This window comes from Candoia aspera, chromosome 6 (assembly GCF_035149785.1).
Source record: "Candoia aspera isolate rCanAsp1 chromosome 6, rCanAsp1.hap2, whole genome shotgun sequence".
Classification (NCBI taxonomy): Eukaryota; Metazoa; Chordata; class Lepidosauria; order Squamata; family Boidae; genus Candoia; species Candoia aspera.
Window position 1 is genome coordinate 22,718,769 of NC_086158.1, and position 144,179 is coordinate 22,862,947.

Here is a 144,179-nt window from a genome sequence, read left to right on the forward strand (position 1 = left end):
TATACCTTCTTCCACCACATCCATATGCACTTCATAAATTGCCTCTTGTTCTTTAAATTTCTCTCTCTTTTTGAGGAACTCATCAACTCCATCCAACCACAACTTTCTTGGTCTTCCCCTTCCTCTGTCCTATTCACTCTTCCTTTGTATCTTTGTTTTGCAAGTCAATCCACATTAATTCTCTCAGTAGGACCAAATCATTTCAGGATAGTTTCCTCTACTGGTCACTCACTTTTCTGTTCTTTCAGCTCCATTTATGCTTGACTCACTCTATTCTTGTTTTACCAGATACACTTCTCAAGAAACCCATTCCCACTATATTCAACTTACTTTTATATTTCTCCTGACTGCTCTACTATCATTTCCATATAACAAACTTGGCAGAAGCACTGTCTTACACACAGCCATTTCACCTCTTTCGGTTAACAGCCATTCCTAGATCACATACTGCCCACTTTCTCCATACCAAGTCAGAGAATTCATGTTGGGGTTTTCTGAATGACAAGTGTTTTTAGTCCTTTCACAATCAGAATAAAGAAATACAACAGTGTTAATTTTAATTCAAAGCAATTCTTTGGTTTCAGGATAGTTCATAAGTTTGGAATTGTTATGCATGTGACAGTTTAGCTGCACTGAATATGTTTATGGCTTTGATCCTATTATATTAATTTATTTAGGATAGGCTTTTGCAAAGCTGACAGTCTAGGTGTTTTAAGATCCAGAAAGGTCATCTCTACCAAGTGGGTACAATGTTCATATTGTTCATATTGTGTTTGTTAGTACAGAAAGGAGGCAATCTTCAACAAAGGCAGCTAGATAGTCTAGCTTTGAATAAGACTTGTCTTTTCAAGAACCTAATTACTGGTACCAGAAAGAGGTTTTAGGCTATTGTCATCTGTTAAAATGTCCACCAGTTGTAGATGACAAAACTTTTGTAAATCTTTTTATAAGCTGCCAAAGGACATGCTGGCTAGGAATTATGTGATCTCAGTATAGCTGTTAGGCATTAGGTTGGAGACCAGTCTAGAAAATCAAACTTTTTATGCCTTATAAGTATTTGATACTTCTTGAACAAGAAGTGAGGGCTTTGTGCAACTTTTTTCCTCTATCCTACTCACACATCTTTTACTATTATGCAGCAGGGAGTCTTCTAGTGCTCTGTTTTATGGAAGGATGGGCATTTTTATTGCAGGTTAAATTATTACACCATAAAACTGTAATAGGGTGATATCATCCTAATCCACATGGAACTATCAGAAAGTTATGAGCATTGAGAGCCAAGTGACCTCAAGAATACCCTGCTTTGATACCTGATGAGTATGTACATTTGAAGTATCCAAAAAGAAGGGAAAGTTAGAAACAGCTGCTGAATTGGAATACAACTGAAAATTATATTGTGGCCAAAACTGAAATTGTATTGTACTTTTATTGAATTGCAAATAAAAATAGGCTTACATTTCTTCCCTTTTTCTAGCTAAAACTGTCAGAAAATCTTATGTCGATCATGAAAATTATTGAAAATGTTATTTCCATTTATGGTTATATGAATGGCCAATTCAAGATACTAGTTTTATCTATCTATCTATCTGTCTGTCTGTCTATCTATCTATCATCTATCAAATTTGTCACTGCCCATCTCCTCCCACCAGAGGGACTCTGGGCAGTTTACAGCAAAACAACCTTTACCTTTATATAAAAATACAGTATCTAAAAATATAATTACACAATAGTGTAAGAGCTGGGCAGAGAGCAAAAATTAATTGCACCTATCGGTTATTCCTGGATGCCATGGTGACCACATACCCCCTAGTTTATGATGACAAAGGCCTAATACCATGTGTTCAGCATTAGTGTGAAGAAGGCTCACACATAGGCACAACTGACACCAATGCTAAATTAACACCCCCTGGAAACATGGCCAACAGGCATGTCATTTGAAAACATGAGTAAGGGATCTTCCTCTTCCTCACATATTTATTGAAATTTGTGTGAGCGAATTCTGCGAAGTGGATGTGCATTCCAATGCCAGGCTTCTGGAACTAGCAGTCCCAACAACTCTGGAAAGAACAATGCTAAATTAACAGTAATTAACAGACTAGGACTCTTCCTAAACACTGAAACAGCCTAGACTACAAACAGATATTAGCAGACTTGGCAAATCTTGATCCTGAATTACATGGCTCCATGGCTTCTTCAGTTGCAGTGGTGCAACTGAAGAAACTGCACCACCAAAATACAGAGAAAATGCTTCTGCATTAAATTGCATGTCAGAGAGTGAGAGGGGGCAGCTTCAGTGATTTCCTATGAGACAACTGTCTCAAGGACTTCCAGTCCCAGACTTTCTTGTACATAGGCAGGAAGGAGGAACAGCTGATAGGAAGGCCAACAAATCATAATAATTAGGAACACTGTACCCCAGGGATGCTGACAGCCAGGCCTACAAAACTATATGTATGTGAATTCACATACACATCCACTATATTAGGATGTCTGGCTAGAAATAGAAGTAATAAACTTGCATATACGGGCTGCGAAATGTAGAATCTGAAAAGGAGAACCACCATATTGCAAATTTACATTAAGCCTAAAATGATGCTTGGACCCTGGACAGTTTATTAAATAAAGTATCTTTAAATAGTTTACCACATTTGAATATTTTAGTTAGTCTCTTTACCATCTGAAGGATTTCCTAATAACAGGAGCATTTATAACAGAGCTAGTTACTCAGAAAGTTAGGAGACAGCATTTGATAACTGATACATTGAGAATCTAACTATCAACATTAGATAGACAGACAGACAGACAGACAGACTGAACTGGAGAACTGTCATGCAGTAATGTACAGATTTTTATTTCACTTTATTCAGCAAGAAATAAATCATTTGTTCAATATTTAACAACTATAATGCAAATAGTATTTAATAAATGCAGACATGAATTGACATTGATTTAACTCATTCAATTAGCCAATCAAGTAACACTCTTGTTAAAAGTTTTCATAAACACAACTAACTGTTCTGAGTGTGGGAAGCTTCTTATTTAAGAAAGTGTTATTTTTTTTTCCACACAGTGTTTCTGTCCTCTTTGAATTGTCCTTATTGGTATTTCATCCTAATATGGTAAGGAGTGTGATGTCTGAGCTCCCCACATCCTTGTTGTTAGATTTCCAGGAGACCCACTAATATAAATATCTCCTAATACAAACAACTTCTTGTATTCTACTCTGTGGAAGCCAGTGCTCCAGGGTGAACCTGGGGTGAATCATCCTTTTGAGGTTATTTGGCTAGACCAATTCACTTTCCTTCCTGCTCATAGGCAGCTGCCTGCCTTGTCAAGACAGCCCTCCCTAGTTACTGTTGGCTCATCCCAGCTTGAAGGGGAAAAACCGCAGGAGAAGGAATCAGGTTTCTTTCTTCTATTTAGAAAAAGAGTTGAGGTGAGAATAAACTTTGTCTGGCTCTTGGTCTGAGAGAGGCTCCCCAATTTTTAACAGCACTTTAGGGGGAAATAGTTTTCTCAAAGAGGCTGCTAGTGGCAAACATGACAGAAGAAATGGTAAGCATGAGCCATTTATCTAAGCTATTTTATGCATGTTGTTTATTTACTATAGTATTCAGCCATAACCCTCAAGAAAAACAACATTCAGGAAACTGGCACCACAGTACACTTTCTGGGCTTGTTTGAGGCAGACATTCCAGCTAAGTTTTTGTGCTATTCCGAAGTTCAGACTGAAGAAATATACAAATACTGAAGAGAGGCTGGATGGATCTCCAAAATCTCAGATGTGCCCATTTGCTTAAAAATAGGATTATTTTCTAAAAGAGTGATTTAGCAATTCCAGTGCTTCTCACAGAATGAACCAATTTTCAGCAGTTGTCACCACATTCACTTATTTGTTTATTAGACATACATACTGTCCTAACTACCAGGAAACACACTGAGACAATGACTTGGTCTCTAATATTTATTACTAGTACTTAACAAGAATCCTAACAAACTGAGGAAGCGTGGGAAAAACGCAGCCATATAAACCCCAAAGGTTAAGGCGGTCCCGATCTGTGTCTCTTTGAATGGCTGAACAGTTCCTCAGTGCTACGCATGCGCTTGACAGTCTGGGTGGGAGCCCCCTGCTCGCCATCCTTACTCATGACACATACATACATATATACATACATACTGTATATCCTTCCTTTTATTCAGGAGCTCAAGGTGGCAAACATAGGTCTTTCCCTCTCATTTTTTCTCACAACAACAACCCAGTGAGGCTAAGAGAAAATGAGTGGCCCAACATCACACAGGGAGCTTTCATGGTGAAGGGTAGAGTAGATTACTGGTTCTCCCCACTCCTATGCAATTTTTTAATCCCTATGCCAAGCTGGCTTAGCATAAAGATTTGAAAACAAGATCGGAAATGAAGAAATATGATAAATAAATAAACAAACAAACAAACAGATATGCAGATGGATGAGATATATGCAACGTATGCTCTATCCATGCAATTGGAGAATTTTTAAATAGGTAGTCTCATGGGTGAGACTGATTTTTCCAGCCATTATGTCAATTAGGGAACTGGGGAGGCCACATTGATATAGGGGCATGATGACTGAACCTCCAAGCAGGTGCACTCATGCTCCCCCTTCATGAAACTTTCAGACAAATATCTGAACAGTGCACTACTTAAAACTAAAAAAAACCCGTATGCAGTTGCTAATTGAGATGACAGATTTATTTTTTTAAGCATTGTTTCCTTCCTTCAGTTTCAATGGCACTTATGGACATCTAAATCAGTGTTCCCTAACCTCCACAACTTTAAGCTGTGTGGACTTTAACTCCCAGAATTCCTCCAGCCAGCCTGCTGGCTGGAGGAATTCTGGGGGTTGGAGTCCACACAGCAAAAAGTTGCAGAGATTGAGAAACACTGATCTAAATACATGATTAGGCTGAATGAATAGTTTAGGCTGCGCTTCCCCAATCCAGACTCCTCCAGTTATACTAGACTTATTCTGGGAGGTCTAGTTCTGATATATTTGGGGAGCATGAGGTTGGGGAAGACTGAGTGAAGCCTTCCATAGATTCCTTTCAAGAAATGGTTGTTGGCAACTATGCTAAGGCAAGATACAATGGATTACATTTTACGTTTATTTTTGATAGGTTTGAATTGTTTTTCAAAATATTTTTCCCTTTTGCTGCCCTGGATGGTTCAGAGCCTGCCAATACCCAAGCCCCATCATACTTGCATAATTCAGAAGGAAAAAGGAAGGCTAGAGTAGAAAAAAAAACAATACTTGACATTTCTCTCACTCTGGTCCTCCCTCCTGCATTGATTTATTATTTCCCAGCAATAGTAAGGCACAAATATTCTACTTTCACAATGCATGCACTCAGCAGATTCCCTGCCCTCCATGACTTAGCTTTATTAAAGAATATTTCAACTAAAAACAATCATTGTGAAGGCAGAGCAGAGGGCCAGTGTTCAGTGTCATTACTCCCATACACTTAGAGCAGTGTTTCTCAACCTTGGCCATTTGAAGATGTGTAGACTTCAACTCCCAGAACTCCCCAGCCAGCATTGGGGATTCTGGGAGTTGAAGTCCACACATCTTCAAGTGGCCAAGGTTGAGAAACACTGGTGTAGAGGCTCATGTAGGCATTATGAGAAATAAAAATGGTAGGTTGCTCTAGCCCACTGCTGTGTTCAGGGAGATGCCCATCTGCTCAGGAAAAAAAGACAAAACATACACTGGCTGGGAGCTTCCAGCAGGTGTAGATGGGGTAGGTAAGGGGAATCTTGTCAGAAAGCTGTGTCTAGAAAACGGTTGTCCCCACCATAGCAGCCATTTTGGGAATGGGCAAACCTTCCTGCTCAGCATCCATGTTGTGAGCGAATTCACAAAACTCTTTCAAAATCTCAGATGTGCCCATTTGTTTAAAAATAGGATTATTTTCTAAAAGAGTGATTTAGCAATTCCAGTGCTTCTCACAGAATGAACCAATTTTCTGCCCTGATTAACATGCTGAAGGTCATGTAATGGACACTCGTCCCCCCAATTAGTCCACTAAAAGAAAGTTTTACTGTATGTATGTATTTATTTATTTATGCATTTATTTATGCATTTAGATCTCACATTTTCTCTTGGAAGTTTAAGTGCCCCTTATGGGAAGGCAGTCTCCTCTCATTTTCTCTTTACAACCACAATGTTGATTGTGAACTACAAGATTGAACTACAAGATTGAACTACAAAAGACTAATTGACCCAAAATCACCACATGGCTTCGAACCTGGGTCTCCCCACTCAACACATCCATGCACACATATTGTTATACCTTTGAAATGGATAGACACATTCACGTTCCTCATTTTGTCCCCCTCAACTCCATCCTCTTCAAGGCCTGTCCCCTGTAGCAACCAGAGCCAGAGTGACGACAGCAGTCACTGGACGAGGGCAGGATTCTAGGTGAGAAACTGGAGTGCTGAATGGGAAAAACCTCAGCTAAACAGGAGTGGCAAAACTCTTTTCTGTGGAGAGTTAGTATTGGTATGTAAAGAACGAATCTGGTTTCTGTATTTTTTTTTTCCAGAGTGAGTGATGCAATATACCTAAGGCATTATCTGTTAACTTTAAGCTTTTGTTTTCCCCGCAAAAGATGCTTTGGATAAAACATTGCTGCTGCACAAACCACAGGGAAGTGCATGTAAGCATGACTTACCAGAAAGGAAAGAAAATAGCAGCGTAGCAGAGACAGCAGTAGACAATCAGGTATTATATTCTTCCAAAAACTGCTCCCAGAATTCCTGCTTGGATAATGGAATTCCTGCTCTTTTTAATGACCAATACCTTGCCAGTTTACTGTTACTAATGTTATGGCTCTGGTGTTCTTTAAAAAGTGATTGCTTGTTAAATGGCAGGAATACTTATGAAACCAACTACATTTCACCCCACGTGTGAAATGCCACAAGGGAATCCCTGTTGTTTAAAATATATTTTTTTAAAGCAAGACTTTGATACTGAATTGTATTAACTATTAGCCCTGATGCTCTGAACCACCTTTCAAACTGTTTTTAGTCTCTGATTGTTACAAAAATTTCCATAAGCAATCTCTTACTCTGTATTAAACCAAAACTACATTATTTCTGTAAGTCACTTTAACACATAATAAAAATCACTAAGTACAGTTACTCCTCCCTCTTATATAAAAAAAAATCATATAGACCTCCTAAACAACTTCCCCCCAAAAAGATAACACATATTTAATTATTCCCTTCCTACTACTATTCTATACATTTCTGCCTACTGTAATAAAAATCAAAATTGAAAAGCACATAAACTGTCTGCCATTATACTTAATAATTAACATCAGTCAAACCCTTAAAGCAAACCAGATAAACATTCGTTAATCCTTATCCCACGTAAAAATAAACCAGAGCATTTAACATATCCCCACAATGTGCACAGAACTTTTCTCTTTTTTGAGGGGAGCCCAATTCCAGCTTCTTCTCAAAAAACCTCCCATACATAATGACCCCTTCTTTTTCATGGCATTCCACCAGGAAGTCCATTTCACTTATTGCTTGCAGACCGCTCTCTCTCCCTTAAATTTCTCCAACTCCACTATCCAATCTTCATCCAGCATCTCAATAGAAATCCCAATCTCATTCTTAGAAGAAACATTTCTATCACTGTTGAATTCCTCAGTTTCATCTACTACATCCCCAACCAGATGACACATTTTAGACCTTATATTTTCCATGATGTTCTGAATGTCTCATATAAAAGCTTGACAGGAGTCAGAAAAGATCTGTTTAAAATCTTGGTGGAAGTCAGAAAAAATCTGTTCAAAATCTTCCATGTCTCATGCTATAGATTATGGCACCCCCTAGGAGCTTAATTAGCGAAAGTCAAAGATATGGAAAAGTTCAGAAATGTATTTACACAAGTGAAAGTGAGATAAGCAGACAGTTCCCAAGGGAAAGTAGAAACAGAAAGCTGAAGGTTCAAATCAGCTGATTCAACATGTAGGTAAACGCTACTATCTTCGAACTTAATACAAAAATAATAACAGGAAGACAATTGTTACTCTCAATTCTCCTTTATTTGGAAGGAAAACAAAGTCCAAAACTTAAAAAAGAATTTTTTAAAAGTAATCCCCAAAATAACAATAAGCACCAAGAGAGCCAGCTCCTCCTCGCTGTAGAAAGCCTCTCTTAGGGTACACATACTTTAAAAAATAAATAAATTGGTGATTTAGAAATGGGGTGGCTGGTCTTAGTGTCCCTTTAAGGCTACAGCACGGCTTGGAAAATGATGCTGGCCCCGCCTCCCAGCTAAAAGTTCTTACCAATTGAATGTGAAACACTGTTTGCAATCTTCTGGCTACAAGCAGCTGTCCGGAGGACAAATGGGATGATTCCAGGTGTTCTCCTTTATCTGGAGAATGTTTCTGGGCTTCAGGAAAACCCACCTGTGCCCAAAACAAGTTGCTGCATTGTCAACTCCATCCACTTAGCCCACGGGCACAGCTGTTCAGTCCACCATTCCCCACCAGAAGCCAGAAGGGAGTACTTGTTGATTTTGCCTTGCTAACCAATATTTAGGATTTAAAATCCCTGCATGTTTCTATTTTATCCCACTGGTATAAATATGTGTATACTGTATATACGTTCTAAAATGGGGTTAGCATGTTTTTAAAATCAAACAGAGATTGCAGAGAACAAAATTCTGATCCTAACTATTATGATATTTGACTGTTTCCAAAATGTTAAGTGGAACCTTTGGCTTCTAAAAGATTGCCTGCTCTTAGCACAGGGCAAGAATAGAGAATATATGATCTTCCACATGTTGCTGACCCACTCCTAGGATCCCTCACCATTGGCCATAAGGCTAAAATATCTAGAACTGGTAACAACTTGTGAAGGGCCATAAGCTTAACAACCCTGGCACAAAAGACTACAATAAGAGGACTGGCAAAAAAAAACGGCATCTAGTTTATATAAATAGAAGTACTGTCTCTGTTACAGTTTCTTGACAGCATGCAGGTGAAGAATATCTCAGCAGCAAGCTGTGCTCCCAGTTGGCCTGTGTTCATTAGCACATCTAAGAACATATATGGGTAGGGGTTGTCTTTGGAGTTTCTGCTGAACCCATACAGATAAGAAGATGAGGATTGTCCCATCAAAGTTCTTGCTATCTGGAGACTGAATGGTCTAAAAGAACAACTGCTAATTATCACTGCTGCATGCTGTTCCTAAACTGACCATAACAGTTTGCTTTTTGCAAACTTTGAACGCTTAACCTCACAAGGGATCTCTCTGTACTTATTACAAAATAGATAACACTCTCTTCACAGCCTGGATGGTCATAGAAGAAAATGTGTTTAGACAGCCCAGAAAGAGAGCTCACTTAGATTTGTGGGTCTTTTTATGACTCAGTTCTCCATTTCACATATTCTTGGTCGAGCATCTAGTTTGGGTTTCTGAGGGGCATTCCAAATGAAAAGCAAGATGTTCCCCTAGACAGGTACTGTGTTCAGTTCTGAAGAGTTTAGCCCTAGGACCATAAAAAATAAGAAATATGGCAGAAGTGCTGTTCTTGCTGTTCTGAATTGCTGCAAATGCTGTCAAATGTATTTGCAGGCTGTTACTCCATAAGGAGCAAGCCTTTGCAAGATGTAGCTTTGAAAGAGATGGCTAGGTTCTAATAGTCTCTTCAATGATGTATTCTGCAGAAGATCCTGTATTATCTGAAATGATACAGGGAACAAATATGTTAATATTGATATATCAGCAATCAGTGACTTAACAAATTCACATACATACTATATATTCAGAATCATTTGCATCACGGAATAATTGATATAAATGCTAAAATACTCACATGCTGAGTGTCAGCGTTAAGAATTTCTGGCTTGTCATTCTTACAGTGAGCTCAGGGTGGCAACCATGAATTATTCTCAGGCCTCAAAGCAGTACTCTGAGGTAATCAAGAAAGCTCTAGGGATTCCCTCCAAATGTCATGGATTTGAACAGTTCACAATCTGCATTCCATCCTTGAAAGTTCATGTAAAGAAAAAGTACGGTTTTATAAAATGTATAGGTTGAACATATTAGAGCAGAAATTCTATAAAACATAAAACCTGTTAAGAAAGCTTCTTAACAAGTTTACGTTCTTGATTAAATGAAATCTTCATTTTTGACAGTTGGACTAACAATGAAAGAAGTGTTTCAAGAAAGCAATATGTGGTTTAATATGTGGTTTAATATTCCCACCCCCTCCCCAAAAAAGCATAGCAGATCATTTTCTAGGTACAGCCATTTGATACTACTTCAGTCCTAATGGTTTAAAAGAGAGGAAGTGAGGATTTATAAGGACGATTGAGGCTTGCTTTGTGGCAACAGCAAATGAGAAGTTCTATCAGTTAAGAGTTAATTGCTTAATGTGAAATGTCATTAATAACGAGTTTCAACTGAAACTGCACCAAAGTTACACACTTCCTTAATATTAGTGGTTAGTTTAAAATATTTCCGTGAACAGCCGAATACTGCTGACAATCTGTGCTCTCGTAAATTGAAAATGATTGGTCTGAAAATAATAAACACTCATCCTCTGTTTATAATTGTATATTATTCAACTGAGGAAAGCAGAAACTATAATATGGAAAAAATGAACCAGATGAATGTCTAGTTAGCAATTCTCTGAGCAATAATTCAGCCACATAGTTTGGCAAATATTTATGAATAATGAATTTATCCATGGAAATCTGGGTCAGAGTACAACAAACCACATACCACGAGGAGAGTGTGGTTCACAAAAACTGACTTGTAACGAACAGCTGTTTCAAATCAGCCCATAGAAAGCTTGCAAAATTCAGCAAAATTTTAACCTGCCCTTTTTCTGTGTTTGTTTGTTTTTTTGTGTGCAGTACAAAAAAGCTGCAATGAAATTGGCTGCTCTGGGCCAAGTAATACATGCTGATCTTTTGGTATGCTGAAGTGTTTTTCTAGATTTACGGCAGAGAATTAGGAAGCCATTCATATGAAGAAGTTATCCATCTAACAGTACTCCAGATCCTGCCCTCTATATCAGTCAGCCCCCAGCATTAAACCCTGGCCCTATTCCTCCCACCTGTTTGAGTTGGCCATGCTAATTTCTTGGTTGCAAAGGTTTTGCTGCATTCTCCTTGTTCACACAATGGCTTTCCCTGGAATGAGATCCAGAAATTCCTGCCTTATCATCTTCAGACCTTGCAAACTGCTCTATAAAAATGTTTCCTTGCTTATTTATTTATTGGTTGAGCCAAGCCTTGCTTCACCAGTTGACTTTTAGCAGCGATGAAAGCAGAAGAAATATTATCTTCTCTGACTAATAATGACTCTTCAAGCACTTAACTGAGGACTAAATACAGAACTCTAGTTCTAAACTGCAGGAATGCATTCATCCCCTCTTCCTAATTCAAGAGTTGTCCACCTGTTAAATGATTTGATTTGTATACCAAGCTTTTCTCTTTCTTCAGATTTGCAATAATGCTGCACATCAAAGTTCAGAAAGGCATATGTAAAACCACATTTAGTAAAACACACAAGGTAAACTAATAAAGAAGCCGCAGGCCAGAGCAAAATGTCCCCATTGTGTTAGAACCACTTTGCATACAGACAAACAAAATCTAGGCAGCTTCGGCCTTATTTCCATCTTCTCAGCAACGTGATGAATTCATCTTCTTCCAACAGCAGCTTAGACATTTCCACTTTTCCTGGAGCATCTCCTTGATCCTGATCTCCCCTTTGTTCAGAGTGAGGAGTTCAGTCACCAGCAGTGAAGCTAGCTTTTAAAACACAAGCCTTTTAGGGATATTAAAAAATGAATCTTGACTTGTGCCTGAAAGCTAAGAGGAAGCAAATGGAAACTCCAGGGCGGATCAGGACTGCCAGGTAGCCGGACTGCATCTGAGATCTGTCTACAGCTAGACTCTTCTATTCCATTCTCCAGAGAGGAGGGATAGCTATTTTTAGGAACATGTGTGGAAACTAATGTCAACAGCCACAAAGATTAAACTGGCAATGGGCTGAATGTGAAAGCTGCAAAACTGTTCACCATACCTAGGCAATTGGTCCTATTTAGCTGACCTTTACCGTTTTTCTGGAAATTATTTGCTACTTAATGGAGTGTCCACATACATGCATTCTTGAAAGTGTGTCTTCATATGTTCAGATCAGGTAATTTGAACAACAAGAATTGCTACTAACAAAATGCTTGATCCATTTCAGTATACGGGGAACAACTGACTGCTCCATAATTACAGATTGTCTAGAATATATTCGTTACAGTATTCTTTTGTTGTTGTTGTTGTTGTTTTTATCTATTCTATATGTTAAGATATTAGATGCTGGATTTGTAGCTTTGTTTTGTTAATTTAGTCCAGTCTTTCTCATCTTTGTGCCTTCTAGAAGTGTTGGGGCAACAGGCTTCAGAATTCTCCAGATAAATTTAGGAAAGCTGGTTTAAACTATATTGTCATTAGCTTTTGCGTTCCACTGAAGTTTATATTGGTATTTCTGATTTTATTTTGCAATTAGGCCAAAACATTAGCAGTATGTAAGTCTATACGGAGTGATAGATTATTTATTTATTTTTATTTATTTTCTATCCCGCCTTTATTATTTTTATAAATAACTCAAGGCGGTGAACATTCCTAATACTCCTTCCTCCTCCTATTTTCCCCACAACCACCACCCTGTGAGGTGAGTTGTGCTGAGAAAGAGTGACTGGCCAAGGTCACCCAGCTGGCTTTCATGCCTTAGGCAGGACTAGAACTCTCAGTCTCCCGGTTTCTAGCCCGTTGCCTTAACCACTAGACCAAACTGGCTGTAACCTAACTAATTAACTAATTAACCTAACTAATTAACCTAACTGCTTGAAATTATATAATACCCTAAACCATAAACTGGTCACACTGACTGTGTTAGTACAACACATTTAGTCACAAACTGCCCAATCACATTTTCAGCTAATATGTTATACAAACCAAGCACAGTGATGCTCCCAATTCAAAATGCATCTAAGATTTGTCCACATACTAAGGATAATCATTTTTTGCTACTCTTATTTTAAAAAATGTTTACTCAGAAGCTCTACTCCAGCTATTAAAAATCACTAAGAAATTACCAGATCTTCTGTCTGTCTGTCTGTCTGTCTGTCTGTCTATCTGTCTGTCTCTTTTGGTAGGAACATAGGAACAGGCTGAGACTGTAAGGAAATTTGCACCAGTACAAGTCAAGGACAAGCACAGTGCTGATCTGTCCTACTTGTGGCCTTGAAAGAAGGAAGATAAATAGTATGAAAATAATATGTAAAGGTAAGGAAATACAATCCACCCAGATTAACCGTTGCACAATTAAAGCTCTTTAACTCAATGATAAATGAGTCTCTATAAATATAATAATTTTTAACATGAATGTTGCTTTTCAGTACTGTATGCTTTTTTCCAGCTGATCGTGGATTCCTCTAAGCTTCCCCTGAGTCCAATAACCATGGTTAAATCTGGTGAAAATCTATATTTGATATATCAGTGACAAAGTTGTTGGACTGGCTAAACTTACACCAGTTTAGGAACTCTGTTCCCAGTGAGCACACCAACCACAGAGCAGATAACTCTTACAAATAACTCACAGCAGCGAACATACCTAATACTCCTTCTTCCTCCTATTTTCCCAACAACAACCCTGTGAGATGAGTTGGGCTGAGAGACTGACTGGCCCAAGGTCACCCAGCCGGCTTTCATGGAAGAGTAGTCCTTATGGTAATCTACCAAGCAGAATCCATAGAGAAAGGTTAAAATCAGCAAGAGAATGAATGGCGTGTTACTATGCAAGTCCCACCCCTTTTTAACATGCATGCATGCAACATCAACAGACACAAATTAGATGGGGCTTGCATTGATTGACACTCCTTGTGTTGTCACTTAATTTACTCCTAGGTATAGGTGTAAGAACAGCTGTTGGCTAGTCATACCCCTCACCTATTGAAATGAAACCAGTGGGATGATGTTAGGAGCTAGGTATATTATTGGAGATAAAGTTGAATGAGGAGATGGATGAAGATGAGAATTAACTAACTCTTCTTCCTCTCTCTTCTTATACTATTCAGCAGAACAATTGCTGGACCCCGACAAGCAGTTTTTAATTAATCTGAATCTGGGTACTATTACAATGTTACTCCATGTTTAGAAGGCAGACAACAATATTCCATAATATTCTGTGGGAGAGCATATATTTATGAATGGTCTGTCTCAGTGTGAAGCACACTTATCAGAAATGAGTATTAAGCTCTTACTCAGTTCAGACTTGTTTGCTAAGCATGATTAAAACTAAAAAGGATTCTAAAGAGCATTTGACAAATTGATTGCTTGGCTAGTTTATGATTCAAGATATTGAATGAACCCAGAAAATGGGTTGATCCAGCAACCAAGTTAAGTATGTCATGCAAATTCAGCATATCATTATGTATTGGTTCAGTGTGTTACCCCTCCATCAGTTTAGAAATATGGAAGAAGATGCAGGAAGAGAGAAAATGAATTTAAAAGGGGAAAAAAAAAACAGCAGCCTTATTTTAAGTGGACCCCATTTATAGTTTAGAAGTATTTCCCAAATTTGTACAAAAATTGAAGGCCAACTTAATCATTTTTGTTTTGCCTGAATTCTTTGGAAGTTGGGTCTCACATTGTATTTTGAACTGTGACAGATATTAGCATGAGGGATGTGATATTCCACAAACATTTATAACACGGAAGTGTAGAATTTGCAATGTGTGCCCTGTAAAAAAGTGAATAATAACTGTAATCTGCTATCTGTAATCTGCTGTCCAGTATGTAGAGGCTGGTGGTCCTAGCTGCAGTGCTTATACAATTCAGTTACAGATATGTACAGATATTTCCATTTTTATTGCAGTACATGGATTTTTTTCACATCAGAATTTTGAATTGGGTATTAAAGTCATTCCCTAATTATACATTACTATTAGATAAGAGACATGCAGGATTTATGGAATGGAAACTTTCAAAAATTTATCCACCCAACTGAAGACTTTTTAGCTGGCTCACCATAGGTCAGTAATGATATATATCATGAGAAGCTAATGCACTTGTTACTAATTATTTTTTTCCTGACTATTTAACCATACAGAGTGGGAGGGAGACACAGAAAAATCAGAACGTGATAGGAAAATGTTCTCCCAACTTGTTCCCTTCATTTTCAGCAAACCAGATGTTAAGACTGGGAGATAAACAGAAGCAAATAAGTACAGTGCTTATTTTAGAAACTGAGAAATGAGGGGAAAGTATTCTAGAATATTTAATTCCCTGGCCTGCCAACGTACAAAGGTTTACTAGATAATATTTTCCATGGATTTATTTTTCTACCCAGTTTTAAACTGGGAGTGTTTCCAACATACCCTTTTGAATATAGCAGTGAAGAAAAGTAGATCTAAACTTTCCTTTGCAAATGGCTATTTCTAGTCTTGAATCAATTAACTTTTCTTTTTATCTGTCCTATGCATTTTCTTATGCAACTCCGAATGGTTTCTTCATCTTTTATGTACATATTACTAAAAAAAAAATCAAATATCTTATTGCTTGACAACATCAGTTGCTATAAGGAACAGTTTAAAAATAAGCAATTTCCCCATTAAAAACAATGCAACCAAGAAAGAATTGGGCTTCCACCTCCATACATTTTCATGGGCAAAGTAGCAATCTATCAATTCATGTATAAAGTTTATATTCTGACCCTTCTTTGGTCGTGGGCTAGGCATTACATTATAGACCTCCTCATACTTCAAGGTTTAGCTTGATTCCTTGGTTTGACTTGGCTATATTCCCTTCAACCCAGCTTGGCTAGATGAGAATATTTACCTCAGACAAGAATCAGAGGCATCCACAGAGTCCAGTGGTTTCAGCAGAGTGATGAAATGAGCTTCAAGCCCCACCTCTTATGTAAATCCATGCAACATCACAACACCTGTGCAAAAAGGATGGAACTTTGCTTTGCTCTCTCTACTTCCGAATGCTTGTCCTGGTGAAAAGAATTCATTGTCACAGGAGCTGTATAATCACTGTGCACATATAACTTTAAAAAATTATTTGAACCTTGATTCAACACAGCACTTCTTGGCTACTAATGAAAGCAGGCATGTCCTTCTTCAGACTTCTGCTCAAGCCTGAAAAAGATGTCACTGCTTTTACTAGGCTGACTCGTTAAAGCAATTAACTTATACAGTATGCTTTGAAGTCCTCTAAATCTAATAGAGGGAAATAGTTCCTTTACCTTAACTGAGTGATCCATACAAGGACTGATATATACTAGCTGTGAAGAATAATAGGAGCCAAGCTCAGTTCCACCTAATTCAGTCCAGGCTGTCTATGAATTTATACGTGATGAGCTTTGGTGAACCATCATAAAGTAAGTTTGTAGGAAAACAATTTTATAAAATGCTTTGAACAGTCAGGGAAATTACTATAACAAGACTAATTATACTAATTATTTTGAGTTCAATATAGCCACAGCAGAAAGCCATTTCTACAGGAAAAGGTGGTATAGCCACCAAATATGTTATGTTTGCATTATTACCTTTCTTATAACTCACATTGCAAATTTCACACCTAAATGCGGTAAATGTACATATACATCCTTGTTCTCAGGATATTTCCCAGATGCTCATTATTTCCCCTTTTGCTTCAACTTAGTCTGCCATCTGCCATAGGAAGGCAATTTTGTGGTCTATATAAAGCAAAGAGCTCTATCAGTATTAGCAGCCTGTTTCTTGCTGACCCACAAAACAATGGTTTTTCCGGATGGCTTCAAGAACTTCTCAAAAATCAGGAGGAAGCTGATGACTTATGCCTGCAGTAGCTGCAATTTATGGCTTTCTTGTTCTCCTAATCCAAGATCTCATCATGAATGAGAGGGCAACCCCAGTATGCATTACTGAGACCTGAATGGGTATGTCAGGTGTGTGTGTGTGTGAGTGTCTCAGAAATATGCCCACCTGGGTTCCAAGTGTGGCAGTGCAGAGGTGAGATGGGTTGATGGCTATTGTTAGCTGGGTGTCTGTCAGTCCTCCCAGATAAACTAGACAGGAAACATGGCCAGATGAGCTAATTCTACTTTATTGTAAGGCTACATTAACAAAATCTTGCAAGTCTGAAAGTACAGATCTCCCACCACCTCTTTTTACAGCCTAATCAATTAGGGCGGATCCTTCCTAAGTTTGTTTCTCTGACCGTTAAGCAGCTGCAGGCTCCTCCCTCTGTTATCTGATCATTCCCTAGGCAGCATCTCTTCTTCTCATCCCTCAAGGTTATTGCCACATACCATTACAGTGTCTCTTGTGGCTTTCAGAGACACCATTCTGCAGATATCAGTATGTGAGATCCTGCTTGTGAAGCTGAGCTCTAGGGAACAAATGGTAATGCTGCTACTGTACCTCCCTGCTGCATAGTAATTTTCCTGCTTCAGCTGCTCAGTGTTGTGGCTGGGTTGATAGTGGAGTTTATTTATTTTATTTATTTATCAAATTTTTATCACTGCCCATCTTCCCTACACGGGGGACCCTGGGCGGTTCACAATAAAAACAATGAAAATTTCAATAAAATCATAAATACAACCATTAATCAGTCAGCATAAAATGCAATGAAATCCAAGCCATGGTGGATCTAATTCAGACCATAAGGGCATAAAACTGGTCCCTGCAGAACTAGGGAATCAACCAGCCCCAAGAATGGCTCTTCCCCTCCCTATTCCAGGCAAGGCGACAAAACCAGGTCTTCAGCTGTTTTCTGAAGTCCAGGAGGGAGGGGGCTATCCTCACTTCTGGGGGAAGGATGTTCCAAAGGGCAGGAGCTGTTGCAGAGAAGGCCCGCCTCCTGGACCCCACCAGTTAGAATTCTCTTACAGATGGGGTCCACAACATGCCCTTTCTGCACGATCAGGTGGGACGGGCTGATGTAATGTTCCCTAGATTTATGGAACTAGAAGACTGGAAGACCATACATAATAACCCCTTCTTTTCCATGGCGTTCTACCAGAAGATCAATTTCACTTGTGGCTTGCAACTCACTCTCTCCCTTAAATTTCTCAAACTCAACTATCCGATCTTCATCCAGCATTTCAACAGAAATCCCAATCTTACTCTTAGTAGAGATATTTGTGTCAGAGTTAAATTCCTCAGTTTCATCCATGACATCCCCAACCAGATGACACATTTTAGACCTCACATTTTCCACAATGTCCTGAATGTCTTGCATAAAAACTTGGTAGGAATCAGAAAGAATCTGTTTAAAATCTTGGTGGAAATCAGAGAAAATCTGTTTAAAATCCTCCATGTCTCACGCAGTAGATTATGGCACCCTTTAGGAGCTTAACCAGCAAAGGTTAAAGATATGAAAGAATTCCAGAATGTGTTTACACAAGCGAAAGTGAGATAAACAGACAGTTCCCCAGGGAAAGTAGAAGCAAAAAACTGAAGGTCCAAAAGAGCTGATTCAACATGTAGGAAAATACTAATATCTTCAAATGTAGTACAAAAATAATAACAGGGAGACACTTATTTACTCCCAATCCTCCTTAATATTTGGAGGGAAAACAAAGTCCAAAACTTAAAAAGATTTCTTTTAATTAATCCCAAAAATAATGATAAGCACCAAAAAAGTCTGCTTCTCCTTCTGGTAGAAAGCCTCTCTTAGGTACGCATACTTTAAAAAATATAAATTGGGTGATTTAGAAATGGGGTGGCCTGCCTTAGCGTCCTTTAAGGCTACAGTGCAGCTTGGAAAATGGTGATGTTCCAGTCTCCTGGCTAGCTCTTACCAGTCAAACTGCAAGCATCTGGCTGCAACCATCTGTCCAGAAGACAAATGATTCCAGGGGTGATTCCAGCTGTCTTCCTTTTTCCAGAAAAACACTTCTGGGCCTGAGGCTGAAAAAACTGCCACATTGTCAGTTCTGCCCACTGAGCCCATGGGCACAGGTGTTCAGTCCGCCATGTCCCCACCAGAAGTCTTTGTGGGGCTACCCTTGAAAAGCATTGTTTGCAACTGATGCAAAATGGGGTAGCTTGATTGGTAATTAGTGCACTGGCTGCTGACTGTCTACCAGGCACATTTTAAGTATTGGTTTAAAGTCCTCAACAGTTTAGGGCTTATCTGAGCAACTGTTTTATCTGCTAGAAAGCTGTACAGACACTTAGAACCACAAGAAAGGACTTTTCAGAGACGCCTTTGTTGCTAGAGTCCATATGTTTTAGACATGCCTGAATGATAGAAAATAGAATCTTTCATATTTTCGCAGCCTAGATGTAATATACTTAACTGGTAAGACCTGAAGGATCAGGCTGGGAACAGATCATAATGGAGAAAATCTATGCGTAAGACTCAATTCAGGCTTGATGGCACATAACCTCTGTGATGACTTCAACACTCTCTTACCATAAAATCCAATTCATACGTAAATACAGTAGAAATCTTTTTTATGGAAGAAGCATACAGAATGGCAAAAAAGTTATGAATGAATATTCCTGCACTTTGTCTAACTTAAACAGCCCAATGAGTACAAGATTCCCCTCCCTCACTCTAGTATGCAGCCCCCCTTTCCCTCAGTTCGTGCCAGTCTCTTGCAGGTGTCTGCAATGGCTCAGCCAGTTGACCCTGGAAATGAGAGATAGTCCAAACACAATGTCTTCTCACTCCTGACTGTTCCCTCCTCCCCTCTACTGACTGGCAAGGTCTGACATGTGTTGACTTCATTCATGCATGCGAGTCCAAATCAGATGTTCTGGGAACATTTGATCAGGGAGCATGACAATCTCTCTTTCTCTCTCATCTATCTATCCTCTCTAACTTTATCCTCTCTACCTCTACCTCTACCTCCACCTCCACCTCCACCTCTATCTCATCTATGACAAAGGAGATGGCTTTTTCTATGGGGATGCCAGGGTAGGTAATACTCTTCTTGGGAAGGGCAGAGTTTGGTGTCATACTCTCCCAGAAAAGTGGCACAGCATACCTTTGTCACCATCTTCTGCTACACAAATACTTTTGTTCATTTGTGCCTTCAAGTCAGTGTTGCCTCCTGGTGACTTCTTGGATTAGTCCCTGCAGTTTTCTTGGCAAGGTTTTTTTGAAAGTGGTTTGCCATTGCCTCCTTCCTAGGGCTGAGAGAGAATGACTGGCCCAAGGTCACCCAGTTGCCTTTGTGCCTAAAGGAGGACTAGAATCACGGTCTCCTGGTTTCCAGCCTGGCTCCTTAACCACTACACCACACTGGCTCTCCGAAACACAAATACATTGGGTCTTTATATTTTTGTTACCTAGGACTGCTGTTGCTGTTGTTTACTCAATTTTACAGTTACAAATTCTGTTTTCATGAAGGCAAAAGTATTTTTATATTGTTTGATTCCTTCCTTCCTTCCTTCCTTCCTTCCTTCCTTCCTTCCTTCCTTCCTTCCTTCCTTCCTTCCAACCATAAAAAGACTTCAATTAATGTGATTAAAATTATTCAGAAGGATATAGTATTTCAGCTTTCAACAGTTATTTAGTGAACATTGTTTACGAGTAGGCCCAAGACTTCTTAGGGGTTGTCTTTTAAAACTTCTGTCCCCCACCCAGAAGCTTGAAACTTGGAGGACAAAGAAGTCCCTTTTAGTGCCTCCCAGAAAGATCCCCAGCCAGGGAAGGTCAAGCGTGCTATTAGGAAAGGCACTCAGGCATCCATCCAGCTGTTTGGAAAAGAAGCTCAAAGGCAAAACCACTGGCAGTGACATCTGCAAACAATCCTATTACCTGTGGCCTCTCCTTGCTTTTTTATACTGACAGCAAACTACTCTAATCTTAGACTAGAGGACCTGGTCTTGTTAGAATCAGATATGCAAGTAGGAATTGGGTGGGAGGTTGCCTTATGCGCCCTTCTTATGAATTCACCCCCATGCACCCTATGGTCATGAAGAAAGCTGTTCTCTTTCCGAAACTGCACATGAAGGCTAAGACCTTTGAGATTTCTTTTGTATGACAAAACGGTATAATTAAGTTAGAAAAATCACGCTTTTCTTTGTGACCAAAAATAGCAGTAAAAAAACTGGCACTGATGCTAGATATAAAGGCCAGCAAAAACTATTCTTCTTGACCTGCCTTCTTTGATAATGACCATATTTATTTATTTATTTATTTTTCAAATTTTATCACCACCCATCTCCCCCGAAAAGAGGGACCCTTAGAAGCCCTAGTCCTTTTTACAAAGCAGTTAAATTCTTGCAGACTTGAGCCTGCTTGACCTACTTAATGTTTACTAAAGGATTCATCCTGCTTGCTCAGATACACTCTGTAACTCTAGCTTGCAGTGATACTTAAGAGTACTTTTTGTAAGTAATGTAAAAATACACAGGAACTCAGTTGATTATATCCAATGGGATTTTTTTTTTTTCATTCTGCTTTATTTTTCCTTCAACTTCCCTTTTTCTCTCTCATTGCTTTGTTCTTCGTTTCATGTAAGAGCACCTTGCCTGTCTTTGTCAGTGAACTGTCCTGGTTATTCACTAGGGTTTCTCAACCTTGGCAACTTTAAGATGGATGGACTTCAACTCCCAGAATTCTGAATGCACACACTACAGTTAAGTAATTGAAATTCAGTAACATGAAGCAATATTTGGAATGGACATAAAAGAGTGCCTGAAAAGCCCAGTACTTGAGGATCTCCTTTTACTTGTTTCTTCTCTCCCAACATCCTTCTATTATGGAAAAGAATATTGACTATTGACAGTGCCACCAATCCCGGGCTGCAAAGATTCAAATAACTACTAGATGGCAACAGTGCATTAGAGGGTTAGGTAGCTCTTTGCCACCATCTAGTGTTCTTCAAGAATATTGCAGCCACCATATGGTAGCCCTAATGTTCATGTTCAGATGCAAATCCTGCTCAGTTACTTTTGACAGAGGATAATGGGGAAATGGATGAACAAGCATAATTGTAGCATTTAACAGGGTAACAGCCTTTCACCTTAAAAACATTAATCTTGAATCATTTTCTGAAATTACAATTTCTACATTTCTAGAACTATATCATAACTTGATGTCATAACTGAACATGTCCTTAATATGATGCCAACTGTTGTTGATGAGGGATACCTTTCTGAAATAATGTTTAAACTTTGCCAGGAATTGAGAGTGTGCAAAATAATAATAATAATAGATTATATGCCATCAAGTCAGTGTTGACTCTTAGCAATCACATAAATAGATTTCTCCAGGAAACTAATTATTATTATTATTATTATTATAACAACAACAATATCAACATAAACAATTATGTGCACTTTTAATTGCCATGGTCAAACATTATATTAATAATATAAGGGGGTGGACTTTATCTAACATAAAGAAATAGATCTATTTTTTAAATGGTAGACTTATTTTTTTATTTCCAGATATCCTATTTTTCACAAGTAAATTTCAGTACAGGAAAACAAGGTATTTTTCAGGCATAGATGTTGGGCTTGTAAGTCAAACCAACAATAATGGCTCCAATTGTTCCTGGGGTTTACTACTGTGTTTTGACTCTTGCTGGTTATTCTTTCTTCTTGCCTTTCCAAAAGGAATTCTGGGTTAGTTATTTTTCTCAAACTACATTTTCTGTTTTAACTGCATAAATATATTACTGCTAATTTAGTGAAGGACATTGGCCAGAACTCAGTGTTCAAAGTGTTGTCTATTCTGCTTTCTGAAGAATCTCACAAGTAGGATGTCCTATTCAGACTATGAGACAGCCAGGCAGAGCTACTAATAATATTCTTTATTGAACAAACTATTTACAATCATAAAAGTTCTTGCAATAGATTAGAATATGTAGTTCAATTCAAGTCCAACCAGGTGGCAGAGGACACGAAGGCAACACTGCAGGGTCAGGCTGTGGCAAGGCAGCGAGACAGAACTTGGCCACTTCTCTGATGGAAGCTACAAGGCTGGAAGGAGCTAGAGCACGTGGCAAGGGCGAGGCTGGATACTCAGGTTGGTATCCTGGCACGCAGGCTGGATCAGGTGGGCACATGGAGGCTAGATGATGCTTGGCTGAAGTATCTAGGCAGAACTTGGTACTGGAAGCAAGACTGGACTGGACTGGACTGGACTGGACTGGAGCATTCAGGCTAGGCTGCGAACTGGAGGCAAGGCTGGACTGGACTGGAGCATTCAGGCAAGGCTGCGAACTGGAGGCAAGGCTGGACAAGACTGGAGTGAGGTGACAAGGCTTGGAGCTGGATGCAAGGCTATGATTAGCAGGGACAGCAGAGAGAGGCTCTACTGGAACAACCCGTGCAGACAGAGGTTCCACGAAGGCAGAAGGCTCTGGCACTGGTTCCACACTGGCTACAGACAAGGCTTCGCTGGTAAGGATTCTCCCACAGGTGCTGTGAGCAATAAGGAGTGGTTGTCTCCGGCAGCTTCCTCTTGGCACGCCTGCCTTTTTATTCGCTCCTTTTCATGCCATTTTCCTTTACTGGCCAATCGCACTTCTTTTTCTTTCACACGCTTCTCTGGTCTCCTCTCTCGAGCACTGATTGGAGGCTTCATATCCCCCTCCGGTTTGTCCAATCCTCTCCTGCGATTTCTCCCACTCTGCTGAAAATAGTTTGTTCAACTTCCTGGATTAGATTCCTCAAGTCCTTGCTGATAGGTTTCATTTTCCCTTTCTGACTCCGAATAAGTTCTGTTTTCGGAGTCAGAACAGGCTCAAACCTCACTTGGGATGGGGTCCAGATGAAGAGAAATAAACTTCCATTTAGTTTCATTTTTCCATTAATAATAGAGTTGCAATTTAGGAATCTCTACCAGATCTCCAAGTCTTGGTCAATTTATCCTTCTCCGCCCATAGGTAGACTTTTGTGTCAGAGCTACAAGTCAACATTTTAGAGCACTGAAGGACAACACGAGCCATCCTTTTAGAACACTAGTGGGCCTTTTAGCTCTTGGGGTTATGCCTTGGACATAATAAAACAAAGATTGAAAACAAGTTTATGAAGTGGACTACTTCTGGTCTTGGTCTTTGTTAACATGAGTAAATCTCTAGGAAACAGCCAGGGCCAGTCTTTAATTCCAAAAATGTTACACCATGAAAAGATTCCAAGACACTGAAGTAGAAATGGACAGGTCTAAAGTCAACCATTGGCTATAATAATTGGGAGCAGTAGAAATTATAATCCAGTATATTTAAAGGACATGAGGTTATAAAAGGCTTTTTCATTGTAATACATTGCTATCCTGCACCCTTTCTGAACCCAGTGTCCCCCAGATAAGCCATAAAATATAGAGCATTATATTTATTTCTTATTCATTACAAGTGCTTTTATGATGCTTAAATCATTTGATTCTAAGTGGCTAATACATATCAGGTATCAGTGAAAACAAGTAGCTTAAAGGGTCAAGCAAGGAAAATATCAGGCACTGTAATCTGATGAGAGAGCAGTAATTCCAAAAGGAACAGAAAATACATAGCAAGAGCTCAGAAGGTTAATGGAATTGGGAGAGAGAAGCAGTAATGTCAGCGTGGGGAAACAGGCCCTGCAGATATTGCTAAACTATCATTCTAAGCAGTCCCAGCCGACGTGGCCAGTGGTTAGGGATTGTGAGAACTCTGTTAGGGAACATCTGGAAAGCAGCATGTTCCATACCACTTCCCGTTTGCAAGTGTTATCCCAGGAGCTCAAGCCCTTGGGTCAATTGCAGATTCTTCAGGGCTGCAGGGGTTCTCAAAATGTGAAGGAAAGCAATTGTTTAGCAATGAGCTGAGCCACTCAGATCGCCACAGCATGTGGCAATTGGGAAACAGGGGTGGATTCACTATTAGGGGAACAAGTGCAAAGTGGTTTTCAGTCCTGGTAGAGGGGGTTTTGGTGGGGGAGGAAGGTGGGGAGGAAGGCTTAAGGCTCTACTCACCTTATGGGAACAAATACTCTCCCACAGCCCCTGAATGACAGGACCCAGGGGCAAGTAATAAGTTTATGCTGACCCCTTTTTTCCTCGCTGGATGGCTGGGCCACAAGTATGCAGTCAGTAGGGAAGTTGGCCATGCATGGAATTAGAATCTGGATTCTATGATGCACTAAAGCTCATATGAACTCTAACCAGTAAAGCTGTGGGCAATATTTTCCCACTTCCTAAAGCAAGCTGCCTTTTTGTAGCATCCCACTTTTGCGCACACCCCTTCTCTCTGCATGCCACATTCAGTACTGGTGGGCAACAAGTCTTCCTAATGTGTAGCACCAGGGAATATGCTGAGGATTTCCCAGGGTCAGGCCATGATCATACTTTATAAAGCAGCAAAGATGATTCTTTCCTTGCTGTTTCTTCTTTTCTCTTGAAAAGGATTTGGAGATTTTGGACAAAAGCTGAGCATCTGCGCAAGAGAGAGATTGATTTTTACCATAACAGATCCAAATAATTCCCTGACCCATCTGCAGGACACCAGTTGTTGTCCTCAAATGGCGGCAGGTGCCAAACCAAGGCCTCCCAAATGGGACAGGTGGGAACCTCTTTAGAATCAGTCCTTTTATTTCACATTGACTTTCCTATCCAATCCTCTGTTTGAAAATTTGCCCCAGCCCAGCAAAGAAAACTCAGAAAATGATATGAGTGCTGAAGATCTTTTTCAGCATTGCAGCTGGCCTTTTCATTTTGAATGGGTTCAATGTAATCAAATGCCTATTTACACTAAATTGTTCTTCAACTTTTGCTGCAATTGAGACATTCACATCTTTGAAATGTCTCCAGCTGTAAACATGGATCCTGCCCCATACCTTGGTGCCTGGAATCAATATGTGTTTACTGCATCTGCAAGAACTAAACAAGACATTTTTGACAAGCAATACCTTGAAAGAGCCAGACCGTTATGTTTTCTTCTTTGGACTACAGCCAGTGCAGACCTCCAAAGTCTGCGTGCTTGACATGTTTATGCATCCATGGTATCACCTTGGTTTTATACACATTCTCAGCAATTCAAGTAACACATTTTTTTTTTAATTAATTGACTTACAAATGACCTCCTGTATAATTTTTAAAACATCAGACTGAAGGCATACTAGAGAACCTAGCAGACTGACAGCTGTAGCATGACTTTAAAAGACAATAATCCCTTTGTTATTTTCTATCAGATGCTGTAATTTGAATTAGAACCACAAAGACCTGATTTTAAGAATGATTGCGGTATACATAGATGGATGCCACATTTATTTTACTCATAGCATTCCTGGGCTGTGTAATGATGGTTTTCTTTGGGCATCTTATAACAGTAATCTGTTAAAATTCAGTAACAATCAACAATACTCAAAAGAATTAAAAACATCACAATTTTTTCAGTAGCACCAAATAAGATAAAAAAAGAACCCTTAGCAATTTTTTCAAGAGAGAGAATTGCAAAAACTACCAAGTCACCACTCATCCCTTATCTCAAATACACCTGGAGAAGGAGCTCCAGACATGAACATGGCTGCTTGACAAGTTTTCCATTGCAGTGGTCTGGAAATGTAAACATCTGGAAACTTCATATTTTCAAAGTAAGTGGGAAACCTGCATTGGTTGTAAAAGAATGATTTAAGGTCATGTCAGCTTTTCCCATTCTAGATGTCCTTCAAGATGTGGTCTTCAATTCTCACAATTCCCCAGCTGGCATGGCCATTTATGAGAACGATGAGCATCAAGCCCACATATTTGAAAGTGACCCTAACTGGAGATAGCATCTCTGAACTGGTTTATAATTCAAGAGAGTTACCACAGCTATTTTGTCTTTTCTAAAAAGTAACTATATCTGGGCTGCAAAAATCCAGTTAAGCACTATATGGCAGCAAAGTTATACAGAAATTCTGCACACTTTGCTGCCATCTAGTGGTTCTTCAAATCTTTGCAGGCAGAATTGTCACAGGGAAAAGTTTAAAAACATGTGTTTGTTTCTATACTGTTCTCCCTCCCAGTGTAAATGCAGAGCAATTCAAAAGAAAACATTTTTAAAGGCTTATATAAAACCATCATTTTAAAAAAATAAACAGCTTAAAAACATACAAAAGTTAAAATAAAGTTCATTTTTAAAAACTGAAAAGTAAAATAACAGGAAATACTGTATTAAAGGCAGTTTGCTCCTGGAAAAGTAAATATTCCATAAATAACTGGTTAAACAGGCATGTCTTCCTTTTTTTTTTTTTATGGAAGAAGACAGTTTAGGGGGCCAACCAAACAATTCTCAGAAGAGTGTTCCATAACTGGAGTGCTGATTCTGAAAAGGTTCTCCTGGACAGTAAACTGAACGCATTGGTGGGACCACAAGCTGGGGGTTTTTACATATTCACTTTGCTGAGCAAGAAGTTGTGCAGAGCAGTCACACATGTGACCATGAGAAGCTAGGCAGTGCAGCACAGTTTCTGCTAAATCAAAAAAGATAATGCAGAAGCTTTCAACATGATCTTATGATGCAACATTCTAAATGCAGAAAACTCTGCCTGAAGTTAACAGCACTGTTAATATATCTTGAACCAGTTTGTGGTAAGAAAGATTTACAGTTGAAGCAGATGGAATATAAGATTTCAAACAGAAGAAGCTACACAAAAAATACCCAAAGGTTGATATTTAATTGTTTAGATAGCAGATGACAGCTTGATGACGACTTTATCTTGGTCATGCTAAATATGGATCACTCCACAAACTCCTAGGCAGAGGAGAATCCATAATTATCAAAGGAAATGCTAAAGTCTTAAAAGAAATGCCACCTCTTCAAAACTAACCGAATGTTTAAACCAGTGCTTAAAGAGGAAAACCATTAAGAATAACCAAACCCTTCAATCTTCTTAATCCTCTTCAAGATTTCGCAGCTAACCCTTGTCCGCATTTTTATTTGTGAAACAATTTGCTTTAATAATGCAGTACGCTGTGATCTTCCAGCTGATACAGTCCAGAACTAGGTGTCTTTGGATAGGTTGTGCTGTATTACTAACCCTTAGGAGTCAAGAGTTGAGAAAACCCAGTGAAAAAAAAAGCAATCTGTGCTCTCCTAGGTACATCTGGTTCAGTAGTAACACTAGGTTTTCATTCTGAGACTAGTGCCACAGTCATTTTTCATTAAGAAATTTAAGATCCCTGTGAAATATTTTTAACCTCACAACTATTGTACCCTGTTAAATTAACCAAATTAATGTTTAATGGCAACTTTACTAAATCTTTGCAAAATAACATTGCGTAATATTGGGCTTTCATTTATCTCTCTCTGCATTTTGTTCTGTTTGAATAATCAGGCAATTTTGTTTCCGTTGTATATTCCAGCATCAAGAACTCTGTGTAACTCTTTGATAACAGAATTTTTGCTGGCTTGTGGGTACAAAGAGAGCCTCTTGCTATTCATTGGGAATGCAGGGTCATTACATCCTGGCACTGTATTAAAGTCACAACAAATGCAAGGCTCTGGATGGAAAGCTCTTAATGACGGGAATGTTTGTCATCTTATGCTTAGTGGGCAGAAGTTCTCCTGAGAGCCAAGAGCAATGAAAAAGCTCTGTGCCTTGTCAGGAGGGTTTTATTTGTTTTAATAATCCAGGAGGAGTTTGTAACACAATGTCCAGCATACAGATTAACACTGCACAAAATCTCCAGCACACAGATATTTCTCACAAAATGCCTATAGCAAAGAGTTTTCAACAACATGACTCTTGAGAAGATGATGAAGGTCATAGTTTGTGTTGCCCTTCCAAGATGGGGGAAGAAAGCAAAAGTGGGCATGAATACATACCCACGAAAATTGGCTTTCAGGATCTGCACAAAGTCTGAATTTGATGCAGGTAAATATTTCTTCTGAAAACATTGTAGCAAAACCTCAAAGCCTGTTTTGAAAAAAATGGAAACAACTTGGTGTGACAGGTTTATCTATGGCTTGTGGAATAATAAAAAGTTTTGCTTGCACAATATTGGTAGGATTAGTCTTTTTTTTTTCCAATTTAATCCTTTGTACTCATAAGATATGGTTTATAAAATGAAATGTAAAACAATAGAAATCTTTTTAAAAGAACAACTATTTAATTATTAATCCAGCCTTAAAGGATTGGTTGAAGAGGAGTTCTCAACTCTCTGGCTAGAGGGGGAAGGCTGTGGGCCTAGAAGCTAAGAGCAGCTCTCAGCAGAAGAGAGTGCATCGCTTAGGAATGGTTTAGGAGGTCATTGGTTTCGTCCCTACAAGTGGACCTCTCAGTGCAAGGGTGTCTTCAGAAGGGCCACTCCTGCCCATGCAAGGTTGTATCAAGATATAATGTGTTGTTGTTGCTGTTATTGTTAAGATTAAATTGTGCTGAGGCTCAACTGACAATGCAGATGAAGCATGTTCTAGTTAGCAGCCTAGTTGCCACATTTTGCACCAATTGAAGCTTCCCAAAATTGCTGAAGGCTAGCTTGAGTGTGATTCCTTAATATGCTCATCAGAAAGTTTAAAAGGGAAGTTAGAGTCACTGTTCTGTCCTTTCTCCCCATTAATCAGCAATAACCAGGCTAGTCAGAAAGTCTGTCTGATTTGCATTTATGGCTGTCCAGCCTGGATATGAGTTATCCCACCCCCCACCCCCAGCTTTTGCTATCAAACCAACTGGCTTATGAGTGCTCCTGAGTTTGAAACAGTGCTCCTGTTTCAAGTATGAAACTCAAAAGCAACGGATAAGTCAACAGTCTTCCAAATTTTTCACTGAGTGGTTTAAAAGGCCCTGGTTGGTTGGTTGGCTGGCTATTTATTTAGATACAGTATATACCCTGACTTTTCTCCAAGCGGAGTGTACATATCACCCTCTCCTCCAATTTTTCTTTCAGGAAAACGTAACAAAGTAATTCACCTGAAGTGTTTGCACTCACTCTTGCTAGCTTTCCCTTTGTATAGGGAGCAATAATAGCATTCTTCCAATCATCAGGCACAGTTGCAGCCTTCGCACACGTTAAATAAGCCAGCCAGCCACTCCTTACACCAACCATTCAACATTTCTGTAATTATACCATCTACAACTGCAGCCTAATCATTTTTCATTCTCACATTTTTTGAGATTTCCTTTTAATCATTTTTATAATAGCTGCCAAAACACAGAGAGAAGTTCACTGGGATCTAGCTTGATCAGTTATGTGAGTTAGAAAGAGCCAGCAGGTTCTATGCTGAAGATTTAAAATTTGAAGAATGAAGTAGCACATCTTCATCACTTCAGACCAGTGTTTCTCAACCTTGGCAACTTTACGATGTGTGGATTTCAACTCCCAGAATTTCCCAGCCAGCTTTGCCACATCTCAAAGTTGCCAAGGTTGAGAAACACTCAGACAATTTATGACTTGATCTTGATACTGAATTGCCATCAATATTTTAGGTGAGCTAGCTTCCATATAGCCTGCTTATCAAATCTGTAGCTTTCTTTGCCTTGTAAGCATTTTTTCTTTTTTTTTAAGAAAAAAACGAATGCTCTTTTTCTTCATGCTGCATTATTTGGCAATTTATATATAGCCTGGATCTTTACCTAAAATGAAAAAAAAAGTAGCACTTCATGAATTCTACATATTTGAAGTTAGCAGTTAACAAAACAATCCTAAGTATCAACCTTGCTGTAGGGGGTGTGGGTGTTATACAATAAACAACCGATTAGCCCAAAGTAATGTCTGTGGATAGCTCCTTTCTTTTTGGGCAGTTCTGTTGCCCTTCATTACACTAGACTGGTATAGTTGGTGAACCTGATCCAGGAAACCTTGAGGTTCCACCCCACTCCTGATGCAAATATGCAGTGATCCATCTAGGCCCTCTTCTCTCTACAAATACTGTGGCTGAAGGTGATGCCTGGGGAAGATATATTCCCACAAGCTACATAGGAGTATCATAGGGCTCTGGGGCAAGCATCCCATCCTACTTGAGAGATATTTTTGCACTTGATTTGCCAGAGCTGGTTTCTCTCTGCAAGCCTCAATACAGGCAAGGATTTTAGAATAAAACTGGAGATTGTGCAAACAAGTCAGCAAGCTTTTTATTAACATGTTAACAATAGCGACAAATGAATTAAAACACTGTGGCAAAATGGAATGTGTGCATGTTGAGGTGGGTCTGTGTCCAAGTGTCCAATGTGTCCATTGAGGTGGGTCTGTGTCCATGGGGTGGGAAAAGGAAGGAAGGAAATCACTTAATTTGTTGTACTCCATATACACATGATGCATATAAGGCTTAGTTTCCATAGAGGTGGGTCTGTGCCTGAATAGTACCAGTTCCCATTACAGGTAGAAGCTCACATAATCATAATCACAAGAAAATACCTAGCCTAGTCTTGATGGCATCCTATTTTTAAATGACATATTACAAAGGCTAGGATGTTTCTCTATGACATTTATTTTGCTGCATTTAGTGAATGTCTTATAAGAAGGAAGACATGTGAGCCTGATCTTGCAGCCTGGAGTGGTAAGCTAGAAGCCACTAAACTGAAGTCACCACCTTTTACTGATTGAAATGAGGAATCATGATTGTATGATAAAACACAAACTTTTTGGTAAGCAAAGCATGGCCTTATAGTGTAATAGCATGCTATTGGTATACAAATATTCATTCCTAAAAGCCCGCTTATTCCAGAAAAGTATTCTCTTGCAACATTAGCTTCCAAAGACTCACTTTAAGAAACTTAGATAATATGCCAAAGCTCTTGATCCTGGATGGCAATTCTTTTCTCATCATAGCTGACTCATTTGTCTTTTTATAACTGCTGTGATCCTTCTCCTGGATTCATCTAGAGAAGACGTTCTCCTTCGAGGTGACTGCAATGTAGGTAGAGCAGGCAAGCTAACATCGAAGCTGTTTTTGTTCCTACCACTGACTACTGTTTTAGTGGTCCTTGAAATCTCAGATAATGCTTTTGCGGCATTTGGGCACCTTTGCTTGCTGATCAAAGTGGAGGAGGAAGTTGGACTACCCTGACTGAGGGAACACTGTGACAAGGGGAACTTTCCACCAAGATTCTTTAGTTCCATGACTTGTTCTTTAGCTTGAGCCAAAGCTTCGGTAAGCTCATAGCGTTCCTCACACTCCCTGCGCACTGTGTCCTGGAGAAGAGCATTCTATGAGAAGAAAGAAAGTCATACTTCATAAAATATTATTGAGATGACAACAAAAGAGATATAAATATTGGGTGCTTTCTTAGCATCTCCAAACACAGTGTACTCAGAACAGTGTATGCAGGCAACACATTGTGCACTGAAATGCTTGTAGCCATACCACAGATAACCAGCATATCCATGTGACTATTATTATTATTAGCTACTGTGTTCTTTCATCTTGGGTGTGATAAGTGGTGTTCTTTCATCTTGGATCTAAAGTGGTGCTGTATCCTAAATATACTAAAGCAGCTTTAAAACTTTTGTTCTTTTAATATCATGGCCTTATGCCATATCACAAAGCAATTTGCTATTTGGCAATGCTCATCCACTCAGTTCTTTAGATATGAAGATATATTGCTCTATCCACAATTACAATGACACAAGAATGAAAGATCTACATCACGCTGAAGCACATGTGAATATTGCCTCTATGTTTACAGAGAGAAAAGTTGGATGAACCAGCCATTAAAATGAGCTTCAGTTGAACACACCATTTAAACTGGTGGCAATGTTACACACCTTTGGCAATCTTCTTTAAATGAACAATGTGCAGCATGAAGTAATAATTCTCTTTACCTTGAACCTATAAAGTTTAATTGGATGACCTAATTTGGTCTCTTTTTCTATCTTCTCTGTACCAATCTCTTCTAAGACTGCTTCACTGTTTTTAATTTTATAAACATACCTACAATTTGTCTCTCAAATTTCCTGTTTTATTTTCAACAGTTTTCCTCAATGAAGTTTCTCAAAGATAGCTTTTCTAATCTGATGCTTGCCAGATTGTTGGACTTCCATTCCCACAATTCCATGTCATTATGGAGATTACTGCAGTGGAAGTCTAATGTATGTAGAAGGCACCAGTTTGGGAAATGGGATTAAGTGAGTAAAAGAGTAAATATTAGAGGAAAATATTCTTAATTTCATTAATAAATAGTACTCTACTTTCCTTGACTAACAGTGTACAACTCAACAGAAAAAAAAATAGTCTGCTTTATCTCACTAAAATTACACCCTGCCTTTCTATGAATTACATTGGTCTTGATGATTAGCTGACAATGAAAGGGCTTGGGAGGTTGAGCTCATTTAGGAATGGTTGCACTTTCTTCCCAGGAAAATCACAGTGCCCAGAAATGTCTTTAGCACTGTGGCTTCCTTCAAGCCCTTAGAATGGAAAATTAGAAAAATAAATCAATGCATCTTCATTGTAGCAGGACTTCAGGGCAGAAGCCTAGTCCCAGGTTGAATATACTGTACCTCCTAAAACTATTAAATCTGTGGGAGAAATATTAATCACTTTAATACAAAGACTAAATTTAACTAAGCAAACCACTGGTGAAGAATTTAAGGATTTAAATGGTTTTTGCATTTTAGAAGAATTAAAAAAAAAAACTAACCAAGGACAATTGTGAAGACTCAGAAATAATGCGAACCTGATCTGAGTAATGCTTAATCTAAAAGAAACCTTATTAAGTAAAACGTGACATCACTTCTCTTTTTTAAATCAAACTAAAGGAAGTCATACCCAATATAAAGACTACAATAATGAATGTATCATTGACAACTAAAAACTGAACTACACCCAGTGACAGAAAACAAAACACAGTCAACATTCCAATTGTTTCTATTCATCTATACCAGAGTTTCTCAACCTTATCAACTTTAAGATGTGTGGACTTCAACTCCCAGAATTCCCCAGCCAGCAAGGGGAATATGCGCACAGCTTACTGTCAAGAAGATATAATAGGGCATGATTTCAGTGACAAATGCACCTATTTAAGATGCAATCCAATGATTTAGGAATAACATTTCAGAGGCAGATAACTAATTAGATTTTTCTTTCCCCACCCCTGAATCAGGGGAATATATCATGACAAATATATAATTAGATTTGCTTTCCCTCTTTCCTTCCGCCCAAATGTCAAAAAATGCCTGAGGGCCTAGCCAGGGTTGGATAGCTGCATATCTTAATGTACCAAAAATTTGACCAAATTTCCAATTATCTAAGCATATTCTCTTCTACTGAAAGGAATAGGGCATAACAATTAAACAAACAAACAAACAAACAAAGCCAAGGGCGCCTTCTCATTCTGTCCTGCAAGTTTTCAGCCAGCCATGCTCTAGAAGTGTCATATGGTTCTGAGGTTGGAGTATTGCTGTTGAAGAACAGGACTGTTCTGCCCACTGCAAATTTTTCAGTGAAGAAAACTACCAGGAATCTTTTGAGTGGGCAGAATAAAAATATTGCAAACAAGCAAATGAACAAATACATGCATTAATTTTTAATAATTTTAATTACTCAAAATGAAAAAGCTCCTTGGATCTCTTTTCCCTAGAAAATAGGTTTCACTTCCTCTTTTCCATCTTTAAAAGAGTTACATTTTTACAAATTTTTCTTGATTTTTTTTTCTTAAGATCTCTTTTGACTTGATTTCTCAAATGACTTTTGGCTAATGGTACTTCAATTGCATGCTCATTGCAGACTAATTATGGGACAATTCCTGTACGTTGCTTTGGAAATTTTAAATACTTTAAAAATCATCCTAAATTAACATGAAGACAAAGGTATTTTTCATTGCACTATTTGCACTGGGAATGGATTCCACCTACTGTACTGAAAAATAATAGATCTTTTATCATATTACATAAAACAACTTGACAGGAGCAGCACTGTGTGCACTCTGGCTACTTCTAACCTTACATGTCAAATCAACTGCCTGCATGTATGAAGTACTGCATGTGGCCCAGAGGATTCTTCTTCCCAGCAGAATTTCCATTTATGGGGAAAAAAATGAGGAGAAAATCCTACACATATATATTTATAGGCAATAGGTTCTATGCAGATAAATTAATGTGTTCATCATGATTCTCTGTTCCATGCGTTGATGAGAACAGCTTATTTTAGGCTTAATAATCTTAGATCTAGAATATGGTTTATTTAGCAGGAACCAAACCATAGTTTGATACCCTTGTCTGAAGTGGGAAAGATGGAACAAGAGAAATGGTATTTGGACTTATGTTTTCATTCTTTGTCCAAAGATCCACCATTTGTTAGATTAGGATTTCTGTATCTCAAACAAACCAAAATATAAAAATGTGATATCTTATAATGAACCAGGTCTGACCTTTGGTTGAGTTCATACCTCCTCTTGAACTTGATTCATTTTCTGAATCAATTGTTTTTGTTCCTCAGTTAGTTTTGCCAATTCATAGGTCTTCTTTTTTATTTCTTCTCTCATGTCTTCTGTCACTGAATTATGAATGCTCTGTTCTTCCTTCAGCTGGAACTCAAGCTCAGTCATTTGTTTTTTGAGGCTCTGCCATTCGTTTTCCCTTTCTCGGTTATTCTCATTAAGCTTACTCTCAGCTTCAGAGAGCTTCTTTTCAAGTGTGTCCATTTCAACCTTCAGTTTATTAGTAGCATTACGTATCAGTTGAGGTATCTGAAAAACAAATTTGACATTCAATTCTTGTCAAAGCATGTTGGCAAATATACTTTGGTTAAACAGATTTGAATAGGTTTAAGGGATTTTGGAAGAAAGATAAGGAAACATCACACTATACTATGTAAGACTATCAACAGCTTGTACTTACATGAAATGAATATTAAAAAGTACTCTACAGTAGTGGAATTCTGAGTTAGAGGACACAAGATTAAGAAGTGATTAAAACTGTTAAACATGGAATACATAAATGAAATAAATATTATTGTGAATCTTTGTTTTCTACAGGTACAGTAGATTAAAGTCTTCTTAAACACACAACACACAACATGAGAAGGACTTGCTTTTCAAACAATTATTTTAGAGAAGAACTATTACAGGGCTAAAGCAAAACCTGACCCATATTTAAAAATATGGAATAAGTATGACTGTTACTTCTCTTTGATGGGGATCTTAGTCCTATAAAAGATCTCTGAAGGACTCAAGAAATACCAGCAAGGGAAACTCCTTGTAATGTCACAATTTTGTAGAAAGGGTAAGTACTCAGAAATTAGAACAGTTGAATTCTGATTGTATAAACAAGTGCATTTTGAACAGTTGTGAGTAAAACACCATGAGATCATTTGCTCATTTCAACAAGAATGGCTAATTCTGTAGATTGCTTATTAATGTCGATACTAAATAATCAACATCTAAAAAGAAATGGGGCAACTCTTTGACTGAGCAGGCCATTCTGTCATATGATTTAAAGAATGAAATTAAGCGCTTCTCATAGCTATGCATTAACAAACTGCTTATTTTCAGTTGCTTAAACCTTTGTATGTAGCAGCTCATCCTGATCTTTTTGATATTTTGCAATTAATTCCTGATGCTTTTCTTTCTCAATATCTAGTTCTATTCTGGCTTCTTCTTTGAGTCTAAGAATCTCTTCTTTGTGACTGATGTGCTCTTTCACTCTATCAGTTTCAACCTAGAAAGCAAACATTTGGGAATCAGTAAGAATCTGTTCAATTTACATACACACAATGTTCAACAAACATACGCACAATGTTACTTGTGGAAAAAATGGGACTTAAGTTGGTCAAGACATGCAGCCTGATCCTTATATGCACAATTTTAACAAAAGCATACAAATTATACAAAAATATACAGTATTTCATGCTAATTACATTAAAATACAAACCATAAAATAGTACTGAATACATACACCTACCTATAAAGTTTCATAAAAGGTTTAGAAAAAGAGGGTTACCATCAGAAGTGTTTCATTCTATGAAGATTGCGATGATTTTCAATAGCTTCTAGTCATGAAGGCCATATAGCTATTAAATAACATATAGTACTTCTTAAGATAAGTTAATTGCTGATGGGCAATTGCTCTTAGGTCTTTTTCCTATAAGCATTCAGAACCATGTTAACAAAATGCTGCTTTAGGTAACACAATCCATCATGGATCTTCTGTTCTTTTGTAGATCCAGTCAAATCACATTCAATAGTGCTGGTCATCTCTTCAGGTTGAGGGCAGAGGGATCAGCCTCAGTGACTAGATCAGACTTTATAACTTGGGGAAATTGGCATCCACTTATTGGCATATTTCTTTCTGCTGCATCAGAGTAATGATTTTTTTGACCCTGGCATCATTTAAGTACCTTAATAATCAATCATGACATGTGGCAAAAGTGTTTATTAGGCTTTGAGTACATAGATCATAAAGGGTCCTAAAGTACTCTCAAAACACCATCAGCAGTACTGACACAAGTGGAAGCTGATCTCAGGATGAAAATATTTCCCATTTAACTAACACCTGAAATCAACATAATTAATAACTATAATAATGAGCATTCTGAAAAATATTTCTCAATTATCTTGTCTAAGTTCCCTAGCAACAATTTCTCTCTCTCCCTCCCTCCCTCTCTTTTTTTTTTTGCAGAATATGTTTATAATCCAGGGCATTAAATGCCTAAACTCCACTTTAAACAACTTAGTTTTGAAAGAGATTTTTTCCCCCTCCCATTTAGGGTACACGTTATTTGATTTTTTTTCCTCTTTTTGAAAAAAGAACATTTTATTCCTATGTAATGGCACAATGACCCAAGAAAAAGACAGCAACATCTCTTTGGTCTGAGGAGAGCACTTTTGGAACACTTGACATTCAGCACATTTTAATAGTTGTCAGCAAATATGTAACTGCTGTCTCTTACTGCTATTAGTTGGTTACCTATGTTGAATGCCAAGCAGCACAACAGATACCAACTGTGCAAACTGACCAATTCATGATGAAATTATATCCTGTAAGAAATTATGCTGAAAGATTGGGACATCTGAGAACCAAGTGTTCACAGCCTGAGGTTTAGTGATCAAGCAGAAGTACTGTAGAAATAGATTTTTAAAGATGCTAAACCAGGGCGAGGAAGCAACAGGTAGGCAAGTGCAGCAGGTGCAGCTGGGCATTTGACCACCACTGCACTGCCCACCTGCCTGCCTCTTCAGTGCCATTCCTCCTCCCGCTCCCCCTCTCAGTTTCCTGGGCCTTGCAATTGAGGGAGGCATAAGGGATGAGGCCAGTTGGGAGTAAGTGGGCAAGGCAGGTGGACAGTAATTTGGTAGAAAACTTTCTAGTGCAGATTGCCTTAGCCTGCTTAATCCTTCCCAGCCCATCTTCTCAATGTAGGCAGGCTTCTAAGTCTAAATATGCTGAAGGAACACACAACAAGGTGGCAGCGTTATGCTGCTGAGCAACACCACAGCTAAATAGTTTAACTGAGAAACAGTGATGTGCAGAGGTTATGGCACTGGACTAGGACTGGGAAGATGCAGGTTCAAGTTCATTCTCACCCACTGAAACTCATTGGCTGATTGAGCCACTCATTCTTTCTCAGCCTAATGCACCTCACAGGATTGTTGCTGCAGGGATAAAAAGAAGGAAGATCCCCACATACTGTAAAGCATCTTGAGTTCTGAGAAAAGTGAGAAATATTTAACAAATTAATCTATCTATTAGATTAAATATATGAAAACTATGGAATGCTGATATTGTTACATTATAAAACTGATAAAAATGTAAAGTACTTTATATTGTTTTATATAAATGATTGCTTTATATAAACTCTGCTTTTTCATTAAATGTTTCTTGTTTCAGAATTTTTAAAAATTTAAATGCTTTTAAACATGTAAATATCCAGGGGATTCTGTAAAATAAAAGGAAGAAAGAAGGAAGAAGGAAGGAAGCTCTTTTACAGTATGTAGTAATCTTAGCTTTGAGCAAAGAATACTAAAGTACAATAGAACAGAAGCTGTTTGGAAACGAGTGCTGGATGCATTTGCTTGACAACTGACCAAAGTTACAGAAAACAAGTAAGCTCGGTGATGACTAGAATATCCAGTATTACCTTTTCTTGCCAGTTCTTTTCATTCAGCACTTTCTGCCTTAATGTTTCCTGCAGCTGCTCTGTTATCTTCTGATGGGAAACCAGGACTGACTCCCTAATAATGACAAAAAATCATGAATAAGATGCATTCTAGCCAAAGAGGTTACAAAAACAGTTCTAGATGGGATTTCTTTTTCAACTTCTGCTTTTTTAAAATTTACTTTGTTTTTGCTGCTGCTGAGTCAATGATTCCATAAGACATCCCATATATTACACAGATATTAAAAATATTAATATAGTTGATACTGATTCTCTTGTTTAGATTCTCTTCCAAACAGATTGATGTAAAATATTTACATTTCTGAAGGAGTGAAAAGAGAAGCTGTTCCTAGGGTTCTGTGCAAAACTTAACCATTGTCATCTTTTGTTTTTTAATTAGGCCCTTTAAACAATTTATACCATTTTTCTCTGCAGGTATAGGAAACTTTCATTCTAACTATTGGCACACTTCTAGTAGTGTATAGTGTAAAAGTAAGTATCACCCACACACTCATGTGTGATGAATTAATGCAAATTCTCTGCCATGTGCAAGACCTCATCAAAACTGGAGTTGACCATGCTAACCAGGAAGGATAAGTTGTATGAGGGTTGGAATGGCTGGTTTAGGGGCCAAGAGGGGGAAAATAAGTCTCTGGGTTAACTCTCTTCTCTACCATGAATATGCAAGGTAGAATAATTTGAGACTGTACATTTTTCTTGTCATGTGACTTGGAAAGATTTTCCTTTACTTAAAGAAAACTGTCAGATATTGAGAACAGTTAGTCTAATTAAGTCAAAAATTTATTACAGGTGTTGGGCAGGTAGAAATATCAGCACAAAGGTAGCAAATAAGAATAAAATTTAAAATATAAGAACAGTATATAAAAAGAAAGCTTCAAATAAAAAACCAAATTGAAATAAAATGTATACTGTACATATCAACCACTATACAATAAGGAAGAACATAATCTAATGGCACATTGCCGATCTTATTAGTCTAAATACAATATCATGACTTGAAATGATATCCCCAAACATGTTTCTCTGCACAAGAAAGGATGTTAATCTTTCAACATGGAATACCACACACACATGTGCACACAAAAATAAAGCCATTCTTGTACATATGGAACTTCATATGGAAGCACTGCAGCCCCAGTTATAGCTGCCCAAATGAGGTATTTGGGCTGAGATCTTGGTTACAATCTACTCCTATCTACTCTCTTAAAATGTGTCTTATCGGACACAGAGCTCCTAATGTGCAAACAAAGTAACTTCATGGGAGTAACCAGACCTAAGAGTGTTCTTTAATTTATTAAAAAAAATTCCCTTGGTATGTGTCTTCCTCGGGTCCTCTACCAGAAGCCTGGGAGTTTGAGGGTTCTGTGCAGTATCTTAGCTGTTCTTAGCACTGCACTCTTCTAGACAGTGGTCTGATGTTGTTCCTGGGATCTGTTGGAGCTACTCTCCCAGCTTAGGAGTCACAGCCCTGAGTGCTCCTACCACTACTGGGACCACTTTGGCCTCCACTTTCACATCCTCTCTAGTTCCTCTTCCAGGCCCTTTTACTTCTCCAGCTTCTCATACTCCTTCTTCCTGATGTAGCACTTGGCACTGCTACATCTATCACCACTGCTGTCTTCTGGTCCTTGTCTACTACCACAATGTCTGGTTCATTGGCCAGCCTGCCTGTCCATCTGTATCTGGAAGTCCCACAGGATTTTAGCCCTGTTATTCTCCACAACCATCTGGACTTGGGCGGGTCTGATCGTACATATCAACTCCTGCCCAATCTCCAATTAGCAGATGTTGTAATTCTATTTGGGAACACTTATAGAAGAGGAGAATTATTGTATCCCATCTATTGAAAAATGGCAATAAATATAAACCTTAAGAATATTTATGTTCTTGGATTAAAGGATCTTGGAGACCAAGGCAAACCTTAATAATGCCTATTAAAATTGTGGATAGTAATGTACTGAAACACAAACATACATTACATTTATTAGAACTGGCATGTTACATAACGTAACTGAATTAACCACAACCCCTATGGGCCAATTCCAATGTGAAGAATTAATTATCCTTCAAATAAAATGTAAGGAAAAATATCTACACAGATCTCCTTGGGCATTCTTCCAATTGACAGTTATCTGAGATAAAGAGCTATCCCCAGCCTACTGCCTTCAACCTCATTATGGCTGTGCTGGCTGGGGAATGATAGGATTTGTAATCCAACTCATCCAAAAGCACTTTGCTGGGAAAGGCTGGAATACTAAAGTGGAATATTAAAACTTTCCAGGTATATAACACTGTAGCCCAAATTCAGGAAAAAAAATGAATTTTTACTTCAGAGTTCCTCGGAATAACTGTAAATGAAAGTAGAATATACAAATGAATAATTATCCATTCCTAGGCAGTTTCTGCATGTGATGCTCCCATTTGCCTAAAGACACTCCATTCTCTCAGGAACACATACACATGCATGTGTCCAGTATGAGTATGCATGTGCCATAATGCTACATGATGTCTTCACAGCAAACAGCTTAAGAAACAAGCTATAATTCTGTTACCGAAACATGTTTAATTACTATTATTGGGTTGGATTCATGTCTGATATTTGTTTACAAGCCTATTTGATGATACCACTTACCAGAAAAAAGCAGCAAAGGCCTCCCATAGGATAGCATATTTAGAAAAATACACAGAAGTTATTATTAGCATAAATAAATTTACTATTTTTCCCAAAAAGATGGATAGGTGTGCATTACCTTCAGAGGCATAATATAACTGAGAATTCATATAATGTGATGGTTGTATATACTATGAAATAAGAAGTACCAGTCTGAATCTCACATTAGCCTGAATTCTTATGAAATTCCATCAACTCCATTCAACAGTATGGGAATCCAGAATGATTAATAAGGTGGGATGAGGTAAGTAAATGGTCACTGCTGCTAAACAGCAAGTGAAATTGTGGGAAAGCCAGTTTTACTTCTTCAGTTCCTGGGGTCATCTGCCTGGAACAATGTGAGCCCTCCCTCCTGATCACTGCTAAGTAACAGGCAGTGGCAGCATCTACTGTACAATCCTATGTCCACATCATCAAGCTACTTGAGTGGAAGTTGAAATGACAATGAAGGTAACATGTTGTATATGAAGGGCTTTGGACATTTTAATTACCATAATGTCCATAACAAAGTCTAGGTGTTTGTGTTATAATTGCCAATCCAGAGAAAATTAATCATTCAATCATCCCAATAAAAATAAATGAGATTTTAAAAAATTGTTGTTAACCTCTTCTATTGACCTGAATGGTACTGAAGCATTACTAATCTGGATTAGGGCTACTGTTTCTTATAATACTTGGATGGTTATGGCGTATGGATAGAGTATTACCAGGGAAAGGGATGGAGGACATGCTGGTGATGCCAGGGTATCACTAGGTAGGTACCAAACACTGGTTCCACAGCAAACACATGCCTGCAGCTACCTTTCCCGTCTTAACTTCCTCACGTTCCTTCCCCCTTTTAGAAGGTCAAAGTTCCGCTCCCCAAAGGATATGCATTGCAGACCTGTTGAATTCAATAGGATCTCTCATGAGTAAGCACACTTGTGATTGTACAAAGTATTTTTATTTAAAATGACTTTATTTTACTGTACAGTAAGAGCCTATGCTCTGTAATTATTTATTTTGAGTGTGGAGTATTGCATATAGTAAACATGTAGAAAGGAAACCTAGGAAAAACCTCTGCACCGGTAGCCCTGTGTATGACAAGTCATTTCTAATTACCTTTCTTGCTTAAACATGGCTACTTCTTCCTCTCGCTGCTTCAGAAGATTGTTAATTGTTTCCAGTTCACTTTCCAAAATCTTGGTTCGTTTTTTAAGGTTATCTTCTTTCTTTTCTTTCTCAACTGTTTCTTCCTGTAAATGCTGACACATTTGTTGGCAGGCAAGTAAAGATTGTTCTTTTTCTGTCATTGTATGAGTAAACCTAAATGTAAAAAAAGAGTAATAACTGAAACACTGAGACACACATACACATGCTCTCTCTCCCTCTCTCATTTTACATGACCCTTAACAGTAAATGGAGCTGAAGTTTATGGGAACAACTTCTCTGCATTAAATAAGAATACAAATGAAATACAGGACATGTAACAAAATGAGACCTAGAAATATATGTTTATAAAAATACAAATACATGTAATTATAAGGAACTTTTTAAAGTTTAATAAATTTACAAAGATTAATGGGAAGATAGATCTTTCTATAACAGACTTAATAAACTTAATAGATCTTAATAAAATGAAAATTAAATAAAGGAAGTATAGCATAAACAGGTTAGGAAATAAAGACATTACTAGTTTAAGAAAATTAGACAAATCTTCTATGTTCAGCACTTCTGAATGTGCAAAAGCAGAGTAAAAGTGTAATAAATAAATAAAATCATACAACAGAAAATTATTATGAAAAATTCTAGGAAAATGATCACAATTATTATTTAAGTGGAAGGAGTTATAACCACCTGCATCTCATATATTTGTAACCAATTATAACTCATACCGAGATTTAGCTATTCCAATTTCAGATGACAACTTTTGAAATTCCCTTTGATGATCTTCACATTCTTTTGATTTCTTTCTAGAATACAAAACTTTGAATTATTAATTCTACTTCTTTAAAAAAATAGATTAGTAAGACAGTGGGCTAACTTTTTAATGCTTGTTCTATCCTATAGCAAAACAACACAAATCTAAATATTGTTTTAATATGCACTTTTATTTATAAGACATCATGGCATGAGAAAACTCAGCATGTGTGCAAACAAGTGGGATTTCTATGTATCACTAATATCACTAGGTAGCTCTCAAGACAAAATTCTACTATGCAAATAACTTAGTTTATATATTAACATCCAAATAGCATCAAGACAGAAATCCCAACTGACTTTTTTCTGTCTTGTGTTTGAACTGTGCAGATGTATTGTAAAAGCTAAAATAGGGATAAGTATTAAACTAGAAAAGCCAGAAGGATATAGCCATTTTTTTTTTTGCAAATGAACTCTCTAAATAAATACCTTTCCCTTTTACTGGAGGAAAAAACACAACACGTAAAACAAAAACCTCAGCTGATTTTTTGGAACACTTCAAGCAAGAAAGTTAACATATGTAATACCCTGTAATAGGTTATTCATCCTACAATAAAACAGTACCAAGACTACAGATAAAGAAGAAGGTACCAGCATAATCAGAAGGAATTCTGAGATTAGACAGTTTTTGTTTTTTTAGAAAACAGGAATAGAGAAAGCCCTGTTGGCTGTTTGTCTTATCTATAGGTCCCTGTCTCTTTTTTCCCATAGAAGAAGGGGAAAAAAAAAAACAGCTCTGCAGGGCAACTTTAACTGAGAAATAGCCCATGAGGGGCAGATGACAGAATTAAAGAAATGCTTCTTCCTTACTACTTTCAGCCAACACTAGTTGCTTCCCACCACCCACCCAAAAAGAAACACTGGGGAAAGTTTAGCATGTCTCAAGACTTTTTGCTCTTTTATATGATTTTATGTAGCAAACTTTTTAACCTTCCTTTCTCTTGTAAAAGTATGTATATAAGAGAGCCAGTGTAATGATTGCCCTAGCCCAAATACTCAGACTCACAAGAGGCTGCTATATGAAATCTGATTTATTAAGGAACTAAAGGCAAATACAGAGAAAGCTGAGAATGAGCAAAAGCGCGCCAAATACAAACTTAAACCCTTGGTGCAAACGTATCCCGCCTCCCTCGTAACAGCCCCGCCCGGCACAGGTGCTAGCAATCGTCAGAGTTGCTAGCCTGGGAAAGTAACCTTGAGCGCAGTAGATAATGCAAATACATTCCAGAGCAAAGCCAAAAGATAAGTACTCCCATCCTCCCGAGAAAGATGAAACACGCATCCTGCTAATGACATGCGAAACGTTACGATGTATCAAAGACATTGAAACGGCGAACATGACAGCCAGTGTGGTCTAGTGGTTAAGGCAACAGGCTAGAAACCAGGATCCTGTGAGTTCTAGTTCTGCCTTAGCCATGAAAACCAGCTGGGTGACCTTGGGCCAGTCACGCTTTCTCAGCCCAACTCACCTCACAGGGTTGTTGTAGTGGGGAAAATAGGAGGAGGAAGGAGTATTAGGTATGTTCCCCGCCTTGAGTTATTTATAAAAATAATTAAGGTGGGATAATTAATAAATAAAATAAAATAAAATAAAATAAAATAAAATAAAATAAAATTAAATAAAATAAAATAAAATTAAATAAAATAAAATAAAATAAAATAAAATAAAATAAAATAAAATAAAATTAAATTAAATTAAATTAAATTAAATTAAATTAAATTAAATAAGCAAGCATATGGCCAATTATTACATCTTTTGCTGATCTGACTTCTATACTGACAAAATTCAAAAGCTTTTATTCCATTTCTTCTAAAGAAGAATTTAAGTGTAGAATTTGCCAAATGTCCAATTATTTATCTATTTAAGCAGATAAATCATAAGTTTGTTTTTCTGTTTACTATCAAAGAACATGTAAGTAAACATATTTATTTAAAAAATGGAAGAACATCTTTGAAGTCTAAGGAATTCATTCTGAAATTTGCTGAGACTGATTTCTAGAACTGGTTAGCAGTAATGAGTAAGTACTGGTATTCACTTCAAAAGAAAGTTATATAGCAATTATATTTGATACAAAAATGAAGCCTTAATTATACTTTAGTGCTGGCAGTATAGATTCCTTTGAAATGTATAGATATTTTTGATGTGATATATATATTCCAGATTAGAACTATGCATTCACAAAATAAAACATATATCACCTTATTCTAAGCACCAGAACAGAAATTAGTAAGTTTGTGTTGGATTTTAAAATCAGATGAAGCATTTTTGTTATTCAGAACAGAGATGGGCACTGTAAACTTTGTACAACTATGAACAGACTTAGGTGAATAGTTTTAGAAGATATATTTCAGGAACTTTCTTGGTGCTAGCCCTCTGCAAGATAACAAACACTCTTTCTAGGAGCCACTTTGCTCCATACATCACTGAGAGTATTTCCCTCACAGAAATATGAAAGTATAGGCCATAAGTTAGAAAAGAGCATCTCTAATGTGTATGTGAGAGAAAAAGAAGAGTGCAGCTTTCATCTAGGGACAGACTACTGGCATGAAAACAACAAAGCAAATGGAGGAGTGCAAAATAGGTATGAGCATACTCTACTCAATAATCTACTCAATTTGAAGTATGACCATACTCTACTCAATAATCTACTCAATTTGAAGTGTTTAGAGTTACAGTATGTAACTCTCAGCACTTCAAATTGAGTAGATTAATGAAGATTTCCTTATTATTCAATCACCTTGCAGGAGAATAAAACCATCTATAATAGATGTATCAAGTAGAAGAAGATGCAAAGCATGTTAAGCATGAGCGGTTTAAAACAGAAATACTGTAAGTCTACTGTGAAAGTTTCCAGAGGCCTATCCCCATTGACAGTCTCACTGATGGCACTATACTCTTTTCTTTCCTGGCCATGTTTATTTCCAGCCTCATTGCTAGGAACATGGCCTCCAATATCTTAATATCAATTGTTTGGTAAATGGCCTTTTATGGAATATAATACGACAGGGAGCAGGGAGCAGGGATGCGCGCACACACACGCGCGCACACACACACTGCTACTGAGGAAGCCAGACAAAGCTGACCCAACATCAGGCAAGTTTAAGACTACAACTGCACTCTTTCAACTGATAACTGAGTTGCACATCCCCCTATCACCAGCCTCAGACAAATCGCTCACTCCAATCCATTCCCCCTTTCTTTTGGCATAGAAAGAATATCAGTTAGGAAAAGCTACATTTATTGTGTACTACTGAAGAAACAGTGGTGAGCAGAGGATAAAACTTGGCTCCTGGTCTCCACCTGAACACAATCTTGGGAGCCATAAACAACTGCAACAGACTATGTAAGATTTATATTGTAATCTGACATCACTGATTCCTATTAGGAGGAAAAAAGGTGGAAGAACAACTCTGGAAATTAAAGTAGAAGAAACAGAGTCATGCTAGAATAATGTCAATGTATTATTCATTGGTAAAACTTTGGAATATCTAGGATTTTAAATTAAGCACATAGGTGAAATCCAATGTAGTTTCCATCAGCAGAACTGGCTGAGGCAATTCCCCCTTATCCTGCAGACTCCCACATACCTTCAAGATCCTGTATTCTCCACAGCAGCCTGAGGACACATGGGGGTTGCAGAGGGAGGGCAATTGCTCCCATTCTGGTTCTACTGCTGACTTCACTGAATTAATTTTCTGTCACTGAAAGGACAGCAGTGTAGTTTTGTTTTTACTATTTTTACAGATGAAATAAAGTAAAGCCTAAGGTGGGAAAATAACCTCAATGTCTTTTAGAATTTCCAGAAGTTGGCAATCCAAATGATGCTAGAACTCTAAACTCAAAAGTTTCTCATCACTAGAGTGTTACTTGATCGATTAATAGGATACAGTACCTTACTAGACTAAATCAGATCCAGACTATAATAATACCTAATAATTAAATTTGGAAACCTATTTACTGTAGGTTTATTCACTTTTTTCACTGACCTTAATATTTTTAATTTTAGCAACAATGTATTTGCCACATTTGATTTTAAACTGTGAATCAAGGAATTGAAAGGCACTAAGAAAACTGTGGTCTTATGCTATTTATGCACTACTTTTGGGCATAAAAACACAAGTATAAATGCCCTCTTTACTTGTTATGGTTTTCTTTCATACCTGTTATAGTTCAAAGTTCACCATTTATGATGCAGATAGAATAGTAGTCTTATTAACTATAAAAGTTACAGATAGTACATGAGGTTTCATGAATAAAAAAAACTAGCTCAGATTCAATTCCTGACATCTCCAGGCAGAAGAGGAATGTCCCCTATCTGAAATCATGGAGAACTGTTGCCAGTTGGACCAATGTTCTGATTCAGTAGGAATTAGTTTACTATTCTCCAGTGACCCAGAGAAGCCAGTGCTTATATATATGTAATTTAACAGTAGTTGCAAACAGCATTCTAGCCCAGGTGGACCAGTTGGTCTTATCTATATAATAATTTTTATGAAAGATCCAAAGGATATTCTACAGGTAGTCCTATCATCCAGTGACCACTCATTCAGCAACCATTCAAAGTTATGATAGCTCTGAATGAGGGGACTTACAACCTTTCCTTGTAATTGTGGCTGTCGCAGCATCCCCATGGTCACGTGATTGCGATTCAGGCGCTTGGCAACCAGCTTGCAATTACAACCATTGCAGCATCCCATGGTCATGTGATCACCATTTGCAATCTTCACTGTTGGCTCCCAAGAAGCAAAGTCAATGGGGAAGCCAGCAGGAGGTTGCAAATGGCGATGATGTGACCATGGGATGCTGTGAGCATGTGGGGATTTGCCTAACAATGGCTATTGGAACTGCCACAACTGCCATCATAAGTCAGCATGGTCACGTGACATTGTGCTTTATGACCGCATTGCTTAGCGACAGAGTTGCCAGCCCCAATTACCATTGTTAAGTGAGAACTACCTGTACTTGTAAAGGCTTCCTTTAAACTAATTTGATCATGAGTACCAGAATTTTCACAATCTTCTACATAACCTCTTCCCACTTGTATATCTTTGCTACTAAAAACTTTGAACTAGTTAATCACACTGTCACAATGCTTTCTCCACTAATGCATTGCAGCAATCTCATCTTTGTTGCTTATCTGAAAACTATGGGCACTGTAGGGAAGCAATGATAAACAGGACTTAAGCCTTTAAGCCCTGTGGATGGAATGTCTGGAAGTATCCAGTTGGCCACTAAAGGTAACAGGCTGGATCTTGGTTTGATTTGTTGTGTGTGTGTGTACGTATACATATACATATACATATGATATTCTTCAAACATAATAAAATACTCAAAATATAATAAATCCTAAGATACACACTGATTTTTCAATTATTGTATCATTCACTTAAATAAGTAATTACAGGCTGTCAAGCAGAAAGAATGGTATCAGATATGAATAAAATGAAGTGTCTTACATGACTAATTCTTTAAAATGTATAATTTCAGCAGCGGCTTTCTGGAACTTGAGTTCAGTTGTCTGTATTTGATCTGTTAAATCTGTAACAACAAATTATTATTTATCATCTTTGTTAGTTCAACTGTGCCTTCTGCCCAAAGGGCTCACGTTAGTTAAAATATATTAAAACATGTAATATTTTATCATGTGAATTATTTATAAAAAATAGTTTCTGTATTTGTGTTAGATGTTTTTGTGAAAACTGAAGCAACATAAATGTGTTGTGATTGTATAATATAATTGGCTATTTTGCTTCTCTCTAAAAGAAAAACCTTAAACACTTCCTAAATTTCCTGTAGGAGATGTAAGCAGATATTCACCCATATGGCATGACTTTTATTTTTCTTCTCCATGTCTTCCCAAAATAATGCTCCAGATGGCCTCCCAATCCTCCTGAACAGATTTTGAGAACATTCTGGATTACTACTGTCAAGATTTTTTAAAAAAATCTGGAATAGTTTATCCTAATTTATGGAACAGGTATGTTCCAGACCAAAATTTAACATAGTTGTAATTTTCTAGTATTTCTGGGGCATTAGAAGTATATTTGATACTATTAAGTTAAAAAAATCAACTTAATGGTATCAAAAAGAAAATGAGTTACATAACTTTGTAAGCTAATGATCACCAATAGTGGTTTTACAAATCGTTTTACAGAAACTTTTGACAACTACAGTGGGCCTGTGCAGGCAAATATTTACTGTAAGTGATACAGAAAACAAATCCAGAAAATAAATTATTAGCACATGTGGCTACACAGTAGCCTTGCTTCCAGCTCCCTGCTGTGCATATAATGAAGCCCCCAGACTGCACATCTCCAAAGCCGTTCCCCTCTGTGAAATCCTTCCAAACTTTTGTTGTGACTCACAAGTGGCAGCCCCTAGTTGTCCTTGGTGGATCTCAGAAAGGCTAAGCATCCTCAGACCTAATAAGCTGGCTGGGGAATTCTGGAAGTTGAAGTCCACACATCTTAAAACGGCCAAGGTTGAGAAACATTGTAATAAGCATTCGACTGGAAGACCACTAGGAAATCCTCAGGCTGTAAACCAGATGTAGAAGTTAAAAAGAAGAAGTATGGATGGCAAATTACTTCTGCAATGATGCCAAAAAACCTACATGGATATGTCCATGTAATCACCAAGAACTGAGCTTAACTGAAGGAAATCTTTATTTAACTGACTGTTGCAAGGGGGAATAAAAAAAAACACAAAACCATCCAAAATGCCAAGATAGAGTCCTGGGAAATTCACAGAAAGAGGGAAAACACTTGAGAGCTGAACAGTCCAGAAAAGCAGCTCTGTCAGCAACCATTTATACAGGCTTAAATATTTCGTTCTTGAGTGGAAAATATTTTGCTCTTGAGTGGACTTTAACATATAGAACAGTAAGAATATATTATAACAGCAGAGCAATAGCAATAGCAAGAGAAAAAACTGTGCAGAAAATGACAACCAAAATAACTGGGAAGGGTAAAGCATATCCTCCCCATATGACTAGAAACTTGTCATAATCACTTGTACTTAATACAGGGAGATTCAGAACTAATAAAAGAAGTATTTATTTACAGAAATTATAGTTAAACTATGGAATTCACTGCTACCAGATTTGGTAATGATGATCAATTGACAACACCTTAGAAAAGCACCAGACAAACTGAGTGGCCTATCAATAGACTAGAGTACTGATTACTGCATTAACTTGAATCAGAGGTGGCACAACTTAAATGCCAACTCAGGGAATGTGGGCCCAGTGTCTTCTATTGGTTTAGCGTTCTAACTCCCTGATCAAAACCTCTGTGCCCAGTCAGATGACCTTCAGATGGCTCTGGCTTTCAGCTGCTGCTACTAAATGCCAGGTCAGTCTGTAATAAGGCCTCCCTCATCTGTGATATCAGATGAGAGGACCAACCTGGGATGTATTTCTGAGACCTGGCTAGGTCAGGAAGGGGAGGTTGCCCTTTTGGAAATATGCCCAGCTGGATTTCGGCTGTGGCATTAGCTGAGATTCCAGGGCAGGGGTGGAAGTGCGGCAATTGTCACCTGGGAGTCTCTTAAGGCTTTCAGGGGCACTGCTCCACAGGTTGCCAGATGTGAGACCCTGTTCATTAAGTTGGGCTCTAAGGATCAGTTGGGGTTGTTGCTGATATACCAGCTTCCCTGCTGCGTAACAACCTCCCTGCCTGAGCCACTGGACTCCATTGCTGGGCTGGCAGTGGAGTTCCCCAGACTTATGGTTCTGGGGGACTTCTGTCTGCCTTCTCTGGGGTTGGGGTCAGAGGCAGCTCAGGAGTTCATGACTACCATGACAGCCATGGCTTATCTCAGGTGATCCAGAGCCTGACACAGGACAGTGGTCACACACTTAATCTGGTTTTCCTGTCCAAGCAATGTCAATATGATCTGGAATTGGGGAGACTCCTTGTGTCCCCCTTGTCATGGTCAGATCATGCACTGATTACCATCACCCGAACACAGGTGAGAGCCGCAATTAAGCCTACCTTGTGGCGGTAAGGGCAGTGAAGTGACAATACTTCTCTGCCCTTACTTCATCTGCAGATAGCCATCCTGCAACTCTGCTTTGTGTGACCCATGCCCTCTTGGGTAGAGGGGGCTCAGAGACTCCCTTGCAGGGTTGTGTGGAAGAATTTGCTCAGCATCTGTTAGATAAAATTGCTCGAATCCATTCGCAGTTGGATGCCAGCCTTGTTGCAGGTCCTGAGGAAATGCCTGGGGTGGAGTCTTGCCCTGTTATCTGGGAACAGTTTGAACCTGTTGGGCCTGAGGAAGAAGACAGGGTCCTCATGACTGTGACCTTGGCCACCTACTCTTCAGATCCATGCCCCTCCTGGCTAATTAAAGCTGCCTGCAGGGTGTCATGTGAGTGGGTTCTAGCAGAGGTGAATTCTTCCTCATCTGTCACCATGGGCTGATGATACCCAATTATACATCTCTGCCCCAGGCAAATTAAGCAATGCTGTTGATGTCTTATCCTGGTGCCTCGAGGCACTGAAGGTCTGGATGGGGAGCAACAGACTTCAACTGAACCCTGGCAAGACTGAGTGGCTCTGGGTTTTTGGGCCTGCCAATTCTGGGGCTATGCCATCTTTGGTAATGGGGTTGCACTGCCCCAAACAGACCCGGTGCGCAACTGGGGGTCCTCCTGGACTTGTGACTCCTGCTTGAAGAGTCATATCTAGGAGGGCCTTTGCACAGCTTTGTGTGCCAGTTGCACCTGTTCCGAGATTGGGAGGCTCTGCTTATGGTCACTCGTGCTCTGGTCAACTCCCAGATGGACTACTGTAATGCAATCTACATGGGGCTGCCCTTGAAGAATATCTGGAAGCTTCAACTGGTGCAGAATGCAGCAGCACAGGCAGTTATGTGTGCTCCTAGAATGGCACATGTTACACCTCTGCTCCGCGAGCTGCACTGGTTGCCAGTTTGCTTCTGGGCCCAATTCAAGGTGCTGGTTTTGACCTTTAAAGCTGTTCATGGCATGGGGCCAGGTTATTTGAGGGACTGCCTCTTCCCGATTATATCTGCCTGTCCCATCAGATCCAGCAGAAGAGATATGTTGCGGGTCCCATCTGTGAAGGGGTTATATCTGTCGGGACCCAGGAGACGAGCCTTTTCTGCCATGGTACCTGCACTGTGGAACATCATCCCCCATGAGGTGAGATTGGCCCCATCTCTCCCAACCTTCCAGAAATCCCTTAAAACTTGGTTGTGTCAACAGGCCTGCAGATCGCAAGGGAATGGTAACTTGATTAGATGGCTCCATAGTTTATGGAGTTCCTCCTTGTGGGCGGCTCAGAGTCCCTCCTTGTGGGGGGAGATGGGTGGTGTTAAAAAATTGATTGATAAAAATAAATAAATAAATAAATAAATAATCTGATGTTCTCACCTTTTCTAATATTAATTCTTTGTACTTTTGAATGTTTTAAAAATTGTTTTTATGGTTGTTTTGTACACTACCCAGAGTCACATTGTGTGAAATAGGCGTCCATATAAATATGATTGCTAAATAAATAAATAAATAAATAAATAACTGTTGAGAAGCAACAGTGGAAGAATGTTATCATTCTTCTATTCATGGCTATGTCATGAATCAGTTCTCAGATGATAAATCAGATAAATCAACTGCAGATAAGTAGGTTGCTCTAGAAATATTGCTGCCAAGAGCCAAAAGCAATTATAAAAAACTTCCAGCTGTCACCAAATTGAGGGTAAGGCTTTTGAAACCAAAATACAGTGGTGTATTTTCAAGCCAATCTGATTTAGAACTGAAAGAAATTGGCTGTTCTTCAATAGTGGAGACTGGAAAATCAACCTTCACTATTACTTGCCTATTAGTGATATATCACTAAGCAATTTTGCTTCGGGGAAGATAAACTGGAAATTCCCCAAATCTGCCTGACTGGCCACTGAGTAATCCAGAACACTGGGCTAGATGGGCTGATATCTGCCCCAGCAGAGATATTCTAACGTTATATTCTTACAGTTTGACTGGAATCTAAACAAAAATGCTTCTCTAGGCAGAGCTTACTGTTGTAATTCTAAGCCAATTATTCTCTAAGGCACCACCTCACTTTTGTGGATACCCATAAACTGCAACTATCTCATGTGGCTTCCAGACTAACAAAGGAATTCAATTCCAATGAGCAACTATGAAATCCTTTTTTACAGAATAGGGAAATTTGAATGCAACAAGAGGGTAAAGGGTTAAAACTCTCTTATTCCAATACTCTTTGCTCTATTCCCCTCGTATTATTATTATTATTATTATTATTATTTCTTCCCCTTCTCCCCCCCCTCCTCCTCCGCATTTAGTCTCTAAGCTATGTATTTGCCTTCTTCAAGTCAAGGATGACTCCTGGTACTTCATGCACATATCCCTGTATATTCTGGGCAATGGTACAGAAATGGTTTTTGCTGATACTTTCTTCCAGGATGTTTTTTCACTTCTTGATCTAGTCCACAGCCCTGGTATTCTCTAGTAGGTTCCCATCCAAAAATTAATGAGGTTGGCCTATTTAAGCTCCTGAGTCCAGACTGGGCCTGCCAGGTCCTAGCACCTGCTGAATTTTATTTATTTGTTTGTTTCAAAAGTTTATGAAGTGGCCTATATTATATAAAACAATCCTAGGTGGCTAACAAACATACAATAATAAAAACAGAAGATTAAAACTCTAACATGCCAGCAGCGCGATAACAATACCTTCTTAAAAAACAAAAAATGCTAGGCTTGCCTCCCATCCTGACCCAGTACCTGAGGGAAGAACCAAATCTTATGTCTTCAGTTACTTTTTTCATATGTTAAAATTGTTTTTATTTCTATTCAGAGTATTTAATTACATGTATATCCCTCCTAGCATTCTTTATGTTGTTATTCAGTTATACATACCTGAAAGATCTGACAAAGATAAAAAGCACAACTTAAGATTACGTCAAAAATGTACTGTCAACGTCTATAACATAGCTGGTCACAGTGACCCTTCTGTTACAGGCACGGGAGAGATATTACAGATTCCACACAATCACATAAATGGAGAAATAATTTTAAAGGAACCCTTTTACATTAAAAAGACGACCTTCTCAGTAAACCACATTTATGGAGAAATTACATTCAACGTCAAAGAGCAGTTATATAAAAAGTTTTCCATACTCATTTAAATAATGGTTTCAATATGACATAATAGATAATCCAAGTGAAAGAATTAATGTGTCATCAGATATTTGTCAAACATAAGAAAATTAAAGTGCTTTAAGTTGTGCATTAAAAATACATTGATAAAATTCTTAAATAAAATTGCACAATAATAGAATTTATTATCTAAATTACCTAAAGCCTGTATTATTGCAGATCCCACAAGTGACCCTAACTTTATTTATAATGACAGTTTCCACAAATTCCAACTTAGCCCATTGTATTGGAACTCCAATGCCCATAATTCCCAGTGTCTACAGCAGTCTCAACACATCTAAAGAGAGACAGGTTGAGGAAGGCTACAATTATGCATCTGTGTAACACATGAATGCTACTCTCTTGACAGCTTTGATTAGAGAAAAGACATTGAGTAATTTTAATGCTACCTGGAAACCCCTTTTGGATTTTTTGTGTGAAACAGAAAAAATGAAATCATGTTATTTGGATTTGATGATTAGAAATAATAATGGCCAATAGAAATAATGAAAATTATGTTGTAAGCTTAGAGTAAAAGTTTAATGTAAATGTATACTTATATCTGTTGCAAAGGAAGTCAGGAGTCATTCTATATTTTCTTTTTTTCTTTTCTGTTTCCTTTTCTGTACTTTTGACTTTACTCTCTATTCTGTTTTTCTATCTTTACTTTCTATCTTAACTATCTTAGCTTTTATTTTGAAAATTTAATAAAGTTTGTTAAAAATAGCTACTCTCTTAATCTCCATCCATTATTAGAGATGTGCCAGATAAATGGGAGAAAACAGATATCCCTATCATTAAATTAGGAAAAGGAGGGTCCAGGAAACTACAGATCAATTAGTCAACAGGTATACCTAAAGTACGTAATGAAACAATCTGCAAATACTTTGAAAACAATGAGTACTAGAAGTCAGCATGTCAAGAGCATGCCTTATCAGACTAAACTTATTCTTTTTATATAAGGTAGTTTCTTACTACGTTATGGGAATGTTGTGGGCATAATATGTTTTGCTTTCAACAAAATGAGTGAAATATCAAGTAGGATACCAAAATGATAGATCTTGGGCTTATTCCTTCCAGCATTTTTATAAGCTACTTGGATGAAAAGGTAGAGGGATGCTTCTCAAATGTTTAAATAATATAATATGGGTGAGACAGTTAAAACTTTAGAAGATGGTAACAAATTTCAACATGTTTTTGATAGCCTAGAAAATAATAAAACAGGATAAGATTTAATAGAGATAAATTCAAAATTTTTAACTCAAAAGACAATGAATCAAATATGGCTGGTCATAGTGTCTTTCTATTTACTGAAAATAGGAGAGCATTAAGCTCTTTCTGGGGGAAAACAGGAATTCATTTTACTAATTTTCTGGTCATACTGACCTCTAAGAAGGGAAAGACAGATTAGGAAAGAAAAACAAGTATTTTAAGCTTGAAAATTTTAAATTATTTCAGTGGGAACAAGTAGTACATCTTTATAATGAAATGGTCTGTTACAGTACTTAGTACAATGATAATGTTTAATTAAATGTAATTGGTACTAGAATCTGTCTAAATAATTACATCATAGCTTTCATTCATTAAAATACAACAGTTCAATTTTGGGGTTTACTTCCTAGTTAATTGCTAAAAACTTTTTCAAAGATCAGTGGGATATTATAAGAAAAAAAAATGTGACAACATTCCTCAACTTGGTTGAGTCCCAAACTTTTGGACTACATGTCCCATAATCTCATTAGGAATTAATGAGAGCTGAACACATCTGGAAATGAACAGATTATGGAAGACTTCCGTATGGTGCAACACTAAGGTAGGTCGGAGTGGGGAAACAGGATAACTTGTTCATCTCGTTCTGTTTCTTTCATGCTAGATGGAATACTACACATCTTTATGTGTGGTGGATTCCAGAGCTGACCCTTGTTCCCAGCGGGGAGGAGGCACATTCCAGGCAGATAAGAGATTTCATAGTCCCGAGTCTATTTGTGGGAAATCTAAGAGGTTCAAGGTAACTCCACCCTAGAGCCATCGCTGATTATTTACACTTAGGTTAGAGCACTTTCAGTCTGGCAAGATTCTGTCTGTATGGAGCAATAAAGAACTAGAGCTGAAGTTATCAGCTCAGCCTGGATCCTTGCCTGTTTCCCCTGACATCATGGGACCATTCATCCCTTATCAAAGCTGGAGAAGAAAATCCATCATTTTGGAGTGAAAAGAAGTCACAGCACTTTGAGATGAGGTACATTTAATTTATCACAAAATGGCTTAGGAAAAAAATAATAAGTTATCATTCAAGTAGTAGTCTAACTTTGCTCAGTAACCCAGCTTCCATCTGCTCACAATGTCCAAATGAACAATGTTGTGTGATTACACAGCTTTCTACCTAGGACAATTTTTGCAAAAAACAGTAATTCAAGAACATGGATCTGAATCCAGTGGCACTCATTTTCTATCACGAAGTACTGTCTCAAGAGCACTTATGCCAGATTTGCAAAGAAGTGGCAGCTTAAGCTAAGCAGCAGGAAGATAAAGATTCTCTTGAATCAAGCTCAAGTTCTCACATGGACACTTGTGGTTGCTAAGACATTTACAGAAGTGCCTTTCTCCAATTGTTTCTAAGACATGAAGGAGTTGGCATGCTCCAGACCCTGTCAATAAAACAATGTCATCTCAGGAGACCCCAGAGGTGGGCCTTCTCTGTGCCTCCCCTTATGATCAGGATCCCCCTCCTCCCAAGGTCTGTATGGCCCTGACCCTACTGTCCATTAACCAATCTATGAATCTGCTATTTAGATGTAATTGATTGAGTTTGTTTTTCCCTGGCATGCTTGTTCTTCACTTATTTTTTATTAACTATTTTTAATCCTCTTTAAGCCACCAGAGTGGCAATCTTTCCCAAGGCCCTGGCTAATTTTTCAAGGGACCTACAGCATCCAGGCTTTACAGCAGGGAGGTCTGCATCTCATGCTCATTCCTTTGCATTTAACTGCTTCTTGTATTCCAATCTGCAACTGTAGATTCCCTCAATTATCAGGTAATTATGGGGGAGGGGGAACCTTATTTTCCTGTTGGATAAATACATTAAGAATCAGGGAGTCCTGGTTTGAATCTCCATTCTGCCAAAACATTGCTAGATAGTTTTAAGCAAGCCTAGGCATCTTTCCAATATGGGAAATATTGGATAATTTTTATAGAGTGTTTACAAGGATTACAACTAGCTGTATGGAAAACTCTGTGGTCCAGAAACTAACATTCCAGTATTTCATTGAACACTGTTTTTCTCCTGATCTGACTGTTCCTGGGGCAGTTTGTCATCTTGGAAAATGATTCCTTTAACACAGGAAATGGTCCATGGTCTTCCAGACTGGCTGTACTGTACTCTGGGGAACAATGGAATGTTTCATTCCTGAACCACAGACTTTTGAACATTGCAATTATACATGAAGTGCTCTGGATACTGGAAAATAAATAGTAAACTACTGTTATTACATATTATGATCCTAAAGAAAAAAAGGGAAGAGGGCAGCAATAACGAATTGGTTAGTCCAGAAAAAAAATGTGCACTATGTTCTGCTGATATTCTACACCTGTATGCTCTTTTGAGTGTTTTTCTGGAGACACTCTTAGAAACTTCTCAGTGACAGGCAAGAGGTGTTAATTGAAATTTGCAAATCAAGAGAGATGTTTAGATGCAAGAATAAATAATGGGCAAAACACAATTTAAGTACACTTTTTTTTCACCCACTACTTACTCCTTGAAAATTACATCAGCTGAGATCCCCAAATATGCAAAACACATATTGTTTGCATATCTCCTAAAAGAGGCTACAAATCTTTTTATAATCCCTTTCAAGGTCCTACATCCCTTTTAGGGAAATAAGATGAAGTGGGTGAGTACATAAATATCATTTTGCAAATCCAACACTTATTAAGGAAAAATATGCCCATAAACCTTCAAAGAAAAGAAACATATATGTGCACAAAACATGTGGAGATTAGTAAAAGACAAATACAGTATGAACAAATGTGAAGTGAAATGTAATGGTTTAGATGCATTCAGAAGTAATGAAAGAAAATGATTTCCCACTACATGCAGGAACTGTTGTTTGGCCATTTCTTTCCTCCTCTTACATAGCTGTGAGAAGAGAAGCATTCCAGAGTTTCTGCTCTGGAAATTGCACTCTGATGACCACAGTTGCCAGTTATATCCTAAGTCAGGAACTGTGGTTTTAAAATAAGGCAGAATCTGAAAATAGAATTCAACCATGGATTGTTCAAAGAAGAAGAAACCACAGTTCTTCATATTGAGATATAACTGGGAACTATGAGTACTTAAAAAGTGAAAGTAACTGCTTTTGTTACATCCATGAAAAAATATATTGGTGAAGGAGATTGCATGAATCAGTGGTTCATGTAGCTTTATGCACATAATAGGAAATTACAGTTCCCCATTACTGCCTTTATACATAGTCTATAAAGTGTTCCTCAACCTTGGCAACTTTAAGATGTATGGACTTCAGCTCCCAGAATTCCTCAGCCAGCATGGTTGAGAAACACTGGTCTACTGCAATAATACATGTATTTAAAACATGCTGTTAGTCACTTTTTAAAAAATTAACATCATCCTCTTACCTTGTGTTTCCTTCTGTAATTCATTACATCTATTTTGTAATTCATTCTCCCGTAAAAGAGAAGCCTGAAGTTGCTTAGCTTCCAGTGCAGCTGCATCAGACTTCAGTCTTAGGTGCTGCACCTCTTCCCAAAGGGTAAGATTTTCCCTCTGACATTCACCTAAACTTTGGTTCAAGCTGGATACTTCTGAAATGTGATAAAGGCCAACATAAAAATATAGATGTATCCACCCTACAACTATTATAGCATTTATTTACTGATTACATTATCCCAAAAAATATTTGTTGCTATACTATTCTTTAAGAAAGGAGAATAGGTATCTGTAGTTATTAAGATACTAGCATTTAAATATCATTTCAATTTGTCATCTATTTATTGATACAAACAAAACATATGGATTTAATCCACTTCATTATTCAAATCTTCTCTAATTCAGCACTATGAAGTTAAAAGCTAAACATTACAAGCAGTAAATTCTTGATAAAAGTCCCATAAAGACTTGCCAATTTCATTAACTCACCCTGCAGCTTCATTCCTCTGTAATGGCCAACTACACCCCCTAATAGCATTCACTGTATGCTAAAGTGTATGTTAATGTCTTGATAAAAATTATGCAAGTTAACATTTACTGATACATATCAATTTTTTTTGAGAAATACATGAAAAGTAAAATTAACTTTCTCTCAAGTCAAATTTGACTCTTGTTGAGTAAATTGCATATCTACATGCTGTTTTCTTGACAATAATATGGAAATGGTTTGTCACTGCCTTCTTTTCAGATTGTTTGTTTTCAGTATTTGGTGATCATATTTTTTATTAATAGTTTTTTTAAGGTTATATAAATTATATATTTGAGAGCCAGTTTGGTGTAGCAGTTTAGGTACCAGACTAGAAACCAGGAGACTGAGAATTCTAATCCCACCTTAGGCACAAAGCCAGCTGGGTGACCTTGGGCCAGACACTCTCTCTAAGCCCAAGGAATAGGCAATGGCAAGCCGCTTCTGAAATCTTGCCAAGAAAACTGCAGGGACTTGTCCAGGCAGTCCCCAGGAAGCCAGTGTAGCTCACAAAACAGCAGTTTAACAGGGAGCCCTACCCTGTTAGCCTTTCAGAAGAATATGAAGACCTGGCTCTTCCACCAGGGTTTGAGTCAGGGGGTTGGTAGTTGGTGGGAAGTGTATGATGCGTTTTATGCTGTTGTTTTTACTGGTTGCTCTGAGCCACCTAGGATCACTATGTGAGATAGACAGCCATATAAGTTATTTAAATAAAATAAATTCCCACATGTGCTGCTTTTTGTTCAGTATTCATGTTACTTTTTGTTTTTATTTATATTAATTGTGACAAGGGTAGTTAATAATTTGTCTGAACTTTGTGCTTAAATAGCAAAATATAATTTCAAAACAGTCCTGTATGCAGAGGCACACTGTTTTTGATTCCTTAATGCTCAATTTCTGCATACATGGCTCAACATTCACAACAATCTGCTTTAAAACAGAAATGTTGAAAAAAGTAAGGAGAAAACAGACATAAATTTATAGCATATTAGCCTAAAATGCTACTCAGTCTTTCTTTACTAGGTTCTCAAAAATGCAGAGACAGTATTATTAATCAAGCCATGCACATTTAATAAGGGAGCTGCTCTCAATATTTACACAACCTTCTGCAGCAACTGACCAAATTAGTATTACATTCAAACACAAAAAAATGTATTATTGCTTCACATGTTTGCAATATATTTTTAAATAGACTTTCCTGTATTACATCGGATCTTGTCATATTTTTGACACAGCTCCAATGTCAGAACAATCCAAATGCATTCCTATACTTGTCTATTATCTACTATTCTGTGTCCCCTCCTGATGTTGCACTGAATTTAATACTTGCCCAGGATCTTGCAACCCCCTCAGGTGAATTATAGAAACAAAGCAGGCAGCACATCTTGCCAAGATGTCCTTTGGCCCATTAGAAAAGACAATCAAATTCCTTCAATGAAAACATCAACCTACATAATTTGGAAATACAAGATTCCATGACCCTTCCTCTCACTGACTTTAGGGGAAGGCTGACAATAGTGTTTCTGTGATGCAGAAAATACTCTATGTTGGGTATTGTTCAAGTCATCTCATATCGCAATGCACAGAAAGGAATCAGTGGACACACATTCAATGACTTTTGGTAAGTAGCACCATGCAGTTGACTCCTGGACTTGGATTCTGGAAACCTGGGTCATAATCAGTCCTTAGCTATGAAGCTCAGGGAGCGACATTCTCTTTGAGGCCTCTCTTCACTGAGATGCTAAACCATTCTCTGGATGCTCTGACTTCAATGCGTAAGGGGCATTCTAAGTTCAGCCTTATCAAAGCAAAACATTCCATTCATATGGGAAAATCAATATCCAGGGGTGTGTGTTAGGCTCAACTTCTACTTTTGTGTGAATAATTTTGTAAACATTATTTTAATACAGATATTGATTTACAGAAATATTCTATACTAGTTTCTCATTTTTCAGAACTCAAGTTTTATCCCTGTTCTACATCATCTGCATTTTAAAAAAACCCACACAAAAATTATTTTGCACATTATTTTGCAGATTAATCCTAAAAACATTTTTCCTAATATATACTTTTTCCATTAATTTCCTCCAAGCTTATCCATTTTTGTGTGATATTTCATTATTATTTATGTTTTCAGGGACATTTTCTGCAAGAAACATTTTTCTGTGCATTTTTCATTGAAGAACTGTAACACAAAATTCAGAAAAATGAAACTGTGTTCTGGTTCACATACTGATTCAAGTAAACTGTATTAAAATGTGAATTGAAAATATTTTTCTAATCCCTACACTGTACAGTAGCATAACTAGGATATATTTTTACTGCCTCAGAGAGAACTAGGTATCAGCTCAATGTATCATTGCCTTGACAACAAAATACACATGGACTGCAAAGCCAGTCTGAAAACAACATGGTAGGAAAAGTTTTGCTTTGATAATCTACCTGCCGGTCCTATTATATTAATGGTTTTTAGTTGTAAAAATATATCTCCTTTTAGTGAAATCCATTCTTTGAGAAAACCAAATATTTCTTCTTTAAAATTGTTCAGCAATCCCCTGATATAGGGAAGAAGATTAAAGGCTTTCTTTAGGATAAATTTATGTTGTTCCAATGTTTTCCTGCCAAAAAAAAGAAAAAAAATAGTTACGATTTTAAAAGCAAAATAATATTTAGAAAATAGCTCTTTTAAAGATTATTTAAATCAATTTTAATATATGAAAAATAATTTTCTAACATACGCAAATACACAAGTTCAGATAAATGTGGAAGTAGCAAAGGAAATTCCTGATGTTAGAGTTTTCAATGAAGACTTGCTGATATTACAGTAGACTCTCAGTTAACCAGAACCCATGAGGATTGGTAGATGCCAGATAAATGTGCTTTCTGGTTGCTTGAGAGTTACTATGAAATTTTATTTAAAGTATTATTTATTTGATTTTTTTGCCGGTTGCTTGAGAGTGAGTTCCTGTTAACTTAGAGTCTACTGTATTATTTATTCAATTTTTTTTGCCAGTTGCTTGAGAATGCTGGTTGTTTGAGTTCCAGTTAACTGAGAGTCTACTGCATCTCCTTTTCAATCCCAGCACAAGTTGGCATTAAAGAGAAGAAAACACAATGAGCTATTGAGATTCAGTACAGGAAGTTCCTAGAGAGTATACATATGCTATGAACCATTGGAACTATTGGTAAACCAGGATCTTGTCAGCACATTCTTGTAACATCTGATCATTAGTTTAGTCAATAAACCTGAATTTATAAACTATTTTTACACATTATTTCCTTGTTTTTACTACAGTACTTTACAGTTGTAATTGAAATTATTCAACCACCATTGCAAATCAGGTTGTCAAAATGTACAGAATTTCAGCTGTTTGCGATTAACAAATCAAACAAAAGCAATTGAAATAGCTCAACACAACGAATGCTTCAAGTGGTGTCCCCAAAGTCAACTGAAAATGCAACTGATAATGGCTTCTCCAGTCTCAAAATTATTCAACCCCTTCATGGCAAACATCTTCAGTACTTAGTAAAGCACCCTTTCACTGTTATGACCTGCTGCAAACGAGATGCATAGCCAGACGCCAGCTTCTGGCAGCATTCCTGAGGAATCTTAGCCCATTCCTCATGAGCAATGGCCTCCAGTTCAGTCATATTCTTGGGTTTGCGTGCTGCAACCGCCTTCTTCAAATCCCACCAGAGATTTTCTATGGGGTTCAAGTCAGGTGAGCATGATGGCCACTATAGAATCTTCCAGGACTTCTTCTGCATCCAAGCCTTAGTGGAATTTGAGGTATACTTGGGATCATTGTCCTGTTGGAAGGTCCAATGACGCCCAAGCTTCAGCTTCCTTACAGACAGCATGGTTTTCTCCTAGGATTTCCTGATACTTCAATGTATCCATCTCGCCATCCACACGCTGCAGGTTTCCAGTGCCAGACAATGCAAAGCAGCACCAGAGCACCACCAAGCCACCACCATGCTTAACTGTAGGCAGAGTGTTCTTTTCAACATATGCTTCATTCTTCTTTCTCCAGGCATACCTCTCATCCATTGGGCTGAAAAGTTCCAGTTTTGTTTCATCGCTCCACAGAACAGAATCCCAAAACTTCTGTGGCTTATTTACATGATTTTGAGCATATTGGAGCTGACTTTTCTTGTGCTTTTGGGTCAGTAGCGGTGTACGTCTTGGAGTTCTGGCATGGGAACCTTCTGTGTTTAGTACGCGCCTTACTGTGCTCACTGAAACCTCAGTGCCTGTTGCCACCAAGTCTTGCTGCAGGTCTTTTGCAGTCACTCGAGGGTTTCTCTCCACCTGACTTCTCAGAAATCTGGTTTCAACCACTGACAGATTCCTTTTTCTGCCCTGTCCAGGTAGTGTAACCACTGTTCCTTTAACTTTGAACTTGCAAACTATGCTTCCAACATTGTCTCTAGGAACATTCAGTGCCTTCGCTATCTTTTTGTATCCTGTTCCTTGTTTGTGAAGGGTGATGATCTCTTACCTTTTTGAACCATTCTTTTGACTTAGCCATACTGTATTTCTAACATGCAGTCAAACGTGACACTCAACAAACCCCTAGCCAGTTCAGGTATTTCATGTGTTCCAGCTCAAGCGCAGCTGGTGCAACTAATGAAGCCCTTGATTAGTTGCATCAGGTATGCTTGAGACAACACCTGTTTTGCATACTGTATGTGTGCTGTTGTGACAGATTCTATTCAGGGGGTTGAATAATTTTGAGACTGGAGAAGTCATTATAAGTTGTATTTTCAGTTGACTTTGGGGACACCACTTGAAGCATTCGTTGTGTTGAGCTATTTCAATTGATTTTGTTTGATTTGTTCATTGCAAACAGCTGAAAGTCTGTACATTTTGACAATCAACCTGATTTGCAATTGAGGTTGAATAATTTCGATTACAACTGTACATTTTTTTAAATACAGCTTTATAAACCACCAAGAAAACAGATTTTTCAGGCAAATGACAGATAGATAGATAGATAGATAGATAGATAGATAGATAGATAGATAGATAGATAGATAGATAAAAATTTTTACCAGAAAATAAGTTCCCCTACAAACCATCTCATGTGAGAATTCTTACCGGAACAATTGTGACTGTCTCCATATAACTTCCTTGTCTTTGTGGAAGCTTCTCAACTGTTTGTTTAGATTCTCTACTGCAGTTCCCTTATTTTCAAGCTCTGTAACTAATTCTTTTATTCTGAAAGAAATGAAATATATAGTATTACCCTTTACCTAAAAAAAATAATTAGACTATGAATTCCTGCCCTGGATCCCATCATATCCTTCTGTTCAAGGAAAGCCTTTTTTGCTCATAGTTAGGAGGAGGCTTTCCATCTTAACAGAGGATCAGAGAATTTCTTCATTTTGCTAAATGAAGAAAAAGAAGGGGTTTCATTTTGAGCATCTATCTGCACAGAATCATTAATATTCTTATAAATTAAATCTCTCACACATATGCAAAGCATGTTATAATAACTGGAGCATAACTAGTTTCTTATTGCAGAGTAAATCAAAATGACAGGGTGCAAGCAGTTTTGCACTGCAGAGCACGACCAACTGGCTGGAGTCCTAACTGTAGGCACTCCAGGCATTAGAGTTTGCTATATAATATGGGTGTATAATTATTGATCCATTTCCAATTTCTGACAGAGGTACAAGTAATTCACTATATGAACAGTGGTAATAAATGAATACAGTATGTTCCATGGATATGTATTTGATTCCAACATTACATTTAAGATTTTTTTGCCCAAGATTTCACAATTTCTTAGTACATGCTTTACAGATCTTTTAAAATATCACCAATTTAATTAGAAGAAATATCACCAATTTAATGAGAAGAATCAGATTCACTTAACATATTTTAACCAACTATCAGCATCTTTAAATAATCTAATAATCTAATAACATTTTATTGCTTCAGAGAAGCATATGAGTATAGAAAATAAGAGCCTGGACAGCTTTTAATCCAAAATAAATTTTTTAACAACAGTATGTTATTCTTTAGTACATTTTTCCCATGATAGCTTCTTTGTACTGCTATCTTTTTTCAGCTAAAATAAGGGAGAATGGGTTTTTATACATTTTTAATGTAGATGTTAAGAACTTTAGCTAATTAATCATCAGGTATCTGAGTAACTAATCAACTAAGTTTGAAATAAATTTACATATAATCCATACCAAAAATGGCTTTTAGGCTGCAAACAACTTACAACTAAACAAGGCATACTGTTAACATCCTGGGAAAAAATGGTGTAAAAGGGCCCTTCACTCTCAGACATAATTAACACTGGCCCTAATTGAAGCAGACAGCCTCCTATCAATATGGATTCAAGAAGAATACATGTCCTCAAAGTTCAGAGTGAACGTAATAACAAACCACAAATATAGTGGGATAAACATTCTATCCAACTATATTTGGGTACAATAAATTTTTGATAGTTATCCACTCTAGCATTATTCATATTCTTATGATTTCCAAACACCATCTTTCTACTCACTATTTCTCCTGTATATTCATTTTTATATTATTGAGAATTACTGATCTGACCATAGCCAAATTCATACTAGTTCTAGCCCATTAGAATATGGGGAAATTAAAATGTATATTTACTTTAAATTTTATATTAAACTAGGGATAACAAAAATAACTACCACACAAGCAAATACAGTAAGCATTTAAGCTGGAACATTAGATGTTCTGTGACAGCACAAAGCTCAACAAACTATAACTTTACAATCAGCATTAAATGCAGATATGTCAATACAAATATTCTTAAATATTTCACAAAAGTTGGCTGTTTATGTGTTTTGTATTTTTTTTCTGGCAGTGTCAACAAGGCTTTAACAGCTGGTCACTCAGGCATGGAAAGACAAATGTCTTAGAAGGTTGCAAAATTTTATCAATAGCTATAGCTGTTAGAATCCATCTGGTTCCTCCCTTATGTAATTAATTGTTAGTTGCTAATTGTTTTAGGATTTTGTTGCAATTTTAAAATTTCTTTTTATAGTTACTATATTGCATGCTAGTCTTTTATTGTCTTGGACCATAATAAATTTTGATTGATTGATTGATTGACAAGCCATCCAAAATTGTAAATATGAAATTATTCTGTTTGTTGTCAAAAGAGAAACCCAAGTTAAAAGTTTTACAATTGTCCTGTTATAAGCCAAGCCAAAGAACTTCCATAGTTTTATGTTTTAAATAGTAAACCCATGTGCACATATATCAGAGTTCACTGATCCATACTTCTTACTAAGCCTGTGGCTGTTTTGGTAAGAAATAGTAAACAAATAGCCACAGAATGAGACTGCATGTCAGATAACACAGCTCAAATTACATGCAAATTGCATGACCCAGCAACTGCCAACTAGCAATGTATGAATTGCAAACTGTTCTAAAGAGGATATGCATGACAATTTAGCTAAAGGAAAGACTAATGATCTCCCTCCTCACCAGCTACTTCCTCATCTGACCCCACACATTGATGCAGCAGAGAGCCTAAAGAAAGCTATGGACATTATTTCTCTGTTTAAACAAAGCTGAAAGTGATTGTGGAAATGGTTCCTGGCACACATTTTCAGGCATTCATATTCTGACCTATTATGCACCAGAGTGGTCAATGGAATGTAAATGGAGAATTGAAATTACTATCTCATCACTAGATTAATTAACTATCCCTCATTCTGAAGGCCTGAAAAAAGAATACAGCATGAAGTCACATTATTTTCAGCTGCAATAAACAACTTCTAAGAGTTCTAATTTCTTTTAAAAATCTGAAAAACCAGTTTGACCAAAGGAAACTGTGACAAAAGAAAAAATGTGAAGCGAGATAACCTGGCTAGGCTTGGTACATGTTTTGTATGCAAGTCTGAGATTTGATCCCTAGCATCTCCACTTAAAAAGTTGAAATAGCAGGTGATTAGAAAAGACTCCATATATCCTCCTGTGGAAAGCCCCTTGCATACCCATGATTTTTAAAAAAATTATTCAGAAATCAGCCATACTTGTTTCTTTGAATACTTTGATCATTACCCCTCAATATTATTTAAATACACACAGATTACTGTACAGGGCTTATTTTTTAATAAGCATGTTATCTCAATGGCATACTAAGGAATTTATATCCAGTTGTTACATAGCTTTTCATACATACAAAGAAAAAGAACACAAACATCATTCAGGAAGAGATATTAATAGAAAACGGGTGAGGCTTTTCCAATATTTGGTCATGCTGGCTGGAAATTCCATAAATTGTAATACCAACACCTCTAGATCTTGCAAAACTGAGAAAGGCTTCTCATCATCCTCTTTTACACTTTCCTTCCACTTTGCACCATTATGAATTTCTCAAGGGAATTGGGTCTTTGAAAAATGTGTTCAAAATATGATAGTTTAAGCCTGGTCATTTGTGTCTTGAGTGAAACTGTAGCTTGCTTTATTCAATGATCAATTGAATCAATTGGGTTAGATATACAGTATCTGAATACCTTTTCCAGGCTTTCATTGCTATCCTACCACTTGTTACCCTGTGATATGTTTTTTTAACTGCCGGTTCTTTCACTGTTGTTAAGTCTGCTGTTGTTACGTTCCTTCTTGAGATCTTTGCCTTTCTTAGTTTCACCATCCCTTCTCTTTTCTTCTTGGCAATTTCCACCATATCTTTTGACATCCTGCTAGCTTTCTTCTGTTTCTTGGTCTTTGGCAGGTATCTTTTCACAATCATCCTTAACAATTTATTTCATGTCATTGCACAGTTCCTCTGATTCGCTATCAATGAGGTTGAGGATTTCATTGTAATTCCTGTTGTTCTCCTTGAAAATGGTGGGCATATATTTAAGATCATATATGGAAAGTGGTTGGCCTCCACTTTAGCTTGATCTGGAACTTGAATATGACCAGTCTGAATTCTATTCCACAATTAATCTTGCCCATGTCTTTGCCATTAGAAGTTCTTTCACCTCCCTGTACCATAATTCAAATGATGTGTTTTCTGTGCGTTCCATCTGGTAATGTCCATGTTATTTTGGTTGTTTGAAGAATGAGTTAGCAACAAATAAATATGGAATTGTTACCAGCTTATAAATCAATATCCTGCTTCATTTCTGCTTTCTAAGGCATACAGTCCAATTTAGTTCTCCTCCTTACTATTTCTTACTTTGACAATCCAGTCTCCAACCAGAAGCAGCACATCTTGCATGTATGTCCAGTCAATTTCAGCTTGAACTCGAGCATAAAAGTTGTCAACTATTTCTTGTTCTGCATCAGTGGTTGTGGCATAAACTTGAATAATCATTTTTTCCTGCAAAATCTACTTGATATTACTCAGCCACTGACTACATTGTACCCAAGTACTTTATTTGCTGTATCCTTCCTGACACTGAAAGCAACACTGAAACTTTTTGTGATCTTCTGGCTGACAGTATCCAATTTCAATCCTTTTCAATTTGCTGATGCCCAGGATACCAATATGTATTCAATTTATTTCATCTTTCACTGTGTTGAGTTTTCCTATGTTCTTGCTTCTTACGTTCTATGTTCCCATTGTAATTCTGTCTTTGCAGCTTCGGATTGTCTTTTCCTGCATGGTAACATCAGCAACTAATAGTCTGGAAGCTTTAACCTAACTGTATCAAAAACACAATTAGCACTCTGAAAGATTCTCAGCTCTTTCTCAGTAGCACGTTGAGTGCTGTCTGACTCGAGAGGCCCTTTATCCAGCAGTATATTGACAATCACTTTATCTTGTCTATCCACGTGGTTTCCTTGTAAAATACAAGAGTGGTTTATTATTGCCTTCTCCAGTGCAGTATGAAATGATGCCTTTGCCATTGTCACTAAAATGATCATCCACCTCCAGCACCTTCCTATATTGCTGCTGCCCAATATAGATGCCTGGTTGGGATAACTTTCATACCTTGGGTGATCCTACTGGAAATATACAGTCTTAGTATACACTCCTTGTGTGCTTCGGTCATCCCTCCAGGAACATCTTCCTGCTACAATGAGGCATGTTTAAGCATTTATTAAACTTGAATCCTAACTATGCCTCCTTATCTTCATTAGAGCCATGTTTTTCATCTAATATCTGCCTGGGCTGAGATGAATTTAGGTCAATGAACCGCACCTAGTCAGGATGGTTCAACTTCACACAGCATTAGTATAAATAGCCTGATAATTAAAGAACTAGCAAACTTAACATTTCTAACTAATGCTGAGACTAGAGGAATGGTATCTTAATACTACACATCTGCAGCAGTAAACATTCTATTATTTCATAGGGTTTTTTAAAAAAAATATTGTGGTGCCTTTTAAAACCTTTTTAATCTTTAATAATCTCATGTACCAAATAGATATTATCATGAATTACTCATTTATTTTTTTGTAATAACTTTATTAGAGTTTTATACAAGAACAATAAAAACTAGCAGAAATTAGTATTTAGAGGAGAAGAAAGAAAGAAAGAAAGAAGTAAAGAAACAAAACAAACAAATGAAAAAGACAAAGCCAAAAGTGCACAAAAAGAAAGAAAAAAATAAAAAGAAGTAACTTCTGATTTTTTTACCGCAATTATAAGTATAAATGTAACTTAACCTCTTGCTTTATGGTTACAACATAACTTTCATTTTTTCTATAAACTACTATTTTTTCTAGTCATCAAAACCATATATCATAAGTTCATTTTTTTCTGTTTCACGCAAAAAGTCCAAAAGGGTTTCCAGTTGGCGTATGAATGACTCAATTATTTTTAGAAGAACTTCTTATATCTATCACCTGATTGCTGGAATTAAAAAAGCTAACCGTGCAACCTCAGTTAACTCTTTCCTTTCTCAGTATAAGATTCTTATACAGCTCCTAAATCAAGATCAAAACATGCAGAATCCTTCAAAAAACACTGCCATGCTCAGGGTTCCCTGTTCCATACAGGCTGCCCCTGCTTCCCTTCTCCAATCCAGTCTCCCCTCCACTGAGTATCTCAGATTATCAGGCCCCCACGCCCCACCCTGTAATTCTCTGGTGTTTTCTTTATTTCAGTCTTATGTTTCCCAGTTCTCTCAGCCTCTCTTTCAACAACAGCCTCTCAAAAACCCAATCCTCCAATTGCCCCCTATGTGTCTTTTCACTATCTCTGCAGAAAGTTCAATGCATAGCTAGAGCATCTGGCAACAGCAGCATCTATTATTGTTAAGGCATTATAGTATTTTAATTATTAATTGTTCTTAAAATATAGTTAGGTGCACATGATCAATTTATTTTAACTGAGGATATGATAGAAAAAAAAGGTTTTCACTCTTAGCTTACACTGTAGCAAATTTGTCCTTAAATTGCCAAAGATTCTCTGTTGTTCTTGCGGCAATATCCTAATAAAGCTACCTGTTTTGGTCTGTTTCTTAGGAATTATAGCTGCTAAGGAAGGAAACTACCATTCGGACTTCTCACATGAAGCTGCCTTATAGTGGGTCAGAGTTCCACTGGTCCATTAGCTTGAGATCTTTTAACCGTAAATTTCAGCAGTTCATGGGATCTGTAATTTGATAGCATTCTCTGGAAATCTTACTTGTTTTACACAATTATACTGTTACTTACATCTACAAACACAGACAAGAGAAGTAAAATAATTAAACAGCAGACTGTTCTTTAAGCAGACAGGGAAGTAGTTCCTTTCCCTTCCAATGAGTTAGACATGAGGTCCCCAAAGTGGTACCCGAGAGAATCAATAGACTTTCACTTTCCTTTCCATCATTTAAAAGATGAAAAACAAAATTAGATGAACAACTTTAGTCCTATATACATTCTTAAAAAATAAAAATGATTAGTGGCTGCAGACCAGTAGAGAAGCAATAAGAACATAGTGGAGGTGGTGGGGAACGGCAGGTAGATCCTTATCACTTTGCCTCCTAGTAAATTGATGTTTTATGACCTGCCAGATCTGCATGGTAGCCATTTTGTGAATGCATAAGTCACTCTCATAGCAGCCATTCTGCACAAATGACCACAACATGCAACATTTCAAATATGTCCACTGGCCTCTGGCCTAGACAAATTCATGAGGATATGCATGACTTCTTGCCATGATAGCTAAGTACTAACTCCAGGATCAGAGGGACCATGAACACAAGTTGGTGGGGAAAGCAATCAAATCATTACTATGGTATTCATTTTCTGATTTCATAAGCATCTGGTTGGCCCTATACAAGCAGACTAGATTGCCTTTATTGTTTAAACAGGACTCTTCTTTTGTTCCTGAGTCCCAAAATAGCTAGAGAGAAAAGGTCTGGGTAACCTACATGTATCCAGAGAATTACAATACTTTAATGAGTAAACATTAATTAAAATGAATTCTCCTTAAAATTTCAAATACAGCTACTTTCTTCCAATTGCATTTTATTCATCAAAATCTGAACTAAATCTTGGCCGCACTGATAATATTTAACATATGAAATCATGAAAAACATCCTAAGCTCCATGGATAATTAACTGCAGAAGCTAAGAGGAAAAGAAAGAAGGAACATGGTGATCTTTTCTGCACTTGTACATTTCACATAAACTGTGAAGCTGAACATCTTGTTATCACAGCCAGGATATGGTTATATGCTGAACAGAGGAAAAATCAACAAAGAGAGAGAGAGAGAGAGAGAGGGAGAGGGAGAGATATGACAAGAATAATGAAATGGAAGTGTCACAGAAGCCAATATGCATTCTATACTCCTGTCCCCACTTTAACACAGAACAATCATGCTCTGAAAACATCAGTCTGAACATTTGGCCCTACAAGATTGTTTTCATTTTGACCCAGCCCATAACTGAATCAGCCTTAAGTTGTCTTTAGGTGTACTGGTTTTAAAGTAATTGTTTCAACCTCAAGCTGATGCTATCCTGCTACAGCTTCAAGGTGTGCAAACTCTATTATGCTTTGCCACCCACTAACTAACCCAACTGACCTATTGTGAGTGTGATCAGAGGTGTGTTTTGGGAATGCTGGGAAGTGCAAACAAACCCCTCATTTCTAGCCAGCCTCCACGGCAGCTATTTATCTCTTAGCATCTGCCCATTAGCACTTTGTTTCCTGAGTTCTTTTTATATCTGTCACCTCTTCACCTCAATAGTTTTGTCAATAGCCAACTTCTCTCCAAGCTTACAACAAGATAGAAAGGAAGAGAGTGGACCTCCACTATTTTAGTTTCAGAGGAAGAGGATTATATTAATGTTACTTCTCTTTAATAGTATTCTAAAATGAGAGGATTTTTACACTATACCATTCTAACAATCTCGTGAAATGTGTAAGACCTTTAGATACAGCAGTTCTATTTTTCCACACTGCAAGCTCCAGGAAGTAATGACAGATGTCATTGGGCTTTTCTTGTTTATTTGCTAATTTCCCTTTATTAATCAACTTCAAACACAGAAACAAAGTACCAGATGATTCCTGAATAAACAGTACTCTATTTTGCAGGGATTCAGTATCAGCTTGCTTTTTCCCATCCAGACCGTAACAGCTTCTAGACACCAGGTTAGGACTTTTAGTGCATGCCCAGCTCAGTCTAGGATAGAAATGCATAATTAGGTATCATCTGTAGATTGATGATACTACACCCCAAACTGATGGATTACCTCTCCCAGCAGCTTCATAGATATTATGGGGGAGAGAGAGATGAACTATGCAGCACCTCATACTGAGCAGCTGCCTGGATGGCTTTCCCCCCCATTAATACTGAATGATACCACTTACTCAGAAAGGAACAGAACCAGTATAGAACAATGGTCTCAACTCCCAACCCTCACAGACAATTTATCATGGTCAGTGATAAAAAAAGGTACCATGAGATCTAAAAGGACCAGGATGGGTGCACTCCCTCCATTTGGATGTTGATGGAAGTCATCCACCAGTGCCATCAATGTGGTTTCATATTATGGCCAGGCCTAAATACTGAATGAAAAGGCTTCAGAGAATCTACTTCCTCTAGGGCAGTTGATCATTACAGCCCTACCACTCCCTCAGCAACCTTCCCTAAAAAATTACCAAATTTGGCCAGATCTAGAAAGGGTCTCTTCAAGAAGGAATGCACCACTGCTTCCTTCAAGGTGGAGGACATAACCACCTCTCTCAAAGAACCACCTTTCTCCTAGATCCAAACCCTCTCTCACACACACAGCATGGTGGGGTATGAATCTAGCCCATTACATATCATTGTATTCATTTTCTCAGAATTAACAAGCTAAAATAAATGCCAGATAACACTGTAAGATGCTACCCAGGTCAAGTCCCCTGCCTCTGTTCATGCATAATAAGGCTACAGCAGGATTTTATCCATGAAGCGCTACCCCAAGATCTCACTGCAAACCTTCATAAGGGCCTGGGTCACCCTACAAAGTGCTACAGGGACACCCTGCAGATGCAATCAAGCTGAGCAATAGATATATTTCACCATTTTTATCACCATGGTTTAGGCTCAGATGTGTCCAATTCCATCTTAGTTTTTCTCCACCAGTACTCCAGAATATTTTGCCACTTCATTTCCCAGAGTCCCTCAGTAAAACAACAGCTTCCTTGAACTGACACACAGAGAATGTTTACTTTGGGGCAATGATTTCATTGAACGCTTTGGTCACCTCTGTATTCCAGAGGCTGACCAAGTATTCCTCAGTACTATCTGCCAGGTTGCTGAGCATCTCCAAATGCTCTCTGGAATCCAACTGAATCCATTAAGCACCTAGAGAACACCAATCTAATTAGTTCTCCCACACTTGCTCTAATTGCTTTAGTTTTTTACCATTTATGTATAACTTGCAATTATTCACTCAATTTTTCCCTGTCAACTACCTTACTCTTTTGATACAAAAATTTTGATATCCACAGTCTGCATCACATCATATAATCTATCTAACATTCATTGTCTGCAAATCATTTGGGTTCTCAGCCAATGACATGGCATTGTTTGCCAACAAAAGTATGTATACATTCCTGTCATCAACAAACAGACATCTAATGCCACAAGCATTTCTTTTGTTCATAAATTCATTAAACAGCCAAGGGGACTGTGATGACTCAGTATTAGAACTGTCACTCAAAGAATGGTAACTTAAGGCAGTAATTCCTAGTTTAAATTCCAGAAGCTAGGGGAAATGGGAGGTAGAGAGAAAGATTTGGAATAGTATGAGTAGAAGGATGAGATTGAGAGAAGTCTGGAGTTGTATCCCAAGAAAAGACTCCTACTGTGCAAGTGATTGGTTTTGGAACAGATATTTATTGTCAGGGAAAACAAAAATTAGTAGCCTACAGACAGTTTATACAGTATTATTTATTAAGAGTCATTTTGCTGTTAGATTTAAAAATTCTCTTCTAAAGAAGTTAACCTAATTGTAATTTTCAAGGGAGCTATGTACAACTCATTTTGATATAATAAATGTTAATTTGATTCTTTGTTCAATTTTTTTCAAAAAAGTGACTGTGCTGTTCCCTATAGTTCTCACATTCCACCAAGTCACACTGCCTCATTTTTATCAGAGAGAAAGAGAAAGGAGAAAAACAAAAGGATTTCCAAGTCAGAAAAGGGTTCAGAACTGGCAGCAAAACCATGCCCCCCTTCAGTAATTGGAATTACACTTCAATTCCAACACAGGCACACACAACACTTAGGGTGTGCCACAGGTTCATCACACATTCTTGTCTTATTATCTGTTCCATTCTCTAACCATTCCATTTATGCTCACACATACTTTATTTCTGTCTCACCACATGCAGCAATCAACTTTCAACTACATATTTGTGCAAAACTATTCAAAATATTAACTTTCTCTAAATCAACAAATGTATAACAAACTCTCTCAAATACTATTAACCAAAATACATCTGTGGGATTACCCACAGATAAGCCAATTATAAAAATTAAAACATAATGAAAATTTCATGGATGGGCTTATACACAAGTATACACAGTATATCCCAGTTTGAAATACAAACTAACTTACAGTTTATTAAAAATATATACACGAGTATGCAGGATATAAAAAATAATCTTTGCAACTAACAAATAAGAAATACTGCAAGCATGCAGCTGTTTTATTCCACTACAGCAAAACCAACATTTTGACGCTATAAAGGCTAAGAGATTTAGTGTGACATCAGTTTTCACAGATTATGACACTCTAAACTCTGACATTCTGTCAGATGCATAATAATGAAGAATTCTATGCAGAGGATAATACATTGCTGATAAATTCTAGTCCATGAAAGTTCATTCTTCATTAAATACTAGAGTATGGTTTTGAACATGAAACCTGAGCAATTGTGTACCATTGGCAATCATCTTTTCATACTGAGGATGAATTAGAAAAGTCCTCTATGCTTTAACCGGCTCAAAGACTACTCTGTTAGGAACATAATCCTGCTTAATGTTATATTTCAGCAACTCTTGTTTCAAAATAGGCGAAACAATTTAAAATAAGATTTTGTGAGCTTTGTAAAATCTCCAGTTTCAGAACACTCCAAGCCACAGGTAGGAAACTGTGGCCCTCCAGAAGTTGTTGGAAGTATACTTCAATGGCACTGGAAATGACACAGTTTCTTCATCCAAGAGGCTTGTACTAGCTTGAATAGGCCATCCATGTCAAAAGACGTGAAACAGTTTTTTAATATGAAGTTGACAAAATATAAGATCCACAATGTATAAACACAGGACTCCTATTTTCACAGATTTGTCAAATGAAGCCTGCTAATCTTATAACTCTACATCTAATAACAGAGTAACAACCTTTTTAAATTTATATAATTGAGAATTCTGTCAAAGTAGAATAAAACTTACACCAGTCTTCATGTATTGCCAAATTAGGCAAAGCTGAAAGTTCCAAATTGGTGTCCCTTAGTATTACATTAGCATTAATTATTAATTAATTGATTGATTAGTATTACATTACCCAATGAGACATTCCTTGCTCTACAAAGCTTTAGGTGTTATTTGGGTCAAGGACATTTGAGCTGTTCCTTGCAAAATTGGAAAAAAGTCCATAGCTCATTTATCAGGGAGCACTTGGACTAGGAATATTGAACATTCAAGAAAAACAATCAATAACCCCTTATTTTATGCATACAAAACTTATCCGTTTTAAACTTTTCCTCTTTGCATATTTGTAATGGTTGCCCAGCCCAAATACTCAGACTCACAAGAGGTTGCTAAATGAAATCTGATTTATTAGGGAACTTAGGACAAATACAGAGAAAGCTGAGAATGACAGAAAGCGCGCCAAATACAAACTTAAAACCCTCATTGCAAACGTAACCCCGCCTCCCTACCAGCAGCGCCGCCCGTCCCAGGTGCTGGCACCGTCAGATCTCCTAGCCTGGGAAACTAACCTTGAACACAGGAGATAACCCAAATACATTCCAAGTTCACAGCCCAGAGATAAACCACTCCCAACAGGAACCATCCTCCCGGCAAAGATGAAACACGCATCCAGCTAATGACATGTGAAACGTTACGATGTATCAAACACATTGAAACGGCGAACATGACAATATTGATGGCTTGCAATTCCTGTCTTGCATGCCATGCAATGGAGTCCATGATCTGTAAATTTACACTATCCCTCCCTTGCTTCCTCAAATAAAGGTTTTGATGGTATTATTTCTCTAGATTATGATATCAAAGCAACAAAATTAAATTAAATTTTAAAAATCAGACAGCAACCTAACATACTTCAGGAAAAAAAACAGAATTAGAAATACGTTTTTCACTGAAAATCAAGGTTAGAAAGGCAGTCTGAGGAATTATTCATATCATCTTACTTTACAGACATGTTTTAAGGACTACTAAAGTCCTTAAATTATTCATATCATCTTACTTTACAGACATGCTCTGCACACTCTGAACTTTTAAAACTGATACTGCTTATGCAATAGCAACTCTTCTCTATAATGAAAAGCGTATTTTAGAATCCAGTGTTGTAACTGAGCCACATTCATATCTTCTTATGATAAACAAAATGGCTGGGTTCATGCAGGATACTAAGCCATGGTTTACTGAATAAGCCATGATGGCCTGGTTATATATGAACTAAGCCATAAAGCATGTTTTATAAATTATAACTGCCTGGTTCATACATCACATTAAGCCATTATTTCAGTACTAGAAATAACATAGTTCATATTACATTTCTGTTTCTTCAAGTAGCGAATACTGGCTTCTAAATTACAGCTCAAACTAAGATTTAATTAACATAAATTCAGCTAGAAATTATACCTGATGCAAGCTGAGTCTGGCAAAACAGCTAAAGCATGCGTGCCTGTGAATAACATTAATAGACATGTTAATTTGAAAAGCAAGAATGAATAGTAAATTCCAACCTTTCTGCTTTTGATTCACTAGCTGCTGTACATTGTTCAAAATCTTGACTTAGGCACTGTAGCTTTTCTTGCAGTATTTTCTCCCGTTCCACACTGCCCTCATAAAACTTCATCTTCTTTTCCATTGCTTTTACTTTCTCTTCCAGTAGCTTAAATTCATGAAGGATCAAATAACTGACTCCACAATATTTACACACTGTCTCATCTCGGGACATCTAAAAAAAAAAGCAAGCAATATGTACAGTGAAAAAAAACTAGTGGCCTTGTAAAAAAAGCTAATCAAATAAAAGCAACTTTCTATATGGAGTCAGAATAATGCCCCACATAGCACATTATTCCAACGGTGGACAACCAGTGTTCCACCACAGGTTTTGAACTACAACTGCATACTTCCTCAACATTACCTATGCTGGATGTAATTTCTAACACTTGTAGTTCAATATATCTGAAAGGTACAGGATAGCCTACCCTTGAATTATTCACATAATAGTTTTACCCATTCTCCCTGGAAATTCAGGCAAAATTTGCATTCTATAATTGGGCCACAGCCATTCCCCAAATGGATATGTCTTTGGGGGATAAAGTAAAAATCGCAGATATTTACCCTCACATATTAGAATATTTGTTTATTAACAAAATTAGTAAATAGGTTAAGATCTGTAATAGAAATAGTACCTGCTTCTTATGAGTAGCAAAGAACGTCTGTGCAGAAATCTGTCCTTTGAAAAATTAAATATATTTTGCAAGCCTATTCTATTCCTTTTATTACAAGCTATGGTAATCCACAATTCAGTGGCAGTATTAACTAAAATGTCAATGAGCTGGAATAGGAAAAGCAATTTCTACACTGAATAGACAATCCAGTCTTCTACTCTACTTTTACCACTTGTTAGTTGTCATAAAAAAAAGCAGGGAAAGATGGCTGAAAAACCGAACCACAGTCACATTCATGCAATAAGGGGACAAAAACAAACCTGTAATCCTGGCTAAAAGTGATAGAAGCTATGAAAAGTTCTCCATCAATTCTTCACACATCATATAACTTAAAGGATGAAACATTTCCCTTTGATGACTCAAAATTATTTATTCAACATTCTGTACTATGACCCCTTTCAGTAACCATAACTGCAAACTTAAAAATAATTTCAAATAAATAAACTGCTATAACCACTTGCTTGAACATTTGTGGTCTGCAACATGAACAGATTATAGTGCTTGGAGAAAGCATCACATGATGAAAAGCCACACGTGGTCATGAGTCACACAGAAACTATGAAATTTGGTAGATATGAGATTATTAATCATCTGAAACAAGATTTATTTCAGCAAACAATTACATGTTTCGGTGAACCTGAGCTGCATTGCAGAAAAAGAAGCAAACTTCATTCACAAGCTCTGTCAATTTTATACACACACACAGTGTCCATTTTGTTAATTCCCTCCAATAAATCACAAATGCTTTGATTATTCCTACTTGGGAACATGTACAATAAAAATAGGCTGAAATAATATTAACGAAGCACACAGGACTAATTCAAGAATATCAGTGTCACAGTTTTTGTGGACCAAGGGCAGAACCAAGCTGAGCAGCAGACATAATTTCTTATACACTGCCAAAAAGTTCGACTTGGGCTCATGTTCTCTTTCAACCTACTCTAAACAAACAAACAAATCCAGAGAACCAAAAGCAGCCCATCCAAGGAAAAAAGGTCGTAAGAAGAATTACAGTTAGTAAATGAACTACCATTGGCCCATAGACAAAAGATTAAATTAACATTTTTCAAACTTCTAAGAATTTTTAAAAACTATGTTGTTTATTCGTTCAGTCACTTCCGACTCTTTGTGACTTCATGGACCAGCCCACGCCAGAGCTTCCTGTCGGTCGTCAACACCCCCAGCTCCCCCAGGACGAGTCCGTCACCTCTAGAATATCATCTATCCATCTTGCCCTTGGTCGGCCCCTCTTCCTTTTGCCTTCCACTCTCCCTAGCATCAGCATCTTCTCCAGGGTGTCCTGTCTTCTCATTATGTGGCCAAAGTATTTCAGTTTTGCCTTTAATATCATTCCCTCAAGTGAGCAGTCTGGCTTTATTTCCTGGAGGATGGACTGGTTGGATCTTCTTGCAATCCAAGGCACTCTCAGAATTTTCCTCCAACACCACAGTTCAAAAGCATCTATCTTCCTTCTATCAGCCTTCCTTATGGTCCAGCTCTCGCAGCCATATGTTACTACGGGGAACACCATTGCTTTAACTATGCAGGCCTTTGTTGTCAGTGTGATGTCTCTGCTCTTAACTATTTTATTGAGATTTGTCATTGCTCTTCTCCCAAGGATTAAGCGTCTTCTGATTTCCTGACTGCAGTCAGCATCTGCAGTAATCTTCGCACCTAGAAATACAAAGTCTTTCACTGCCCCTAGGTTTTCTCCCTCTATTTGCCAGTTATCAATCAAGCTGGTTGCCATAATCTTGGTTTTTTTGAGGTTTAGCTGCAGGCCAGCTTTTGCACTTTCTTCTTTCACCTTCATCATAAGGCTCCTCAGTTCCTCTTTGCTTTCAGCCATCAAAGTGGTATCATCTGCATATCTGAGATTGTTAATGTTTCTTCCAGCGATTTTAACTCCAGCCTTGGATTCCTCAAGCTCAGCACATTGCATGATGTGTTCTGAGTACAAGTTGCATAGGTAGGGTGAGAGTATACAGCCCTACAGTACTCCTTTCCCAATCTTAAACCAGTCCGTTGTACCGTGGTCTGTTCTTACCTTTGCTACTTGGACGTTATACAGATTCCTCAGGAGGCAGACAAGATGACTTGGTATTAAAAACTACAGAATTGTGAAAATGGTCTAAAGATGAATGTTACAAATGTCTTGCTAAAGTAAAGCAGGTTATAGCTGCTCAGTAACCATCAGAAAATCTTGTGTATAGCAACTTAAATTACACAATGGAATGAAAGTGATACAGAAACCTACAAAATAACATACATGGAAAAGTTAAATTTAAAAATTCTTAAGAGAAACTCAACTATGCTTTTGGATCAGACTAAAGATTTTCAAGTCAGTGAAGTTCCTCTGGAAATTCACAAACATAATATAACATAATGAGCCTTCTCTGCAATAGCTCCCACTCTCTGGAACACTCTTCCCCCAGAGGTGAGACAGGCTCCCTAGCTCCTGGACTTCCGCAAAAAACTAAAACCTGGTTGTGTCAACATGCCTGGGGCAGGAAGGGGAACAGCCTTCCTTGGGGATGGCTAGCACCCTAGAAGGGCCCTTTGTACTCATGGGTTGAGATGCAATCTTAGCCATCTGGATTTTATTATGTTTTTTTATTTTTCCTTTTTTATTTTTATTTATTTTTATTGTATTTAATGGCACTGAATTTTCAACTTCGTTTTTGTTGTAAACCGCCCAGAGTCCCCCCTTTTGGGGGGAGATGGGAGGTGATAGAATTTGATAGATAGATAGATAGATAGATAGATAGATAGATAGATAGATAGATAGATAGATAGATAGAGGTAGCCCTCTTCATACTTTTCTCAACATGAATGGGATGATATGAAAACTTGCTCGGTCACTACATGCCGATTTCCTCGGTTTCCGAGCTTAATGTGCTGAGCACAGTATTTAATGTGCTGACCATGCCAACCTTCTTAAATCCTACCTCTGGGTATGACGAAGACCACTGATGAGGGACAGGGCATCCACACATTAGAAACAGAGGGAGCTGGGGCCTGAGTGTATAATTTTCACCCTATTGCCAGGCCCAGCCTAACAACGACCAAGAATCAGTCCAGCCAAACTTCAGTTCTTTATTTGCTAATGCAGTATAGACAGAATCTTGCCAGACTAAAGCAACTCAACTTAACCTAACAGGAAATAATCTGGGAAAGCTCTAGGGCAGGGCTATTCTGAATCTCTTGGTTGTGGGAAACCACAGCTGCCCCCTGGACTATGTCTTCTCTTATCTCTTCCACCTTCTTGGAATGTGCTCCCCCTTCCTGACAACCAGCAGCACTGCCCAAATCCACCACATCTATTAACTGTAAGAAGTGAATGAAGGTGGTAATGATAACTGTCATGTTTTTTGTCCCAGCATCTGACAAAGAAAGATAACTTTCCTCTGAACAGGGAGATTCTTCTGAGCTAAAGTGAGTAATATAACAAAAGCATTATAGTGACCTTCTGCAGCCAAGTATGACTCTTCATTTAAAGTTCAAGTTATAATCAGTAACAGTGGACATGGCAGTATGAGATGTATAGTACGGGTGAGGTGATAAAAAAGCTACCTGACATTAACAAAAAAGCCCATCATTAGATGTTAGACATGACAGATATGAAGAGGAAAAAGGGAGATTCAAGGAAAAGCTAAGGAATGGCCTTCTACAAAGCAATCCAAGTTGAGTGAATATTGACTTTCTTTATGTATTATTTGTATAGCTGCCTTTCTCCTAGGAGTTCAAAGTAGCATGAAGAGTGGCAGCATACATATAAACATTCTAAATAAATAATAATTTTTATCTCTCTTGCTCTGAATTTTATCTTTCCAACAACTCTCTTGTTTCCTAAAGGAAAAATAGAATAAGACACAGTATTAAATCCTAAATCACCCAATGGGTTTCATGGCTATTTCAAGCACCTGAAGCTAAATTTGCCCATTCCTAGTTCAATGCTGTCTTCAGCAAAGGATCGTTACCTTGTCGTGGTGCTGGAGCTTGAGCACCTCAATGATGCCATGAGCTAAACCGTGAAGGGCCACCCAAGACGGGAAGGTCATGACAGAGAGGTCAGACTAAATGCAATCCCTGGGGAAGGTAATGGCAACCCACCCCAGTATTCTTGCCGTGAAAACTAAATAGATCAGTACAACCAGAGATATGTCGGTATACCATCGGAAGATGAGACCCCCAGGTCGGAAGATGGTCAAAACGCTACTGGGGAGGAACAGAGGATGAGTTCAACTAGCCCCAGACGTGATGACGCAGCTAGCTCAAAGCCAAAAAGACGGCTAGCGGCCGACGGTGCTGGTGGTGAACGGCGAATCCGATGTTCTAAGGATCAACACAACATTGGAACCTGGAATGTAAGATCTATGAGCCAGGGCAAATTGGATGTGGTTATTGGTGAGATGTCAAGATTAAAGATAGACATTTTGGGCGTCAGTGAACTGAAATGGACTGGAATGGGCCACTTCACATCAAATGACCATCAGATCTACTACTGTGGACAAGAGGACCACAGAAGAAATGGAGTAGCCTTCATAATTAATCGTAAAGTGGCTAAAGCAATGCTTGGATACAATCCAAAAAACGATAGAATGATCTCAATTCGAATTCAGGGCAAGCCATCTAACATCACAGTGATCCAATATACGCCCCAACCACAGATGCTGAAGAAGCTGAAGTAGAGCAGTTCTATGAGGATTTGCAGCACCTACTGGACAACACGCCTAAAAGAGATGTTATTTTCATCATGGGAGACTGGAATGCTAAGGTGGGCAGTCAAATGACACCTGGAATTAGAGTAAGCATGGCCTGGGAGAACAAAACGAAGCAGGACATAGGCTGATAGAATTTTGCCAAGACAACTCACTCTGCATAACAAACACTCTCTTCCAACAACCTAAGAGACGGCTTTATACATGGACTTCACCAGATGGACAACACTGAAATCAGATTGACTACATCCTTTGCAGGCAAAGGTGGCGGACATCTATACAGTCGGTAAAAACAAGACCTGGAGCTGACTGTAGTTCCGATCATGAACTTCTTCTTGCACAATTTAGGATCAGACTAAAGAGATTAGGGAAGACGCACAGATCAGCTAAATATGAGCTCACTAATATTCCTAAGGAATATGCAGTGGAGGTGAAGAATAGGTTTAAGGGACTGGACTTAGTAGATAGGGTCCCAGAAGAACTATGGACAGAAGTCCGCAACATTGTTCAGGAGGTGGCAACAAAATACATCCCAAAGAAAGAGAAAACCAAGAAGGCAAAATGGCTGTCTGCTGAGACACTAGAAGTAGCCCAAGAAAGAAGGAAAGCAAAAGGCAACAGTGATAGGGGGAGATATGCCCAATTAAATGCAAAATTCCAGAGGTTAGCCAGAAGAGATAAGGAATTATTTTTAAACAAGCAATGCGTGGAAGTGGAAGAAGACAATAGAATAGGAAGGACAAGAGACCTCTTCCAGAAAATTAGAACCATCGGAGGTAAATTCCAGGCAAAAATGGGTATGATCAAAAACAAAGATGGCAAGGACCTAACAGAAGAAGAAGAGATCAAGAAAAGGTGGCAAGAATATACGGAAGACCTGTATAGGAAGGATAACAATATCGGGGATAGCTTTGACGGTGTGGTCAGTGAGCTAGAGCCAGACATACTGAAGAGTGAGGTTGAATGGGCCTTAAGAAGCATTGCTAATAACAAGGCAGCAGGAAACGATGGCATCCCAGCTGAACTGTTCAAAACCTTGCAAGATGATGCTGTCAAGGTAATGCATGCTATATGCCAGCAAATTTGGAAAACACAAGAATGGCCATCAGATTGGAAAAAATCAACTTATATCCCCATACCAAAAAAGGGAAACACGAAAGAATGTTCGAACTATCGAACAGTGGCACTCATTTCACATGCCAGTAAGGTAATGCTCAAGATCCTGCAAGGTAGACTTCACCAGTTCATGAAGCGAGAATTGCCAGATGTACAAGCTGGGTTTAGAAAAGGCAGAGGAACTAGGGACCAAATTGCCAATATCTGCTGGATGATGGAAAAAGCCAGGGAGTTTCAGAAAACATCTATTTCCGTTTTATTGAGTATTCTAAAGCCTTTGACTGTGTGGACCATAACAAATTGTGGCAAGTTCTTAGTGGTATGGGGATACCAAGTCATCTTGTCTGCCTCCTGAAGAATCTGTATAACGACCAAGTAGCAACAGTAAGAACAGACCACGGAACAATGGACTGGTTTAAGATTGGGAAAGGAGTACGGCAGGGCTGTATACTCTCACCCTACCTATTCAACTTGTACGCAGAACACATCATGCGACATGCTGGGCTTGAGGAATCCAAGGCTGGAGTTAAAATTGCTGGAAGAAATATTAACAATCTCAGATATGCAGATGATACCACTTTGATGGCTGAAAGCAAAGAGGAACTGAGGAGCCTTATGATGAAGGTGAAAGAAGAAAGTGCAAAAGCTGGCTTGCAGCTAAACCTCAAAAAAACCAAGATTATGGCAACCAGCTTGCTTGATAACTGGCAAATAGAGGGAGAAAATGTAGAAGCAGTGAAAGACTTTGTATTTCTAGGTGCGAAGATTACTGCAGATGCTGACTGCAGTCAGGAAATCAGAAGACGCTTAATCCTTGGGAGAAGAGCAATGACAAATCTCGATAAAATAATTAAGAGCAGAGACATCACACTGACAACAAAGGTCCACATAGTTAAAGCAATGGTGTTCCCCATAGTAACATATGGCTGCGAGAGCTGGACCATAATGAAGGCTGATAGAAGGAAGATAGATGCTTTGGAACTGTGGTGTTGGAGGAAAATTCTGAGAGTGCCTTGGACTGCAAGAAGATCAAACCATATTCCAGGAAATAAAGCCAGACTGCTCACTTGAGGGAATGATATTAAAGGCAAAACTGAAATACTTTGGCCACATAATGAGAAGACAGGACACCCTGGAGAAGATGCTGATGCTAGGGAGAGTGGAGGGCAAAAGGAAGAGGGGCCGACCAAGGGCAAGGTGGATGGATGATATTCTAGAGGTGACGGACTCGTCCTGGGGGAGCTGGGGGTGTTGACGACCGACAGTAAGCTCTGGTGTGGGCTGGTCCATGAAGTCACAAAGAGTCGGAAGTGACTAAACGAATAAACAACAACAGTTCAATACTGTAATCCATGCTGGCAGTTCTATGCCATATTGTTTTAAAATAATCAGTGGGCATCATAGGGTAGCCTGATCTAAGTCACTGCAGTGCATATTAAGACATTGATGATTTACTAAAATAAATAACTTTATTTGCTTTCCTTCAAAACACATTAAAAGGGCTTGTGATCAAATTATCAAAATATATATCAAAGAAAATAAACAATACTTCTTGAGAAAAGGAGAACAAAGATATTCAAATGCTACCAAAAAGGTTAAAAGGGAAGAGAAAGAAAATCAAGTTGTTTTGAAAAAGACAAATGATGAACACTAGTCAGACTTACTTATGAGACAAGCCATATCTAATTAAGGATTCCAGTGGCATGGCTCAATGATATACATTTTAATTATTTTCTAATAAAAGTATGTACCTGAGATGTTGGGTACAAGTTTGCTATGCTTGCTTTTATTTCTCCTAATACTTTGCCTCATGAAGTCTGATCACACTTACAGTGGCTCTGAAGGAAATGAAAAATTAATTCTATTTTTCCTGGTAGTTACAACCTGTGCCCAGAAATATGAAACTGTTATTCAGAATAAATACCATAAGGTTCCAGAGTACTAAAATTACTTATTGAAAGAGGACAAACTGAGCTGTAATGTGAAGAGAAGGGAGAGACTGTTATCCTGAAAAGAACATTGTGATTTCTTGCAGCACCATCACTTCTGTATTTCAAAATAAACAATTTTAGACATTCCAATGTACGTATCTAGTTTCAGCAAGACACTGGACTGAATGGGGGAGAAGACTGGGATAGTGAGCAATTCTGTTTGGAACCTATATGGAAAACTGAAAATGTTAAATTCGTAGTTCTTAACATGAACAAGACACATTTAATGTTACCAACTAAAATAACTTTTGGTAAGAAGTAGAACTACATGCTCATCAATATGCCTTTTAAGACCTTACTTTGCCTTCTCTGGATGTTCATAAACTCATATAAAGCAAAGGATACAGAGTAATTGGACTACATTATTATCAGGATATTATTTCCCCATATATATTGTTTCATATACTGTAGAAGACAAAAGTGTATCCCTGCTCTATGAATACAGTATGATTTGAAATGCTAAGAATTGTTTTTAAAAACAGACCACTTTGGAACAGAATATCTACATGTAACTCTACCTAAGTCTATTCCTATGATTTCTGAATAAAACTCACTGATGAGCATAGACCCTTAGCTACTTCACACACTAAATATCAGCAGTCCAGATTTGTCACTGAACTGTCCACAGAACAGTGCAGAAATCATAGTTATTGGACAAGTACCAGTATGATGGAAGTGTCTGTCTCATTGCCCCATTACAATAGATGAAAATACAGACAGATCTGCAGAATCAAGGACAATGTGACTATTATCTTCCACCTTAATTTATCTATTGAATAATGCTTCTTTTTCAAATCATTAAAATGTATCTCAATTTCTTCCCTATCAATAATATATATCAGCATGTTTAAATTGTCTGTTTGCCAGTCTCTCTTACCAACATATGCTCACATGAGATAATAACTATTATTCAAGTAAAACAAAAATGTAGTTGTGGGAATATGACTGAGTCTGGGGAAACATGGAACAGAAATCAGGGAGTGATTTCCTTTAATTTTTGTGCATCTGATAGTCAGAAGTATGTGGTTGCTGTATGTAGAGATATGTCAAATTGGTACCATGGTAAATTACCATAACTGATAGATGTTGATAGAACAATCCTGTACAGTATTAATATATTTAATATACTTTGAAACCACTGTAGTCTATTATATTACATACTTCTACAAACTGTTATACTTACACTTTTAAGCTATAAATGCTATTTTCAGAAATCTGTGTTGGCTTCCTCTATAGTTTAGATAAATGTTTATTTAGAATGGATATTCCAAAAAAAAAAAAAAAGAACCAGTGTGATATAGTGTTTAAGGTGCTAGGAGCGGAGAGACCTAAGTTCTAGTCCTCTCTTACAAACAGAAGCTAGCTAAGTGACTTCGAGTCAGTTACTCTCCCTCAGTCCCAGCAGTAGTGAGAAAGCAGTGCATTGCTGAGTAAAGGGCGCCCAAGGATAACAACAAAAATAATTAATGAATAGGGGCAACAGAGAAGGGAGATCATGCCTTTTGCTCTTATAGTATCAAATGGAAGGTCTTATGAAGAGGGGGAGTCAATTTACTTAGAAATAAAATTGCACTCCCTAATAACTGACTTTAGGATTTCATATAAAAGCAATATAGGATCAAATAACCATTGTGAGACATTTTTTTCAAAGATATGCAGAAAATGAATAGGGAACAGAATTAAATGTTTTAAATTCAAAAATAATCAAAGGGGTTGCTCCTCTTCAAATATACAACTTGTATATTTTGGCTGTTATTTTTGCTATTTCCTAATCTCCAAGAATGTTGTTTTCCTTTTTTTCTTATTCTCTACACTTAACCACCTTATCAGTTTTGACAACAACACTATATTTAAACAAGTCTCACTGAAATGAAAGATAAATCTCATTGAGTTCAAAAGGACGTTATTTCCTAGTTAAGAAAGCATAGAGTCCTCGTTTTGGGGGGAGATGGGTGGTGATATAAATTTGAACAATAAGTAAATAAATAAAATATGATTTGAGATTTAATTGTGTCTGCTCTAATAGGTTATTGTGAAACACTCTTCAAAAACTTAGTAACCAAATCTAACCAAACGGAGTGTTATGTACATAGATAAATGTGATGGAATGTCTAACAGATCCTAGAAAAGCAGAGGAAGAAACAGGACTGTGGCACCTTAGTCCAGGGGAAGGGGAAAGCAAGAGAAAAAGATTCAGAGTAACTCCACCTTAATTATGCTAGGTATAAGCTGAAGTTTATACCTAGGCTTTCAAGGTTTTGTTATATTCCCCTACTAGCAATAACAATCTTTCCAAAATATTTATTGGACGAACCCTGACAATGCTATTCATGTGATGAGATTAATTTCAGTTATGTTTTCAAAGATAAATCATACAGTAAAATACAGTCATTCTGAAGTTCCTTGCTTCTCAGTATTTGCTGTTTTCAGAAATAAAATAATGACACTTATGTCAAGCCCTGTCCTTAAGCAAGGACATGCTGACATGCTATGAACCCCGCCGGTAAGGGAATTCCACCTGGCGGGGTCCAGGAGGCGGGCCTTTTCTGCAGTGGCACCCGCCCTCTGGAACATTCTGCCCCCGGAGGTGAGGCGGGCCCCTTCACTCCCGGCCTTCCGGAAGAACTTGAAAACCTGGTTCTGCTGCCTCACCTGGGGTGGGAGGGGCACCAGTTCTTCCTGGGGGTGGCTAATACCATAGATCTCTCCTCAATGAATAAGATCTTCACCTCTTGGATTTTATATCCATTTTATCTTTATTTATTCGTTTGTTATATTGTGATTTATATGCTTTTAATTTTTGATTTTATTGTAAACCGCCCAGAGTTCCCCTTTTGGGAGAGATGGGCAGTAATAGAAATCCGAAAAATACATAAATAAACAAATAAATAAATAAGTAACTGGAATTAATCTCATCGCATGAATAGCATTGTCAGGGTTCATCCAATAAACATTGTTGTTATATTATTAATGTGCTAAAATAACTACACACGCACACACACACACAATCATTAACACCTTCCTACTGCTTCTGAAGAGACCTGCTGGCCCATACATGACATGGTAGTAAACATGTGTGGTTGAGGTTTACATTTGGGAAACTTCTAAAAACACGTACCTCACTAAAGTTAATGGTGTGGAAATGAGCTTACTCCAGATTCTACATGGCAAATAGGGGGGAACTGGAAGCAGTGGAACTAGACCCAATTCCATCCTTTTTCCGGACCTAACACCATTGAAAAATCACAGCCAAATAAATCTGTGCCCTGTAACTTTCCACAAGCATAAAAAGAACTTCCAAGGCTGACACTTCTTCCCTACACTAGTAGCGGAGGGAGATACTATCCACCCAAAAAGATTAGAATTCATGTTGATGTCTGTATAACATGTGGACGTAATGTAGCCTGACATTAATTGTATTAACTGTAGATTTTAATACAGTTAATTAATACAATCAAAGTCAGAGCACGCTATCTTCATATGCTTTTATAAAGGAAGCATTTCAGTTATAGGCAAGTTATTTTCCACAAAGTCTGTTGCAGTCTGTGTTACATTCTGTGATCTGGCAATACAAATTTTAGACTTTTGAATGTTCTTTGAAAAATTTTCTGTCTCATGAAAAAAAGAAAAAATCCCTGTAATTTTGTGGACATGAGACTCATTCTACCCCTTTGCCTGGCCAACTTCCCAGTATTCTCTTGTTATCAAGCCCTTTAATTTCACAGTATCTCTTAGCAGAAGTTATATCTGTCTGCTTCAGAATTCCTCCCCACTCTCAAGACTTTTCATTTTTCTTGGGGGGGGGATGTTGAAAAGATATAGGTTGATTTGATTCCTTTTTTTAAAAAAATATAAGTACTTTTTCAAGAGTAGCAGAATGTGCAAGCACAAAAAAATTGCTAATATTAGAGTTAAGCAGAAAAAGTCAAAAATTAAATGGAAATGTATATAAAATAGTAGCCTGATAATAACTGCAAATAAACTCAAACCCACATTTTCTTGCAAGAGCATACCTTTCTTATTTCTTCTGGTAAAGGATACACAGGAATATGTCGATCCATTTCTTTCTATAGTTTTGAAAGAATATCAGCACTGCCACAAAACCTATTAATAAACAAACAAACACACAAAATAAACATAAATTAGGGGATTCCAGAACAGTAAGGTTCTTTTTCTTCTGTCCATGTGAGAAGGCAGAAAGGACTGCTCTCATGGTGTGCAGGGTTAAATGCCATGTTTTCCTTCCTGAAGATGACAAGAACTACACATGCTGCAAATGTAGGCTGACTGCCCACCTGGAAAAGAAAACAAAGGGGGTGGAGGCACAATGGTCCACCTCCAGGCTATCAGAGAAGCTGAGGAATTCTTAGATTGAACACAGAAAGTACTTCCTGAGAGAGAAGGGTACCAAGAAGTCTTCTAAAGATAGAAGAAAGCCAGCAGACACAGCATGCTTTGTTTGACAGAAGAGAGCTCCAAGATGGTATCATAATGTTCCTTCAGGACTCTTGGATGTAATTGGTTTGGTTCTGGAACCTTAAACTCATTCATGGTAGTTAATCTCTTTATTTACCTTGGGTTGCCACTCCCTCCTTAGGGCAATTGTTCTGCTTAGGTCAATTTGAACACAGGTCCCATTCAAGGAAAAGACCAAATAAACTAGAAATTATGAAGCTCTTCTCTTTCGTGCTTCATCTATTACTATCCTACCATTTTTTCCAAGTAACATGCCCGTCCTTTTCTTCCTTGGAGCCTCTTTCTGTGATCTTGGAGAAATCATGAGGAACATGCATAATGGCAGAAGACTGAAGGGAAATGTTTTTTCTGCCTTCAGAAATAACTTTTCCAAAAAAAGGAGAAAAAGAAGGACCATGTAACTATAGACCCGTCACCTTGATTGAACTCTGCAACAGATTATTAAACAGTTAGTTTGTCAGCATTTTAAAAGGAACATATTGCTTTGCAAGAGCCAGCATAGGTTTATCAAGGGCAAATTGTGACAAACCAATATGAACTCCTTTTCTGCTACAATAGCTTCAGTTTAATATGGGAATGTACTGAACACAGTATACCTGACTTCGGCAAAGCAGTTGGCAAAGACTTCCATGAGATCCTACTAGAAAAGATTGCAAATTATGAGCTGAGTATGCTATCATTCAATAAATTCAGAACTAACATTCAGTTGGTTCAGATAAGTGTATGCCAATGGCTCCACATAAAGCTGGAATAAGGTGTCAAGTGTTATATTACAGGGCTCCATTCTAGGTCCTGTGCTGTTCTAACACATAAGAGATTAGAAAATAAGATTATCAAATATACAGATGGCACAAAGATAGAGAAATAGCAAATACCTTAGAAGGCAGAATCAAGATTCAGGAGGATCCTGACAAGCTGGAACAACAGTCAGAAACCAGCAAGTTTCTGGCTGAAAATGATGAATTTCAACAAGGACAATGCTCTTCATTTGGATAGAAAACAAAACAAAACAAAACAAAAAAAGCCATGAATACAGGGAAGGCCATATACAAATACACACAAAAACTATCTGAACATTGTGATTATAACCTGAAGATGAGCAAACATTGTGATGCTACTGCAAAAAAAAAAAAGAAATGCAATCTTAGGCTATATTAACAGAGCTACAGTATCACGTCAAAAGAAGTCACAATTTCTTTCCATTCTGCATTGGTCAGGTCAAACCTAAAATATTGTGTCCAGTTCTGAGCACATTTTAGGAAAGACACTGACAAACTAGAGTATATACAGAAAAGAGCAATCAAAATGATAAGGGTTTGGAATGAAAAACAAGATAAATAGTTGGAGGTAATGGGTATGTTTATCTTGAAGAAGGGAAGACTGTAGTTTGACATTACAACTGTTTTCAAATATCAGAAATGTTGACATCTAGAAGATATGGTAGTGGTTTTTTTTACCTCAGTATTGCTCCAGAAGACAGAACAAGACACAATAGGCTTAAATTACAGATTTTTGTTAGACATCAGGAAAATGTCCAATTAGTGAGAAATGTTCAACAAAGGAACAGACTGCCTGGGGGAAGAGGTGATTGTCTTATGCTGCAAGTATTTAAACAGAGGCTGGTTAGCTCTCTGTCAAGGGTACTGCAGTAGTTGGTTAGTTGATTTCTGCACTGGCAGGAGGTTGGACTAGATGATCTCTAAGGTATCTTCAAACTTTTACATTCTATGATTCATGAAATGTCATATTGTTTAGTAAGGTTAATGCAATCCAGAAGTACATTTCACAGGACTAAAATTAGTTGTAGAGTTTCACAACTCAATGTTCACCCTCAGTACTATCTAAATAGGGCAATTCTTTTCTAAAAGAACAAATATATGAGAAGTAACTGAAGGGGAAAGGACAATTGTGATGATTGAAGAATCTATTTCCCTTTAAAAATACAAATAAGAGGGGGAGACAAGGAACTTCCAATTCCCCCAGCCCATTTTCTTCTTCTGATCCTTTTGTCTCATGCCCTTTTCTACACAGTAGGTCCAACTAGAGATAATACTACTATCAAGGAAGATGTTAACTCAGCAACAGAACCCAGGCTTTATATACAGCATTAGGAGGGATAAATTATATGAGAGTCTACTAACAGATCTGAGAGTTTGGGGTAGATAAGTCTCAGGATAATTTGCAATACTTGGGGAGATTATTGACTCTTACTTATTTAACAAAAGATTCCCATCTCCCCCACCCTTCTTAAATTCAGTTGCTGAGCAAGAACACTGGAAGGTAAAAAACACCAACTGACTGTTTGTGTAAGATTTATGAGGTTGCTTCTACTAACACCAATTCCAAGGCACAGCTTGTGCAGAGAGGCACCTGGCTCCTCTTTTCCTAGCATGAAACTCTTATGCTTATCCTTTGTCCTAATGATGAGGCCTCGCAGTTCCAGCAAAACAACAGAACTACCAGGTCTTGAGTAACAGATCTGGGGAAGAGTTTCCCTTGTGGAAAGCTGCTAAGTGGAGAAATAATGATGTGACTCAGTGACAGTATTCATACGACGCACAAGTTAGCCAGCCACACCACGGGCCCGTGCGCGCTGTTCCTACTCAGCCCATGGGGCTGGAGTGTTTAGGGGGCAGGGTGTCGTGCGGATGCAAGAACACAGGGTTAACGGAGGAAACGGCAAAAGCCCATACGAACTCACCCCCAAACGGAGCCAGTGAAGCAACGAGAGCCGCACACGTTGCCAGGAGTCTCTCCGCTTCTTCGTTGCCACAGCAACCAACCAGCAAGCCTGGCAAAGTCCGGAAGTAGGGCAGAGGAGAAGACCGGAAGTAATTCCTCTGGCTTCGTGTGCCTCTGCCGGGTTCTCTCTCGGGATCGAGTTTCAGGCAAGTTTGTTCTACGGTTCAGTTCAGGTTGTTCCTTCCCGGGGTTACGCGTGGAGGTGAGCCCTGTAAAACTTCGTATTACTTACGCACTAGTAATGGTATGCACCGCTGGTGGTCGCAAGCTTTTTTATCGATTGCAATGAGGTGTAGCTCTCCATATGAATAGGTTAGTGTGGTGAAGTTTTACTGCTCAGTTCAGGAGACGTTGCTTTTTCAGTTGCCAAATCATGTCAACTCAAGAGTAGTAAGTCTCTCTTGAGTTCGGTAGCTAATAATTAGGCAAATGACTATGTCAGAATGTTAGCCATATGTAACTACATTAACGAACGATGTATCAGTATTACTAACACAAGTATACTGCTATTAGTGTATCTCAATAATCACTTAATGCCATGATATAAACACGTATAGTTTATACGTTTTGTGCCGTGTATTTGTGCAAATGGACACTTGCTGAAAGCAGACCAAAAAATCTCAAGATTTCAACATTAGTAGCATTTGGAAAAGGACTAAAATGAAAAGTTTCAAGATGACCCATCAAAAGCGGGTCTCCAAAACAAGTAATTCCTGTGTTCCCACATTACCACAAGGAGGCATGAGAAAAGTGTGATGGTGGGACTGATCAAGCCTTGCTAAAAGATATAAAATGTTCATCAAACGTAGTCCTTGGGAGCCATAGCATAAAACAAGAATTCTATGATGCACCTCAATTCTTAGGGAATTCAAACTTGGCCAGCAGACTTTAAGTTTGAAAATATGCATAGCAGTGTATATAAGTGGAGCTTTTAGTAGTTTAGTAAACAATAAAAATTATAGGCCTGAGTCTCTGGATAAAAAGAACAAGTAGTACTGAAGATGCTTTTGGGCCCTCAATGGGACACCTGCACACTGTCCTTGACCTTGAATTGTTTCTTTGAAATGTAGAAAAGGAAGTCATTTAGACCATTCAGTTTAACCCTTTGTTTAATGCAAGAATATGGTTGTCCAGAGTTAATACCTAATTGTTTTGTCCAGGCCATGAGTAATACGTTTATACTTACAGAAAGTGACAATAAAGAATTGCATTTCTTTGGGATGTTATTATAATGTCATTGCATATTATACTACGCAGTTTACTATATTTTAATTATATAAAGGCAAAAAATATTAGGGATGTAGTTTATCCTTAAATGAAAATGATTGTGTTGATACCCTCGCATAGTTGATTTGTGTCACAGAGAAATAACTCTGATGCTTGATAAGATGCCCTTTCAGCCTTCAAAGACCCTTTGTGACAGTTTTGCTAGACAGTGTGACTATATTCAAAATATGTGATGGAAATCATTTGCTATGCAAATGATGTTATTATTCAGCTCTGTGGATGGCTTTAAAATGTTGTAGGTCTCTGATCTCTGCAACTGACACGTCAACTTGCATATATTTTCAGGTGTAGGGTAGGCAACCTGTTGCCTTCCACATGTTGAAGAACAACTCCCAACATTGTCATCCTTGGGTCTATTGGCTGGGTTGATGAGGTTGTAGCAGAACATTTGGAAGGTCAAGTATTGTTCACTGTGCTCTAGGATCTAGTGCACAATTAACAATACTGATTTGCCCTCAGCTAATCTAATTAGTAGAACTCAATTGTCTAGTAAAAAACAAAATGGATCCCATAAAGCTGCTCACCATTGCTGTAGGCCACATTATTTTCTTTGTCCACAATGTATCTGGAGGTGGTAACTGATTGTAAAGAAACTGTTTTTTCTGAAACTGTATTGCATTTACTTATTTTTCTCATTTAAAAGCCTCTGATAAGCTTATTCAAAGAATATTCAATTTCCCTCAATCACAATAAAACAGCTACTGCACTGTTCTTTGCTTAGTAGTGAAGTGAGACATTCCAAGGCACAGTAAGACTTTATTTATTTATTAATTATTCAAATTTAATTGCCGCCCATCTCCCCCAAGAGAGGAACTCTGGGTGGTTTACAATAAAATCAAGCTCCAAACAGAAACATTAAAATCTCATAAAACCAGCCACATCACAATTATTATAAAATACAATAAATAAATATAAAATCCAAGAAGGTATAAATCCAAGCTGGTGGGAGGGACTCTAGGGTGTGAGCCACCCCCAAGAATGGTTGTTCACTCTCCCGCCCCAGGCGAGACGGCAGAACCAAGAGTTCAGGGCCTTCCGGAAGGTCAGGAGTGAAGGGGACTGCCTCACCTCCAGGGGCAAGATGTTGGGGGGCCACTGTAGAGAAATACAGTGGGGGGCCACTGTAGAGAAATACAGTGGGGGGCCACTGTAGAGAAAGCCCATTTCCTGGACCCCGCCAGATGAAATTCTCTTACGGACGGGGTCCGCAACATGCCCTCTCTGGATGATCGGGTGGGGCGGGCTGATGTAATGGGGATGAGATGGTCCCTCAGGTAACCTGGCCCCATGCCATGTAGGGCTTTAAAGGTGATAACCAACACCTTGAATTGGACCCGGAAGCAAACTGACACCCAGTGCAGCTCACGCAGCAACGGTGTTATATGTGCCGACCTAGGGGCACCAAAAATGGCCCGCGCAGCTGCATTCTGGACCAGCTGAAGCTTCCGGATACTCTTCAAGGATAGCCCCATGTAGAGCGCATTGCAGTAGTCTATATGGGAGATGGCCAGGGCATGAGTGACTGTTTGGAGCGCTTCTTGTTCCAGGAACGGGCGTAATTTATGCATAAGCTCTGAGCCACGTAAGCCACAATTGGCTGAGTTCACATAGCATATTGTAAACCAGAGTTTACAAACCAATTTCTGGGCTCACACAACATGCTAAGCCAGAAACAAGGTACAGCATACCTTAGTGAAGAGTGTAAATCCATTTTAGCTAATGCCCTTACCTCCCTGAATATGAAAGTGCTTCTCTAAGGGGACTTGCCAACATTGTAAAACCAGGCATATGTTTGTTCTCCTAGGCTTTTAAGATACTGGTATATATTCATGTTGTTTTCATTTATTTTGTATTTTGTTCTGACAACTGCTGTAAAAGGTAACAGCAAGTAAGTGAATACTTTTCTCATCAACTACTAACATTTCTGCCATAGAAAAAGCAGGAAGTAGAGCTGCAAAGACGGGAGTATGTATAAGATTACCGTAAAGTCTCTGTTTTGTTCCAAAAAAGGTCCACAGGTGGAGGTCCCTTTTATATTCTTCACCGTAGCCATCCCCAGTCACAGAATATCACAGCCATTGTTACTTAGCTGCCATTCAAGTGCTGAACTGCAGTGAACCCAAAAGCCATAGAATGAGACTGAAGCCTAATTATAACATTTTTGCTTGCATTAACTCTTGGGTCAGGCATGCCGTCATCTGGCAGTTTACAGGATATTCTGTGCTGCAATCTGATAGACTGCAATGTCCCAGTATGTACTTTTGGAACCTGCAGCTTCTGCCATGTCCCTCATTAAAATTAGTGACCTGGGCTTTGAGCAGGCACAGCACTTTCAAGTACAATAGGAGGAAAGGCCAGGAAAGGAAGTATCACCTGATTATTTGAGGTTAGTGAAATCAACATGCAAGCCTGATTTCACTAGAACTTTGTGACTCACGAGATGTCTGTTAAGAGCTAGGTCAATGCCTCTAAACTAGGACATCTGTTTACCCTGTACTTGAACTGCTTTTGCTCATCCAGCCCTGGCTGAAAGCTTACTCAGAACAAAATACAACACGAGGGATAATCCGGAGAATAAGCATTTCTGTTGTAGCTCCTTCCCATGGAATTAATTCCCCTCCTGTGTTTATGCTTTTCTTTCATCCTGAGTGATGAGTCTTTACTATCCTATCAAGGACAAGGCTTGATGACATCCTGTTTTCTGTTTTTGTCTAGCCTGCCTTGCTCTTACAGCACCCTTTTAAATAGAGCTGTTTTGTTGTCAAAGAGATGAAGTTGTAATAGGTTTTGATGAAAAGGCTCAGCTAGTTTGCCCCCACCCAACAACTTACATGTGCAAAGAAGTGGTCGTGTGATTCAGTCTTTCTTTATAAACAGCTTCCTAATGGTTCAGATAGGAATGTAGGTCAGCTGATTTTTGTTCTCTTAAGGAATGGGAGCTCAATCTGTGAACTGCTTTCATAAGCACACACTGCATTTCAGTCAGGAAATACAAAATTGCTGCCCCTGGATATTAGAGATGGCTTGGCTCTCCCAGGTAGAGGTGGAAATCTTGGGAGACTGCTGACAGTCAGTGTAGATAACATTGATACAGTAGATGGACTAACAGCCTGACTAAGTAGCTGGACTTGCACACTGTGCTAAGTGGATTAGTTTGGATGTCATTTAGCATATTATGCTAACACAGCCACTGTGATTTGTGTCCTTGGTTTAAGGCTTTAGCCAGCTGTGGTAGTCAACAAATCATGGTTAAAACAAATCACTTTGGAGTTTCTGACCCAATCAGAATAAGGGAAGTTCCTCTGCTCCTATCAGTCAACTTCTTTAAAATATTTCCACGATGAACATACAGTGGATGTGTTAATTTTTTAAAATGTTCAGTTCATAGCTCACGAATGAGATTAAGTCTGTTACTGATTTCCTTATTTTTAACAGATTGATTATATGAAACAACTCTTAATCAAACATCTGCTACCATTCAGAATTACAAAAAGCTTTCAGCCAACATGAAGTAAGGGAAATTAAATATTTCACAGGGACTATAACACTGTTCTCAGTACACAACAAATAAGCAGCCTTTTTTTAGTAGCCCTGTGTAGGACATAAATAGAAGTCTCTGTTGAATATTCATAAATTCTACAACATAGTGAAAGAAAAACACCCTGTCTCCAACTTTCTAAATTATGCCTCCACCATAAATACTTTAAAATATAAGATGAAGCCTGCTGGATTTATTTATTTTGTATCCTGTCTTTGTCAAGGGACCCTAGCCATGACTTTCCCCTCCTGTCTCTCCCTTCTCCCATTTCTCATTCCAGTAACTCTGTGAGGCTCTGAGGCTCAAAGCGAGCTCTTCGGCTGAATGGGGATCTGAACCTGAGCCTGTCCGGTCCTAGTCCAGCATTGTGATAACTAGGGTCCACCTAGTCCAACATCTAATTCCCACAGTAGCCAGATGGATGTGTCCACTAAGACCTTAAACGGAAGGTCAAACAGCCTTCTGCTGCTATTCCGGTATAATAATAACTTATCCTTCCCTGACCTGGTGCCTTCCAGATGTGCTAGGTATCCTTCTGAGAAATTCTGGGAGTTGGTCTCAACCCATTAGGTTGGGAAGGGTGCAGTAACTGATTCACTCTAATTCATAGTTTACTGTTTCCAGCCAGTCAGTGGAAGTCCATAATAGTCTGAGAAACATTAATGCTTAAGGCACTGATCCTTCCAAGGTAATTACAAGACAAGCCAACCCAACCTGGTTTGAATGAACAGTCATCACTAAGTCACTGCAATGTACTTTTCCCAGACTTGACAAAGAAATGCTGAGGTCTGATGCCAAAGCAGCTATGTAGTGAAAAGCCAAGGTGGGAAGGAAAAGAAAAGATGCCCATATACAGTAATTGTATTTATTACTAATATTTTTGTACTGCTTTCCTTCTACAAAGCACCAAGTTAGTGCAAAGCATAGAGAATGCATGCAGTTGAGCAGATTATACTGTGCTGTGAAGGGAAAAGCAGCATTGAGCGATATCTGATCACAGCATCTCAGACCTAAAATGTTGGTTTCTAGTGATATTGAGGGTTTGGGGGGAGACAGCTTATAACCATTTGAATTGGGCGGGGGTCAAATTGAAATCAAGAAATACTGTGCCTAAAATATTGAAATCAGGAAATACTTTGTCTAAATAAATAACATCATGTTTATCAATCTTTTTATATTGCTGTGGTTATATAAACTCCCTACAGTTAAGTGTAGAAAACATAAAAACAGAATAAGAACAGGAAAATAAAACATCCATCATAATAAATAATCCCTTAACTAGCAACTCTGTTCCCTGAAAGCTGTCCAAAATAACTCAGACTTAAGCTGGCTTTTGGAAAACTGTCAAGAATAGTGCCAACCCGGTCTCAGGGGCAGACTGTTCCATCCGGCTCCTTTCACTTTCTGAAAGTATGAAAGTATCAAGGGTGTACAGGACAGGTCATTCCATTTGAAGAGAGGGTTCTTGTTCCTTTTTGGCCTGCCACTAGTGATAAAATGTCCAAAATGTCCCCCCCCCCCCCCCCCGACAGCAGATAAATTTGCCCAGGCAGGTTCTGCAAACTTTTATCAACAACTCAGTTACATGAATACTGCAGATATATCATGTAGAACACATTCAGACATACCCTTGTGATTGCAGAAGTCATTGGTGGGCAAAAAGAGGTAATGCTGACAGCTAAGCCATGTAGGACATTTTAGGTTAAACCAGCACTTCGACTTGCAACAGAAATCTACAGGAAGCCCGAGGAGGGTCTATAGCACAGGGGTGAAGTTGGTAGGGGGTCTCCCACCCATTAATAGCTGGCCACTGGCTTTTGCATCTGCAGTTTTTGAGGGGTCTTCAAGGCAGCTCTTTGCAGGAGAGTAGTTGTTTTGTGCCCAAATTGTTTAGGAACTCAGCAGATGCAGGCAGTACTTCGAATTTCCATTTTATGAGAAAAGTCCGTTTTACTTTTGCGGGAGGAGGGGGGGCATTCTATATATATACGGAATGCATGTTAATCCTGGGCTATTTTTGTGTCAGCTTGTAATTCTTAAATATTGAACAGATTAAAAAAAAAACATCAAACTTTTCATCAGGCAGAGAAAGGTGAATTTTAAAGAATATCTTAACCGAACAACTTCTTTTCCGTCCTGCTAAAGCTATACTGAAACACCTAGTTTCTGCAGACACACTCGGGGTGCACATCTTTGCACACGCACCCCTTGGGACAAAACCTAGTCAAGGGTATTTATCCGTCCGCTTAGCTGGCCGAAACAACTGCTTCTTCCGATAAATGCGGAGACGCCGCGTTCCAGTTTCCGCAGCGCTCGCAGGGCGAACGTTCCCTGCTCGTCCCAAGCTGCCCTGCCTTGGATTAGCAGTTAAGTACTGTATCTCCTCCCAAGCGCAAAGCCTGCAAGGCGGCTCCGCAGTAGCAACAGGAAGACGACGGCCGGGTCACTAGGACAGGAGGGAGCAGCAAAGGGCGTGCGCGCTCTCCCGCCAACCCGCTGGTCCCGTCGCAGCACGCAAGCCTAACGCTGAGAAGGCAGCAGCTGCTGGTATTGCGTGCCAGTCGCAGACGCGAAGCTCTGAACGAGTCAAGGTCCGGCACGGAAACCGCGGCGCGCTTTGGCTCCGGCTCCGCCCTCCTTGTGCGTGTCAAGGCAGGCGAGCGACTTGAGGGTTGCGTTCCCCGGGGAGCCCCAGCGCAGCTTTGCACGGTGTGATTCAGCTCGGGGAGGGAAGTGGCTGACGCTACAAGCGAACGTTGTCACGATCTGCTTCCCTGGGAGACGTGGCCTCGAAGCAGGGCGCACAGGGCGCCCTGGAAGGAAGGGAGCGCAATTGTACTGCAGGGCACGACTCGAAAGTGGGAGGCGGCAGGGAGAGAGGTCACCCGTCTGATTATAGGTCACGATCGAAGAGGACGGAGTTGATGTTGAAACGCCCGAATTGTGACGAGGGGTTAGAGTCACAGTGGTTGCGCATTATATAGAAAGGTTAGGGTATAATAACAGAGATGCACACGCGGCGCTTTCCTGGTACACAACTACATTCGGAGGCGAGAGTGGAAAGAGGTTGGAAGATGGAGAAGAGCAGAACGAATCTGCTCTGCTTAATTTCTACCGGTGTTATGCTGGCAGAAGTTCCGTCTTCTGACTGGAAAAACGACTGCACAGCACAGGAGACTACAAATTAACGAGGCCGACTTGAGTTCGCACAATCCAGCCTCCCTGTATCTCATTACTTTGTAGACTAGTATGTTGTGCAAATCTGATCCAGAGTGCTTCCAGGCTGGGTTCTAAAATGACTGGGTTCACTGCACTTTAATAATAGTTTATTGAATAAACCATAATTAGATTCACACACCATGCTTGGCCAGCCCAAAAAACCCACATTAAGAATTAAGTACAGTAGAAGAACTGAGTTGATGTTGTCTCCCAAAATCCTTTTTTTCTGTTCCCCATCTTTAGTTACCCAAGAAAAACCACAGAGTTGCCACCTGCACTCTCCTTCTGGCATGGTAGGCTGAAATTCAACAGTTTTTCTACTGTGTATTATTGCAGTGGATCTCTAAATTTATTGAATTTCTACCTAATTGTATTTTTTTGGGCAATTCTGATTCTAAATGCAACATTCAATACTCAGCAAGAAGACCCTACTAATGCTAGATATGGGGACTAGTTCTTACTATCTTGGAAAGGAGAAAACAAAGAGGTATGCTTCCTGCTTTATTCTAACTCTGAGCCCTTGTTTAAATCAACACTAAGCCCTTGAACATGTATGAATAGCAATGGCCAGCTGCCCAGATCTATCTGATACTTAGAGGCTTCGGGTTAAAAGATTGAGTGTGCTTTAATCTTTTTGCTAGGCCATAAATTGTATTAATGCCAGGAAAGACCCATGTTTTTGCTAAATGCATTTCATTAAGCTGATTTTCATTGATTTTATGAACAACTTTGATTATGTTGTTACTATGCAGTTTGTCCCTTTGTGTTTTGGGTTTGGTCAGGTGCAGATAAAAGGGGTGCATTTAATGGCTGAAAACAGACCTATAGAAGATTCAGCCCTGTCATTAGGAACAGAAGTTGAATCATGGTATGAGGATCAGAGGTGGAAAAGGAAAACAATGTTAGCTGAATGTTCAAAGTATTAAGGGTTGTGGTTCTAATTGGATGGAATAGAATTTATCTAGTAATTTACATATACTGGTTTTGCTTGCATTTTAAGGATAATTGATTTTTCAGTAAAGCTGCGATTTTTATAAATCTCTGCTGTCCAAGTCCCCTTTTAATCAAACTGTACAGCAACATATCAAGCTGTGAACTCCAGGAAGACAGAAAAACTTCTCAGCATGGTCAGACTCTAGTGTTTTTTTCTTGGAACTATTCTTTCTAATATCAGTTGGACTGGAATTGCATAGAAATCCTGAGCTAGAGGATGATAAAAGCAAGTTTCCTGACAAGTGTACAACCTATGAGCAATGAGTTATGTGTTGCTCTGGAATGAGGTTCCCCCCGAGATCCAGATGGCCCCTGCTCTGCTGTTGTTTAGAAGAGCTGTGTAGATTTTCACCCAGGCCTTTGGCTTCATTGCACTTGCCATCTTTTATTTTTATCTTTTATTTATTTTACTTATTTTATTGTAATTTCTTTGTTGTGAGCCGCCCGGAGTCATTAAGAGTTGAGTGGCATGCAAAATTAACTAACTATTATTATATCCCACATTAATATGCTCATATTAATTCTGTGGATGAAGTTGATGATGACTAGTCCAAAATTGCACTGCAGTTTGTTAGTTTATGAGAAGGGGAAATAAAGCCTGTTATTTTTCTCAGCCTCTGAAGAAAATATAGACACATGTTTATGTGCCTGTGTGTGTGTACTTAAATAATGTTGACAGAGCTGGCATGTAAAGCAGTAATGCCACACCTCTTACAGGACTTCAGGTGATACAGTGCAGTGATGCCTCTTAGCACATGCAGGGAATATTTCCTTCATCCTCATTACTGAGAAACTTGTTCGCATTCTCATTTATCTCAAGACTGAGGGAAACACTTTCTCATCAGATGTGACTTTTAGCAGAGCACTCCTTTTGGCTGCTAACATTGCCCTCTCTGGCCAAGGTAACCATTTGCTCTTAAAGCCTTGGCATTCCTCCAGGTTACACATGTTTCTTAATGCTTCAGCCATCCTGTGCCCATCAGTGACTGTCCTTGTCCATTGTATTCTTGCTTACATTATTTTTTAGCCTTGCTTTGCACATTCAGTTCAGATGACAGCACACATCCCCCCCCACCCCAGCTTGGAGACAGGCTGCTGGGAGCTTTGCGTGCGGAACTAAAAGCTGGCCCTATGACTTGGTTAATCCTGAACTTGGCAAAAGTATTGTGGGCCAAACCCCTTTGATCTCCCAAAGGGGTTTGCAGCAGCAGGGAAGGGGAGGAGGCTGATAAATAGAAGAAGAAGCCATTAGAGTCTGCATTGCTGGAGGTGCCAGAATCCCTCCGATAGCCGGAGGCAATGTTTTCATTTAAGCTCCCTACTTTCTCACTGCATCCTGTATGATGTAGGTTTTTTCCTTCATTTTTTTTTAATCCATTGAAACTGACAACCCAGTAACTGGAGTGTGCATGGAAATTCACAGTGCTGCCAGGATTATATTTCAGCTGATTAACTTTACAGCTCTGAGTAGAAACTATCCAAAATATTATCTCAGCATCTTGATTATTGGTTATTTCAAAAATTAACCCACACTAGAGAATGCTGTATGTGCAGGGCCTGGGCAATTGTCTGTACCTCAAAGGCCCTCTGATTCCTGATGTGGGACTGTGCCACATTTACCATGTAGTTTGTGTTAATTCAGTTGCAGTCTGGAAATGACAGTGATGGTTTCTACACTGGATTAAAAATCTTAAATTCAGTGACTTCCTCAAGTTATTTATCAACATAATGAGCCAAAGCCAAACAAACCATACTACACTGATTCAGTGTGCTAAGTAAACCCAACCAGTGTAAAAAGAGTTTAAAATGAGAAATGGCACATTACTGCTATATTTTATTCAGCATTTCCTGGATGGAAAAGAATTGGCCGTATGCTTTAAATATAAATTTCAGATCAATAAAAAATTCTCATCCCAGTACTGTTAGCTCAGATATTTACATGGGGTAATAAAGCAGATATTCCCAACATAATGAAATACATTACAAAAATGGATGTCTCTAGTCAAAGTCCACCATATATGGACACTATTCATTGATTTCCCTTGTACTCTTTTAACCTTTCCCTTATGTTGTATTACGTTGCATTTTATCATAGTACTCTGTTGTACCACTCACATACTTGTACATACCAGCAGCTTCATTGGGTTCCCAAAAGCCTGCTCTCCAGGAGACTAACAATATCAGCTTCCAAAATCTGGCCTGTGTTGGTTCAACAGAGAGGACTCCTTCACTCAGCTGCAGAATGTTCCTGTCAGAATGCTTGCCCAACACAGAACAGAACAAACTGAGTTCCGCACTAGCACATGTATGGCACAGGGCCTGGTTATTTGAGGAAGTCTCTGTCTCCTATAGTTTTGCCCATCCCTTAAGATCTGGCAGAATAAGTACACTCCAGGTCCCTTCAATCAATGTCATCAGGATCTAGGGGGCATGCCACCCGGAATAGCACCTACCCAAAGATCTATATTGGTCCTACCCTGATTCTAAAAATTTCTTGAGAACCTGACTGCTCCTCCAAGACCTGAAGTAGGGTGGGTGCTGGGCCCCTGTAGGATTTTAAATTTTATGACATTTTCTTCTTCTAGACATCCATGTGGATTTATTGTGTTAGTGTTTTCCTATTTTTAATGTTGTAAGCCACCCGGAATCTTGTGGAGTTTGACAGCTTCAAAATTATAGAAATACATTAAAAATGTTTATAAATTATTTTTTTATAAACTGAAAATCATGAATTTTTATGATCATGTATTTTTTATTTTTTGCAATTCTGCATAAAATATAATTGAAGTTAGTATTCTTTGTGAGCAGTGGCTTTTTCCCCACTTTACACATGGTATATGTTTTCTGAAGCATCCTTTCATTTTAATGTGGTTTGCATAGCGTTTCTCATAAAATAGATTTGTCCACTTTCCTACCTTTAGTAGCATCCCATTGCAGCTGATGTGACAATCTTGCCTAATTTTCAACTAGAATCAAATTTTGGTGGCTGTCAAAGGGTACTAATGCAAGGTTTGTATATGATTTGACGAACACACAGTGCATTTGACAGTATCCTATGTGCATTTATGCAGAAGTATATGATCCACTGAAATCAGTGGAGCTTATTGCAGATTAATTACAGTAAGATTAAAATTTATAATCCTATAATCATTATTTAGGAGGAAGTCCTAATGAAGTCAGAGAAATTTTCCGCCAAGGCAGACGTGTAGGATTGCAGTGTTAGTCCTCTTTCAAAATAAACTAATAAAATGCTAAAATCTGATAATAGTGACTGTGGATTTTTCTGTACTCCTTTGATAGCACATATCAGGCTATCAACTTGGGGTGCCATAGCTGTATCTTGTCATAAGGACATACAATTAGGGATAGTCCAGAACTGAAATATGACTTTACGGAAAGCATCCAGAGAGAGAGGAAGCATTTGATCTTGGACACATGCATTTTTATTTCTGCAGCACTTTAATTTTAGCCCAAAGATACAGCCACCTGCTCCTGTTTTATCTCCCCTTATATGGTTATTACTTTAACTTACACAGCAACCAAAGGGAAATCCAAAACTCCACATAAGCTTTCTGTAAGTGTGCACACCTGTTGCTTTTATTGGGAAATTTGTATCTGCCATTTTAAACAAGATCAAATATACAAACAGCATATGGTCCATCATTCCTGTGTTTCTGCCAGTGGAAATGTAGAGCATTTGTGTTTCTGCCCTGCCATGTGAAACTGTAAAATGGCTGGAGAAGAGCAATGATATGACCCTCCTGTTCAACATCCTCTTTTTCTGCAATGAAGTTGATTTAAACCTATAACCCCTCCTGAAAGATATACACGTACTGTAACATCTCAGTTTATGAATGTAGATTGCCCAATGTTTCTGAACAAACATTGATAGCAGTCTGCACATTCTCCCACCAAAAGGTCCTGGATAACATGATTAGATTATCTCATATTTTCAGATTCTTTTCTCCTTCCCTGTTTTGCAGATCCTTTTAATAAATCATCACTTTAAGGCACTGCTTAGCACTTGTACAGTTTTACAAGGTGAAAGATCACATGCTATTTATGCAGGAGAGCTATATACTCAAAGGTTAAAATCAACTGCCTGAAGCTTTAAAAAATGCTAACTCAGAAAACAGGATTTCTCTCTCTCAAGATGGGTAATATTCCTGGAATTCCCTTTAGAACAAGGGTGGAGAACTTATGACTTCCAGATGTTGGTGGGCTACCAGTCATATATCTGTCCGTGTTGGCTGAAGCCATTTCTGGTTCAGGTTATTCAACCTTGGACTGGCTGTAAGCACATAAGATATTGGCAGGATCCAACCAGCCATCCCCAACCCAGCACCTTCCAGATGTGTTAGACTACAAATTCCATTAGTACCAGTCTAATACCATGAATCATTTCCTCCCCCTCCTCCATTTAGTTTTATTCCCACAACGACCCTGTAAAGTGGATTGAGCTGAAATACTATTGAGGCCAAAGTCACCTAAAGGTTAAGGGTGGATATGGATCTTCCCAGTCCAACCCCAGTAGCCCAGGAACGCCTTGAAGCAGTGGGTCTTGCTGCAGGGACCCAACCTCTCTTTTCTCCAAGTGTGGGATATATTTTAAAAAAATCAGAAGAGACCTTACTGGGACAGATAGGGAGTCCTCCCGGGCTGAAATTGTTTAGCCAGGCCGGTTCTACCTGCTCTCTTGACAATGTCCCACTGAAATAAACGAGATTCATTTCGCAACAGGCATGCATTGGGACACCCTGCAAATTCGTTAGCGTTTAAAATGGCATAAAATTGGCGGGGGGAGGGGGAGAGATTGAATGGTGAGTAGTGTTTAGGCAAGCAAGGCAGGGCTGTAGTTGCAAGCAGACGCTGCTTCCCGAATTAACTTGAGGGCAACATTCGCAGCAACTTTCCGATTGCGGTAAGACACTCCTAATTGCAATCAGGCCTTGACGCCTTAAATGGTGTTAGCCAGATGGCGTGCAAAGAAATCAGGTCACAGATTGAACAGCATTATCATAATTATTTTGTTGTTCTTACCACCACCACCATTCCCACCACCCCGGCAGAGTCACTTAGTAATTCGGAGCCTTGAATGCATTAGAGAAGGGAGGGTGAGCAAGGGAAAAAACACGCTCTTTGCTCGGAATTAGGAAACAAAGGCGCTCCTTCCTCTCTACGTTTGAGATTGCCCTTTGAACATACGCTTCTCCGGCGTGAGCCTCGCACGAGAACCAGCTTTCGGGGAGGGCGGCTGAGGAAGGGCAGAGAGCACGGGGGGACGCGAGAGAGGGATACTGGGGACAAGTCCCCTCCGTGTAGCCTTGGCTCTTCTCACGCAACCGCTGCGTACATTTCAGGCGAAGGGCGTCCTGCAGATCGGCAGCGAGATGGGTTTAAATAACCACAGGGCTGTGGCTGTGAAATGGAGCTGTCACGCAGCAGCCAGCCGGCAGCGCTCCCGGGCGGGAGGAGGGGCGCAGAGCGAAGCGCTGCCTGCCCGCTTGCCGGTCGGCCTGTTCTCGCCGTCTGGGTCGGAGGGATCTCGTCGGTACGCACGCGAGCGGCGTTCGGAGCGCTCGGTTTTCTTTTCCAAAATGGAAGGGGGTGTAGATCGGTATAGAGCAGAGCGTAAAACGTGAGAGGTTGCAAACTGCGGGGGCCTGGCGACAGAAGCCCGCGGAGAAATGAAATGTGCGTGTGCCCGCGCGCACCCACCCACACAACACGCAGGTTGCAAGAAGCAGCTGCCACCCCATCGCCGTTTCTCTGTACGCTAAATATCTTTCTTCTTTATTTTTTCCTCTTCCTCCCCCCCGTCTTCTTTTATAATTCAGGCAATTCACAGTACGTATTAAATTAGAAAGCAGTTCCAGAAATAACTGTGGCTTCGTTGCTCGCGACGCTATGCTCAGCGTCGGAACCGGACTCAGTAGAAATGCCATCTCTCACTTGGCCCAATGCCCCCCCCCCGTTCTCCTCCTTGAGGAGCCTTAGATCCTGGATCTGCAACATGTGGGGAGTCACTCCTTGGCTACCTGAAAGTCTAGGAGAAGCTCCAAAATGTAATTAAATATTCACAATGTCAGGACAGAATGATTCTGAACTTAACAAGATGTGCATCGCAACTCATCAGTGCATTATCCCAATCAAGCTACAATCTCTAGAAAGTAGGATTTTGCACTGAGAATACAAATCTTAAAGGCTCTTCCCATACATGACAGTGGTCCTTCTAAGCGACATAGAAATAAGGGACCCTACTCATCTCTGTCACTGGTACATCTTTGGGATATCAGAGTTTGATTGAGTGCAAAAGAGCATTCCAGATGATTCCCCTTTTTAGAACTACAGATAATACATAGAAAAAGCAGTTACTTTTTTCCAGTCCCAAGCTTGGCAAACAGTGGCATATTGGGGGTGGGGAGTGGTCAGAACAGGCAAGATGGTGGTCACAGTGAACCAAGCCACACCCCTTTGTACACCCAAGGGATATCAGCAAACGCACAAGATGATCACCCTTTACTTTCACACCCTCTGCAGACACTGCTGCTTCCAAGTGCAATTCAGGGTTTCTGATTGCTCTGCAAACCATGTGAACAGTTTCCACTTCCCTTTCAAATAAGGCAGAGTTTTCAAAACTACATGTAAGAGCATTTTCTTTCTCAACTCCCTACTGTCAACTCTAATCAGCCTTAAGCACGTACATATTGTACATGCAGATTATTAAAATGTTTTAATGTATGTGTGGACTATTCTAATTCTTGGTGTGTGTGTGTGTGCGTGCGCCATTGACTCAATTTTGACTCCTGGTGACTGCTCAGACTACTCCCTGCAGTTTTCTTGGCAAAGTTTTTCAGAAGTGATTTGCCATTGCCTGCTTCCTAGGGCTGCAAGAGAGTGACTGGCCCAAAGTCACCCAGCTGGCTTTGTGCCTAAGGCAGGACTAGAACTCACAGTCTCTACCCTGGTGCCTTAACCTCTGTACCAAGCTGGCTCTCATTCTAATTCTACCCCTACTTATTCGTCCTCATAATAGAGTGGTGTTTCTCGACCTCGGCAACTTTAAGATGAATTCTGGGAGTTGAAGTCTACTCATCTTAAAGTTGCAGAGGTTGAGATACGCTGCTCTAGAGTATAGAAGCTTTCGACTTTCTCGGGTGAATGAATTGGAAGCTGGTGACCTTTTGACAAATACAGCTTTGGTCTTTCTTCGGTCATCTTCAACCCAAATAAAAATTTTCTGTGCTGATCAGTTAAGGCCGGTCTTCCTCTTTAGCACTCTTCCCTGGATTGTTCGCTTGAATACTTCGTGACGTTGGACCGCTCAGAAATTAATGAGCCCTCAGCAATGCAATTACTACCTAATCCATTTTAGGATTGCTAAACATGAGATCAAAGCCTGTCCCCTTTTTGCAAGAGTTGTTTGTTGGTTTGTTTATCAAATTTATATAGCCACCCATTTCACAAATGTGACTCTGGATGGCATACAATAAAAATAGAACAATTAAAAATAAAACTTTAAAAAAACCATTAAAATGTTAAAACATAAATATAACTAAAACCACAAGAGAGTGCTTTCAAGATCTTACATACAGTATAGCCATTTCACAAGCTCCCTACTTCCATGGGATCCTCAAGCCTACTGGCAAAACTACGTTTTAGGGGATTTCCAGGAAATCAGTATGGTCAGAGCCAATCTCACCTTGGGGGGGGGGGATGGTGTTCCAGGGAGCAGGTGCCACAGCAGAGAAGGCTCATCTCCTGGGTCCCATCAGATGGAACTCCTTAGTGTTGCACATGCAATGCCTGTAAAAAGGGGTGGGGCTTTCATCTCTTGGTCATAGGTGCTATCTTGAGTTTTTTGACCCCTGTGGATGCCTCTGGCCAGCTTTTTTATAATTCCATGGAAACACTACTCAGTTTGCCTTTCACATTGAGGAGGGCTGCATTTTAACTAGAATAGATGTTTCTGTATTGCCAATCATTTTAATACCTTTACATTTTTTAACAAATTGATTTATATTGGACCATTATGGAATGATCCTGGCATACCACCACTGGGTGAAGAAATTGAGTTGATGTTATGAATGCCAATACTAAAATACTATAGCTTCTGTACAAGAACATCTAGCATGGCCTTCCCCAGGCTGGTGTCTTCCAGGAGGGTTGGAACTGCAAGTCCTGTGCTAGCAAGGATTCTTGGGAGTTGTAGTCTCAAGATTCCTGTAAGGTGCCATCTTGGAGAAGGTGGCTTCAGCAACACAACACTAATGGATGATCCAGTCAGATTGTACTAGTACTTTCTGGCAAAGCCCCGGTATTGATGTATCTTGATAACTTCGAAAATGTATCTGGATAACTCCCCCACCCAAATTTGCTATATTACTATAGTGGCATTATGAAAGGCCCTCTCCAACCTGATGCTCTTCAGAGATATTACAACAATGACTTTTCCTTCCAATTGTACAGTGCATTTGGAGTGCAACTGGTGTAGCAGGGACCAGCAGTTTCCAAATGTTGGGAACAATTACCTCAACAAATCCCAGCTATCTTGGTGAGAATGGCTACATACCTATTAACTCAGAAAGGCAAGAGGGAAAAGGCTAGAATTTAGATCCTGGAACATTGACATACATTTAGGCAGATCTTGTGTTACTGTTGACTTCATTCTCATCTGCAGTAATGCATCCATACTGGCCAAATCATGTCTGTGAGCCTATAGCCAAGTAAGCCAATAAGGCAAGGGTTGGGAGTCTGGAGGGCCTAGATTTACAGTTGTGTCAGGCTAAAGCATAATACAACGACAGCAAGTAATTCTTAAAGAGGGAAAGAAAGTCAGGAAGTGCTGTATGTTTGTTACTTTCTGCTCAGTCCTCACTTATTATTTCCTGTTCAGCAGCACATTTCACTGGGTCTTGTAAGTGTATTGTGCCATCTCTCACACAAATAATCTGTTTAAGTATCCCAGAAGGAGTTAAATTTACCCCAACCCGATCTAGTCTTCTTTGGGGCTCAGCTAACTCGCACCTCCCTGCTTCATGCAAATTACTTACCAGAAAGCTAGTTGATTTCAAGACGGAGATGATGCAAAAGTGGAGCTGTCCTAGGAGTTTGTTTGTTGTTTGTCAAATTTCTCTGCCGCCCATCTCGTATACAACGACTGTTCCCATCTCTGTCTTCTCAGGAGCTTTCATCTTCTCCCCAGTGTAGGGAAAGGTATGAAAAAGAGGCAGTCTCTCCAGTCTGTTCATAGCAGCACCAGCCCCAATTACTCCATCCCAGTTTTTTTAAGTCACTCCAAAGAGGATAAACATCAAAAGAAAAAAAAAGGAGATGGGAAAAGAAGAGCAGCTTTCCAACCTCCTTTAGGTGGAAGAACTTAAAAAAAAATTGTTGTGCACAAAAGACATAGCCATAAGATGTTACCAAGCAGAAATTTGCCATTTTGGACAATAAAGAACGTGTAAACCTTTTAAGGGCCTAAATGTAGCCAACTGAGGGTGGAGAATGTGTGGTTGCCCTGTCCAGATTTTGTTGAGCAGTAACTCTAAACAATGCCTGCCAACCTCAGCTGCAAACAGTGCCCACCACAGGTTTCCTCCTCTGTCATATGCATGTACATGTAGCAGAGCTCACAAGAGTTTCCAAAAATTAATGTACCTTGATAACAGACATCTGGAACTATATGGGGAAAAGTGCTGAGGAACACTTTTCTGTCATGGCACCTGCCTTCTGGAACATCATCTCTCCAGACATCAGATTGGCCCTCTCCCTGTTGGCCTTTCACAAGGTCCTTTAGACGTGGCTCTGTGCTTGAGCCTAGGGCCCCAGGTGTGTGACAGAGCCCATCTTCTGGTCATGTTGAATGCTGATTGTTGTTTTTACAGTTTCCATGGCTGCTATGTGTTTTATGTTGGCTGATATTTTTCCTTTCATGTATGTTTTAATCATTTTTAATATTGTTAGCCATCATATATTTGGATGGGCAGCCATGTAAATCTATACAATAAAAGTTATATTTTTAGAAGCTTACCTTATCATAAGCCTTAATACCTAAAAGTGGATAAACCAGGTTGAAGATCTGGTTATTCTTCCATGTCTTGGGGATAGGGTGATTGTGGAGCCCCAGTTTGGTTTGTATTGTGATTTGATTTGTTACTTTGCTCATTTGGTCTCTTGCATGTTTCTATTAGTAAGTTGGTTTTTGGTGTCTGGCAGCCTATAAAGTAAATAAATAAATGCAAGAAATATGTGTTTACAAACATATTTATGTTACAAAGCACTCATCAGTTATTGTTACTTTCTGTTGAGTGCACATATTGTGAGAAACCCAACTTTGGCTAAACATAATGTCTGAAATTGACCTACTAGTTTCTTTGTGCTTTATGTAACAGCAAACTTCTTCCAGTAACTGTCCAAGAACCATAGCCAGATACTTTTGGTTATGTTCATTTGTTGTTTATTCGTTTAGTCGCTTCCGACTCTTCGTGACTTCATGGACCAGCCCACGCCAGAGCTTCCTGTCGGTCATCAACACCCCCAGCTCCCCCAGGGACGAATCCATCACCTCTAGAATATCATCCATCCACCTTGCCCTTGGTCGGCCCCTCTTCCTTTTGCCCTCCACTCTCCCTAGCATCAGCATCTTCTCCAGGCTGTCCTGTCTTCTCATTGTGTGGCCAAAGTATTTCAGTTTTGCCTTTAATATCGTTCCCTCAAGTGAGCAGTCTGGCTTTATTTCCTGGAGGATGGACTGGTTTGATCTTCTTGCAGTCCAAGGCACTCTCAGAATTTTCCTCCAACACCACAGTTCAAAAGCATCTATCTTCCTTCTCTCAGCCTTCCTTATGGTCCAGCTCTCGCAGCCATATGTTACTACGGGGAACACCATTGCTTTAACTATGCAGACCTTTGTTGTCAGTGTGATGTCTCTGCTCTTAACTATTCTGGTTATGTTCATTTGGATCACATTAACATATACCCACATGGTTTTATAGAAACTCTGTTTGTAAAAGTAACATAAGAATCGGCTTCAGGACCGATTCTTAGGCAATCTTAGGCAATCTAAGAATCTGAAAGGCATGCTACAATTCATTTTCTCACTTCTATTGTTTTCTCCTAAAGGAAGCTTTATTCTGGCTCAACACTTAAACACACAGGCAAGGTCTCCCACTGCATTTAAGGAATCACGACTCAGAGGGCAGGTGGTCTTGGAGCGTGCATTGAGGAATTAAGCTGATGTATCAAATCATGGACTGAGTTTTAAGAGATCTCATTTGGAACTGCTTCCCATCAGCTACAGGGTGTCTTTTTCTCATTATAATGGAACTGTGTGCACAAAGCAGGTATCTCCCAGCTATTTTTTTTCCTCTTCTCTAGTGCAAAATAAATTTGCTGTGGTGTGTTATTGTATCATATTACTCTCAGGACAAAGGAGAGACAGAGAAAAAGAGGCGAGCTTTTTATCAGCCTCACAAAGAAGGTGATGGGTTATTATTTTTTTAGTGTGTTGGAGACAGAACAATCTATTATGCAAACATTTCTGCTATTTGTAAAATTTAGCAAAGATGATGTAGGACAGCTATTATACTATTTGTTCTAGGTACCTTAGTCTTATATAGAGATTGGGTTGTTGTTGTTTTTTGTTCAACAAAGCAAGTTCAGCACATTCGTTTTCAACAAATTGTTTGGGGTCTGGAATCAGGCTATATTCTGATCTCACCCTGTAAGATCATACCTGTATAATTTTTTAAAAATGAACAGAAAGAGGAGTGCAGTACTGTAGTGCCAGCAGTGGCAATACAGTATCAGAAATTGTGTTTAGGCATAAGATAGATTTTGAAAAAAGATAAAGATTAATCTAGCTGCTTTGTGTAACAAAGGATGGTGATAAAAAGGAAAAAGAGGGAAAAGTTTAAAAAGCCTTATGCTGTGTAAAGTGTCCTTATCTCATCAGAGTGTGAACACGCTTGGAGAGCAGCTTACACCATAGAAGAACCTATTACTGCTTCTGTTTTTTCTTATCACCACTATGATTTGATCACTCCCAACAGTTTGCATTATGTAATTTATTCCTGGGATTAGATCAAGTTAGAGCTTTTCTCCCAGATTTTTGCAGCCCAAATACGATAATCTACTAAAAGATCTTGTGGTTATCTTCTCTTTAGGTATACCACTTACTTCAAATTGTGAGAAGCCATTCCTGCTACATTTGAGAACCCTCCAGCATATTTTGCTGAGTGAGGCCCTTGACTTCTGCTCACTAGCACCATGGCCTGCTTGGGTTGGGGGAGAAGCAATGGTGAAATGGAGAAATCAAAATTGCTGCTTATTTATTTAATTTGAAATTGTTATTGCTGCCCAACTCCGATGGACTCATTCAGTGTTTTTTTTTCCCTTTTTTGGGCAATACAAACTGATATAGCCCACAGGGTGAGCGAGGGAAGAGCATTTACCTGCCCCTCTTCATAGCAGCCAGGGGTTAGTCAATTGAGACGGGAAAGGCCTTGTATGCGTTGCATTGGCAAAATGCAGTCCTTAAAATTTTCTGGTAGGGCTAGGAAAGGCTGCTGTCTGAAGTCCTAGAGAAGTGCTCTCCATCAGCGAAAGGTAGAAAGGCACAACCCACAATGCATACACCATGTGCAGTCCTAAGCTCTGCTCTTCCTGCTTCGGGCTACGTTGCCAACATTCATAGAAACTTGGGAGAGGCCATTTAAACTCTTGCTGTGCTCAGAACCCAAATTAAATCATGCAATTAGCCTTTACTTGAACATACACAGTGGAGGGGAGATCACCACCTCTGCTTTTAATTGGTTCCACTGTTGAACACCCCCCCCCCCAATAATTTAAAGCATTGAAAGAATCTATAACCCAAGAGGAGGGCATATGATTCAGTTAACATGCATAAAAGATGGTTTGGGCAGTGATTTGGATGGACTCAGAAGAGGACAAGGTAGAAATTTTAAGAAAAGCCAAAAGGAAGATGTTATGAGTGGGATGAGGTATATCACCTATGAGACTCCTCAGAACAGGTGGAGGAGGAAAACAGTTTATTGTTGAGGATGTTAACCAAAAGGATTAATATCAAGATATTTAAAAAACAGGGCTGTGATACACAAAAGGTGGGTGAGAAAAAAGATGGGAAGGGAAGGGAAACATGTCTCTCTCAAGGCTATTCCACACTCGTAATTTATAGTATCTTACAGCATCACACAGCCATCATTATGGCAATATAAAGCCTGTCTTCGTTACTGATATATAACCACAGCAGTAACTGGATGATGCTATATGATGCTATAAATCACAAGTGTGGAAATGGCTATAGAGTTCTTATTGCTATGTTTCCAAAACATTGGATGATTCCCAGGCCTTTTATATGCAAAGTTATGTAGGAATTTTAATTTGAGGTGAACACGAATGGCCTTTTGAAATTCTCCACATTTCTCCAGGGCAGGGAGAATTCTCCAACAATTTGTGGGATAGATCTCCCACTTACCAATAATAGTAGAGGGAGGAGTTCCTTCATATTTTATTTACTTGGGCTGTCATGGAAGCCTGGAAACCAGGGTGGCCTGGTACAGACTGCAAGAGAAATGATCGTTCAGGACATTCATATCATCCCTCATCTACTAAAGAAGTATGAGAACATCATATTCCACCAATGAGAATTCCACTGAAATTTTATTCTCTATTAAAATAACATTCTGAAACAATATCTCTTTCGTGAAATTCAGTGACACCTGGTATGAAAACAATTACATAATTTCTGTGCGTAGCAGTAGCAGTAATGCATACATTGCATTTGTGTTCACCACTCACTCTAGGCTTACACACACACAAACATAATGTTATTTAATGAATCCCACTGAATGGGCAGTTTCTTGTGCAAATGGCCATCTTAGATTTTATATATGAGGAAGCATCATGAAACTTAAACAAAACAACAACTATTATGAGATTTTGTGGACTAAAAATCTCGTCTTCAGAAGATAAAATGTGTGAATTGATAGATTCTGTTTATCTATATCTATCAAAAATATTATATACTAAAGGAATGTTTAAAAGAGCTGTCAGACTACTCTGTGGACACAGTTAATAGTGGAGAAGTAATTCCACTTAACTGCCCTTATCCCCCCAGTGAAGCCTGAACTTGGGCTTGTACCAGTGCCCAATCTCATCTTCCACCATCATTGTTCCAGGAATCTCCTGTGATGAGTTAGTGCTGGAGCTCCTCAGAGAACCAAAGAACCATTCCCACCAGGTTCAATTTCACAGGGAGAGACAGGACTGAGCCTATCTGGTCACTTCCTGACAGAACTCCCTGCAGAATTCTGGTGAACTCTCCAAGTGTCCTTTGGAAACTAGTAAAATCTATCAGGCACCTGGGACATACCAGTCAAATAGATCCTATCTCCTTGTGGATACTGATGCCCAGTTAACTCTGTGATCAGAAAAAAATGATCTGTCCATGTTTAAGGAGTTAGTTCTTACATCCCCCAGCATATGTTCCAAGTATAGGTATGAATATAGCCAGGTGTAGCTTATTCCAAGTCATCACGCGCCTGGCAGACAAGGGGTGGGTGAGTCGGCCTTATGAGCTAGGCACCTGATGACTTGGAACAAGCCCGTGATTGTTATGGTGATTTCTAGTCAGCATGCTTGAGAATTTGGAACTTGATATCCAGCTCCTCTGGAGAAATCAGATTGGGGAAAATGGTAGCCTCATAACTCATAGCACTGGAGCCAAAGGGCCATGAAAAACAAAAGGAATCTGTAGGTCAGTGACATTTCCATGTAAAATTCAAAAGCATACAAAATGAGCTCTGTACCCATTTACAAGAGCACAGCACTGTAGCACCACTTGTCTAAAGAGACCTCAGTCTCAACTGTGTTCATAACGAAAACCATAAAAGAGATTGGTAACACTGATTTGAATCCATATTCATCTTTTTAACTTCCACAAGATGTTTTGCGAGAATGTATCAGTAGTGGACATTGGGAAGTGCTGTGTATGAGCCAGTTAAGAATTTAAGACTGAAAGAAGACCCCAAGTGGATCAGGCTAAGAATACTGAATTCTGTGTCACGCAGTGATGTTTTAGGAACGTACAGGGTGATACAGCCTTATGTATAATGTATGCACTCGTACGCTACCTGTTTCCTCATATGCAAACTATCAAGTGGATATCACTTGTCATCAAGTGATAAATGTACATCTGGAACCTGATATGTGCATTGTGTCACCTACCCAGCTCAACCTCTCATGGAGCCACATGCATACTCAGATGAGCATTTTCTCAAATCCCATTCCTCTGCAGTTAGGGTTCCCAATGCATTGGTTGTGGCTGTCTCACTTATCTTGATATTCCTTCCTTCCTCCCTCCCTCCCTCCTGAGGAGGCTCAGTATCCAGAAGCTTCCATTTTCCGTTACCCCAGTGTACTAACCCAGAGGTATTCAATGATTGTCACTCGTTTGCAGGGGTGTCCTCAGGGTACAGTCAAAAAGTCAAGGTGGCATCTGCAATGGTGCAATCAAAGCTTTGCCTGTTTTTAAGTGCAATACTTACAAGAAACATTGTGGCCGCCATCTTGACTTTTTTTTTTTTTACTACACCCTGTGGACAGCCCTGCCTGTTCAGCATTTGGACCGCAGATTCCACTGCTGCTTTCTATTTAGATTCCTGAACAAGTGACTGCTCTTTTAGCAGGTAGCCCTCAGCTTACATCCATTCATTCCGTTATGGTTCAAAGTTACAGCAGCGCTGAAAAAATGGACTTATGACCAGTCCTTGAAGTTCCGACTGTTGCAGCAGCCCTGCTATCATGTGATCGCCATTTGTGACCTTCGCTGCCAGCTTCCCACAAGCAAAGTCAATGGGAAAGCTGGCAGGGAAGATCTCAAGTCGCCCCAGGAAGTCGCTCCTGCCGCCTTTTCTCCCATAGCATGTGCCTGCCTGTAGCAACCCCCCAACCCTCCCAGGATCTCCACTGGCCCTTCTGCAGCCTCTGCTGACCCGTCCACAGCACCCCTGACCTCCCTGTGGCACCCACACACCCCATTCTGTGCTTCTTACCTGGGACCCCCACCTCTTCCCACTTAATGACCCACGTGTCCTGGGATTACAGTGCAACCAGGACTGCTGGGATTGCCATCACTAAGCAATGCAGTCATGTGATGTCGTGCTTTATGACCACATTGCTTAATGATGGCAATCCTGGTCTTAATTGCCATCATAACTCAAAGAGTACCTGTACGAATGAATAAATAAATGGCACTGTATGTATGAAATAACCATTAAAGATGGACTACCACCAACTAAGTTTTCATCCTGGCTGTTTTGGAGGAGAACATACTAGAAGATGGGAAGTGACCTTATAGTTCTTCCCTTGCCTAATGATCCAGCCTCTAGCCTGGAATATACAGAGGATCCAGCCTCTGCCACATCCTTGTACCTTGCAACTCTGATCCCAGATCCTGAAATAACAGTACAGCCCCTGAATTTACAAAAGAGGCATCACCATGTTGAGGATTAGGATAAAGGGTCTCAGCCAGAATGCATTTGACTGTATTTGACTTGTAAGCTCTTAATCCCTCTTTGTTAGATCACTCTCATCCCCTCACTGGCCTCTCTAGGACACACTTCTTTCACGTCACGCAATATTTTTCATGAATAGTGCTTGGATATGTGTTACCAAGCATTAAGTGACTCAGAGATGAATCATTGTGAATTCACATTCATGTGAATCAATCCTAAAAAAAATCTGGCCAAGCATGGAAGATGACTTTTCTGAAATTCAAGTAGACTGCACCAATGTAGAATGAGGATGTGCAGTTCCCCTGTGTTACTCAAGAGCAGAGGTGCTATACCATGTGGCCCCTGAAGCCCTTAAATGCAGCTTCCAGAGTCTATCCAGAAATTTGCCACCATATTGTAATTTTGAATGAGACAGAAAGGAAAACAAATGAAGGTCATGTCACCGTTTGCACTTAACTAGGGCACAATTTTTCTTGAAAATGGCGGTTTCCCCCTTGTTCCCTAAGCACTGCTTTTGTCCTGATTACCAGGAAACACACTGAGACAATGACTTGGTCTCTAATATTTATTAGTAGTACTTAACAAGAATCCTAACAAACTGAGGAAGCGTGGGAAAACCCAGCCATATAAACCCCAAAGGTTAAGGCGGTCCCGATCTGTGTCTCTTTGAATGGCTGAACAGTTCCTCAGTGCTACGCATGCGCTTGACAGTCTGGGTGGGAGCTCCCTGCTCGCCATCCTTACTCATGACAGCTTTCATCTCATCTCCAATCCATGAATGAAACAGGATTGAGTTATATCAGGAGTAAAATAGCGTTCCCCCCTTATTCTGATGAGGTCCAATGTTTCTGTGACATTGGAAACAAAGTCAAGTAACCAAGAGTGGGAATGATAAGAGAGGTGTTTCCTGGATGTTTCAGATTGATATGAAGGCAGTAGTAATAGTGTGGGCACTTTCTTTCCTCTGGTCCCTGGTCAGCCTCTTCCATCTCCATTCTTCTATCCACTCTCTAAGGAGTTACACACAGTTGTTTTAACTATACTTCACTTCCATGCTGTTCTTGAACTCAGATCAGTGGAGATCCTTTCCAAGGCAAACTTGAGGCAGGTGCAGAGGATATAACTTTTTCTGCACTAGACCTTGCAGCTTGACATCATGCATCCTTTCTGTGTTGCTCTTGCTGGTAGTGGGCCCACAAAACACCCAGTCCCTTTTGGAAGTCCTACTGTAGTTGCTGTTGTTAAATACTTTATAAATTATGTGTTTCAACACAATAGGGTGTGGGAGCAGGGGAACACAAAGCAGCCTGGAGACTGGTATCTAACAAAGTCCTGGTGATTGGTAGATGCTTTTCTTACCAACTGGCATTGCACTAAAGAGAGAGGGGAGAAAAGTTTAAAAAAAAAAACCTCAAACAGTTGCTTTACTTATCATGCTTGGCACAGGACAACACTATTCAGCAATGACTAAGAACAGACACACTTACAGATTGTTAGGACTGGCAGTGGGTCAGTAGATTTCATGCTGATATGGTTTTCTGCTGACTCAGGTATGGATGGGTAGCACTGTGACTCAGCAGGGGGAGAGGTCCAAAGTACATGGGGACTAATCATGCAATTTAATTATTTTATATTAAATGAAATAGTTTTCAGCCCCACCTACTATGTAGTTTGACCTCCAGTAGAGGACCCAAAAGCCAGTGATGGATCATGGTTGTTTACCCTACAGGTCTCTGAAGACTGGATCAAGCTGGCTGAGACATTGCATGACAATTATTAGTATTGTATTCATTGGGACTTTGGTTAGGAAGCAATTACAGAAATTGAATTAATTTAGGTTTATGGAGGACTCCTCATGGCATCCTAAGTCCGGATCATTTTTTTGCCATTGTTTGCCATTGTTTTTGACCACTGAAGTCAGTGGCCCAATTACAGGTTATGCAAAGAAACACAAAATAGTAAAATGACTTTTGAGATTATCCTCTTTCTTAAAAAAACAAAACAAAAATAAAAAAACAAAATATATAGCAAGTATATATAGATGATATTTTAAGTGGTAATTTTATTGCTTTGAATGAAAATGATTGCTCTATATAATCATGGATGTTGAAGCAAACTTTAGATGTGGGCCCCTTAAGGTATGAGGCCCAAGGAAATTCTTTGCTGGCAGGCCATATGCTGACTATTGCCACTATCACCTCTGTGTTGAATGTTGAGATCTTAATCTTATCCTAGGGGTTCAGATATGAATAGCAGAATTCAATATTTATTCCTTTAAAATAGTTTAGACTTCCAATCTGCTTTCAGTTTCAAAGTAGCACACAATTAAGATAGCTATTTTAATTGAGGAGTAAATCAGGGCTCCACTATTATTCATGTTCTGTGTTTTAAGTAGAATGGATCAGCCCTCCTCAACCTGGTGTCCTTGGAAGTATCTTGGACTACAAGTCCCATCATCCCAATACAGCACTGGCTGTTCTCTCTAGATGAGATATGAATTGTAATATATATTTAGAGTCCATCAGGTTGTAGAAAGCTAGGCAGAATCAATCACCCCTGAGTTTCATTCTTTTTCTTTGACTGATATTCCATCCCTGGTGACAAAAAATAATTGTTCTGACAGACCCAGGTGATTGCAGCATTATGATGTAGTCAGGCAAATCTAAGCAGGTGATAACCTGGTGCAGAAGGGCAGAACAGGGTGTGTTTTTCATTACGTGCTTTTACCGTAATTGTGACCTTCTGTGTCACAGCTAGAAATAAATATTACCCAATAAAAACAGACTTGTTCAATTTGGCTTCCAGTGTCCCACTCATATTGCAGTGTGCAACTGCAGATTCTTGTGCATATTTTACCTTCTTTCTAATTAACTGGGAATGTTAACGGTCAAATGCAAGAAATTTCTACAAAGAGAGAGAGAGAGAGATCCAGAGACTTTCCAGATATACTATAAACAATCCAGCCTATCTAGCAACTATGCTCCAATAAGCATAGCTTGAGTAGGAAACCCTGTTTATTTGACTTGTGGTAATTTCCATGTTTGGCCACTTAACAGTCATACCTTATATTCTCAGAAACTTGTGAAAAACACTTCAGCTTTTTCTTGAGGTGCTTGAATGAAGTGTCACAGCCAATTTTTTACCAAGAAAATGAAAGATGGTGGTCTTGGCTTTCTCAACTAGATCATCTTTAATTTCCCACATTTAGGTGGCAGGATATAACATTTAGATCAGAGTTTCTCAACCTTGGCAACTTTAAGATGTGTGGACTTCAACTCCCAGCAGATGTGTGGACTTCAACATAGCTGGCTGGGGAATGCTGGGAGTTGAAGTCCACACATCTTAAAGTTGCCAAAGTTGAGAAACCCTGATTTAGACTGATCAAATACAATATGTGTTCCACCAAGTGTTTTCCTTTCTGCACAGCTAATGCTAGCTGTTATGGGTGATTTAGACTGTCACAGGCCGTTACAACATATAACATGTACAACTCCAAAGTTAACAATGCAATCTCTGATGCTCCTTCCCCTAAAATATCTTCCTCAGTTTTGTTTATTTGTACTCAGGGAAAGCTAACAACAAATTACAATAAAATACCAATGTTAAATAAATGCTCGAGTGCCCCACTTCCACAAGATCAGTGGCATCACTTAAGCAGCAACTCAGCTGTAGTTGGAATGAAGCTTTTGATACTGAACATGAGCACTTGCTGTTACTCTTAGCAATACTTTGCTGTTTTGACACACCAAATAGTCTTCTAGTAAAGAGAAAAAGTAAAACCATTTCCCCTTCCTTCCTTCCTTCCTTCCTTCCTTCCTTCCTTCCTTCCTTCCTTCCTTCCTTCCTTCCTTCCTTCCTTCTACACATAGGGACGCAGAATGGTACACTGTGATTTTAACAAGCCTTCTTCAAACACTGCCCTTGTTTGAAAAGGTATTTAATTGTAGTGTGTTCTTGAATGAAATGAGTTGCTGAAGAAACAGTCCAATCAGGAAAGTATGTTTTCTATAGATAATAAACTGCTATCCACTGTAATGGAAAAAACGTATTTTTAAGGTTGGCAGTCATTTTGAATTTCTAAGTATTCAACTAGCACTTCAGAACAGGGTTTTGGGGGTGGCAGGTGGGGAAAAGGCAGTTAATTTGGATTTATTTATTCATGTTTGCTCTTAAAATAATTTCTCTTTACCACTGAAGTAAAGCTGAATCAAAATAATCGATATCAAGATAAGAAATGGTCTAGTACAGTCTTAATGGAAGCCAACGAATTTTGCCTGTTCAGTCATGTCTGCTATGCAGACTGCTCAAGCACAAAAAGAAATTTCTCATAATAAAAATGTAATTTATAATTATAACATTCTGGCCCTTCAGGCCACTAACACAATCTCTTTCTCTTGCCATATATATTCTGAGCAGGTGTGCTTTATATTGTGGGTTGACTCATTATGGGTTTTATATTAACATTTGCTTGATCCAAATTGTGAAAAATTGCTGGGTGCGGAGTGGTACCACTTATTTTGTAAATATTAACACTGATTCTAAAAGTAGGTCAACGTTAGCCCTTCAAGAAACTGCAGTCAAGAAGCACAACCATGGTGCTAACTCTATCTTTATTGGAAAGTTATATTAACAGAATCTTGCAAATCTGCAAGTATTTCTTCCCTCCTCTCCATTTACTCTCTGGAAAACTAGGGAGGGTCCCTTCTGAAACGCTTCCCACACCCTCTCTCCTTCTGTGGAATGAGATACCTTTTACATGTCAGATGTCTGATCTGCAGCTCTTCCTCCTGTCTCCCAAGGTCATTCCCACATACCATTACAGTCACAGAAGAACAGACTTCAGGCTGACCAGCTCAGATTTTGTTTTCACTAGTAAATAGTACCCTGAGAAATAGGGCACTGGGATAGGGATATCAAAGATGATACACTATCTTAATTAATACCAATTAATTAATTAATTGAAATCTTTTCACCCAGCTTTTCTATTTAAAATCACTCAAAGCAGCTGTAAGTCAAGAATATGGTTCAGGACTAGAAATATTTGATAGGTTTACAAAGGGATCATTGAGATGATGCAGCTCTACCCACTGAAAGGGCTGTGCAGTATGCTCTGACTTTAGTACAGGATCTCAGGGCAACTCTCATAGCATTCCCTTGCCCTATTTTTCGCCACCACAGCAACCCTGAGAAAGAGAATGTCACCCGGTGAATATGCATCACTGAGGATGAGCTAGAGCCTGGTTTCCTTGCTCCTAATCCCATACCTTAATCACTACCTTAATCATTCATCAGGTTTCCCAGCTTAATGGTCTGGGCATGCATATGGTGTGGTTTTCAGCTTCTCTGTGTGAAGAGACTCTGCTTCCTATTTAGGATTCCTCCTTACATACAGAGGCTCCATGTATATGTATTATGTGCATAGATCTTCATTGGTTAGCCAATTAGACAAATGAGGCCATGGCTTTCACCCTGGAAGGAGCTATGTTGACCTCTGCAACCCCATGGCCTCCTCAAACATTCTTTAGGAGGCAGAGATAAAAAGATTTTATCACAGATTTTGTTCAGACATTCTCCAAATGTTATATTCTCCCATGGCATAAGTAGTAGCAGCAAATAAATGTGGCTGTCATCCACTATTCTTGCCTAAAAAGATTGCAAAACTCAGAACACATTTGGAAAGGAACAGGAGAATCTGTCCATTTTTGGAAAAAAAAATAAGAGTTTTAGAGGGCTAAGCTGTATTTAAATAAAGGGAAGTTGGTTAGAAAAACACATATTATGGATAATGGTATTGAAAAAAGCAGATATTCGAGTCAGCTGCTTTTTAAAAAGTGTATTTTGCATAGCTGCATAGGTCATGGATAGATAGATGAAAGATAATGATAGATAGAGCACATTGCAGAAACAAAATGTCTAAATCCATATTATATTTACCGTGGATTTCCAGATTTTAAAAAAAATAGTTGGAATAAGTACATGCATCCCTAACATGGACTGGATTTGCAATGATTTACACCAGTGTTTCACAACCTTGGCAACTTGAAGATGTGTGGACTTTAACTCCCAGAATTCCCCAGCATTCCCCAACAATTCACTTGTTTAAAACATTCCACAAAATTATTATATAATCACTGCCTTTTGTCAACATGTGCTTAATTCTAGCCAGGACAAAGAAAACAATGACTTCCTTGGTTTCTCCCATGGCCAAAAAGTCACAGCTACAAATACTTTGCAAAGCCAATTTCATGCTTAGTATAGTTCCATTCTTTTAGCTTACTTCAGCAGAACACCAAAGGGGCAGATCCACCCATTGTCTCTTTCATGTTTATTACATATTACATGGCGTGTGAACTCACTGACTTAATGTGTCATTGCTACTCATAGCAATTAAAGAGGTAGAAATGTGTGGCATGCACGGACAGCCTAGAGATGAGTTTCCTATCCCTGCCTACCAATACAATTGCCCAGATGGTTAACATCTGATAACTGTTGCCAATAAGAATAGATTATAACTGAAGCTAATAAAAATAGCACTGTACAAGTACAGTACTTCGAAAATACATCACAAATAATATTTCTGTTTTGGGTGGGCAGCCAAGAGCTACATGTGGCCACTAAACCTCTATTTGTTTATGTTTTAGCCCTGGAGCCTTCTCTGATCACCAGAACCCAGCAGCCTGGTTTGCTTCCATTGTGAGGTAGGAAACACCAAAGGCCTGTAACAAAAGCCTTAATATAGGCTCTGGATGCAGACTTTGCGCTTCTCCCAGAAGTGCAGCAATGAAGATCGGCTTTGCAGCAATGTGGGCAGCCGAACCACTGGGGCTTCAGCAGTGCAGGATCAGTCACTGGAAGTTGGAAGTGAGCTGTTCCCCACTGGTGGGAATTCTAGCATCCAGGATCCATGCTGGGAATAATAATAATAATAATAATAATAATAATAATAATAATAATAATAATAATAATATATTGAATTTATATGCCGCCCAACCCGCAACGACTCTTAACTACTTTAAGGATACTATCACCAGTCTTTTAAAAGTTAGTTTTACATCCCCCTCCAAAATGGCTGGTCCATTTTTTTTTCTTTCCTTAGACCAGTGTTTCTCAACCTTGACCACTTTAAGATGGAGGAACTCCAACTCCCAGAATTTCCCAGCCAGCCATGCCTTAGACACTGCTAAAGTAAAGTAAAAGTAAAGTAAAGATGGGGTACTGCTTTGCTGCATATTTTTGTGGAATCCTCTTGGTCAGCTGTTGGGGAGCACTGTTAGGCTTACAAGCAGCTCTAAGCATGTGAGAATGGCAACAGTGAGGATAATTGCAAGATGTTATGACAATTTGGGGGGAAAGTGAAAAGTGGCTGATGGGAGGTGCTTATAGTTTCTTTTTTAAAAGCTCCAAACATTTTCACAAAACTGAAAAAAAGAGCTGAATATCCTGCCTCTGTATGCTCACGAGCCAAGATGACTTCCACTGCGGCCTCAGCTCAAAATACTAAATGGAGGCCCTCCCCCCAAAAAGCTTGTACTACTTCTTTCCTGTTATTTAGGATGCATTGGGGTGTGTGGCCACGTGTGTGTTTCTGTGCATGCAATCTTGTTAGATTTTGAGTGCAATTCACTGTCCTCACAGGAACCTAATCATGGCACAGATTTGTTCTGGCACCCTCTTTTTTGTGCCATATGATTTCACCTTTATCTGGTCCTCAGCCGATACCAGAGGCCAATCCCATAAGTTGTCCTTAGCTGTTCTTGTTTTAAAGTAGTAGTTCTTACTTTAAATCTTATCCCAAAATTTTCACCTGGATATAATCTGACACACTTCAATCATTCCATAGCTGATGAGGTCAGGTGACTCCTAGGGTTTGGAATCAGCCCAGATCCTATTGTCTTTTTAGGGTAGCATGGCACATTTTTGCTCCTCCGCTCTCTGGACAATGCCTTCCCATTTGCATTTGGGCAACAGAGGAGTCCCATTGTTTCAAACATCCTCTGTATCTGCCAGCTTTATGTTTCCCTTGCCTAACTACTTGGATTAACTCACCAGCTGCCAACCAGCAGTGAGGGGAAAGGGCTACCCAGTGAAATGAGTGCCAGTTCTCTCTCTCTGCTAATTCATGGCACAACCTTCCCCAAATTTGACAGCCATCTTTGAGCTTATTCTGAATACTTGACAGCGTGCCTTCTCCCCAGAGCCTCTACCTGCCCCACATGCTTTGATAGGGAGGGCACTCTCCAGGTCCCTTCACTGGAACAATGTCATCTTGTGGGACCCAGGAGATGTGCCTTCTTGGTGGTGGCCCCTATTTTATGGAACAACCTTCCTGCTGAGATATGGTTGGCCCCAATCCTGCTGGCCTTCAGAAAGACTGTCAAGACCTAGCTTTTTTCCCAGGTGGTGATGTGCTGGAGCCCTGATTGGATGATGGTGTTATTGCTATTTGAATCACCATTTTATTGTTCATTATTGTTTGTAGGTGTGTGTATTGCAGTTTTGTATTCTTTTCATTAAGTTTTGTTGTTGTCGTTTTGGTAAGTCGCCCAGAATCACCTTGGTTGACCTGGATGCCCATATAAATGTTTTAAATAAATAAATATGTGTTGAACAGTCTCCTGCAATAGCACTGAACCTGCATTAAAAAGCAATCAAACTATTAGCTGATACCAGGTAATAGGCTGCCTTTGAACATACCTGCATAATACATTTGTGCAAAAAACAATGATTTGTGACAGATGGTTAAATGCACTGCCTAATCATCTGTCAAAACTCACCTCCTCCTCAATTCCAGCCCATGTTAAGGAAGATGATAGGTGGATGTTTTCCTGATGGTTGTTGATGTTTTGGGGAAAATGAAGAAAGTTGGGCAATCCACCAGTCTCCATTCTTAACATGTTCTGTACACTATAAATAAGGGCAGCAACTTTTGTTGGTGTCATCAGGGAGGCGGCAATTGTTATGTCTTTATAGTTTTCTACCAGCTGAAGGACTGGTGGAATAGCTCTTTAATTTGGCTAAGAAAAATCTTAAGCCATCTTGACTGCTGTTTTGCAAAAAGGCAAATACAAGTATTTTAAATAATTCAAATCAATAATAAGTCAGTAGCTGACTAGCAATCAAAGCATGGACAATCAATTTTCTTCTGTTCAGGGGCTAGAGTGGTTGAATCCAGGTCACATTAAGATCTCTTTTGGCTGGTTGCCCTGGATTTAGGGTCATTAAAGGGCCAAATGCATGCCTTAATTCTTTCATATGCTTAAGGCACTCACTTGTCCCTTGAAGGTCCCCTGTGGGAAAATCAGCCCAAATATTTATGGGGGGGGAGTACTTTTAAGGGCTGACATTGTTCCTTAAAACTTTGCAACAGATAAGGCAACAGTTTTGCTCCTTATCGCCTCCCAACTCCAACCCCCACCCTCAAACATTGAACTGAAAAGTTTGGTCTTCTCATTCCCAGCACCCTGAGAACTGCAACATGAGTGGAGGGAGGCAGTTGGGCTGCAGGATGTCCGCCAGTGGCCTGGTAATCCCATTAAGCCAATTCAAAAAAGGAACTGTAAAAGAGTCATCCCTCTCTCCAAGTCACAGAACTCAGTAAGAACAGATATGTGAAAAATGATTACAAGCAGGTGCATGTGAGGATAGAGAGTTTTAAATATAGAAGAAAATTTCATTTCCCTTCCACCCCCTTAAATGTGTTACAAGAAGAGTTGGCTGAATGACTGCCTGGAAATTGGTTCGAAGTGACAAATGGGGAAGCCACAATCCTTGTGGGCTGACACGATATGGGTGGGTGCAGTTCATGCTGAGCAGGTCTATATTAGGAAATTAGTTACTTGCTGGGTGTAAGGCGGGCTGAAGTCTGCTGGAGCTTTTCTCTTTCTGCCTCCAAACACTTGGCTGTTTTTCTCTTTCCAATTCTCAGGCTCATGGACAATTTTAGAGATTGGCACATAGTGATATAAGTTTTATCAGCCTCCTGAATGACAGACTTGTAAAAAGGAGAAAGGCAGAGGGGGAAAATGTGGGAACAACATTTGAGTTTATGGTACTTAATTGTTTCTAAGCCCACAAAACTGTTCTCAACAAGACTTAGAAAGGGACAGGCTCCTTCACAAAAGGGGAGGAACTTGATTTTATTGGGTGGCCCATCTCACTCAGGGTTCTCAAAGTCAGTGAAATCACTTTCCTACTCCTGCGGCTTTAGAGTAGACTTTCCCAATCAGGCCTACTCCAGATTATAGCTCCTTTTATCCTGGGGTTGCTGGTTAAGATAAGTCATTCCTGTGGGAAGAATTGCAAGGTCACTCATCTGAGTCCTTCTGCTGCTTTTTCATATCGCTCCTTCAGGACTGTATGAGATGAAAATTAAAATGGCAACAAAGATATTTTCATGAGCCCCTCTAGGAGTTAATCTGTTTTGGAGGGAGAAAGAGTTCAGGTTATGTCTCAGTAAACCACTTGGAAAACATGGCTGACTAAGGAAAGTTACTTTAGTCCCAAACAGTCGTGGGGATTTTGAGTCTAAACCTAATCCATTTAGGTAAGTTTACTGTATCAATTGCTAGGATTAGAGTGTTTACGTGACACAGTAATCCCCCTTTATGATCAGCTACATGTGTTATGTGTACAGGCCCAGGTGAAGCACGTGCTTGTCATTGAGATAGGACATTTCTGTACCTTCCCATCCTTCCAAGAATACATCCTACTCTAGAAATCTGGGAACATAATGCAAACTTGTTCCTAACGTTGCAGTATAATATGCTTCTGTCTGTCAACCTTTGCTTGTTTATTCTGGGGAACAATGGACTATGGGATTTCCCCCACTACTGGGTTGAAATGTCATCCACCCATCTTTGAGTCAGCAGAAAACTATGTCCCCATGAAATTGGTGTCCTTTAATGCCTATGCTGCTCTGCTCTCAGTCACCATAATCCCCTGATTTCCTTTCAAGATAATGGGTATGATTGTCTAGTACTAGAACCTTTGGTAAAGAGATCTGAATTAAGCAAGTTTTGTGCATAGGGTATAGTGTCACTCTGAGACATTATGCAAAATTAAATTATGATTCCTCACTTCCTATAATAATTTATCATAGCCAGTGTGGAAGAGGAGAGAAGGGGTTCACTTCCAAAATTTTATTTGTACAAATACTTGTATTAATGAAAAGGTCATGAAATGGAGTTTGCCTTTAGTCTTGTACCAGAAAAAGAAAAAGAAGAAAAAATCTTAATTTACTAAGTTAAGTCATATTTAACTGTATACTTGGTAGGTAAAGACATAAATAATATGACTGACTTTTCTTTGCTTGTAAGATGCTGACATCAGAAATAAGTCCAAATAATTTTCATTTATTAACAAACTCTTGTTCATTTACTATGGAAATCCATAAGCTATATTAAATAAGTAAGCCAGTTAGGATTTTTTAATTAAATATCCTAATTAAATCCACCCCAGGTACCTTCTGGGTGGGAAAATTCAAAACTAGTATCTGTGGGACTGAAGGTATCTTTGGAGGCTAATAAAGACTTGGAGATAAAACATTTCCCTGAAACTTGTGTAATCTTTATTTATTTACCTGTGTAATAAAGCTTATATTATCATATAGATGCATCTGAGCAGGTATATTTAAGAATGGGGAAACGTTCCATGAAACAAAACAAAGTGAAAACATTAAAATTGCTCTTTTGAAAAGAAAAGAAAAAGCTGTTCAGCTCCGCACCCCCCGGCGTCTCAGTCCTAAACAAATTCGCGCGCTCAGTTTTTCAGTCATTTCAACTTCCAGTTAAAATTTATCCCGGGAAAGAAAAACTTTCTGGCCGATGCTTTGTCGCGTTTACCTCAAGATTTTAACCAGGGGACAGATGTGGTTGGGACTGTTCTCACTGAACCACAACTGGGTTTGGTTGCTGTCACTCAGAGCCAGACCCGTGCGCAGGCAACCCCGCCCCCAGCCCAGTCTGGGAAGCAGAAAGTGCAAGTTCCTTGTCAGTTACAGAAGGACTTTCTCCAGGCACTGAAATCTGCCACTTGGTTGCTAGCTAACAGAGACAATGTTTCTTTTGAAAATGGCCTGGTGTGGTTGGAACACCGCCTTTATGTGCCTGAAACTTTAAGAGCTGATATTTTGCAGCGTTCCCATGATGATAAACTTGCTGGACACTTTGGTCTTGTCAAAACCTTGCATTTGGTTCGCCATCAATTTGGGTGGCCAACCTTAAGACGTGATGTAAAAGACTATGTTGCTTCCTGTCCTGTTTGTGCCATGTCAAAATGAAAGGGGGGGAAACCACAAGGGCTTCTACAGCCAGTGGCCAGCCCGTCCCATCCCTGGGATGAGATTTCTATGGATTTTATTGTGGATCTTCCCCCCAGTCAGAAGAAAACTGTAATTTGGGTTGTAAAAGATTTTTTCTCCAAACAAGCGCATTTCATTCCATGTGCATCCATACCGTCAGCCCCACAATTGGCACGCCTATTTCTCCACCACATCTACTGCCTCCATGGTAGCCCCTCCCATTTGGTCAGTGACCGCGGAACACAGTTTACTTCCCAGTTTTGGAAATCATTTTTAAAATTGATTGGCACCAAACAAGCGCTGTCCACTTCTTCCCATCCTGAGACTGACGGTTCTACTGAGATTTTGAACTCCACTCTTGAACAGTTTCTTAGAGCATACATTAACTACCATCAGGACGATTGGGTGGAGTTATTACCTTTTGCTGAAGTGGCTTACAACAATGCTGTCCATCAAAGTACCGGGCAAACCCCTTTTCGTGTGGTTTCTGGTCATGACTTTGTGCCCATCCCTGAATTGCCACAGCCCCCTTCCCAAACATGTTCTGCATCTGACTGGGCTGTTATGCTGTCTGATTCCTGGCCGGTGATTCCACAAGCTTTGGCTGATGCCCAAGCTGCTTACAAGTTCCAAGCCAATAAGCATCGTTCCTTACAACACGACTTCAAGGTTGGGGATCAGGTGTATCTATCTACTAAATTTATCAAGTCACCACAACCCTCTAAAAAACTTGCTCCCAAGTTCATTGGTCCTTTCCCTATTGTTGATCTTATCAATCCAGTTACTGTTAAATTGGACCTGCCTCACAATTTGAAATGCTTGCACCCTGTTTTCCATTGCAGCTTGCTCAAGCCTATGCACCACTCCTCACGCTGGCATCCTCAACCTCCTCCTCCTGCTCCAATCATGATTGACGGCCAACAACACTTTGAAGTCAAGGACATCGTTGATTCTCGCAAGCTTCGAGGCACCCTGCAGTATCTGGTCCGATGGAAACACTTTCCTCATCCTGAATAGGTGTCTGCCCGCCATGTTAATGCTCCTGATTTAGTTCGCTGTTTCCACCTTGCTTACCCTTTGAAGCCTGCTGCTTGATGTGTTCTTTCACATTAAGCAGCACTTTCATCATTCTCAGCTTTCTCTGTGATCCTACATACTATTCTTTAATAAATCAGATATTTTTGAATTCCTGCTCATGAGTCTGATAGTGTTTTAGAATAGGCGACCGTTACACACACAGAGAGAGACACACAGAGAGACATCCTTACGTTAGCTTGCATCTATTTTGGGATTTCTCATAGGTATCTAGTTGTTACCAAGTCTAATAAACTGAATAATGACATAGGCTGGCCTTTGATCTTACCCACTGGATTATTTTATTTATTAGTCAAATTTAAAAGGCCACCCAACTCATAACAACTCTGGGTGGCATACAAGCTAAAAACCTTTACATAGGTTAAAAAAAAAAAACCCTACGGAAAGATTCCATGCCAACTATCTCCTACTTCTGGAATCCCAGTGAAGTTCCTAGGGTTTACAATGTTCCAACCAATATGTTTTTTCCAGTTTGCTAAGCAACATGTTCCACCTAATTTGATTTTTAATTATAAAAAATTGGTGGGAAGCTGACTGACCATATCCACCTTAGCAAACATCTTATGATTGCCCATACCATGTTCTCCAAATTCCAGATGTGCCCAATGGGCTAAAAAAAGTTGGGGAGCCCTTTAGGAACCATTAGTTGACTGTCATTTGCAGAATAAATAGTCACTCCAATAGCTGTAACAATAAAAGGCATTAAAGAAACAGAAATTTCACTCAATCACACTAATCCTCAACTATTGATATAAGCATACTCTACAAAAGAACCTGTACTCTGGAGGGATTGGGACTGACTGAAGTGACCTGGAAACTTGTGCATGCTCTTCACAAGAGCAAATATGGTGAGCTCAGCCAATGTTTGCCATTTTTGGAGGTGCATTGACTTGGTGGATGTCAAAAAGAATAAGGAGCAGGAGGAGAAGGTACACTATGAAAGAAAGCAACATGGGTTGAATTGAATTGGGACCAAGTTTATATGCCTTAATGCAGATTTAGGAAGCATTGTTACATCTCAAAAATACAATACAGCTCTGCCAACTGAGAGAGTGTGTGATCAAGTAACTAATGTGGCTGTTTAGCCTGCTATCCATATGCTGGCTGGTGATGGACTACTTCAAGATACCTGATGTTCTACTCCTATAGTTCTTTATAGTTTAAAAATGAGTCTTGGACAGCCTTTCAAACAAAGAACATTTCCGGATAGAAAGCTATCTTCTAACAACCCTTCAAACAGAGAGAGGACTGCTATGCATTCCCCTGAAGTTACTAGGAATTGGAGTTCTTCAATTCCCCACTGCTGCAGTAGAAAGCATAGCTGAAAAAAAAGACGAAGACTGGGGTAGGCATTGAACTTTTCCCTTCATTTTCCAGCTGCAGCCTCTAAAGCACAGTCAGGTTGTATGTATGTATTTTTCATCAAGTGACAATAATAAATGGACATCAATAAGCCACGTTAAGGAAGAAGTGCAGTCTCTGTAGCTTCTGAATGATGTTTAAGCACCTTGTGGGAAGCTCTGTTTGTCTATTACTTTCAGTACCATTATCACACGTCAGTAGGTCTTATATGGCATTCTTTAGTAAAGACTTTTCAAACAGTTTTCTGTAGAGGTTTTCAGTTTCAGTCATGGTTCAAATGTAATTTTATTTTTGTAAGAACACTGTGGTTTTTTTGATAATGCACGTCAGTCATAGATTAGTGCCAGTGAAATGAAACACTTGTTTCCGGTTGTTTTAAAGCATACAGTGGATTAAAATGTTCTCTTTAATTTGGGCGCAGATGCAACCCTGTACTCAAAAGACTAAGTAAGGCTTGATTGCAGAAAAAGGAGAATATATTTTCAATAATTAAAGAGAATTTTTCTCAGTGAAAAAGCACAGGCACATGCTAACCAAAATTAGAGTGTATACATTGGAAAAAAATAATCAGAATTGCTGTTTATAAATTTTGTTTTTCACAGATATTATGATATTTAAAGAAATATAAATTCACTTCATTATCCATTTTTAGAAATTACTTCAATTTCCTAATTGAAATTGACCTAAATAAAGTCAAAATTTACATTAAGCAAAGTTTATTGATTCATGTAATATCAGTGTAAAAATATACCATTAACATAAATACAGTATGTGACCAAAAGTAAAGGCACATAGACATTTTTTATGTAAGTTACATTAAGTGTTCAAATTGGTTGTCCTTTTCTTTATAGACTTCTTTACCCATTTGACACATGACCTTTGAACATTCCTAAGTACAGTAACATTTTCTCTGAAAAAAGATTAATAAAATTAATAAAACATACAGTGATTGTCCTATGGGCCTGACTTTTGGTACACACTGTATGTATTCCCATATTGAAAAGTGCCTATCCAGTATCTACACAGGGCCAAACCATGCAGCCCAGTGCTGTCAGCAGCCCTCATGCTTCTCCCAGCCCCTGACGTTGAGCTTTTTATTTATTTATTTATTTATTTATTTATTTATTTTCTGAGGAGCTGGGTGGTTATAAGAGATGACATGGCCTAAATCACCCATTTCACTCCTCAGAACTCCAGAACCTCCCTCTCCATATGGGCTCTGTCCAAATCTAGTTTGGAGTGTGGCCCTCTGCGTGCCATACAGATTCTGGGGAGCCCCTTGAACCAACCAAAATTGCTAGTTCATGCACATTTTTTCCGTTACTGAAATCAAAGTTAAGCCCTTGATTCCTTTGGATTATGATGTAAACCTCAATGCATTCAGACAGTAGGCCCTTACTCTCAAGTAAAGATCCATTAAGTTGCAATTAAAGGTCTTGCTTAAATTTCCAACCTAAATTAACGTAAAGGAAAAGGACTTAAATTTAATCTGATAATGCCCCATTTTTCTGAACAACTTGTGAACTGTGGGTATAGGAGATGACATTGGTTGACTTATATTTCCTGTTGAGCAGGAGGAACCTTTAATTATAATGTCCAGACAGTGGTGGTTTCTTTCCATTTTAGGTTAGGAAATGTACATTCTTCAGTTGGCATGTGTCGCTTTCAGAATGCTATAATTCATCCATGCACAACCAAGAGTGGTCTAACTGCACGTAGAGGGAGAGGGTCTATGGCAGCTGTACTTCCTGTTTGTTGAAACTGCATTTTCTGTTTTTGTCTCCTTCCCATGAAACAGCAAAAAGTGAGGAATGCTTGGAAAGTCTCCAAAGCAATCCTTTATTCAAACCTGCCTTGTGTCTGAACTCAAACTGAAATAGAGGTCTAAGCAATTCATTGGGTACAGGCCTAACCCTTTTCTGCAATTCAACAGCTGCTTTGATCACATTAAATGTACCTTGGGTGGGAGGAACTACTCCAAAAGCTGAGCAAAGGACATACTTCAGAAAGCTATACTCAGGGTGGACAAAAGCCCAGGTAATTCTCTGTTACAAGTTCCGAATGTTAATGTACTCAGAATCTTCATTTATGTCTTTTTCTTATTTTATCATAATAAACTAATCAACCGAAAAGCAAAGTTTGTACACATACAGCGTAGCAATAGAGTATCAATGCAACCTTAAATATTTATAGCAAGAGAAAAGAAGAAAAGAAGGCAGAGAAATGATGTCATATATTGAGCAATTGCAAAACCTTTTGTCATACTGCTTGAGATTCTTCTTTCTTAGTTCTTTGTGGGGGGAAAACTAATTCAAATATTGACAAATAACACATAACAACAACATCTCATAACTCATCTAATCAGCCTCTATGGCTCCTTGATATCTTGATAGACTTCAAATACTAGGAATATAGTCAAGATGAACATATGCATATTTAATATACAATAGTTGATCTAGAGTCATATTAACAATCCTGTAATGCTAGCCCCAAATGGCACAACAATGGAACAAGAGCAAACCTGTCAACTCGGAAGTAATTATCCCTAAGTTTATTTTTGCTTACTCCAGGCCAGGATGCCTAATGATAAGGAATGCTGGGAGCTGTCATTCAACAGCTGGAGAGTTACAGATTTCTTATTGCTGGCTTAAACATTACTCAAGCATTAGAATATCCAGAGCTAGCCAGAATATCCTATGCCAGGGTTATTTAAATGATACTGATACCCTGCAAACATTGGAAAGAAACTTTTAGATATACAACTGTAGGTGTGTTGTTCCACAGGAGCAAAGACTGCATCATCATTGTCTTTGGAAGCCAATGTGTATAGTTACATGCACAGATGCTGATGTGTTGAGTGTTCTAATATCTAAAAAGGACTTTAGCAGGACTTATTTTTTTAGTAGCCACTTAGAAATTGAACTGTTAGTGTTATACTGTAGGTTATCAGGTATATTCATAACAGGCTATAGTTCCTATCCCATGCATGGAATTAGAGGTAAGGAAAAGGGTTTTCCCTTCCCTTCCCTGTGCATACTTGCACTGAAATAAGTATCAGCATAATTAATAACTTCAGGCATTTTAGCACACCAAACTTGATTATACACTTAATAAAACCATTGTCTTACATGTTTTATACATCCCAACATTAATGAATAGCATCTATACATTACATCAGCTACTCAAGTATATCAGATATTAATCAATATTATATCTATGCAAGAATCAGAAAGCAGACATTATCAATTATGATAATTAAGGAAGTAAGCATACATAAAGTATTCATCAATTTCCCAAAGAAGAATTGCGATTGCAATTATATATGATCAGTAGCAAAAGTCCAACACATACAAACATAAAGCAAATATTGTACATAGATACCTCAAGAAAATCAGCCAAGCCATTTGCACAGAATCATTCACACATCTACATTAGATCAGGTCCTTGACTCTTGGCAGTTGGCAGTTCATAGCAGGCTGATGCATCTGACCTCTGAACGAATCTTTACTAGCCCCCCTTAAACTGGTACCTCTAAATGTGTTCTCAGGTTTGAAATTCTGAGAGTTTTTACATTAAAAATAAGTGTTCACATCCATAATATCTCATAAACCACTTTTAACTCAGTGTTGGCTGGGGGTAATGAAGTTTGAAGTTCAATCCACACGGAGGGCAATGCAAGTTAGGAAAGATGCACATAAGAAGTGAAGTCTTCTCGACTCCAGGTGACTTCATGGATGTAGCCAAGTAGCATTCTATCTAAGTGCATCTGACTCTGGACTCAACACAAACATACTGATAAGGGGATGAGTCATCTCTTCTGACATACCACATGAAAGCAACCAGTGAATTTCCTGGAAAAGGGAGTCTTCCTAAATATGTATTTATATATGGGAGCAAAGATAAATATTTCCTTCTTCATGGTTGCTACAACCACAGCTGTGCTTAGCTTTGCATGATAAAGAGTTAGGGATTGTTTGACAAGGTTATTTGAATTGTGCATCTTGAATTTAAATACAAGAATACAAACTTAGATAGCAACAGCATAGACAGGGATAGGCAGTTCCAATTTCACTGGCGTATAGAGCATCTGGACATCTTTCCCTTCTATCACACTGCTACAAACAGCTGATGTTGTTTTACGTTGTTATTCTATAAGGTCTTATCTAAGTAAATGGTTGTGAAACGTTCTGCACGTGTGCTAACAAAATCCTTAAGGGAATAATAAGCCAGACAGTAATACTGCTTTTTTTTTTTGATCTGTTCAATTGTGTCTGATTCTCAGAGACTGCCTGGACAAGTCCCTGCAGTTTTCTTGGCAAGGTTTTTCAGAGGTGATTTGCCATTGCCTGCTTCACAGGGCTGTGTGTGTGTGCCTGGCCCAAGGTCACCCAGCTGGCTTTGTGCCTAAGGCGGGACTAGAACTCACAGTCTCCTGGTTTCTAGCCTGATGTCTTAACCACTACACCAGACCGGTTAGCTTTACTAACATGGAAAATATATTTGGCAGGATTTTAGCCATTCGGGTATTGTCCACGCCATTATTTTCAGAGACTCTTGCCTTTTCTTTTCTGAACAGGTCCAGATGATTAATTTTGCCTCCAAACCATAACCCTGATATATAAGTTGCTGTTAATGCAGTCTTATGGGATATTGTGATTGAAGTAGTTATCAGCTTCATGTGAATCAGAGCCAGCTCCAAGTTAGAAGAGCTCACTGGTAAAGTATCCTCCTAAATCAGGAAGTGGGGTCCATAGTGGTATTTCCACCACTTGCTTTCTCACCCATTCATTTGCTTCTGGCTTTAGCTTTTGGCAACAGCTGGATGTGCAAAACTTGCCTGATAATTTTAGTACCTACAGTGTGCTGGAAAGTCACTACATCAGTTGATCCAGGTCACAGGGGAAATTCAAAATGGGATTCAGTTTTCCAGCTATTGTTGGTGCCACCAGATAACCCCATGGACAGAGGACTGGTTGGGTGGATGAGTCAACAACTAGAACTGTTGCACGCTTCTTGAACTCTCAGATGTCTGGTGGAACTGCTTCTGCTGTCAGACTTGTCCTGAATAATAGCTAGATTTGGATTTAACTCTAAGTCATCTAGGGTCAAATCTAACAGGCTGTCTCCAGCATCACACTGAGACTATGTTTATTTTCCATCTGTGCTGGCGTTAAATGGATGTGGAGCTCTCTTCAGTTCAGTGGTTCAGACTTTTCTCTGGGATAGCACACCAAGAAACTGAAAAGAGAAACTTTAGAGGTAAAATAATGTTTGGTGCGTTCTGCAGGAAATGGTATATTATACTGTATTCTGAACAGGGACAGGGGATAATTTTAAATCACACTGGCTGATGTCTCCTTCCAAGGGTTTGCTTAAAATTGTGATTTTTGCTAAAAATTGTAGCCCAAACCACCTGATACATCCTAGACCATCTAGATGGAAAGTTCTTAGCTGTTCTACCAAGGATTTCTCCCTTCAACACAGCTGTAGAAAAATACAAAGGGGTATGCTTTGGAGCTTCTAGGCCAAAGCCCAGAACTTCAAAACTCAACAAGCCTAGTGCCAGTCTTGAAACGTAAGGGTTAGTAATTATGACATCCTGCACGTGGGAAGATGTTCAATGACAAATTTCCTTTTTAAACAAATGAAACCAAATCTCAATTTTAAAAAAAAAGTCAATGGAAAAAAGGGGAATATGGAAAGACAAGAAAAGGCAAAAAAATTGCACACTCAGAATTCCAGATAAATTAATACAGTTAGCCTAGTTTAACTATTTACCTCCTTCAATAAATCTTGACTTTCAGAATCTGTTTCAAGCTCATTGGAGAGAAGATGGTTGCAGAGAAATCATCTAGGGTTCCTATTTGGAATTAATTGAGCTGGACTTCTTTGTTCTTTCTTGTTCCATTATTTCCCTTTTTTTCCTCCTCAGGAGAACAGACTTCATAATTTTGTAGGCTGTAGATCCCCTCAAGTCCTGCTGTTCTTCCTGGGGGGTGGAGTTGGTCCTGAGAGGCATGAACAAGCACACTAAGAGTGCATACTCCCCACAGGGTTGTCCTAACAGTGAGACACACGCTGAGATGAGGAGTAGTTCTCTAATGTTTATTACTGCTACATAAACAGAATCCTAACAAACTGAATAAGCGTGGGAAAAACCCAGACATATAAACCCCAAAGGCTAAGGCGGGCCTGATCTGTGTCTCTTTGAATGGCTGCTTAATTCCTCAGTACTACGCATGCGCTTTACAGCCTGGATGGGAGCCCCCTGCTCACCATCCTTACTCATGACATCGTGAGCCGAAGTATGAAGGTTATTTCAACTGCCCAGCTAAAGGAAGCAGGTACCTCTAATAAGCAACATCAATATAGGAAGGTACTGGAGACAGCTTATCACTTTAATGAAAGCAATAAAGGCATCATTGCATACCGTGTGGGAGATGGCAAACCACATGGATAGACAAGATAAAGTGATTTATGATAGGGGCCCTCAGTTTCAATGGTACTCAACATGCTACTGAGGAAGACCTGAGGAGTGATTCTGGTGTTTATGATGTGGCTAGATTAAAACCTTCCAGGCATCTAGTTGCTGATATTACCATCCAGGAAAATAAAATCTGAAGCTTCAAAAGCAAAATTATAATGGGAATGTGGAACATAAGAAGCACAAACATGAGAAAGCTCAATACAGTTAAAGGTAAAATCAATTTTGTTGACATCTTGGGTATCAGCAAATTCAAATGGACTGGAATTGGACACTTTCAGTAGGAAGATCATACTGTTTACTACTCAGGGCATGAAAAACAACGAAGAGCACTGCTTTCATACTGAAGAACATAGCGAAGACAGTCTTTGGGTACAATACAGTCAATGGCTGAATAATATGAATTATATTTTGCAAACAGCCCTTTAATATTATGGTTATTCAAGTGTATGCCTCAGTCACTGATGCAGAAAAAAAGGAACTTGATGAGTTTTATGATCAAATTCAATCTGAAATGGACAGAACAAGCAAACAAAGATGTGCTGCTTCTAGTTGGAGACTGGAATGCCAATGTGAGAAATAGTAAGGAGGAAAATATTGGACTATATGGATTAGAAAACAGAAAAGAAGCAGAAGAACATTGGATTTTGCCAATCTGGTGATTTCTTCATTGCTAACACATTTTTCAGTCAACCAAAACAGCACCTATATACATGGACATCAACAGATGGAGCACATAGAAATCAAATTGATTGTATTATTGGTACAAGGAGATGGAAGTACTCAGTTATAACAGACATGACTCAGTGCTTGCACAGGGGACCTTTCACCTTTCACACAGGGATGTCAACATCCATGATAACTTAGCAGATATTCCCTATTTTCAAGAGTCTCTAGTACTAGAAAATGAAGGTAGATCAGCACTCCAGTCATTACCAAATTGAGAGGCTACAGGAATTGATGGAGTATTTACAGAAGTATGGCAAGCAGCAGAAGAAGATTCAGTAAAGGTTCTAACCAACTATATCAGTAAATATAGAGAACAATTCAGTGGCCAATAAATCAGAAGAGGTCAGTCTACATACCAGTACCAAAGAGAAGAATTTTAACAGATTGTGCAAGCTATTACATTCTTAATTTCACATACTAGCAAAACAATGCTTAGGATCATCCAACACAGATTAGAGCCCTATATGGAATGGGAAATGCCAGATGTTCAAGCTGATTTTAGAAAAGGCTGGGGAACAAGAGACATTATTGCTAATGCACACTGGATAATTGAGAAAGCCAAAGACTACTAAGAATAAGTCAACATGTGTTTCATTGACTATAGAAAGGCCTTTGATTATATTGTTTATGACAAGCTGGGGAATATCCTTTGGAAATTGGGAATCCCAGAATAGCTCATTGTCCTCATGCAAAATCTATGCATAGGCTAGGAAGCCACAACCTGGATGGAACATGGTGAAACAAACTGGCTGCACATCAGCTATACATTTGTTCCTTATTTATCCAAACTATATGAGAAATATATATTGAGGGAAACTGGATTGGAAGAAAATAAGTGTTGTTTTAAAATTGGAGGGGAAAAAAATCAATGATCTGCGCTATGCTGATGACACTGCTCTGATAGCTGAAAATGCTAATGATCTGTGAGCTCTAGTAATGGAAGTCAAGAAGCACAGTGGAAGGACTACAGTTAAATATGAAGAAGACCAAACTAATTACAGCATGTACAGCAAACAGCCTTATAGCTAACAATGAAAGCACTGAAGAGATGGATAGCTTCTGCCTTTAGGATTGACTATCATTAGTAAAGGAACTAGTGGTCAAGAAATATACTACAAACTAGACTTTGGTAGAATAGCAATGAAGGCCTTGGAAAAGATATTCAGATGCTATGATGGGGCTATGCCTGCAAAGGTAAAATCATGTAGATAATGGTTTTCCCTGTGATCATCTACAAATCTGAAAGTTGGGCTTGAAGAAGGATAGAAAGGGTACTGACACTTTTGAACTTTGGTATTGGAGAAGATTCTTAAGAATTCCATGGATAGCCAGGAAAACAACAAATGTATCATAGAACAAATGAATTCAGAGTTCTCACAATGACCAGGCTCAATTAATATTTAGGGCACATCATTTGAAGACCCAACTCAATAATGTTGGGGAAATGAAAGGAAAAAGAAGGGGATGACCAACAACAATTACAACAATAATGAATGCACCATTGAGAGACCTAAAAAGCCAGGTTGAGGACAGCTCATCTTAGAGAGGTCTATGTATACATTCGCTAATGACACTGACGTGAAAGCGCTTAATCAGAGGCTTAGCTTATTTGGGAAAACAGACTGTTGCTTTGCCCAGTAAGGCAAAATATTCCATTTCTAATATCATGGCTCTAGCCAGCAAATCAGAAAATTATCCACCAGCTAAACATAACTTCCTAATAACCTTGTGGTTGAATAATAATAAAAGTCCTAATTAGTTTTCACCAGCAGTGCCACTGTATGCAAGATATTATATGGGAGAAGCTTTTGGGGATATGAAACATCAATTCTTTTTTTTCCCCAACCTCTCAGAATGGGGTCAGTTTATCAGATTTTTAGGGTACAGTTTTCTGGCATTCCAAAAAATAAGGATTTGTCACATATTGCAAATCTTTATAGTTCAAGAAACCATGGATATCCAAAGGGAGATGGGGGAGGGGTGGGTGGGGCAGGGAAGTGACAAAACAACATAGTTGTGACATCAGGACACAACTAGGTAAGGGCAGAATTTACATCATGATGCCACTGGGCAGAGGTTGCCATTTTAGTATAATGCTGCAAAAGCCCATGTAAGGAATCGTTGGTATCATTCAGATACCAAGGAGTTTCCAGATAGCCCAGCAGAATTAATGAGAACACATCAGCCTTCTTCAAGCTCCTACCATACATTAAAGATTTTTTTGGACTATAACACATGGAAATTTATTTATTTATTTATTTGAATGTATTAGCCTCCCAACTCCAACTTCCAGAGTTACAATCTATAGGGCACAATCTTCTGACTGTATATAGACCTTATAATATACTTTTGTGGCCCTGAGCCTCTTTGCTAATTGATCTCCTAAATTTTGCCCATAATTTTTACTTGATTTGATAAAATTATGGTTTGTCCATAGTTTTATCAAATTGAAGTTTGCCGCCAAATTCTGTTGGCATAGGTTGTTTCCAT

At 38.9% G+C, this 144,179-nt stretch overlaps 1 protein-coding gene across 1 annotated transcript; it reads right to left on the minus strand.

Annotated features, from left to right (window-relative positions):
- Positions 1-31,021: 31,021 nt before the first annotated feature.
- LEKR1 (leucine, glutamate and lysine rich 1) lies at positions 31,022-92,337 on the minus strand. Its single transcript, XM_063306520.1, has 13 exons — positions 92,280-92,337; positions 90,942-91,032; positions 78,387-78,601; positions 65,123-65,242; positions 62,464-62,639; positions 59,465-59,650; positions 49,110-49,191; positions 43,568-43,645; positions 42,795-42,998; positions 38,984-39,077; positions 36,409-36,564; positions 35,295-35,594; positions 31,022-32,115 (listed from the first exon to the last, which is right to left on the minus strand). Exons 2-13 carry the CDS (start codon positions 90,987-90,989, stop codon positions 31,732-31,734), a joined length of 2,043 nt encoding a protein of 680 aa, XP_063162590.1. The 5' UTR covers positions 90,990-91,032; positions 92,280-92,337; the 3' UTR covers positions 31,022-31,731.
- Between the last annotated feature and the right edge of the window lie 51,842 nt (positions 92,338-144,179).

Bases quoted from the DNA above. Each gene is read 5' to 3' on its own strand.
- LEKR1 (XM_063306520.1), bottom strand. From the start codon at position 90,989: ATGGATCGACATATTCCTGTGTATCCTTTACCAGAAGAAATAAGAAAG. The intron at 59,651-62,463 runs GTAGATTATCAA...ATCACATTTCAG, and splicing joins TAATATAATAGGACCGGCAG to AAGTATCCAGCTTGAACCAA. The intron at 43,646-49,109 runs GTAAGACACTTC...TTTGTATTCTAG, and splicing joins CATTTTAAAGAATTAGTCAT to AAAGAAATCAAAAGAATGTG.